This window comes from Balaenoptera acutorostrata, chromosome 5 (assembly GCF_949987535.1).
Source record: "Balaenoptera acutorostrata chromosome 5, mBalAcu1.1, whole genome shotgun sequence".
Taxonomy (NCBI): domain Eukaryota; kingdom Metazoa; phylum Chordata; class Mammalia; order Artiodactyla; family Balaenopteridae; genus Balaenoptera; species Balaenoptera acutorostrata.
This window is the reverse complement of record NC_080068.1, coordinates 104,207,897-104,352,075: the sequence shown is the minus strand read 5'-3', so window position 1 is coordinate 104,352,075 and position 144,179 is coordinate 104,207,897.

The following is a 144,179-nucleotide window of genomic DNA, read 5'->3' as shown; positions in this document are numbered from 1 at the left end:
TGTGTTCTTTGTAGGCAGCTCCTTCTCAAGAGGATAAGAAGAGGAACAAAGCCAAGCACGCCAAGTTTCAGTGAGAAAAGTTATTTCCTCAGCCCAAGTATAGAGAGAGTTTAAGGCAGGCATCTGAGTACATCTGTACAAGTTGGGTACTGAATTATTCCACTGGACCTATTTAAATAGAATACAGTGTGAATGGTATCCCTAGATATGTGCAGTGCACAAGATGAACAACCACACTTAGTGCACTGGTAAAGAGGCTGAAAGAAGCCAGGACATTACATTATTTGAGCTTTCTTCAAAAGGAAGGAAATATCAGGAGTAGGGAAGAAATATTTTTGCCAACATAAAGTGCTTACGAAATTACTGAATACAAAATTCTCATTCTTGGTTCAGTATACAAACTGTTCCTTTATTCCTTCCCATGTATCTGTTCAAGACAAAAGTAGACTATATGTTGATTCACTTCTACTTAGTTTATTTCCTAATTTATTTGTGACTTTTCTTATTGTATTCTCATTATCATGAAGATGTTGGACTTTAGCCAAAATAACTCAATCGGACTATTTGGTTGAACTTTAACTCTGTTCTTTGTCACCTCACTCTTATCATGAATGAAATTCAATATTAAGCAATCCCTGGTCATTATTTTTTCTGTTTCTTATAAATGTCTGTTGATCTATGTTCCCTAAGTTTGCAAACTTAACTGATTCTATATCTAACAAATATTACTGGTACATTTTCAGTCTCCAGTAACTCTTCCTGGTTTTCTCTCTCTCTCTCAACTTATTTTTCTCTTTCTCTCTCTCTTGATGATAGATAGATAGATATAGATATATCACAATAGTATGTCAGGAGAGACCTTCAAGATGGCGGAGGACTAAGACATGGAGATCACTTTTCTTCCCACAAATACATCACAGATATATCTACAAGTGGAACAACTCCTACAGAACACCTACTGAATTCTGGCAGAAGACCTCAGACTTCCCAAAAGGCAAGAAACTCCCCACATACCTGGGTAGGGCAAAAGAAAAAAGAAAAAAAAGAGACAAAAGAGTAGAGGTGGGACCTGCACCACTAGGAGGGAGCTGTGAAGGAGGAAAAGTTTCCAAACACTAGGAAGCCCCTTCACTGGCGGAGATGGGGGGTGGCAATGGGGAAGCTTCAGAGCCACGGAGGAGAGCGCAGCAACAGGGGTGTGGAGGGCTAAGCAGAGAGATTCCCGCACAGAGGATCAGTGATGACCAACACTCACCAGCCTAAGAGGCTTGTCTGCTCACCCGCCGGGACGGGTGGGGCCTGGGAGCCAAGGCTCCGGCTTCGGAGGTCAGATCCCAGGGAGAGGGCTGGGGTTGGCTGCGTGAACACAGCCTGAGGGGGGGCTAGTGCACCACAGCTAGCTGAGAGGGAGTCCGCCATAAAGTCTGGAACTGCCTAAGAGGCAAGAGACCATTGTTTTGGGATGCGTGAGGAGAGGGGATTCAGGACACCACCTAAACAAGCTCCAGAGATGGGCGTGAGCCGCGGCTGTCAGCGTGGACACGAGAGACTGGCATGAAAAGCTAGGGCTGCTGCTGCAGCCACCAAGAAGCCTGTGTGCAAGCACAAGTCACTATCCACACCTCCCCTCCCCATAGCCTGTGCAGCCCGCCACTGCCAGGGTCCTGTGATCCAGGGACAACTTCCCAGGGAGAACACACAGCGCGCCTCAGGCTGGTGCAATGTCATGCCAGCCTCTGCCGCCGCAGGCTCACCCCACATTCCATACCCCTCCCTTCCCCCGGCCTGAGTGAGCCAGAGCCCCCTAATCAGCTGCTACTTTAACCACGTCCTGACTAGGCGAAGAACAGACACCCTCAGGTGAGCTACACGCAGAGGCGGGGCCAAATCCAAAACGGAACTGCAGGAGCTGTGAACAAAGAAGAGAAAGGGAAATCTCTCCCAGCAGCCTCAGGAGCAGCAGATTAAATCTCCACAATCAACTTGATGTACTCTGCCTCTCTGGAATACCTGAATAGACAATGACGTGTGGCTGATAGGGTCTTGGTGCTCCAGCCGAGTGTCCGGCCTATGCCTCTGAGGTGGGAGAGCCGAGTTCAGGACATTGGTCCACCAGAGACCTCCTGGCTCCACGTAATATCAAACGGTGAAAGCTCTCCCAGAGATGTCCATCTCAATGCAAACACCCAGCTCCACTCAACGACCAGCAAGCTACAGTGCTGGACACCCTATGCCAAACAACTAGCAAGACAGGAACACAACCACACCCATTAGCAGAGAGGCTGCCTAAAATCATAATAAGGTCACAGACACTCCAAAACATACCACTGGATATGGTCCTGCCCAGCAGAAAGACAAGATCCAGCCTCATCCACCAGAACACAGGCACTAGTCCCCTCCACCAGGAAGCCTACACAACCCACTGAACCAAACTTAGCCACTGGGGGCAAACACCAAAAACAAAAGGAACTATGAACCTGTGAAAAGGAGACCCCAAACACAGTAAGTTAAGCAAAATGAGAAGACAGAGAAACACACAGGAGATAAAGGAGGAAGGTAAAACCCCACCAGACCAAACAAATGAAGAGGAAATAGGCAATCTACCTGAAAAAGAATTCAGAGTAATGATAGTAAAGATGATCCAAAATCTTGGAAATAGAATGGAGAAAATACAAGAAACGTTTAACAAGGAACTAGAAGAACTAAGGAACAAACAAACGATGAACAACACAATAAATGAAATTGAAATTCTCTATAAGGAATCAATAACAGAATAACTGAGGCAGAAGAACGGATAAGTGAGCTGGAAGATAAAATAGTGGAAATAACTACCACAGAGCTGAATAAAGAAAAAAGAATGAAAAGAATTGAGGACAGTCTCAGAGAACTCTGGGACAACATTAAATGCATAAACATTCGAATTGTAGGGGTCCCAGAAGAAGAAGAGAAAAAGAAAGGGACTGAGAAAATATTTGAAGAGATTAAAGTGATGAAAGGGAAAAACCTACAACTAAGATTTCTCTACCAAGCAAGGATCTGATTCAGATTCGACGGAGAAATCAAAACCTTTACAGAGAAGCAAAAGCTAAGAGAATTCAGCACCACCAAACCAGCTTTACAACAAACGCTAAAGGAATTTCTCTAGGCAGGAAACACAAAAGAAGGAAAAGACCTACAATAACAAACCCAAAACAATTAAGAAAATGGTAATAAGAACATACATATCGATAACTACCTTAAATGTAAATGGATTAAATGCTCCAACCAAAAGAGGTAGACTGGCTGAATGGATACAAAAACAAGACCCATGTATATGCTGTCTACAAGAGACCCACTTCAGACCTAGGGACACATACAGACTGAAAGTGAGGGGATGGAAAAAGATATTCCATGCAAATGGAAATCAAAAGAAAGCTGGAGTAACAATTCTCATATCAGACATAATAGACGTTAAAATAAAGACTATTCCAAGAGACAAAGAAGGACACTACATAATGATCAAGGGATCAGTCCAAGAAGAAGACATAACAATTGTAAATATTTATGCACCCAACATAGTAGCACCTCATTACATAAGGCAAATGCTAACAGCCATAAAAGGGGAAATCGACAGTAACACAATCATAGTAGGGGGCTTTAATACCCTACTTTCACCAATGGACAAATCATCCAAAATGAAAATAAATAAGGAAACACAAGCTTTAAATGATACATTAAACAAGATGGACTTAATTGACATCTATAGGACATTCCATCCTAAAACAACAGAATACACTTTCTTCTCAGGTGCTCATGGAACATTCTCCAGGATAGATCATATCTTGGGTCACAAATCAAGCCTTGGGAAATTTAAGAAAATTGAATTGTATCAAGTATCTTTTCCAACCACAATGCTATGAGACTAGATATCAACTACAGGAAAAGATCTGTAAAAAATAGAAACACATGGAGCCTAAACAATGCACTACTTAATAACCAAGAGATCACTGAAGAAATCAAAGAGGAAATCAAAAAATACCTAGAAACAAGTGACAATGAAAATATGACGACCCAAAACCTATGGAATGCAGCAAAAGCAGTTCTAAGAGGGAAGTTTACAGCAATAAAATCCTAACTCAAGAAACAAGAAACATCTCAAATAAACAACCTAACCTTACACCTAAAGCAATTAGAGAAAGAAGAACAAAAAAGCCCCAAAGTTAGCAGACAGAAAGAAATCATAAAGATCAAATCAGAAATAAATGAAAAAGAAATGAAGAAAACAATAGCAAAGTTCAGTAAAACTAAAAGCTGGTTCTTTGAGAAGATAAAATTGATAAACCATTAGCCAGACTCATCAAGGAAAAAAGGGAGAAGACTGAAATCAATAGAATTAGAAATGAGAAAGGAGAAGTAACAACTGACACTATGGAAATACAAAGGATCATGAGAGATTACTACAAGCAACTATATGCCAATAAAATGGACAACCTGGAAGACATGGACAAATTCTTAGACAAGCACAACCTCCTGAGACTGAAACAAGAAGAAATAGAAAATGTAAACAGTCCAATCACAAGCACTGAAATTGAGACTGTGATTAAAAATCTTCCAACAAACAAAAGCCCAGGATCAGATGGCTTCACAGGCGAATTTTATCAAACATTTAGAGAAGAGCTAACACCTATCCTTCTCAAACTCTTCCAAAATATAGCAGTGGAAGGAATACTCCCCAACTCATTGTAGAAGGCCACCATCACCCTGATACCAAAACCAGACAAAGATGTCACAAAGAACGAAAACTATAGGCCAATATCACTGATGAACAAAGAAGCAAAAATCCTCAACAAAATACTAGCAAACAGAATCCAGCAGCATATTAAAAGGATCATACACCATGATCAAGTCAGTTTTATCCCAGGAATGCAAGGATTCTTTAATATATGCAAATCAATCAATGTGATACTCCATATTAACAAGTTGAATGATGAAAACCATATGATAATCTCAGTAGATGCAGAAAAAGCTTTTGACAAAATTCAACACACATTTATGATAAAAACCCTCCAGAAAGTAAGCATAGAGGGAACTTACCTCAACATAATAAAGGCCATATATGAGAAACCCACAGCCAACATCATTCTCAATGGTGAAAAACTGAAACCATTTCCTCTAAGATCAGGAAAAACAAGGTTGTCCACTCTCACCACTATTATTCAACATAGTTTTGGAAGTTTTAGCCACACCAATCAGAGAAGAAAAAGAAAGAAATGAATCCAAATTGGAAAAGAAGTAAAGCTGTCACTGTCTGCAGATGACATGCTACTATACAGAAAGAATCCTAAAGATGCTACCATAAAACTATAAGAGCTAATCAATGTATTTGGTAAAGTAGCAGGATACAAAATTAATGCACACAAATCTCTTGCATTCCTATACACTAATGATGAAAAATCTGAACGAGAAATTAAGGAAACACTCCCATTTACCACTGCAACAAAAAGAATAAAATACCTAGGAATAAACCTACCTAAGGATACAAAGCACCTGTATGCAGAAAACTGTAATACAATGATGAAAGAAATTGATGATACAAACAGATGGAGAGATATACCATGTTCTTGGATTGGAAGAATCAACATTGTGAAAATGACTATTCTACCCAAAGCAATCAACAGATTCACTGCAATCCCTATCTACCAATGGCATTTTTCACGGAGCTAGAACAAAATATGAACAATTTGTTTGGAAACACAAAAGACTCCCAATAACCAAAGCAACCTTGAGAAAGAAAAATGGAGCTGGAGGAATTAGGTTCCCAGACTTCAGACTATACTACAAAGCTACAGTAGTCAAGACAGTATGGAACTGGGACAATAACAGAAATACATATCAATGGAACAGGATAGAAAGCCCAGAGATAAACCCATGCACATATGGTCACCTTATCTTTGATAAAGGAGGCAAGAATATACAATGGAGAAAAGACAGCCTCTTCAGTAAGTGGTGCTGGGAGAACTGGACAGCTGCATGTTAAAGAATGAAATTAGAACACTCCCTAACAACACCATACACAAAAATAAACTCAAAATGAATTAAAGACCTAAATATAAGGCCAGACACTATTAAACTCTTAGAGGAAAACAGGCAGAACACTCTATGACATAAATCACAGCAAGATCCTTTTTGACCCACCTTCCTAGAGAAATGGAAATAAAACCAAAAATAAACAAATGGGACCTAAGGAAACTTAAAAGCTTTTGCACAGCAAAGGAATCCATAAACAAGACGAAAAGGCAACCCTCAGAATAGGAGAAAATATTTGCAAATGAAGCAACTGACAAAGGATTAATCTCCAAAATATACAAGCACCTCATGCAGCTCAATATAAAGACAAACAACCCGGGCTTCCCTGGTGGCGCAGTGGTTGAGAATCTGCCTGCCAATGCAGGGGACACGGGTTCGAGCCCTGGTCTGGGAAGATCCCACATGCTGCGGAGCAACTAGGCCCGTGAGCCACAGTTACTGAGCCTGCGCGTCTGGAGCCTGTGCTCCTCAACAAGAGAGGCCGCGATAATGAGAGGCCTGCACACCTCGATGAAGAGTGGCCCCCACTTGCCACAACTAGAGAAAGCCCTCGCACAGAAACGAAGACCCAACACAGCCATAAATAAATAAATAAATAAAATAAATAAACCCAAAAAAAGTTAAAAAAAACAAACAACCCAATCCAAAAATGGGCAGAAGACCTAAATAGACCTTTCTCCAAAGAAGATATATAGATTGCCAACAAACACATGAAAGAATGCTCAACATCATTAATCATTAGAGAAATGCAAATCAAAACTACAATGAGATATCATCTCACACCGGTCAAAATGGCCATCATCAAAAAATCTACAAACAATAAATGCTGGAGATGGTGTGGAGAAAAGGGAACCCTCTTACACTGTTGGTTGGAATGTAAATTGACACAGTCACTATGGAGAACAGTATGGAGGTTCCTTAAGAAACTAAAAATAGAACTACCCTATGACCCAGCAATCCCACTACTGGGCATATACCCTGAGAAAACCATAATTCAAAAAGAGTCATTTACCACAATGTTCATTGCAGCTCTATTTACAATAGCCAGGACAGGGAAGCAACGTTTAGTGTCCATCCACAGATGAATGGATAAAGATGTGGCACATATATACAATGGAATATTACTCAGCCATAAAAAGAAACAAAATTGAGTTATTTGTAGTGAGGTGGATAGACCTAGAGCCTGTCATACAGAGTGAAGTAAGTCAGAAAGAGAAAAACAAATACTGTATGCTAACACATATATATGGAATTAAAAAAAAACATTATGAAGAACCTAGGGGCAGGACAGGAATAAAGATGCAGACATAGAGAATGGACTTGAGGACACGGGGAGGGGGAAGGGGAAGCTGGGATGAAGTGAGAGAGTGGCATGGACATATATACACTACCAAATGTAAAATATATACCTAGTGGGAAGCAGCCGCATAGCACAGGGAGATCAGCTCAGTGCTTTGTGACCACCTAGAGGGGTGGGAGGGAGGGAGACGCAAGAGGGAAGAGATATGGGAATATATGTATATGTATAACTGATTCAGTTTGTTATAAAGCAGAAACTAACACACCATTGTAAAGCAATTATACTCCAATAAAGATGTTAAAAAAAAAAAAAACCACAAATGGGACCTAATGAAACTTAAAAGCTTTTGCACAGCAAAAGAAAACATAAACAAGGCAAAAAGACAAGCCTCAGAATGGGAGAAAATATTTGCAAATGAAGCAACTGACAAAGGATTAATCTCCAAAATTACAAGAAGCTCATGCAGCTCAATATCACAAAAACAGCCAACCCAATCCAAAAATGGGCAGAAGGCCTAAATAGACATTACTCTAAAGAAGATGTACAGATTGCCAGCAAACACATGAAAAGATGCTCAACATCACTAATCATTAGAGAAATGCAAATCAAAACTACAATGAAGTATCACCTCACACCAGTCAGAATGGCCATCATCAAAAAATCTACAAAGAATAAATGCTGGAGAGGGTGTGGAGAAAAGGGAACCCTCCTGCGCTGTTGGTGGGAATGTAAACTGGTACAGCCACTATGGAGAACAGTATGGAGGTTCCTTAAGAAACTAAAAATAGAACTACCCTATGACCCAGCAATCCCACTACTGGGCATATACCCTGAAAAAAACATAATTCAAAAAGAGTCATGTACCACAATGTTCACTGCAGCTCTATTTACAATAGCCAGGACATGAAAGCAACTTAAGTGTCCATCGACAGATGAGTGGATAAAGAAGATGTGGCACATGTATACCATGGAATATTACTCAGCCATAAAAAGTAACAAAATTGAGTTACTTGTAGTGAGGTGGATGCACCTAGAGTCTGTCATACAGAGTGAAGTAAGTCAGAAAGAGAAAAACAAATACTGTATGCTAACACATATATACGGAATCTAAGAAAAAAGGTTCTGAAGGACCTACGGGCAGGACAGGAATAAAGACGCAGACATAGAAAAGGGTAAGCTGGGGCGAAGTGAGAGAGTGGCATGGACATTTATACACTACCAAATGTAAAATAGATAGCTAGTGGGAAGCAGCCTCATAGCACAGGGAGATCAGCTCAGTGCTTTGTGACCACCTAGAGAGGTGGGATAGGGAGGGTGGGAGGGAGATGCAAGAGGGAGGAGATATGGGGATATATGTATATGTATAGCTGATTCACTTTGCTGTAAAGCAGAAACTAACACACCATTGTAAAGCAATTATACTCCAATAAAGATGTTAAAAATGAAATAGTATGTCAATAGTAATCAATAATTAATAGTAGTGATATTTTCTATTTAGTGCTTTTTAAATCCTGCACATTAATATATAATATTATGATTTTTAATTTTTAACAAAGCCTTGCAAATTGAGATTATAAACCCTCTTTAAAGATGGAGAAAAACTGCCTCAGCAAAACTAAGTAGCTAGAGTCCATCCAGCTAATAAGCAGTGTGGATCTAAAGCACATATTCCTTCTACTCCACAGTGCTGCCTCAAGATGGGTATAGTGTTAGGGAAAAAAACCCGGAGTATTATTTATGCCAATTGTCACAATTTATAGAGGGAAATTGAAGCCAATTATGTAAAGATCAAACATATGCTTAATATGTAATATATATCAACCTGCAAACTAGATAACACAGAAACTTTACATCAAATTCTTGAAAATATAAAGAGAAACGCCTCTATCTGTGATCTCTGGTTGCAGCTACTGGAACTTGACAGAAAGTGCCTTAAAAGTAGTCTAATTTACTGTTGTTCATTAAAGTTCTCATGCGTTGATTCATTCATTCAAAACTTGGACTCCTGGTAAGTATCAGGAATCTTTACTAAGTCTTGAGGACATACCAGTGATGGGATAAAGAACTCAGAATCTAGGTGAGACCTAGAATGATAGGGCTATCACTAAAAATGTATAAATTTATCAGAACGAGCATGCTACTGGATGCATTTTCAAGGCCCACGGGTTGCACAGAGAGGAACATTTGTTCAGCTTCAGTTGGAGATTGTGAACCTGGATTCTCAGAGACGGTAGAAGAGGGATCTTTACTTGAGTTGGATTCATAAGGTTCAGTAGGACCTTTCCAGTTTGGGAAATGAATGAATGGAGATTCTTAGTATTAAGGAATGCAGTCTGTAAATGCAAAGACATATGGTGTTTTTTGAGGAAGAATATAATTCATTGTTACTGGAATATAAAGCATGGCAGGATAGATGGCTATGAGGTAAAAGAGATAAGCAGATATCAACTTAGGAAACTCATTTAGGAGGTAATTAGAAGATTTTGCAGGTTTTAAGCAGGAAAAATTTATTATCCCATGTGCCTTGGCATTTGTTGCTTGTGTATCTAATAGTTCTGGCAATGTAAATTACATTACCTTAAGCAAAATTAAAAATAATAAACATATCACTTTACTGAGGACTTACTGAGTACTGCGACCTGCACCCAGGCATTTGCACATGTTGCCTCTTTTAATCCTTAAGGCAACTCTCTGAGGGCGGGGCTGATGTCATCTACATGGTACGAAAAGTTACCTGGGTTCAGGGACATCAAGAACTTCATCTGAGGTCACACAATTAACAAATGATAGGGTCAAGTTCAAATTGAAGGTTTCCTTCTCCAAAGCCCAGGCTCTCACAAACTACATTCCACCTGAATTTATACATTCTGGACTCCCTTATTGTGCTGGAAAACATGAAGTTTTACATCAAGGGAGGAGGGGGAAGAAAGTCATTTGTAGTTGGAGAAGTCAGTTGATGCCAGTGAGCAAGAAGCAGGCCCAGAGTTGAGGGTGAAATGGGTCCGATGTGAAGGAGCTTTAAGGAAGAAAATGAGTAAGTTGAAGATGTCCTGGAACCAAAACCAAAGAACTGAGCAAGGAAGCATTGATCCGACAGCGAAATCCAGCTACAAGTGAGCATACAACTGAAGGCTGTTCTGGAGAACAGAGACCCTTCGGGAGAAAGGTGCCAACCAGAGTGCTGGATAGGAAGACGGGAACCGAGGTCTAGTTCGAGACAATCTGCTTAAGGCTCAGGATAAGGTGAGATCAGATATGTGCAAAAACACCTAGGTATGGAGTAAGTTAATTGAATGGAGAGTGTGTGCCTATAATAAGTATTTATAATAATAACAATAATAGTGCTAATAATCTTATGGAACTAGTAGATTATAAAGAAAGCATAGACCCTGGAGAGAGATCGTCTGGGTTCACATCTCAGCTTTGTCACTACTAGCTGTGTGACTTTGGGCTGGTTAATTAACCACTCTCTGTCCCAGTTTCTTGATGAATAAAATGGGGTTAATGATAATGCTTATATTTACAGGTTCTGAGGATTAAAGAAGATAATACATATATGTATATATAAAACATTTATTACAGCAGCTGGCACATCCCATAATGCTTGCTGTCATCATTCTTGAATTGACTTTAATATGAGAAAAATGAAGCACAGAGAGGCTGTGTTACTTTCCTGAGATTAAACAGCTAATACGTGGTAGAGGTAGGATTTGAACTGAGAGCCTGTGGTTCTGTAATCCATGCATTTAACCATTATTCAAGGCTTCTTTCAATATAGTGTGACTTGGGCTTCTTCCTTAATATGATCAAATCTTGTTTTATAAAACATAACAGTCTCAGTTGTATTATCAAATAATATTAGCCAGTGGCTGAATTCTATTCACTTATCCAGTCATCCATCTCATAGTTTAAAGAACATTTCTTGTTTTAACTAATGACTGTGTTCAGATATATAGTAAAACGTTTCACGCCTCTGGTTACTCATTGCTTTTAAAATGCCGTCAATCTCTGGTGATAAGTTGTATTTTGTTATAAATTTGAAATCATGAAAAAGAAACACAGACATGAAGCTGTTCACTTTCTCAAGCGACCTGTCTCCATCTGTTGTGATCAGTCCATTCTAGCACCCCTCAGAATCTCTGCCAATAAATTAATGTCCTTTTGTAAAGGTGGCTTTTTTTTGTGGGTTCTGTCATGTGGCTTTCCCCATTACAGGTGAGGTTAGCAAATAGTCACAAAGCAGAGAATGTTCAAAATATCCAAAGATGAAGCAGAGGGTGAAATTCAACTTTGCCAGTGTATCATCCTCAACACTGTAGGACTCTTTTTATTTTCTTGCTAGGAAGTCCGTGGCTCCTGTTAACCAACCACTTGCTACCCTCTGAGATCTGAACCCTGCTGAGAGCCCAGATTCATCTTGCCATGCGTATTCCCATTCTGTCCTCCAGTCAGATACACTTAGGGTTTTGTTTTGCTTTGTTTTATTGAAGTATAGTTGATTTACAATGTTGTCTTAGTTTCGGGTGTACAGTAAAGTAATTCAGTATATGTATATTTTATATATATATATATATAAAATTCAATATATATATATATTCAGTATATATATAATTCAATATATATATTCTTTTTCAGAATCTTTTCCATTATAGGTTATTACAAGATATTGAATATAGTTCCCTGTGCTATACAGTAGGTCCTTGTTGTTTATTTTATATATAGTAATGTGTATCTGTTAATCCCAGACTCCTAATTTACCCCTCCCTCTCTGCCCTTCTCCCTTTGGTAACCATAAATTTGATTTCTATGTCTGTGAGCCTATTTCTTATTTTTTGTAATTAAGTTCATTTGTATCATTTTTTAGATTCCACATATAAGTGATATCATGTGATATTTGCCTTTCTCTGTCTTACTTCCCTTAGTATGATAATCTCTAGGTCCATCCATGTTGCTGTAAATGGAATTATTTCATTTTTTATGGCTGAGTAATATTCCATTATATCTATCTATCTATCTATCTATCTATCTATATCTCACATCTTTTTTATCCATTCATCTGTCAATGGATATTTGGGTTGCTTTCATATATTGGCTATTGTAAATAGTGCTGCTGTGAACACTGGGGGGTGCATGTATCTTTTCAAGTAGAGTTTTTGTCTTTTCTGGATGTATGCCCAGGAGTGGGATTGCTGAGTCATATGGCAGTTCTATTTTTAATTTTTTAAGGAAACTCCACACTGTTCTCCATAGTGACTTCACAAGTTTATATTCCCACCGACAGTATAGGAGGGTTCCCTTTTCTCCATACCCTTGCCAGCATTTATTACTTGTAGACTTTTTGATGACAACCATTCTGACTCGTGTGAAGTGATACCTCATTGTGGTTTTGATTTGCATTTCACACTTTGAGTTTTTTAGTGTTCCCTGCTCTCTCTCATTGCCTGAATTTTGCATGTACTGTTCTCTCTGTTTGGAGACAGACACTATCATTTCCCCTAAATCTGCCTCCACTGATAATGTCAGAACCTGATAAAGTTAGGATACCCTTCACAGACACTTGCCCTCTGTATTGGTTTGCTAGGGCTGCTGTAACAAATTAACACAGACTGGGTGGCTTAAGCAACAGAAACTTATTGTCTCACAGTCCTGTAAGCTAAAGGTAAAAAATCAGGGTATCAGTAGGTTTGGTCCCTTCTGAGGCTTCTTTCCTTGGGCTCTAGATGGCCTCTTCTCCCTGTGTCCTTACCTGGTCTTCCCTCTGTGTGTGTCTGTGTCCTAATCTCCTCTAAATTGTACTGGATCAGAGCCACCCTAATGACCCCGTTTTACCTTAATTACCTCTTAAAAGACCCTATCTCAAACACAGTCACATTCTGAGGCCCTGAGAATTAGGATTTCAACATATGGATTTGGGGAGGGTGACACAATTCAGTCCATAACACCCTCCAACCCTGGCGACCCTTCTGCTGAGATTCCCGGAAAGCAGAGTGCCTCCATCGGAGCTCAGTTTACCTGTCTTACGATTCTCTGTTCACTTGTTGTCTCTTAAAGACTGTGATCCCTCAAGTCATGGCTACCTCCTACTCGTCTTTTCTCCTTAATTATGTAGCACACTTTCTAACAATATAGGTGGCTAATAAATATATGTTAAACTGGTCAATGATCCAGGAGAAAGGAATAAAATTAATTTAAATACATTCATTAAAGTATAAGTATAAATTTATCTATATATCTATCTATGTATCTATCTATTGATCTTCCATGCACTAGTTACCTACTGTTATTTCATTAGGAGATTTGATATCTGTTGGTTCTTTTATACTCGAAAAATTATTAACCGACTGAGTTTTTTAATCAACTTTCAAGATAACACTCAGCTTCTATTCTTGCTTAAGTATCACTTTCCCTTTCCTTCTATATTGCCACATATTTTAAAGAAGCTCCTATATTATGCAATTAGCAACAGTTAATATATGGCTATGAGACAGGGTGCCTGTGAGTGATTTTCCACATAAGGCATGATTTACTCTGGACTTTAAAGAGGGGGGAGTGTGGAAGTCAAACTAGAAAAATAGTAAAAATAGTAAATATCTGGTTTATGGAAAGCACAGTTTGATTCCTTAGTCAGGATTTGCTCTGGTCAAATACAGCTTTAGGAAAAAGGACCATCAGGTTACATGATTTCTAAACCTCTGTGTTGAACATTCTTATATTTATCTGACTTCATTAATCACAGGAGACCTTCTAAGAAGGTCAACACATCAACAGAAAAGAGATCTGGGATGAGAGTGGGGGTGGACAAGGAGAGACAAAGAAGATACTGATGGATCACATCCCTGCTCCGTCTCTGTAAATCTCTTGTGCTCCCACCCATTGCCCTTCCGGCTCAGGGCAATGTTTGCTTCAGGTGTTTAATGAACTGCTGAGAGATCAATAGCCTATGGCAGATAACTTTGAAAAATTTCCCTTGATTCAGTCAAGTGTTTTAATTCCTCATTAATTCCGATGATGTAAACCTTTTGTGATTAGCTTGGTAGTTAAATATCCACTCATGAGTGATGATAAAGTATAAGAAATTCATCCTCTTAGACCTCTGAACCCTACTGGGTTTAGCACTTCATCGGTGCCTATAGCTGTGAAAAATTACCTTCCCAACTTTCCAACTGGTAAGGTCATGTCTTTAGCCAGTTCCAAAGTCACAGGATACTTCTTTTCAGTACCTCTCTCCCCCAAACACTACATTACATAACACACACACACACACACACACACAAAGCATTTATTTATTAAAAATGTATTCTGTGACCAGTATATATCCAACATTGAACTAATTTTTCAATACACAAAGATGAAAAATTAAGATCTGAATGAACTCAAATATGTGTAACTTGTTTTATTGTCCAACTGGGCTTGAGAAGGTATATAATAGCTAGCTTTATTCTTTCTTCCGGTGTCCCCTCAATTCCCCTCTCTGGGATGGCACTTTCTCTATTTCTGTTTGAAATTTTAGAACTATTCCACAACTTTGCTGATGCTTCCCACCCTTCTACGCTTTTCTGACGTTAAAAATCTGCTCTGGTTGAATCATCAAATAACTCTGGTTTAGGCTAATGCAATAATAAACATTCAAAACTCTTAGCCAATTTAAAGCCCTAGATCTGATCTGATTTAGCCTTGGGAGTTTGCAGTGGGCAGTGGGTGAAAGTTGGCTTTTTTCTTTTTCTTCCACCTCATATTATTCAACTGCTATCCCTGACAGTTTCAGCAGAAAAGGTAATTTGAGGGAAATGGCTGTCAGTGTTGTGAGCCAGCATTAGTGCCCCTAAGGTATCAGATGTCATTTTGATGGTTCTTTCATTGAGTACTTTTGTGGATTTCTCAGAGATTCTCTGCTTAGGACCTCAACTTCAGTGTCCTTGATTTGATCAATACTTCTTTTCTAACTAGCTCTTTATGCTGACAGCACATAGGGGAAGTATATCTTGATTGCATCATTCTACTTTTTGCTCTGATATCAGAAAAGGACAACTCCTGAGCTTTTGCTCACAGTTAGACTTTCTTAGCCAGAACCAAAGGGCAACTCTATGTTCTGCCAACTCCTGAGAACCTGTGTCAAGCTCTCTGGGAGTTCTCCTTATAACCTCCATTTCCCTTAGGTGAGATCCTTGCTGGACACATATAACACCCATGATGTTCTCCAGAACAGTCCTCTCTTCTGAACCATTTCCACTTCAAGTATATCCTTGACAGGAGAGACCTTCTGTTTTGAGTAGGTGTTGATGAGAACTGATTCTTCTGTTTACAATTCAGTACATCTAATGATTAGAATAATTTTCTAGAGATTAGATGTTTGTTCCTTACATGTTAAACTTTATTGCTCCTCCATTATTCACATGCTTCTGGCACTAGGCTTCAAAGGACACATTTATGTTATTGTATGACCCCTGGTGCTGCACTTTTGTGTCATAATGTACACCAGACTTATTCCTGAAAGACCTTCCCATGCTGGAATAGCTAACAGTAACTAGTCTTGAAAGAGAGTCTAAATTTTAAAAATATAACTTTCTAAGATTATGTTTATGAAACGTGATGAATCCCTACTTTATCTTCCCCATGGCCAGATCCCTAAATACCTGTGACCTTGACAGTGAATTCAGATGAAAGTTAGAGATATAGAGGGAAGAAATAGTGGTTAAAATATTCTACTTTTGCAAACTTACAAACATATAGGATCCTACCAACTCACTGCCAGTGTCCTTCCCAGAGCCTTAGTAGGGACCCCTGCCAGAGAAAGCTCCTGAAGCCTGAGATTCATTAGTTTACAGTTAATGTACTTCTGGATCCAATAAGCAGCCACAGTTGGACATTTTGGAGCAACTCAAACCTAACAAATTCTGTAGTGAACACTGTGTTGTGCTGCTCAGATTCTCCCTTTAGGACCAGGGCACTCATCCCTCAGCACCTGATGGCTCTTGGCAGAATTCCTCTCTAGAAATGGCCCTAAATGAAGAGTTTCCTTACCGAAGATCCCTCTTTACTTAGCTAATATATATTGATCATTCAGGTATCAGGTTTAAAAATATTAAATCAGAGAGTCCATTTCAAAACTCTCCAGGTTAGTTATGGTTATTCATCAGTGGTTATTGGTTATTTACGAGTAGCACCACTTAAAATCCTTTTTATGATATTCCCCATGCTTGTAGTTACAGGTGTGATGCCTGATACCCACTTACTCTGCAAAAAGGAGAGGAAAAGAAAAACACCTGCATTGTTTATCACTGTAACCCCAGGATATAGTACCATGCTCAGTGTATATTTGAAATTTAGTAAATATTTGTTAAACAAAAGGAAACACAGAATTACTGTTGTGCTTTAATCTAGGATCTATTTACTTTGTTAGTCTGCAATCAGATGGAGGGCTTCATTCATTATTATCCCATACCAAGTTAAGTCAAAATTCTTTCCATAATTTTTACAGCTAGCCCTCTTAGAAATCATACTGAAAAACCAAATGAACAAAATAAAAAAAATTTTTAAAAACCCCAATAAAAAAATCTCTTATTATCTATAATAGTGCCAACCAATGTAAATATAATGTGTGTTGCAAATACAAGCTACATGTGCATAGTTAAAGTCACATAAAAAAAAAAGCCAGATAAAATTAATTTTACTAATATATATAATTTTATCCAATTAGTATTTCTACATGTAATCAATGTAAATATTATTAGATATTTTGCATTCTGTTTTTAAATAGAGTATTAAAAATCAGATGTGTATTTTACCCTTACAGCAAATCTCAATTGAACAAGTAACATTTCAAATCCTCAATAGCCACTGTTCCCAATAGCTAACCTATAAGACGGTACAGATCTATAGTACACTCCAACAGGGAATTCTAAGATATGTATATTTAATCAGATCACAAATAAATATTTGATTTGATTTGTTTGTTTTTATTTCATGTAATTCTAGCCTCCTGGCTGCCTGTACTATTTAGGTCTCAAATTTGTATTTGGCTGCTTTGAAGCAACCAAAATATTTTACCATGTGTATTAAAGAAAACTTCAGACAGCTTGGTTGTAAGTATGCGTCAAAGTTTTATTACAGTCTTGCGTGAGATACTTTTATAAAAGGCCGAATGGGCTAATTCAAGGGTTTACTCTTAGTAGGTATTTTGTAGAACAAGAGAAAGAATAAGTAAACTTGTTGGATTATCTATTAATTACAGATAATCATGTTAGATACAGAAAGAAAAGAAAATCTCCTTAAAGGCCATTGGATTCTTGACTGACAATTAGCTGACCTTCAACTGGGAGGGTGAAGTTCCCAGAATAAGAATTAATCCTGTTTGAGTTCAGCAGAATATCACTTAGCATTTTGCCAGGAATACAAATTGCTCCTGAGGAGGAGGGTTCTATGAACTCTACCACTCTAGAAGATAATTTCTCTTCTCCAGCATGTGTTCTTTCTCTTCTAGAGAGATGGTGTCATGACCCACTCCTGTAAATCATTTCTATTCCAGGTTAAATTTGGGGAAATTTTTCTTCTGCAAACAGGTTTGTTGAAAAGTCTTAAAGGGAAAGGCAAGAAATGTGGGTGAGAAGTAGTTCGGGCCCACAAGTCACATATACAATCCTTAGGATTTTAGATTTTATGTGTAGACACTGAAGATCCATGCCTACATGCAAAGAAATTACTTACAGCTAATTAAACAAAATATCTCTAAAAATCCAGAGGGAAAATATTGAGATTGCTATCCAAGCAATCCCCAAGCCTTTAAGACTTTGGGTTTATGCTGAATGATGACATCTAAACAAAAATGAATTAAATGTTCATATACAAATTATGGACAACCTGGGTTATTCATCCACTTCCCAGTGTTTGGGGACATTCTTCCAGGAGCTTGTATTTCTCATAATCCCTTATTAATCTAATATTCTGTTTCCACTCAAATCTCCTATCTTGTTTCTTTTAGTTCTCTTTTCTGTACCAAATAATAATGAGAACAAAACAAACACATAAACAGAAACCCTTGGCCTTTATTTCCTCAAAGCACTGCTCTGACACGGTCATTTTTCCAAGCAGAAATTAACTGAATTTGGAGGTTCATGCCAACAAAGAAATAGTAAAGAGCCAATCAACAAGTAATTTGTAATATTTTTTTTAACATCTTTATTGGAGTATAATTGCTTTACAATGTTGTGTTACCTTCTGCTGTATAACAAAGTGAATCAGCTATACATATACATATATCCCCATATCCCCTCCCTCTTGTGTCTCCCTCCTACCCTCCCTATCTCACCCCTATAGATGGTCACAAAGCACCGAGGTGATCTCCCTCTGCTATGCAACTGCTTCCCACTAGCTATTTACATTTGGTAGTGTATATATGTCAGTGCTACTCTCTCACTTCATCCCAGCTTACCCTTCCCCCTTCCTGCATCCTCAAGTCCATTCTCTACATCTGTGTCTTTATTCCTGTCCTGCCCCTAGGTTCATCAGAACCTTTTTTTTTTTTTTTTTAGATTCCATATATATGTGTTAGCATATAGTATTTATTTTTCTCTTTCTGACTTACTCACTCTGTATGACAGTCTCTAGGTCCATCCACCTCACTACAAATAACTCAATTTCGTTTCTTTTTATGGCTGAGTAATATTCCATTGTATATATGTGCCACATCTTCTTTATCCATTCATCTGTTGATGGACACTTAAGTTGCTTCCTTGTCCTGGCTATTGTAAATAGTGCTTCAATGAAAATTGTTGTAATTATTATTAAGTAGCTTTAAAGAAGTCAGCCCAAAGATCTATCTCTTGGATGCCTTATCTTCCAGAGCCCCTGCCTCTTATCTTAAACGTGGTCATTTCTTTCTATCACAAATTTTTGCATCTCTTTATTTCTGAGAATCTTTACCCTCTTCCTTCCTGTTCTGCCTATAGAAAACCTATGTTTTTATGCAAAGCAATTAAGTTTTCCTTACCTTAAGCCCAGACCATCTGGGTCTTAGCCTGAAGACACTCTTTCCACACCAAATGTTCATCAAGAGTTTTGCTAAGACACCACTGTATTACCTCTGAGGTATTGTGCTGCAGTTGGCTCTTAACCCATCTCTCCCTCCCACATTTCACCCCCAGCAAACTTTTCAACTGTCTCAGAAATAATTCTAGGAACCATAATGTACAATGTCAACTAAGATAATGGGATAGACTTTTGCACCAAAATGGTAGGAGAGATGTGGCAGCTGGACACAGCAGGCACTCCTATCACACCTAAGAACAAGGATACAAAATTAAAAATAAATGGGAGAGGTCTCCTTTGCAGGAGCCTAATGAGGCCATTCTAAGCTCTCCCTGGAAATTCAAATCATAGTGTAAAACCATTGCATTTGCTGAGGAATTCTCGGAATGTTTTCTAGTTAATGACAGGTTCAAGTCCACTTTCTTCAAAAGACACCTCAAAACCACACCTCCCACTTAAAAAAAAAAAAAAAAAGAAAAGAAGAAAAGAACACTATATAATTAAATGATTCATTCAAGAGAGCTGCATCTCCAGAGGAGGGGTGTCATCTGTTATCTGTAGAATGGTCTGATTGGAGAATTTTTCCACGGCTATTATGGGTCCTGTGCGAGAAAAGGCAGATTAGACTAGCAGGTTCATCCAAATGCTGTCATTCCACTTTTGTGTTCACAGTGTGTAGCCACTTCACAGTATGGAGTGAACCCATGTTGCCTCTAAGTGGGGGACTGCTGAAGCAGGGGGCTCCTCAGGGCTGTAACCTTGGCTCAGGCACATGTTCATTTCAAACTCGGCATCATCAACATTTCAGCACCTTCCTTCACAGCTAAGCTTTCTGGGAGCCAAAAATAAATACTATTTGAAAAGCTTTTTGCATATATTTCCATTCCAGTGTTTTTTGTTTTTTCCAAAATTAGAAAAGAAAAAAGAAAATAGATACTATCTCCTTGCAACCAGTCAATCCAAAATATGTCTGTGTAAATGTGTGTTTGTCTAAAATGCCCCATCCTCTTCAGTGTTTTATCATCACCTACAGGAATTGCAAAATGATGAAAATGTGACAAAAATCGTTTGCTGCATAAAGTGAAATCATGCTGTGTTTGTCTTTCTCTGTCTCACTTACATGTGCAATCTAAAAAACAAAATGAACAAAGCAAGACAAAACCCAGACTCACAGATACAGAGAACAGATTGGTAGTTGCCAGAGAGGAGTGAGGTTGTTGGGGGAGGGAATGGGTGAAAGGGATCAAGAAGTACAAACTTGCAGTTATAAAATAAAAAAGTCATGGAAATGTCAAGTACAGCATGGAAATTTAGTCAATAATATTGTACTAACCGTGTATGGTGACAGGTGGCAGCTAGACTTATGCGGTGGTCATTTGGAAATGTACACCAATGTCGAATCACTACATTGTACATCTGAAGCTAATATAATGTTTTATGTCAATTGTACTTCAATAAAAAGATGTTTTGCTTCAAGTTGAGATGTTTTGTTAGAATTCATCACACAAGACCAAAGAGTTTCCTGTACTGGAACAAAAGAGTGACATGTGTGGTATATGAATATCCCTAAAACTCATGGCCTTTCTGCTTTGCTGGGTTGAAATTGGCTGCAGTTTTTTTGGGGGGGTGGGGTGGATTTTATAGCATTTATGATTTGCTGGATTAACGCATAATTTAACAAATTAGAATATCCCGAATATTTTATTAGTTGGGAAGAGAAGCGAAGAGTGAGAAAAAGATAATTAACATTTCTTGTACACCTATTTTGCCCAGATACCATAATAGACTTTACATGCATTATTGTTTAATCCTCACAAAACACTCATGACCTAAGAGTTGTGTGCCCACTTCACAGATAAGTTGAAGTCTTAAACCTGCAATTCTATGGAAGTATTATAGGAAGTTTAGACTACATTTTTCCAAGATGAGGGAATTATCATGTTCCATTGGTGTCAAATAGGGACTTTCCAGGAGAGGAATAAAAATAAGAAGAATGAATGTGCTGCCAATATTTATATATTATTTTGTGTAGCTCAAGTAAGCAATTAAGAATAGATTTCATATGCATTTGTTCAAAGCATGTTGTGAACTCTGCATTTGAGTCTGGTCTAGCTTAAGACACAGGTTAGAAGATACAGAGAAAAATACAGCCTCATTATGTCATGGTCACACTGAGTTATTGATTCTAAGCTGTGTCCTCACCTTCTCCACCAGCCATCTTCATTAGTCTTGGTTCCATATGCCTTTGGCAGTTTTGAGATATTAAGTCAATGACCAAGATTTTGCCAAGAGTCAACACTGGTTAGTACAGGGAAGAGTTAGCACCAAAGGCAATTTTCAAGAAGAACAGCTTCAGAAATGTTTTCAGCGATGGCTCCCCTGCTGGTAGGAATGCATCGCCCCTTATAGGGCAATTAAGAAACTAGTCACATCCTTTTGCATGTAGATGCTGAAAATATCACCTATATTACTTTCTTAAATCACATGTGCCTGTGTATGAATAAATGTGTCTATTATGTGTTTATTTCTGGAGCTTACATTTATGTCATTAAAATATAATTTAATATCAGGTGATAATATTCAGTGATAGGTCTATATCAATATTTTAAATTATATAAAAGTATCTTATAACATACCATGTGTTAGGCTGAAAACCTGAAATGTGTGAGTGTGTGTATGTGTCTGTGTATTTAGAAGCCAAATGCATATAATTTCTATAATTTGAACAATGGAGAAATATTATACCTGATATCTATTAGTTTCGCACTGTAGCCCAAGGGAAAAAGATAAACAGAAGCCATAACTCTGGGGAAAAGTATTTTAAAACTCATATTTAAAATAGAAAATTGAGATGATCAATTAAAGTGCCAGAAGTTCAAGAAGTTAATTGATATCCAGTCCACTAAGAGCACTCAATGTCAAGGTAGTATCTTAATTATAAGCCTAATGCAACTTTCATCTGTTTAACATTTGCTGCTAAGGACAAGCTGCGTATAATTTTGTCCCATTAAAACATACCAGTTCTTCAGGCCCACCGGACCTACTGAATCACAATCTGCACTTTTACAATCTCCCCAGTGTACTTGTGTACCCATGAATTGTTGAAAGGTACATTTCTACCTCGACATGTTTTTTCTCTATGAGAAATACACACAGTTTATCCAGTTTGATATAAATAAAACACTCAAAAATGCAAAAAAAAAAAAATACCAGTTCAGGAATCAGAGGAGTAGGTTATAGCTCAAAGAAGATTGCTGCTTATGGACAGGACATGTTTGGTTTATGTTTTGATAGCAATTTTATGGCAATGTACTATGATTTTTTTCATTTATTTTCTTTATTTTACATTTAAATAGGTACTTGACATCAGTGAAGGAACAGCAAGCCACAGAGCAAAAATATGGAATTAGCAAGGGTGAAGATTTGTAAGTAAAACAATTCACTACTATCATCTCATCGGTTTTCTGTGTCTGGTATAAACTACTACTAATATTTTTATTATGTTTGTTACAAGTAAATAAGTTGACTTTTTAAAAATTAACTTTATTGAGGTAAAATTTACATAAAATCAAATTCACTTTATTTTAAATTTTCCATAAGTTTTGATAATGTATATACCTGTACAAACACTACTATAACCCTCACACTACATAAATACATATATACATATAAATATGCTCAGTACACACACATTTATATACATATATATATATATAAATCGTGCGTGAATTTGGTTATGTAATGAGTAGTGAAACTCTAGTTTACAAATGACATGGTGATGTAGTATGAAACACATTCAACTGGAAATCAGGAAACCTGAAAATTGGTGTTTGAGGATGGTTTTTAAATAGATGCTTCTTGTATAACCAGGGTCTGAACCCACTGAGAAATAAGGTAAAATGATAAAGTTAATAGTAGAGAGTTCTGAGCAGAATCCATCTTGTGCAGGTTTACGAGTTGATTATATCCATGTCTTCCCAATTCCTCATTCAACTATGTTTAGTGTAGTAGCTTGAAATAAGCCCAGGTGTGGTTATGTATAGCACAGAACTTTGCAGATGCGACAGATCTGGGTTTTTTGTTTCTTTGTTTTTTTCCCTTGTATAGTTAGTTGTAGGACATTTACCAGCACACCCCTGTTCAGAGATCAAAATATTACTGTTATTACTAATAAAGACAGCATTGGTGAAATGGGCTACCTGATGCTTAACTTTGGATACAGACTTCCCATTCCCATCCAGACAACAATGGAGCTGTGAAGTCCATTTCCGCAGTGGCTGGGGTCTCTAACGAACTCACTGCACAGCCAAGGGCTGTCAACACTCATGCTCTACACAGGCAGGCCAGCTCCAGAGAAAAAGAAGAACATCTTTTCTATATATGCCTTGTTCTCGCTTCTGCATGCACCAAGCAGACAAGCAATCCATCTCCCAAGGAAGGAAGGTGAGGAGTCAAAGAGGGGACAGATGTTTTATGCTAATGGAGCCCTTCCACTTGAAAGAAAATAGCAAATGTGGGGGAGAATACTCTCATCCCTGCCATGCACCCCAAGACTGGATCTAAGCCTATTCTGTTTCTCCAGTTCTTGAGCCCATTATCAGTGCTGTTATGAGTAGTTTCCACTTCTTTAAAATAATTTTTAAAAATTGCCTCAGATAATCTGAAAAAGCTCTCTGAGTGCCACATTTCTACTCTTTACAATTCTAAGTTTCTATATCTGTAGTTTGATACAACAAAAGCTTGAAGTTTATTTCAATACATTTATAAATTCTAAACAACTGAGCCGTTCCATTCAATAGCCCACCTTGCGGCAGGTCACTTTTGAAAACTTTTAACAGAGGGTAAATGGGAAGAGTGCCCTGACCTTCTTTTATATGGGACCAAAGTCAGAATGAAGAAGTAAGTTGTTACATTAATATAAATATATATGTATAGTCATAATATATTAATACATGTAATGTATCTGTTCTATCTTACCATTTAGCAACTGAAGTAAATCTTTCTTTTCCCTCCTGAATTAATGGTCAGAAAGAATTGCCTTTTCACGTGAAGAAGTCTCTAGGTGCAGATTTCTGTTGATTTGATATTATTCAGTAATTTTTAAGAAGGTCAGAGGTCCTCAGGTACATGATTGTCCATCTTCTGTGCTTCTTTCACAGTTCCTATCATTCACTAATGTAACTTGTTTCTCATCAGCCCATTAGTTCCTTAAGGGCAGGTCTGTGTCTTTCATCTGTATCCTGAATGTCCAGTGGAGTACTTGGCATGGCAAGGGTTTGCAATGTTTACTAGGTGTCTCAGGGAAGGCATAGTGAGTAGAGACACTCTGAAGTCCTTGCTTACCATATGGTCTAAAGTACATATGCTTATCAGGACATCTAGCTTCCATGCCTTGATATCTAGGGGTTTCAGGAAAAAAATCCAACAACAGGAAAAAACAAAAAATCAATTATTGTGTGTTTTAACCCCTGATCCCAACTCAGTTCCGTATTCTACACCACCTTGTATATTATTAATGGAATTCCTCAAACCTTGAGAGAAAATGAGGACTCAAATGAGCATGACTGCAAGGACTGATGTGAAAATGTTTGATCTTCTAAAGTATGGGAAAACCTCTCTGCAGGAGGCAGGACATCTTTGCAGTGTGAAGACTGCTGATGTTTATAACTGCTATCAAGTGAGAGCAACCAGAGGCAGTGATTTTCAAAATCAAATTTTAATTATAAAGAGAAAGCCAAATAGAAAGATGAAGCAAATTTTCCAATTTAGCTCTTACTTAACTAGAAGTGGTACAAAGTAAAAAATAAATTATTTGTAAAATTACTCAGTGAATATTTGTGATTTCTCTGAAGTCCTTGCTTTTATTTGCACACACTTGGGGATACATTTGGTTTTAATAATCATAATTTTTTTTAACTGAGGTATAGTTGATTTACAGATTATATTAGTTTCAGGTATACAACATAATGATTCAAAATTTTTTAGCTTATACTCCATTTAAAGTTATGAAATAGTGTCTATATTCCCTGGGGTGTATAATATATTCTTGTAGTTTATATATTTTATACATAGTAGTTTGTACCTCTTAATCCCCTACCCCTATCTTGCCCCTCCTCCCTTCCCTTTCCCCATTGATAACCACTAGTTTGCTCTCTATATCTGTGAGTCAGTTTCTGTTTTGTTATATTCATTCCTTCATCTATTTTTTAGATTCCATATATGTGTTAACATACAGTATTTGTCTTTCGCTGTCTGACTTGTGTCACTAAGCATAATTCCGTCCATCCATGTTCTTGCAAATGGCAAAATTTCATTTTTTTATGGCTGAGTAGTAGTACAGTGTGTATATATATACACGTCACATCTTTATCCATTCATCTGTTGATGGACACTTAGGTTGCTTCCATATCTAGGCTACTGTAAATAATGCTGCTATGAACATTGGGGTGCACGTGTCTTTTCCAATTAATGTGTTCATTGTATTCCAATATATACCCAGAAGTGGAATTTCTGAATCATATGGTAGTTCTATTTTTAGTTTTTTAAGAACCTCCACACTGTTTTCCACAGTGGCTGCACAAATTTACATTCCCACCAACAGGGTTCCTTTGTCTCCATATCCACATGTGTTATTTGTGGTCTTATTGATAATAGTAATTATGACAGGTGAGAGGTGATATCTCAGTGTTGTTTCGATTTGTGTTTCTCTGAAGATTAATGATGAGCATCTTTTCCTATGCCTGTTATTCAGCTGTATGTCTTCTTTAGAAAAATGTCTATTCAGGTCTTCTACCCATTTTTTAATCAGGTTGTTTGTTTCTTTTGATATTGAATTATATGAGCTGTTTATGTTACTTATGTGAATATATTTTAAAATATATTTAGATATTAACCTCTTATCGGTCATATCATTCACAAATATTTTCTCCCATTCTGTAGGTTTTCTTTTCGTTTTGTCAGTGGTTTCCTTTGCTGTGCCAAAGCTTTTAAGTTTACTTAGGTTCCATTTGTTTATTTTTGTTTTTATTTCCTTTGCCTTAGGAGACAGATCCAAAATAATTGTTATGATTTATGTCAAAAAGTGTTCTGCCTATGTTTTCTTCTAGGAGTTTTATGGTTTCTGGTCTTACATTTAGGTCTTCAATCCACTTTGAGTTAATTTTGTATATGGTGTGGGAGAATGTTCTAATTTAATTCTTTTACATGTAGCTGCTCAGTTTTCCAGTACCACTTACTGAAGAGACTATGTTTTCCTCATTGTATATTCTTGCCTCCTTTGTTGTAGATTAATTGACCATAAGTGTGTGATTTATTTCTGGGCTTTCTATTCTGTACCCTTGATCAATGTGTCTGCTTCTGTGCCAGCACCATACCATTTTGATTACTGTAGCTTTGCAGTATAGTTAGAAATCAGTATATATCTGCTTCAGACACAGACCTCCTGCTAATTTTATCCTTTGAAAATAGCACTCTGGACTGTGTGTGATTCCACCATTCTCCTTCCCCTCAATAAAAGACAATCCTCGTGGTTTGGCCTGTGACATACTTCTTGGGTTTAGTACCTTGTTCCCATACTCACTCCCAGGCCTTCCTCTTGTCTTGTCTTTTCCTATTGTGCTTGTCTTTTCCTGTTATTCAGGAACTAGTGTGATCTTCGCAGGATTCAGAGCTTTAATTAAACTCTCTACTGGGTTGCATTATATGAAAATATAGTAGATTCATTTACAAATTATTTATTAACCACCTGTTACATGCCAGGTACTGTATACTGCTCCAAAAAACAAACTTTCATAGCGTATTTTTTCAATTATATTTCTTGACAGTCTCAGATATATATTGATCATATTGTCTATTTACACAGCAATATTGACTGGTCCCTGTGTGCACTGAACTCTATCTTACCTCAATGTCTTTGCACATTCTAATTCATATGCTGAGAATATCATAACCTAGTTTCCATTTGGTGAACTCTTATTCATCTTTAAGGCCCAATTCATGTATCAACTTTTCTTCATAACTGTATCTCACTACCTCTAAGCTTACTTAATGGTTATCTCTTCTGGGTTCCCTCAATCGTTATGCTAATCTCTATGATAGTACATGCCTGATTACATGAGAATTGCAGCAATAGACTAGTGTTTCTTTACAGTAGAGATTCTTATTTAATCGTATTTATAACTTTAGTATACTGTAACATCCTGAAATTCACTTCTTTCATGTGTTTCTTCATGAAAGAAATGTTTACCAAGTATGCCTGAGCAGACACTCAATCCATCTAATATTCCTTGAATATAGCACAAGAACAAAAAATTATAATACCCGGAACTCAATAAGGATAAACTTTGGGGTTAAAAGGATGAGTACAATTTTGACTACCATGTTCTAGCATCCTTTACTTTGGAGAACTATTCCTATGATTACATTATGTTTGTTTGTTTGTTTGCTAAACAGTATAACCAATGTAAAATACATACCCTGTGACTGACACAGAATAAATACTTCAAAATTACTGATTATTGAATGAAAGATTTCATGAACTCTGGCTTACCAATTGCATGACTTATCATGATATCTTTTTTTTTTTTTTAATTTTTATTTATTTTTTTATTTTTGGTTGTGTTGGGTCTTCATTTCTGTGCGAGGGCTTTCTCTAGTTGCAGCAAGCGGGGGCCACTCTTCATCGCGGTGCGCGGGCCTCTCACTATCGCGGCCTCTCTTGTTGCGGAGCACAGGCTCCAGACGCGCAGGCTCAGTAATTGTGGCTCACGGACCCAGTTGCTCCGCGGCATGTGGGATCTTCCCAGACCAGGGCTCGAACCCGTATCCCCTGCATTGGCAGGCAGATTCTCAACCACTGCGCCACCAGGGAAGCCCTTATCATGATATCTTGATAAGCTCCGTCCGATGAGCCACATCCTCTTGTGTTAATCTCACATATTTACAAGGAAAGCAAAGTTGTATTACTGCATTATTTTAGTTCCTTTCAGAAATAAAAAAGAAAAACAATAGAGACTAAATAAAAATTTAATGTAAATAAGTGCTGTTTTCCACTTAGAACAGGCAATGCCTTGAGTGAATACAGATCAGTTATCTACTCCCAAATGTGGATGTTATCAATAATTCACTTAATCTTCTTTTTCTGTTCAGGTAGGAGACTGCTAATTAAAAACAAAACAAAAACAAAAACAAAAACAAAAATAACAGGTTATGCTGGCCTCCAAAGCCACTGATTTTGTGTGTGGCCCAATTTTCCCTTTGCTGAGTTTTTTGCTTTTTGTTTTGTTTTGTTCTGTTTGTCTCTTTTATCCTCAAAGGAAACAGATGTGAACTTTGAATCCACCTTCACTCCAGATAACCAAGGGTGGGTTTTACATTGGGAGGAGAAACATAACAACCTCCTGGTTACACAGCAAAATAATTATTGCTCTCTGACTGGGGTAAATGAGTGGTGGCTTTATCACCCTATTAGAGGTTTCCTATGACTCTGACCAAACAAGCTACCTCCAGTTTGAAAAGATCACTGTTTGATTTACTATACATTGAGGTCACCACAGTACATAACCCAGAATCACTGATTAAATATTTATTGAGTATCTTCTGTATTTTAAACACAATGTTGGGTGTGGCTGAAACAGCAACTGTTGGTACCAAATTTCTTATAGTCATGAAATGATCAATCTTGTAGAAGAGACACTACACATTTTCAGAAAACTGCAATCAAATTTGATATGTAATCTATGTACAATAAAAAATAGATAACATATTCTCTAGAAATTTAAAGAGGTGTTGATCACTTGGGTTGTGGTCCTCACTGATTACAAGACAGAGTATTTTAGTTGAGTACTAAACATTGACTTGCAATCTAATCAAGTCTGAGGATGCCACATATCATTTCTCCACAATTGAAATTTAAAAACAAAATCATACACTGCTGGGGCAAGATGGCGGAGTAGAAGGGTGTGCTCTCACTCCTTCTTGTGAGAGTACCGGAATCACAACTAACTGCAGAACAATCATCAACAGGAAGACACTGGAACTCACCAAAACAGATACCCCACATCCAAAGACAAAGGAGAAGCCACAATGAGAAGGTAGGAGGGGCGCAATCACAATAAAATCAAATCCCATAACTGCTGGGTGGGTGACTCACAAACTGGAGAACACTTAAACCACAGAAGTCCACCCACTGGAGTTAAGATTCTGAGACCCAAGTCAGGCTTCCCAACTTGGGGGTCTGGCAACGGTAGGAGGAATTCCTAGAGAATCAGACTTTGAAGGCTACCAGGATTTGATTATAGGACTTTGACAAGACTGGGGGAAGCAGAGACTCTACTCTTGGAGGGCACACACAAAGTAGTGTGTGCATCAGGACCCAGGGGAAGGAGCAGTGACACCATAGGAGACTGAACCAGACCTACCTGCTAGTGTTAGAAGGTCTCCTGCAGAGGCAGGGCATGGCTGTGTCTCACCATGAGGACAATGACACTGGCAGCAGAAGTTCTGGGAAGTACTCCTTGGCATGAGCCCTCTCAGAGTCACCCATTAGCCCCACCAAAGAGCCCAGGTAGGCTCCAGTGTTGGGTCACCTCAGGCCAAACAACCAACAGGGAGGGAACCCAGCCCCACCCATCAGCAGACAAGTGGATTAAAGTTTTACTGAGCTCTGCCCACCAGAGCAACAACCAGCTCTACCCATCACCAGTCCCTCCCATCAGGAAACTTGCACAGGCCTCTTAGATAACCTCATCCACCAGAGGGTAGACAGCAGAGGCAAGAAGAACTACAGTCCTGCAGCCTGTGGAACAAAAACCACATTCACAGAAAGATAGACAAGATGAAAAGGCAGGGTGCTGTGTACCAGTTGAAGGAACAAGATAAAACCCCAGAAAAACAACTAAATGAAATGGAGATAGGCAACCTTCCACAAAAAGAATTCAGAATAATGATAGTGAAGGTGATACAGGACCTTGGAAAAAGAATGGAGGCAAAGATCGAAAAGATGCAAGAAATGTTTAACAAAGACCTTGAAGAATTAAAGAAGAAACAGATGAACAATACAATAACTGAAATGAAAACTACACTAGAAGGAAACAATAGCAGAATAACTGAGGCAAAAGAACGAATAAGTGACCTGGAAGACAGAATGGTGGAATTCACTGCTGTGGAACAGAATAAAGAAAAATGAATGAAAAGAAATGAAGACAGCCTAAGAGACCTCTGGGACAATATTAAACGCAACAACATTCGCATTATAGGGGTCCCAGAAGGAGAAGAGAGAGAAAAGGGACCTGAGAAAACACTTGAAGAGATTATAGTCAAAAACTTCCCTAACATGGAAAAGGAAATAGCCACCCAAGTCCAGGAAGCGCAGAGAGTGCATACAGGATAAACCCAAGGAGAAACACACCGAGACACATAGTAATCAAATTGGCAAAAATTAAAGACAAAGAAAAATTATTGAAAGCAGCAAGGGAAAAATGACAAATAACATACAAGGGACCTCCCATAAGGTTAGCAGCTGATTCTCAGCAGAAACTCTAAGAGCCAGAAGGGAGTGGCATGACATATTTAAAGTGATGAAAGGGAAGAACCTACAACCAAGGTTACTCTATACAACAAGGATCTCACTCAGATTTGATAGAGAAATCAAAAGCTTTACAGACAAGCAAAAGCTAAGAGAATTCAGCACCACCAAACCAGCTCTAAAACAAATGCTAAAGGAACTTCTCTAAGTGGGAAACACAAGAGAAGAAAAGGACCTGCAAAAACAAACCTGAAACAATTAAGAAAATGGTCATAGTAACATACATATCGATAATTACCTTAAACGTGAATGGATTAAATGCTCCAATCAAAAGACACAGGCTCGCTGAATGGATACAAAAACAAGACCCATATATATGCTGTTGATAAGACACTCCTTCAGACCTAGGGACACAGACAAACTGAAAGTGAGGGGATGGAAAAAGATATTCCATGCAAATGGCAATCAAAAGAAAGCTGGAGTAGCAATACTCATATCAGATAAAATAGACTTTAAAATAAAGAATGTTACAAGAGATAAACAGGGACACTACATAATGATCAAGGGATCAATCCAAGGAGAAGATATAACAATTATAAATATATATGAACCCAGCAGAGGAGTACCTCAATTCATAAGGCATTTGCTAATAGCTATAAAAGAGGACATCAACAGTAACACAGTAATAGTGGGGAACTTTAACACCTCACTTACACCAATGGACAGATCATCCAGACAGAAAATTAATAAGGAAACACAAGCTTTAAATGACACAATAGACCAGATAGATTTAATTGATATTTATAGGACATTCCATCCTAAAACAGCAGATTACACTTTCTTCTCAAGTGTGCACAGAACATTCTCTAGGGTAGATCACATCTTGGGTCACAAATCAAACCTCACTAGATTTTTAAGAAAATTGAAATCATATCAAGCATCTTTTCTGACCACAATGCTATGAGATTAGAAATCAATTACAGGAAAAAAAACGTACAAACAAAAACACATGGAGGCTAAACAATACGTTACTAAATAACCAGGAGATCACTGAAGAAATCAAAGAGGAAATCAAAAAATACCTAGAGACAAATGACACTGAAAACACAATGGTCCAAAACCTATGGAATGCAGCAAAAACAATTCTAAGAGGGAAGTTTATAGCAATACAAGCCTACCTCAAGAAACAAGAAAAATCTAAAATTAACAATCTAACTTTACACCTAAAGGAACTAGAGAAAGAAGAACAAACAAAACCCAAAGTTAGCAGAAGGAAAGAAATCATAAAGATCAGAGCAGAAATAAATGACATAGAAACAAAGAAAACAGTAGCAAAGAACAATAAAACTAAAGCTGGTTCTTTGAGAAGATAAACCAAGTTGATAAACCATTAACTAGACTCATCAAGAAAAAGAGAGAGAGGACTCAATAAGTTCAGAAATGAAAAAGGAGAAGTTACAACAGACACCACAGAAATACAAAGCATCCTAAGAGGCTACTACAAGCAACTCTATGCCAATAAAATGGACAACCTGGAAGAAATGGACAAATTCTTAGAAAGGTATAACCTTCCAAGACCGAACCAAGAAGTAATAGAAAATATGAAGAGACCAATCACAAGTAACGAAATTGAAACTGTGATTAAAAATCTTCCAACAAACAGAAGTCCAGCACCGGTTGGCTTCACATTTGAATTCTATCAAACATTTAGAGAAGAGCTAACACCCATCCTTCTCAAACACTTCCAAAAAATTTCAGAGGAAGGAACACTCCCAAACTCATTCTATGAGGCTACCATCACCCTGATACCAAAATCAGACAAAGATAGTACAAAAAAAGAAAATTACAGACCAATATCACTGTTGAATATAGATGCAGAAATCCTCAGCAAGATACTAGCAAACAGAATCCAAAAACACATTTAAAGGATCATACACCATGATCAAGTGGGATTTATCCCAGGGATGCAAGGATTCTTCAATATATGCAAATCAATGTGATACAGCATATTAACAAATTGAAGAATAAAAACCATATGATCATCTCAATAGATGCAGAAAAAGCTTTTTGCAAAATTCAGCACCCATTTATGTTAAAAACTCTCCAGAAAGTGGGCATAGAGGGAACCTACCTCAACATAATAAAGGCCATATACGACAAACCCACAGCCAACATCGTTCTCAATGGTGAAAAACTGAAACCATTTCCTCTAAGATCAGGAACAAAACAAGGATGTCCACTCTCACCACTATTATTCAACATAGTTTTGGAAGTCCTAGCCACAGCAATCAGAGAAGGAAAAGAAATAAAAGGAATACAAATTGGAAAAGAAGAAGTAAAACGGTCGCTGTTTGCAGATGACATGATAATATACACAGAGAATCCTAAAGATGCCACCAGAAAATTACTAGAGCTAAGCAATGAATTTGATAAAGTTGCAGGATACAAAATTAATGTGCATATATCTCTTGCATTCCTATACACTAATGATGAAAAACCTGAAAGAGAAATTAAGGAAACACTCCCATTTACCATTGCAACAAAAAAGAATAAAATGCCTAAGTATAAACCTACCTAGGGAGATGGAATACCTGTATGCAGAGAACTGTAATACACTGATGAAAGAAATTAAAGATGATAAAAACAGATGGAGAGATATACCATGTTCTTGGATTGAAAGAATCAATATTGTGAAAATGACTATACTACCCAAAGCAATCTACAGATTCAGTGCAATCCCTATCAAGTTAACAATGACAGTTCTTACAGAACTAGAACAAAAAGTCTTAAAATTTGTATGGAGACACAGAAGACCCCGAATAGCCAAAGCAGTCTTGAGGGAAAAAAACGGAGCTGGAAGAATTATGTTCCCTGACTTCAGACTATACTGCAAAGCTATAGTAATCAAGACAATGTGGTACTGGAACAAAAACAGAAATGTAGATCAATGGAACAGGATAGAAAGCCCAGAGATAAACCCACGCACATATGGTCACCTAATCTATGACAAAGGAGGCAAGGATATACAATAGAGACAAGACAGTCTCTTCAATAAATGGTGCTGGGAAAACTGGACAGCTACATGTATAAGAATGAAATTAGAACACTCCCTAACACCATACATAAAAATAAAGTCAAAATGGATTAGAGACTGGGCACTGTAAACTCTTCGAGGAAAACATAGGAAGAACACTCTTTGACATAAATCACAGCAAGATCTTTTTTGATCCACCTCCTAGAGTAATGGAAATAAAAACAAAAATAAAGAAATGGGGCCTAATGGAACTTAAAAGCTTTTGCACAGCAAAGGAAACCATAAACAAGACGAAAGGACAACCCTCAGAATAGGAGAAAATATTTGCAAACAAGTCAAAGGACAAAGGATTAATCTCCAAAATATATAAACAACTCATGCAGCTCAATATTAAAAATAAAAAACCCAATTCAAAAATGGGCAGAAGACCTAAATAGACATTTCTCCAAAGAAGACATACAGATGGCCAAGAAGCACATGAAAAGCTGCTCAACATCACTAATTATTAGAGAAATGCAAATCAAAACTGCAATGAGGTATCACCTCACACCAGTTAGAATGGGCATCATCAGAAAATCTCCAAAGAACAAATGCTGGAGAGGGTGTGGAGAAAAGGGAACCCTCTTGCACTGTTGGTGGGAATGTAAATTGTTACAGCCACTATGGGGAACAGTATGGAGGTTCCTTAAAAAACTAAAAATAGAATTAACATATGACCCAGCAATCCCACTACTGGGCATATACCCAGAGAAAACCATAATTCAAAAAGACACATGCACCCCAATATTCATTGCAGCACTATTTACAATAGCCAGGTCATGGAAGCAACCTAAATGACCATCGACAGATGAATAGATAAAGAATATATGGTACATATAAAGAATGGAATATTACTCAGCCATAAAAAGGAATGAAATTGAGTTATTTGCAGAGATGTGGATGAATCTAGAGACTGTCATACAGAGTGAAGTAAGTAAGAAAGAGAAAAACAAATATCGTATATTAACGCATATATGTGGAACCTAGAAAAATGGTACTGATGAACCAATTTGCGGGTCAGAAATTGAGACACAGATGTGGAGAACAGACGTATGGACACCAAGGGGGGAAAGTGGCGGGGGGTGGTGGTGGTGGTGTGATGAATTGGGAGATTGGGATTGACATATATACACTGATGTGTACAAAGTGGATAACTAATAAGAACCTGCTGTATAAAAAAAAATTAAAAATTAAAAAATAAAAATAAATTAATAAATAAAATAAAATTCAAGAGCAAAGCATAAAAAAATCATACAAAAAGCAATTTAAGTTTAAAGCAAATAGAAGAAATTGAAAAATTGAGCATAAACCAATAAAAGTGAAAGTAGGAAAACAATAGAGAAAATCAACATAATCAAAGCTCTTTCTTTGAAAAGATCAATAAAATTTATAAATTCTACTAAGGGTAACCGGAGGGAGAAAAAAGGAGGAGACACTAATTGCCTATATCAGAAGCAAAATAGGGGCTCATCACTACTCATCTAATAGACATTAAAAGAAAATAATACTACAAACAACTCTATGTCCACAAGTGTGATAACTTACATGATATGGACCAATTCCTTAAGACACAAACTACCAAAATCCATACAATGGGATACAGACTATCTGAAAAAGCCTACATATATTAATGAAATTAAGTCAGTAATAATAACCTTCAACAACAAAAGCATCAGACACCTATGATTTCATTAGTAAATTATACCCAATATTTAAGGAAAATATTCACCATACTTTATTCCAGAAAATTAAGGGGGAACACTTTTGAATTCTTTGTATGAGTCCCCTATTATATTCATATAAAGACAAGATAAAGATATTACAAGAAAGGAAAACTATGGAGCAGGCCAATATCTCTCATGAACAGATGCAAAAGTCCCCCCACAATGTTAGCAACTAGAATCCAAGAATATATAAAAGATAATTATATGCTTTGACCAAGTCAGCTTTATTCCAGGTATGTGAAGTTGTTTCAACATTTGGAAATCAATAAATTCAATTAACTACATCAACAGGCTAAAGAAGAACAATCAAATGGTCTTATCAATTGACATGGACACATCAAAAGCATTGACAAAATCCAGCACTCATTCATGGTTAAACAAAAAAACAAAACAAAACAAATTCCAGTAAACTAAGAATAGAGGGGAACTTCCTCAACTTGACTAAGAACATATACAAAAGTTCTACAGCTAATACCTTATTTAATGTTTGTAAATTAGATCCTTTGAAAGATTGGAAACCAGGTAAGGATAGCCTCTTTCATCACTTCTATTCTATGCTGGAAATCCTTGCTAGTGAAATAAGATGAGAAAATAAAATATATAGACTTAAAAGGAAGAAGCAAAAAAATAATTATTCACAGGTGACATGATTATCTATGTAGGAAATTCCAAGAAATGGACAAAACACTCCTAGCACTAGCAGGGGAATACAACAAGATTCAAAAATACACAATTAAAACCAGTTGATTGCCCATATACCAGCAAAGAGTGATTTTGAAATTAAATTAAATTTGAATTTGATTTTAAAAGAAATCAAGACTAATGCCCAAATGTGGAATCAATTGAGCAACAAAATAAAGTAACATTAAATTACTTCCCAAAGTATAAAATAAATATCTGCGAGTCCACACTGATGTAAATAAATGAACAATTATGTAAGGGAGATGAGACAAATCTCAATGCAGAAGAATTTCAGATAATTTATGGAGATACTCTACACTTCAGAGGTGGAGCATAACCCCCAACTCCTTAAGTGTGAGCTGCTCTAAGTGACTTCTTACTAAAGAGTACAGTGTGGAAAAGGGGGATAAATAAGTTTATACTGGACAAATCTCACAAATACTACTTCAGTTAGGTGGTCAAGGTCAACAGCAATAGTAGTAAGTCATGCTGAATTCTGAGAAAGTGTCACAACCAAAAGGAGCCTCAAGAGTCTAAATATAATATGGCATTATGGAACAGAAAAAGATATTAAGTGAAAAGTAAGAAAATCTGAATAAAATATGGATTTCAGCTAATAATAATGTATCAATATTGGCTCATTAATAATAACAAATTCCCATACTAATGTAAATATTAATAATAGGAAAACTATTTGGGGGGATATATGGATGTGCAGGAACCATTTGTATTATTGTCCCAATTTTTCTGTAAATTTTAAGCTGGTATAAATAGAAAGTCAAAAATTATCACATTTTCTAAGACATAATCAAGGCTTAATGCTGCAAATGAATCTCTGAAAGAATTTTGCACTTTGCAGTGAAAATATTAAGCTTCATTTTTCCTTTTCTGTTCCTTAGAAACCTGATGATCTTGGAAAAGTCATTCAATATTTTTTTTTAACATCTTTATTGGAGTATAATTGCTTTACATTGTTGCGTTAGTTTCTGCTGTATAACAGAGTGAATCAGCTATACGTATACATATATCCCCATATCCCCTTCCTCTTGAGTGTCCCTCCCACCCTCCCTATCCCACTCCTCTAGGTGGTCACAAAGCGCAGAGCTGATCTGGTTTTACTATGCAGCTGCTTCTCACTAGCTATCTATTTTAAATTTGGTAGTGTATATATATCAATGCTATTCTCTCACTTCGTCCCAGCTTACATTTCCCCCTCCCTGTGTCCTCAAGTCCATTCTCTACATCTGCATCTTTATTCCTGTCCTGCCCCTAGGCTTGTCAGAACCATTTTTTTTTTGTTTTTAGATTCCATATATATGTGTTAGCATACGGTATTTGTTTTTCCCTAACTGACTTACTTAACTCTGTATGACAGACTCTAGGTCCATCCACCTCACTACAAATAACTCAATTTCGTTTCTTTTTATGGCTGAGTAATATTCCATTGTATATATGTGCCACATCTTCTTTATCCACTCATCTGTCAGTGGACACTTAGGTTGCTTCCATGTCCTGGCTATTGTAAATAGAGCTGCAATGAACATTGTGGTACATGACTCTTTTTGAATTAGGCAGGTTCTGAATCTGTAAGTCGTAAGATTCAGTCCCATTCCCTTTTAAATTTTAGACTTCACATTCGAACCAGAGGGAAAAAACTGAGGAATAGACCCGTGGGTACAATGTGCAGAAAGATCATTAATTATTTCCTATGTCTCAAGTGAATTACCAAGCACAGTTTTTAACTATTATGGAAGAATTTATTTATTGCCAGGCAAGTTTGAAATGAAGTATTTTTGTGAGAACTTAAATATTATAGCTACTTTTCTTCTTTAGTGATAGTTTTACCTTCCAAAGAAGTCTTTTAGTGCCATAAGAATGCAAGGACAATATAAAACTAAGAGGAAAAATACAAATGATTTTTTTCCATGGGGCCCAGTGTAAGTAACAAATCAGTTTCAGAATGAGAACAGCATGTCGTAATTTGTCTATTGTTATATGTGCTGCTGTGAAATCCTGCTTGTATAATTCAGGACATGTGCCACATAGTTGACAGAGAGATATAAAACAGTCTAATAACAAGGGGAATCACTAACTATAGCAGGAAATATGGAAATCTCTCTCTCAACCCTGTCAAGGCCCTTCTTTACTTAGTGTTAAGAGAATAACAAGAGAATAATAAGAGAATAATAAGAGAAACCCTCAGAGATAACACCAGCGACTTTTGAGGAAAACAAGCTTCAAATCATAAAGTAGTAAGTGGTAGGTGATCTAATAAAGTGTGTGGAGTTATAAAAGAGAGAGGGAAAAAAAGAGATTAAGCAAATTGTGGAAATTAGTTTTCTGGACATATCACATCTTCTCATTTTAAATGAAAAATAATTATTTGGGAAAATGTGGTTTTTTTAATATGAGATTTTGTTATTTTTCTTGTGTTTTTTATTTGTTTTGGCCGCACTGTGCAGCACATGGGATCTTAGTTCCCAGACCAGGGATCGAACCCGCGCCCTGCTGCAATGGGAGTGCAGAGTCTTAACCACTGGACTGCCAGAGAAGTCCCAGGGAGAATGTTATTGACTGTTATATTAGCTGCACAAGACAGAAAAATAAAGCAAGTAATATTTATTCCAAGAATATTTGACAGACCACCTGCTATGTGTCCGTATCTCTCTAGATCCTGATAATGCAGGGCCGAAAACAGTAAATAAAAATACAAGTGAATTAGAGATCATATGAAAGTACACTCAAGCAAAACACTCTAGTTACTTCTAGTTACCTCTTCCCCAATCCCTTTTTTTAAACCCTATGGGACATTCCAGGGAATTGAAAACAAACACTCAAACAAATAATTGTACACAAATTCTCACAGTAGCTCTATTCAAGATATTCAAAATGTAGAAACAAATCAAAGTCCATTGACAAATGAATGGATAAATAAAATGTATATCTATACAATGAAATATTTTTCATCTGTGATTAAGAATGAAGTACTAACATGTGCTACAACGTGGATGAAGTCTGACAACATTACAAGTGAAAGAAGCCAGGTACAAAAGACCGTGTATTGCATGATTTCATTCATATGAAACATCTAGAATAGGTAAATTCCTAAAAACAGAAAGCATAGTGATGATTGTCAGGACCTTGAGGTGGGAATGAGGACTGGAGAGGGTGGATAGGTCGTTTGTAATCAAGAAAAGATTCTGCAAATTGATAGAGGTGATGGTTATACTACATGGTGAACATACTAAATGTAGCTGAGTTGTACACTTTAAAATAGTTACTGTTGTGTTATGTGAATTTTACCTCAATAAAAGCATCTATTAAAACAATAATGTTATCCTAACGTCTGGATGAGCTGAGAATACAAATTGCCTAGCCAACTAAAGTAGATCATTGCACAATTGATTTGACTGAGACGACCATTAAGATGGCAGAAATCATTTAAATAGCTAAGGCTGGTTGTGTACCCATGTCTAGACATAGTCCCAGCCGGGGCTTTCTTTACTTCAAAATCATTACCAAGTAGGTTGTTTTAGAATTTGGGACCTGGCCCTTTGTTGACTAAATTTGCATGATGTGGAGAATGTTGTACAAGAGCCAGGAGATAGCAATTCAATTCTAATTTACTTGAAGACTTCAGCTTCTCTTACAGCTTGGAAGAAAAGTAGTGATTTCCAAGAAAGAAATAAGTTATAACATAATTCAGGAGGCCTTCAAATTTCTAGGTTGAAGTCAATAAACTATTCATCCTACACGCTAAAAATATGCATAAGAAATAAACAATCTTTAATTAGAAATTTAAAAGTCTCTGCTAAATCTGTCTTTAACCACATAAAGCAGATCATCAACTGTTATTTCTTCTTAATGTGTAAACTCATAATGTCTGTAAAGTTGAGATAGTCACTTCCCCCACAGGCATCAGATGTACTGCATATTGGAAATGACTAAGTTCTTAGAAAGGACATATTTATTAAATCCATAAAATGATACATAAAATCTAGGTTTCTAGAGATTAAAAAATAAGAAAGGGGAGAAACCATAGAAGTCAGACATAATTTGGGAAATAAAAGAGAAATAAGCCCCACCGTATTGATTTCTACATCTTATTTATGTTTGTTTTATCATAATTAGATAAAAACTGTATCCAAAATCCATTTTTCCAAGAACCTAGGATCAAAATTTGAGCATCCTTCTTAATCTACTGTTTTGAATACCCTGTCCCACCATCCCATCAAATTAATTATTCCAAGGTCTGTATTTTTAAAATTGTTCTAAATGAATCTGCTATCTGCTCCTATCTCTTTAGTTTTATTATCATATTGGTAGGTATGTTAGTATTCTCCAGAGAAACAGATACAGATATGAGATATGATATATGGGTATAGATTATACCTCTATCTCTATCTCTATTTATCTATCATCTATCTATCTATCTATCTATATCTATTTACCTGTCTATCTATCTATATCTATTGAGAAAGAGAAAGAGAAAGAGAAAAAGAGAGAAAGAAGATGAGAGATGAGAGAGAAGATTGATTATAAAAATTGGCTCATGTGATTATGGAAGCCAAGAAGTCCCATCTGTAAGCTGGAGAGCTCTGAGAGTCAGTGGTTTAATTCAGTTTGAGTCCAAGAGCTCAAGACCCAGGAGAGCTGGTGTCTGAGGGCAAGAGAAAATGGATGCCCCCTCTCAAGCAGAGAGAGTGAATTCATCCTTCCTTCACCTTTTTGTTCTATTTGGGCCCTCAGTGGATTGGATGATTCCCACCCACATTGGTGCAGGCATCAAACTTTACCCAGTCTACCAATTCAAATGCCAATGTCTTCCTGAAACATCCTCACAAACACATCCACAAATAAAGTTTTACCAGCTATCAGGGCATTTCTTAGCCTAGTCAGGTTGACACGTAAAATTAACCATAAGAGTTGGTAAACAACCTTTATTTGAAAATTTAAAAAGTCAGTGCTAAAATATGTCATAATTCACATACATCACATTACTGCTATGTTTTATAACATGTTAATTTATTTTGTCTATAAACTGGTCTATAAACAGGGATTTTTGTACATTACAGTGATAAGTTCTTGGAAAATGACACATTATTAATTTTACTGCAATGCTACCAAAAAACTAGTTTGGTTTCTACAGTGATATTGAATATTGTATAAATTATCTATTTCTGTGTCACGAACTACCCCCAAACTCAACCACTGAAAACCATAAGTATTTATTGTTTCACAGTTCCTAAGGATCAGAAATTTGGGAGTGGCTTAGCTGGATGGTTTTGGCTCAGAATCTCTCATGAGTTGGCAATCAAGACAGCAGACTTGGCTATAGTCATCTCAGGCCTTGACTGGAGGAGGTTCTGTTTCCGTAACTGTTGGCAGGCCTTGGAAGATCCTTACAGCTCACCCAGCTGGTAGAAAGCCTCAGAAGATCTTCTGAGTTGACTCATGTAAGCCTCTCTGCAGAGCTCTCTCATGACAGGGAAGCTGGCTTCCCCCAGAGCAAATGATCTAAAAGAGGGCATCCAATATAGAAGCCATCATCTTTTACAACATAACCTTTGGGGTGGGAATCCATCACTTTTGCCATTCTTTTCTTGAGGGATGAGTCACTAAGTCCAGCCCACACTTACTTACATGGGGGGATTACACAAGGGAGAGAAGCATCACTGGGACTTTCTTGAAGGCTTCCTACCACAAAGAGCAAATACATGCTATCAATCCTTATAGCTATTCATGAAAAATGTCTGGACTTTGAATCCAGATCTGGCCACAAAGTATCTTCTGAGAACTTGAGTCATTTTTTTAAACTCTTAGAATTTTGGTTTTCTTGTCTTGTAAAACAGTATAATCATACAAATCTCACAAGGTTTTTGGGAAAATCAAACAATGATCTTCCAGGTAGATGCTACGAAGTGATGGCAGAGGGCTGTCACAGGCAGTCACCAAGCAAAAGAGGGTCCTCTTCTTATTGAAATCTCTTAAGTGCTTCCAAAATGTACACACCAGCATCCTCAGGGGAAGGAGGACAAAAAGCTGTTTTGGCCATATGATATTGGTTTCTGAGTTATATAAGTCTTAAAATGCTTTATTCCTCATCATCTTCCTCAATCTTGTCTCAATGGCTACTCTCGATCTCCATACCCTTATCTCTATTAGCTGCTGAGGCATTTAAGATGGGTCACTGCTTGGTGGAAAGACACACCATACATACCCAAGTACTAATAAATTCCCCAATTTTAAAGCAAGTATACTGAAAACATAGGTGCTAATGGATTTTCTAATCATCCCTAAAGTTTGGAAAAACAACTGAATTTGTACTATACCATGTGTTTTTAAACTCAAAACTTGTACCACCATACCAGGAGACCTTACAATCTCATTATTTCTGTTAAGGAAATGTTTACTAGCTCTAAGTCTGTAAAGACATGTCATCCTCTAGGAGAAGACATGTTAGGGAAATGTGTGGAAGAAATCCAGTTTTTATGTAGCAATGAGGTAGATTTAACAATAGGTGTAATTTTCCTTGAAGAATATCTCTGCCTCTAACTAACTTTCCTCTATCATTGAAAGCACGGTGCTTTGCAGGCTTGAGGGAAAAAAGCAGAGCTGGAGGAATCAGACTCCCTGACTTCAGACTATACTGCAAAGCTACAGTCATCAAGACAATATGGTTCTGGCACAAAAACAGAAATATAGATCAATGGAACAAGATAGAAAGCCCAGAGATAAACCCACGCACCTATGGTCAACTAGTCTATGACAAAGGAGGCAAGGATATACAATGGAGAAAAGACAGTCTCTTCAATAAGTGGTGTTGGGAAAACTGGACAGCTACAAGTAAAAGAATGAAATTAGAACACTCCCTAACACCATACATAAAAATAAACTCAAAATGGATTAGAGACCTAAATGTAAGACTGGACACTGTAAAACTCTTAGAGGAAAACATAGGAAGAACACTCTTTGACATAAATCACAGCAAGATCTTTTTTGATCCACCTCCTAGAGTAATGGAAATAAAAACAAAAATAAACAAATGGGACCTAATGAAACATAAAAGCTTTTGCACAGCAAAGGAAACCATAAACAAAATGAAAGACAACCCTCAGAATGGGAGAAAATACTTGCAAACAAATCAACGGACAAAGGATTGATCTCCAAAATATATAAACAGCTCATGCAACTCATTATTAAAAAAACAAACAACCCAATCCAAAAATGGGCAGAAGACCTAAATAGACATTTCTCCAAAGAAGACATACAGAGGGCCACGAAGCACATGAAGAGCTGCTCAACATCACTAATTATTAGAGAATAGCAAATCAAAACTACAGTGAGGTATCACCTCACACCAGTTAGAATGGGCATCATCAGAAAATCTACAAACAATAAATGCTGGAGAGGGTGTGGAGAAAAGGGAACCCTCTTGCACTGTTGGTGGGAATGTAAATTGTTACAGCCACTATGGAGAACAGTATGGAGGTTCCTTAAAAAACTAAAAATAGAACTACCATATGACCAGCAATCCCACTACTGGGCATATATGCAGAGAAAACCCTAATCCAAAAAGACACATGCACCCCAATGTTCATTGCAGCACTATTTATAATAGCCAGGTCATGGAAGCAACCTAAATGCCCATTGACAGACGACTGGATAAAGAAGATGTGGTACATATATACAATGGAATATTACTCAGCCATAAAAAGGGATGAAATCGAGACATTTGTAGAGATGTGGATGGATCTAGAGACTGTCATACAGAGTGAAGTAAGTAAGAAAGAGAAAAACAAATATCGTATATTAACGCATATATGTGGAACCTAGAAAAATGGTACAGATGACTGGGCAGGGCAGAAATTGAGACACAGATGTAGAGAATAAACGTATGGACACCAAGGGGGGAAAGCAGCGGGTGGTGGGGATGGTGGTGTGATGAATTGGGTGACTGGGATTGACATGTATACACTGGTGTGTATAAAATGGATGACTAATAAGAACCTGCTGTATAAAAAAATAAAATTCAAAAGTTCAAAAATAAAATAAAAGCCATAAAGAAAAGGACAAATTACCACCAAAAGAATAGCTAAACCAACAGGTAACATTGACGCCAAAGGATGGAAAAAAAATAAAAGAAAAGAAAGCACAGTGCTTTGAATTCCTTTTTATTCCTATATTCTTATCCTGATTTGGTGTGATGAACTTATTTCCAAATAGCAGCCTTGCACTTTACTTAGATGCTGCTTTCAAGAACTATCTTTCTTTTCCATGAACTTCAAGGATTGTCATGAGGTGCCCAATCTATGTCTTGCCCAGACTTTTTCAAAAACACCTTACCCAGGTACACAGCAACTATTATCCTGGGGCTAAGAATCTCTGGGCCTGCATTTCCAGTGAATCTGCAGATGGGGCTTGAGTTAGGGAGATTTTTCTGCTCTTACTATTATATTGATCCAACTATACCCACAGGCAGAGGCAGTCTAAAGAATCATGGGTTATATTGTTTGTGTAGCTGTCTTTCCAGAATCCAAGTCTTCCTGCTTTAAAGTTTGTGCTAATTCATCTTTATATTCCCCATGCTGGGAATTTAAGAAACACTCAGTTGATGTTTCATTGAATGTAAATATGTATTGACTAAAAAATGGCAGATGAAGAAAAAATGTACATAGAGCATTATGAAATAAGGAAGACCACCTTAAAAACCATATGTAAAGCACATAAAGACTTCTGTGGGGTCCAAACAGAAAATAATGACCCCTGTCTGTCTACCACCAAATTTATTGATTTGTAAAAATCAATACAATAATGTGGGAATGAGTGATTCTAAGACTTAAAAATCAGCGTCATTACTTTTTATGAACATCAAAAATTCCCAGAGCTTCTCAACTTTAATTTCCCAGTGTACACACTGATAATAGCTAATATTAAGCCATGTTAAAAAGCTACATTGATTTTATTATTTGTTTCCCATTAATCAACACACAAATGTTTGTAAGCATATGCTTCTATATTCTCCTGGTAGAGTATTAGACAAAGTGTATACATATAATATAGTCTCTGTCTTCAAGAAACATTGACTTCATGGTGAGAAAGGGCCACAATTTTATCTCTACTTGATGAAACAATGACTACTACTTTTACTACTACTACTACTACTAATAATAAAAATAATGTAAAGAAGAAGGAGGAGGAGGAGGAGTGACAGCAAAATTAGCAGTAACAAGCAATTACTTGCATATATTGAGCCCTGGGTTAAGTAATTTATGTGGATAAACTCACGGTTACCTTATAATGAAGATATTCTTTTTATCTCCGATTTACATTGGTGGTTAGCAAATTGAATTATCAGGTTAGCAAGTTTAAATAACTTGACCAAGGTCAGGGATGGAATCGGGATATCAGAATTTGATTCCATGCTTTCTGAATCTCAGAGCCTGGTTCAAGATTATGATCACTTTACAGATTACTCTTATTTTCATTGGATGGCTGAGGAAATTGAAGCTCAACAAAATTACCCCAGTTCAAAAGGACTGGGAAATAGAAGAGGCAGCAATGGACATGGTTCCCTGGGACTCCCAAGATCTAGCCTCTTCCCTCCCTAGTGACACCTAGTCTTCTGCCAGGGTTGTTTTCATTTATTTTGCCAATGATCTGGTCATGGGTTTAGTGCTGACTACTACTTACTATCCCCTGGTGCCTCTATAGTTGATATGACTGCAGAACAAAAAAGTGAGTTCAATTTGGAGCTGTAGAAGTATAGGCTTTGGAATAAAAATTTGCTTCAAATTTTGTCTAAACCTTTTAGTAGTTTTGCAACCTTGCACACATTATTTATGTTTTCTGTGTTTCCACTTGCTCAGTTCATTCCTTCAACCATACTTATCTGGTAACAATTCTGTTCCAGCATCTTTCTAGACACCAGAGAGCTGACAGTATACATAACCATGCCCTACCCTCAGGGAACACAACTTAAAAAATACATTGAAAATATAAAGAACATAATAATAAAGCAGGGCAGAGAGTAAGTGAGGGGAGGGATGCAACTTAAAAACAAGGTGATCATAAACAGCGGTAATTCAAGTATTATTATTTCAACTTGTGTTGAAATGTAATGTCAATAAACCATAGATTATGCATTTTAGAGATCTGTTTCCAGATTTGGAGGTCACCCTGTAGAGTGGTCAGCTAAAGTCTTTCTGGAAAGATGACAGCTGAGAGCCTTGAAGAAGAGAGACTGTGAACCATGTGATTATAGTAGGGGGAAGAGAAGAGCAGGACATGCAGAGGAAACAGTAAATGCATAGACACTAGAGTTTTTGCAAAAAGACACGAGATCCCATTGCTGGAATGGGTTGGGGGGTGCTGGGGAGTGGGGAGAGGAGTGGGGCAGGAAGTCAGGCAGGTGTGCAGGCCCCGGTTGGCCATGGTTAAGGCTAGTCTGTGCATGAGGGGAAGCCACCTAACAGTTTTGAACAGGAGAATGTCATGCTCTTATTTTCTTTTTAAAATGGGACATTTTATATGGAGATGATTGTTACTTAATTTGTGAGCTGCATGCAACCGTTATTTGAGATAAACAATAAAAAATGCACCCGACCCCATTCCTGACACAAAGATATTAGTTCTGGCCTGGCTCCTTCTCTTAATTAATACTTAGGCTTAGATTTCCGCAGACACGAAGAGGCATTCTTAGAAGGGGGACTCTCAGTGGTGCTGTTTCCTTGGAAAGTAGTTCACTCTCCTTTGTTCTTTGGCTGCCAGTTGGACCTGGGACTGAAAGAGTGGTCTTTAAACCCTGGCTCTTGCAAGGTCCCTTTGGAGGTTGGCAAATGCAGGGCCAGAATAAGAACGAAAGTTGAAGGGGGATTTGATCCAAGTGGGAGGCAGATAATGAGAGGATTAACTCAGGTCAGGCAAAGAAAAAAGTGAGAGAGAAAAATAGATGAAGTGGATGCATATTGGAATAACAGGTGACTGAATGTAACCTTTTCTGCCGCAGATGGCACGGCCCGCTAGCAGGACATGCTGCAGCAGGCGAGAGATCTTCCTGGAACTGCAACTCTCTCAGGGGGAGGTGGGAGGGAGTGCCAATGCAGAGCACAGAGAGGTCAGCTCAGTCCTCCTGCAAACAGCTGATGAATGGCAAAACTTGCTTTCAGAGCTGATAAAAGCACCCTCGGGGGAGCTGGTGGCTTCTACAGTTGCTTCCAAAAGGAAATTCTTTCACTCCCATGATTGCAAACTGGGTCAAACTGAACTCCACAAGCATATTCTAAATATAAAGTATGTCAGATGGTTATAAATGCTGGGGAAAGCATAAAGGAGGTTAAGAGAATTAAAGGGTTCAAAGGGTAAGTGGAGAGGGTATGAAGGTAACAACTGAGACAGGCAGGGAGAGGGTTAACTGGTGCTGTCTGGGGGAAAACATTTCCTGGACGAGGAAAGGACAGGAAAGGCTAGCATATCTGACCTGGGTGAACAAAGAAGGGAAGCCTAGCTGAGGTCAGAAAAGGGAAGCCAGGACTTCCCTGGTAGTCCAGTGGTTAAGACTCGTGCTTCCCCTGCAGGGGGCACGGATTCAATCCCTGGTCAGGGAAGTTCCAAATGCCGCATGATGTGGCCAAAAAGGAAAAAAAAAGAGGGGGTTGGGTGGGCACAAGTCATGCAGGCCAGGTAGGCCATCGGACGGTGGTTGGTTTTTATATAGGTGGTGAGATGAGAATCCACGGGAAGACTGTGAGCAGAGAAGTGACCTGGTGTGATCTGAACCTACTGTAAAGGATCCTTCTGGCTTCTGTGCTGAGAACAGTCTCCAGAGACTTTAGAACAGGTATAGGGAGGCCTCTACAGTGATCTGGTCTCCTGGTGGCGAGATGTGGACCCAGGATTGGTGGTGGTGGAGGCAGTAAAAAGGGGGAAGACTATGGGTCCATTTTAAATTTAGAGCCAAAGGGTAGGTTGATCTATTAGATTTTGTGTATAGGAAAAAGCAAGGAGTCATTTGCTGAGATGAGAAGGACTTTGAAAATGTGGACGAAGACTGTTTCCCGCCATATCGGTAAACAAAGGGTGTTGTGGCTATCAAAGCAGCAGCCACTGCAGCCGTCCTGACTGTGCACCCTGAGGGGATTCAGGCTGGAGGAAAACAGGATGCTGGCGCTAGATAGTTAAGATGCCTATCAAAAGAATGATTTCAGTGAGCCCAGACTCTTGCATCTTCTAATATGTAGAAAAGCGCTTAATTCATTTAACTTGAGATGTCTGTTTTTTCTTAAAACACTAATCTTTTGATGTTCTGACTACCTGTTTTGGGTTTTTTTTTTTCCTGCAAAAATACCTATATATCCTGGCTCCTCTCACCTTTTCAAAGCAGTCCCTCAGAGCTATCTGAGATGCTGTTTCCCGGGTTTAAGTCCTCAGCAAGTCCACCAAATAAAACCTAATTCTCAACTTTTTTGGTTGTGAATTTTTTTTCAGTTGGCCAAAGCAAGTTGGGGTGCTAGGGTTGAGGGGAGATCAGGGGTTCATTTGGGGGTTTATTGCATTTAACACGTCTGTTAGCAGAATAGAGATCTTCTGAAGGCCGAGTGTCACTTGGGGAAGGTTTCTTCTCTCATGTTGACTCTGATAGGTAAGCAGGGGCTGATCAGAGTGCCATGGGGTACTGGATTCCAGGAGACCCATCTGTAATAGACTTGATTGATTAGCAGTGCTGACCATGGCTGCAACAATAGAGAATACTTGAAATCCACATCCCTATTTTAGATACTGGTAAGCCTTTTTTTACACTATTTTCCATAGATTAGATGACTCACGTAAGGTAAATTTTATGTTTAAATTTAATCTCCAGAGGCTCCAGTTTAGACCACTTTTCCCAATCAGCTTCGATACCTCCCATAGCTGGATTTAAAGGAAGTCCACTGAGCTCAGGCTGGATCCAGGATGGATGATGAATGCAGAGAGCTCCTCTGAATCTTATCCACCTGTGCCGCCCTCCCCTTCACTACCCTGGGGACCTCACCATCCCACAGCACCTGGTAGCCCTTGCTGTGAAGGAAGCAATAATTATAACTGATTACCTGCTTTTTCTTGGTAGAGAATTGGCACTAATCCCAACAAACGTATATCTTTACCTCCTAGTCTGCTACTCACCTCTCATTGCTCGCTCTCTCTCCTAAGGCTTTGTACAGCTCCTGAGCAAATTCAGCTCTTCCTAAATTCTTCATCATCTGATGAATTCTGAAAGTCATTACCTCTCACTAACAAACCTGAAACGAACTTTCTAATCTGCACATCCCCAAATTTACCCATCTATCTGTATCTCCACCTTTATTGCCTTCTTCCTGCCTATTCTTACTTCCTTTCCTACTACAATAGATGAACCGTCCTCCCTCCTATAGAAGTCCAAATCCTGGATTTATGCATCAAATCCTACAAACAATTATTTACTCAGGTAAGCAATTACTTACTCTTCTGTGATTATCCCTTTCCCTCCTGACTTGAGGTTTTCTTTGTTGAATCATGTCTAATATTCCCTGTAGTGTATTACAAAATATTGTGCAATAGCTCCCTTCATCTTCCATCACTCTAGCTACTTCCCAGCTTCTATAGTTCACTTAAAGAAAACACTTGGCTCCACTCACTGTCCGCCCATCCTCACTTATCACATTTTCTTGAACTCATTCTTCTCTCTCTCCACCATATCACTGAAACTGCCTTGGTCCATGTTACTAGTGACCTTAACACAGCTGACCCAGTGGTCAGTTCCAGTCCTCAATGTATTCGACTTATTTGCAGTGTTGAGGAGAACTGAACCCTCCCCCAGATCCAAAATGTTTTATTCATTTAATATGTCCTAATTTCCCCTATATTTTACCAGCTGGACTTCCTCAGTCATCTTTGTTGGGTTTTCTATTTCTCATAGACACCTTGTTCTTAGAAAATTAAATAAGATGATGTCTCTAAACTACCTAAATGTACAACACTGTCAGTAGTTCTCTTCTTCCAACCCCCTTCCCCTGTTTGTGTTTGTGAGACAGTGCGAGTGTGTGTGAACGTGTGTGAGAGTGTGTGCAATATGTGTGTGAGCTGGTGTGTATGTGTGTGTGTTGGCTTTGTTTTGTTTTTTACTTTTCAGTGTGAGTTGATTTATTTAAAAGTACCCTAGTGAGTACTTTTGCAGTAGCTTGGAGCTCATGTTTTAAAATTGTTGTCTCTCCTGCTCCATTTCCTAGTTGATCTAACTGAGTTTCATGGCTTTCCAAAGCATCTGTATGCCAAACATGCACAAATTAAATGTCAACCCCTCCTCTTTTACCTGAGCTCAACATCTAATGCATCACTAGCATGTTCAAGAAATATCTCACAATTAATATATCCAAAAGAGAAGTCTCAATTAAAAATCTTCACACAACATCTTTTCCATCTCAGTAAATGACATCATCATTGAATCAGCTTCTCAGGTCCAAAACCTAGTGGTCATCTTCAAATTCCTTCTTTCCTTCAAAATCTTTATGCAGTATACCACCATGTCCTGTTAGCTACACCTTCCTAAAGTAGACTGCATCCAACCATTTCTTATCATTTCCACTGTTGCCAGCATTATTTCAGCTGTGGGCTCTCACAGCATTCTCCCTAGTGATCTTTCTACTTCCATTTTTGCCCTCTTGAAAATGTATACTATAACTCTTTTTTCCCTTTTTTTTTGGTCCTTTAAAAAAAAAACAAACAAACTAGAATGTAAGCTCCATTGATGAAAAGGACTTAACTGTTTTGTTTACCAGTATATGCTCTGTACCTTGAACTATAGCCTGACACATAGTAATTACACAAAATATAATGCCGAATAGAATCACGGTAAGTGAATGAATGCACATATTATGAAAACTTATCTGAAGAATAAAAACAGACAAAGTACCAAGGTAAATGTTATTGTTCTAACATTACTCACTTAATTTTACTCACCTTAGCTGTCGATACAGTAAACAAAGCCACCCAGGTATCTAGAAATTATTGTTTAGATACAAACTTGTTATAAACTTGCAATTTGCTTACAGGCAAAGGCACTCATCTATCTGATACTCAATATGCCTTTCTATAAAATGAAGATGTTAGAATTGATTACTAAGTTCTTTCCCATGAATCCTAATTTCATATCTAATTTAAAGCACCAAAGTGTTGATTCTAAATAGTTCATATGTTTACAATTGTGCTTTAGTCTTAGGCCAAATAAATAATACAAATGTCCTCTTATAGCATAGAAGAATCCTCACCATGCCTTTTTGTATAAGGAGGTGCAATTTTTCCTGCAAAAGTATCCCTATTGTTGGAGGTGTTTTACTTAATAGATTTAATCAAATAACATATATTATATATATTTAATATATTTATTACAATATATATCCCCCCCCCCGCCAAAGTTCCAGTGGTATACTGCAGCCAGCTTGTCCTAGGTCATGAGAGTTAATTGATAACTATTCAGAAATTTTGGGAGGTGATTGTCAAATATAAGCTTGAAACTTGCCAAGAAGGAAGCCACAGACATCAGCAAGTACTACAAATCAATTTTTTGTTTGTTTTGATTTTTTTTTAAAAAGGTGCCTTAACTAGGTGCTTTGTAGACTCTACTTTTCTTGATTTTCATAAAAATATGGTCCATGTCATATTGTGTTCACTATATAAATGTCGAAACTAAAAGCAAGCGGCCTGCATCACTCCTCCATTGGGTATTCTCTCTTTTTTTCTTTTGCCTTTTCTTTCCTTTCCTTTGTTTTTTATTCTCCTCTCTTCTCTTTCTTTTTTCTTTCTTTTTTCTTCCTTCTTTTCTTTCTTTCTTCTTTCCTTCTTTCTTCCTTTCTTTCTCTTTTTCCCTGTTTCTCTCTTTCTTTCAAAGAAAAAATGTTTTTTAAAGAGGAGATCCACTGTATTTTTGTGAGTATCATTTTCTATTAGTTTATAGAATTATAAATATAAAATTTTAAATATATGGAGCTACAGGTAGAGGTGATAAATGAGGCAAGGAGAAAGGAAGAGGAACTGTTAGAAATAAAGTATGTGGAACACAAAAATTAAGGTCCATGAGGGGAGAGGTGGAAAAAGAGAGAAGATAACCTCATTGATAAGCTGTGAATTAGGAAGAGGAGGAATGGGATAGTAAGGTGGGAACTTACTTCATTCATTCATTCATTCATTTATTTATTCAACAATGAAATATTGCATGTCAACAATTTATTCAACAATGAAATATTGCATGTCTCCATGTGATGAACAACATGGAGACCCTATGGGACATTTTGAGGCAAATTAGAATTACAACTTTTTAAAAATATTCATTTATGTATCTAGATAATATATTCTAAATAAGCCAGGAAATATAAAGTTTAGAAATTCTGCATTGATCAAGGATAGTATAGTAATCAGTGTTCTCCCGAGAATAGAACCAATAGATTTATTATAAGATATTGGCTCACATGATTATGGAGACTGAAAAGTCCTACAGTCTACCCTCTGCAAGCTGGATACCCAGGAAAACCAATGGTAGAGATTCTAGTTCAGGTCTGAAGGCCTGAGAACCAGGACCACCAAGGGGAAAAGTTCTATGTCCCAGCTCAAAACAGTCAAGCAGAGTTAATTCAACCTTCCCCTGCCTTTTTTGTTCTATTCAGACCCTCAATAGAATTGGATGAAGCCCACCCACACTTACAGCGGGGAGGGGTCCATCTGATTTACTTCAGATTTACTCAGTCTACCAATTCAAATGCTAATCTCTTCCAGGAATAAACTTGTAGACACATCAAAAAATAATGTTTAACTAGCTTTCTGGGCAACACATGGCACAGTCAGATTGACACGTTAGAATTAACCATCACAGATGGGTAAGATTCTAGCATGAGAAAATAATATTAACCATGGTTTGCTTGGAAAGTATAGAATTTCCTAGAACTGGAAACTAGAGATCAAATCTCAGAACAAGGGAAATACATTCTAGATTCAGAGAAGTACCTGCTAAAAATCCAGCCAATCATATACAACTTCCCAAAAAGTACCATTTTAGAAGAATCAATTCCAGCCTCTATTCCAGGCTGTAGGAAATTCAAGTTAGTCTTCACTGGAAAAAAAAAAAAAAGAGAGAGAAAGAGAGCTCAGATTTATTAGCCTTGACTGAGAAATTAAAGCCACCTATATTTCTATTACAGAGTTTAGTCTCCTCAATTAAACTATTTAAAATAGGAAAGGAAGTAAGGGAAACAATAGATGACAAATGTGCATGAATAAGAGTAGAGTAATAGGATATTAGAAAGTCAGATTGGAACCAGTTCATAGAGGATCCAGCTTCTCCAGTTTAAGGAGTGTGATTTTGATCCTGACAGCTACAGAATTCCAGGTGTAAATAATTGGAGAGCTACTTTAGAAATAAGCAAACTGCCAGGAGATCTGCACTTTTCTTTAGAGTTCTACGATTATGTAACTAAGAAACTGAGGGCAAATAACTTTGTGATGTTTACATTGTCTCAATTGTAAAAGAAGGGATATTGTTATTATTTTAAAAAGGCATTATTAATACAGTCTCAATGTAAGTTGTTGAATGAATGAAAAAGTAAAGGATGAATGCCAAACAGTGTGAGGGATTGAAGGGGTAGGTGATGGGGACGAGAGATAAATTAGGGATCTGTGTGTTATGGTGTAATTTGGAGGAAATAAGCCCCTACACCAGAAGGAGTGATAGCAAGGAAAGGGAAGGGTACCCGTAAAAGACTTTTCATGACAGTAGATGGGAATGTACACCATGACTTTGAGATCTAAGTTTCAGGTACTTTTTTACATGACAATAGAAATTAAACAACTATGCTTGCCCATTGAAAGCATCTTGACTCTTACTCCTCCAGCCAGATTGCCTGTTGTTAGACCACTGAATTATATGGGGAAAAAAACTTTGCACGTTCCCAAACAGCCTAGTTTTAGGGAGCATGAATAACTACTCCAGATGGCTGTTTAAATCTGTTGGAATTGTTTCTACTGTACATTCATTGTTTAGAGACCCATTTTGTTAGATTTCTAAGTACAAAGTTGCAATAGTCGTCCTATTTAGCATTGATCTCTTTTGTAAGTTTTTTTTTTTTTTTTTTCAAACATCTTTATTGAAGTATAATTGCCTTACAATAGTGTGTTAGCATCTGCTTTATAACAAAGTGAATCTGTTATACATATACAATATGTTCCCATTTCTCTTCCCTCTTGCATCTCCCTCCCTCCCACCCTCCCCATCCCACCCCTCTAGGTGGTCACAAAGCACCGAGCTGATCTCCCTGTGCTGTGCGGCTGCTTCCCACTAGCTATCTATTTTACATTTGGTAGTGTATATATGTCCATGACACTCTCTTACCCTGTCACATCTCACCCCACCCCCTCCCCCTATCCTCAAGTCCATTCTCTAGTAGGTCTGTGTCTTTATTCCCGTCTTGCCACTAGGTTCTTCATGGCCTTTTTTTTTTTTTTTTCCCTTAGATTCCATATATATGTGTTAGCATACTGTATTTGTTTTTCTCTTTCTGACTTACTTCCCTCTGTATGACAGACTCTAACTCCATCCACCTCATTACAAATACCTCCATTTCATTTCTTTTTATGGCTGAGTAATATTCCATTGTATATATGTGCCACATCTTCTTTATCCATTCATCTGTCGATGGACATTTAGGTTACTTCCATGTCCTGGGTATTGTAAATAGAGCTGCAATGAACATTTTGGTACATGACTCTTTTTGACCTATGGTTTTCTCAGGGTATATGCCCAGTAGTGGGATTGCTGGGTCGTATGGTAGTTCTATTTGTAGTTTTTTAAGGAACCTCCATACTGTTCTCCATAGTGGCTGTATCAATGTACATTCCCACCAACAGTGCAAGAGTGTTCCCTTTCCTCCACACCCTCTCCAGCATTTATTGTTTCTAGATTTTTTGATGATGGCCATTCTGACCGGCGTGAGATGATATCTCATTGTAGTTTTGATTTGCATTTCTCTAATGATTAATGATGTTGAGCATTCTTTCATGTGTCTGTAGGCCATCTGTATATCTTCTTTGGAGAAATGTCTATTTAGATCTTCTGCCCATTTTTGGATTGGGTTGTTCGTTTTTTTGTTATTGAGCTGCATGAGCTGCTTGTAAATCTTGGAGATTAATCCTTTGTCAGTTGCTTCATTTGCAAATATTTTCTCCCATTCTGAGGGTTGTCTTTTGGTCTTGTTTATGGTTTCCTTTGCTGTGCAAAAGCTTTTCAGTTTCATTAGGTCCCATTTGTTTATTTGTGTTCTTATTTCCATTTCTCTGGGAGCTGGGTCAAAAAGAATCTTGCTGTGATGTATGTCATAGAGTGTTCTGCCTATGTTTTCCTCTAAGAGTTTGATAGTGTCTGCCCTTACACTTAGGTCTTTAATCCATTTTGAGTTTATTTTTGTGCATGGTGTCAGGGAGTGTTCTAATTTCATACTTTTACATGTTCCTGTCCAATTTTCCCAGCACCACTTATTGAAGAGGCTGTCTTTTCTCCACTGTATATGCTTGCCTCCTTTATCAAAGATAAGTTGACCATATGTGTGTGAGTTTATCTCTGGGCTTTCTATCCTGTTCCATTGATCTATATTTCTGTTTTTGTGCCAATACCAAACTGTCTTGATTACTGAAGCTTTGTAATATAGTCTGAAGTCAGGGAGCCTGATTCCCCCAGCTCCATTTTTCGTTCTCAAGATGGCTTTGGCTATTCGGGGTCTTTTGTGTTTCCATACAAATTGTGAAATTTTTTGTTCTAGTTCTGTGAAAAATGCCAGTGGTAGTTTGATAGGGATTGCATTGAATCTGTAGATTGCTTTGGGTAGTAGAGACATTTTCACAATGTTGATTCTTCCAATCCAGGAACATGGTATATGTCTCCATCTATTTGTATCATCTTTAATTTCTTTCATCAGTGTCTTATAATTTTCTGCATACAGGTCTTTTGTCTCCTTAGGTAGGTTTATTCCTAGATATTTTATTCTTTTTGTTGCAATGGTAAATGGGAGTGTTTTCTTAATTTCACTTTCAGATTTTTCGTCATTAGTGTATAGAAATGCAAGAGATTTCTGTGCATTAATTTTGTATCCTGCTACTTTACCAAATTCATTGATTAGCTCTAGGAGTTTTCTGGTAGCATCTTTAGGATTCTCTATGTATAGTATCATGTCATCTGCAAATAGTGACAGCTTTACTTCTTCTTTTCCGATTTGGATTCCTTTTATTTCTTTGTCTTCTCTGATTGCTGTGGCTAGGACTTCCAGAACTATGTTGAATAATAGTGGTGAGAGTGGGCAACCTTGTCTTGTTCCTGATCTTAGTGGAAATGGTTTCAGTTTTTCACCATTGAGGACAATGTTGGCTGTGGGTTTGTCATATATGGCCTTTATTATGTTGAGGAAAGTTCCCTCTATGCCTACTTTCTGCAGGGCTTTTATCATAAATGGGTGTTGAATTTTGTCAAAAGCTTTCTCTGCATCTATTGAGATGATCATATGGTTTTTCTCCTTCAATTTGTTAATATGGTGTATCACATTGATTGATTTGCGTATATTGAAGAATCCTTGCATTCCTGGGATAAACCCCACTTGATCATGGTGTATGATCCTTTTAATGTGCTGTTGGATTCTGTTTGCTAGTATTTTGTTGAGGATTTTTGCATCTATGTTCATCAGTGATATTGGCCTGTAGTTTTCTTTCTTTGTGACATCTTTGTCTGGTTTTGGTATCAGGGTGATGGTGGCCTCGTAGAATGAGTTGGGGAGTGTTCCTCCCTCTGCAATATTTTGGAAGAGTTTGAGAAGGATAGGTGTTAGCTCTTCTCTAAATGTTTGATAGAATTCGCCTGTGAAGCCATCTGGTCCTGGGCTTTTGTTTGTTGGAAGGTTTTTAATCACAGTTTCAATTTCAGTGCTTGTGATTGGTCTGTTCATATTTTCTATTTCTTCCTGGTTCAGTCTCGGCAGTTTGTGCATTTCTAAGAATCTGTCCATTTCTTCCAGGTTGTCCATTTTATTGGCATATAGTTGCTTGTAGTAATCTCTCATGATCTTTTGTATTTCTGCAGTGTCAGTGGTTACTTCTCCTTTTTCATTTCTAATTCTATTGATCTGAGTCTTCTCCCTTTTTCTCTTGATGAGTCTGGCTAATGGTTTATCAATTTTGTTTATCTTCTCAAAGAACCAGCTTTTAGTTTCATTGATTTTTGCTATTGTTTCCTTCATTTCTTTTTCATTTATTTCTGACCTGATCTTTATAATTTCTTTCCTTCTGCTGGCTTTGGGGTTTTTTTGTTCTTCTTTCTCTAATTGCTTTAGGTGCAAGGTTAGGTTGTTTATTCGAGATGTTGCCTGTTTCTTGAGGTAGGCTTGTATTGCTATAAACTTCCCTCTTAGCACTGCTTTTGCTGTGTCCCATAGGTTTTGGGTCGTCGTGTCTCCATTGTCATTTGTTTCTAGGTATTTTTTGATTTCCCCTTTGATTTCTTCAGTAATCACTTCGTTATTAAGTAATGTATTGTGTAGCCTCCATGTGTTTGTATTTTTTACAGATCTTTTCCTGTAATTGATATCTAGTCTCATAGCGTTGTGGTCGGAAAAGATACTTGATACGATTTCAATTTTCTTAAATTTACCAAGGCTTGATTTGTGACCCAAGATATGATCTATCCTGGAGAATGTTCCATGAGCACTTGAGAAAAATGTGTATTCTGTTGTTTTTGGGTGGAATGTCCTATAAATATCAATTAAGTCCATATTGTTTAATGTATCATTTAAAGCTTGTGTTTCCTTATTTATTTTCATTTTGGATGATCTGTCCATTGGTGAAAGTGGGGTGTTAAAGTCCCCTACTATGATTGTGTTGCTGTCAATTTCCCCTTTCATGGCTGTTAGTATTTGCCTTATGTATTGAGGTGCTCCTATGTTGGGTGCATAAATATTTACAATTGTTATACCTTCCTCTTGGATCGATCCCTTGATCATTATATAGTGTCCTTCTTTGTCTCTTGTAATAGTCTTTATTTTAAAGTCTATTTTGTCTGATATGAGAATTGCTACTCCAGCTTTCTTTTGATTTCCATTTGCATGGAATATCTTTTTCCATCCCCTCACTTTCAGTCTGTATGTGTCCCTAGGTCTGAAGTGGGTCTCTTGTAGACAGCATATGTATGGGTCTTGTTTTTGTATCCATTCAGCCAGCCTGTGTCTTTTGGTGGGAGCATTTAATCCATTTACATTCAAGGTAATTATCGATATGTATGTTCCTATTCCCATTTTCTTAAATGTATTGGGTTTGTTATTGTAGGTGTTTTCCTTGTCTTGTGTTTCTTGCCTAGAGAATTTCCTTTAGCATTTGTTGTAAAGCTGGTTTGGTGGTGCTGAACTCTCTCAGCTTTTGCTTGTCTGTAAAGGTTTTAATTTCTCCATCGAATCTGAATGAGATCCTTGCTGGGTAGAGTAATCTTGGTTGTAGGTTTTTCTCCTTCATGACTTTAAGTATATCCTGCCACTCCCTTCTGGCTTGCAGAGTTTCTGCTGAGAGATCAGATGTTAACCTTATGGGGATTCCCTTGTGTGTTATTTGTTTTTTTTCCCTTGCTGCCTTTAATATGTTTTCCTTATATTTAATTTTTGACAGTTTGATTAATATGTGTCTTGGCGTGTTCCTCCTTGGGTTTATCCTGTATGGGACTCTCTGTGCTTCCAGGACTTGATTAACTATTTCCTTTCCCATATTAGGGAAGTTTTCAACTATAATCTCTTCAAAAATTTTCTCAGTCCCTTTCTTTTTCTCTTCTTCTTCTGGTACCCCTATAATTCGAATGTTGGCACGTTTAATGTTGTCCCAGAGGTCGCTGAGACTGTCCTCAGTTCTTTTCATTCTTTTTTCTTTATCCTGCTCTGTAGTAGTTATTTCCACCATTTTATCTTCCAGGTCACTTATCCTTTCTTCTGCCTCAGTTATTCTACTATTGATCCCATCTAGAGTATTTTTAATTTCATTTATTGTGTTTTTCATCATTGCTTGGTTCCTCTTTAGTTCTTCTACATCCTTGTTAAATGTTTCTTGCATTTTGTCTATTCTGTTTCCAAGATTTTGGATCATCCTTACTATCATTATTCTGAATTCTTTTTCAGGTAGACTACCTATTTCCTCTTCATTTGTTAAGTCCAGTGTGTTTTGAGCCTGCTCCTTCATCTGCTGTGTGTTTTTCTGTCGTCTCATTTTGCCTATCTTACTGTGTTTGGGGTCTCCTTTTCACAGGCTGCAGGTTCGTAGTTCCCGTTGTTTTTGGTATCTGTCCCCAGCGGCTAAGGTTGGTTCAGTGGGTTGTGTAGGCTTCCTGGTGGAGGGAACTAGTGCCTGAGTTCTGGTGGATGAGGCTAGATCTTGTCTTTCTGGTGGGCACGTCCACGTCTGGTGGTGTATTTTGGGGTGTCTGTGGCCTTATTATGATTTTAGGCAGCCTCTCTGCCAATGGATGGGGTTGTGTTCCTGTCTAGCTAGTTGTTTGGCATAGGATGTCCAGCACTGTAGCTTGCTGGTCGTCGAGTGAAGCTGGGTCTTGATGTTGAGATGGAGATCTCTGGGAGATTTTTGCCGTTTGGTATTACGTGGAGCTGGGAGGTCTCTTGTGGACCAGTGTTCTGAAGTTGGCTCTCCCACCTCAGAGGCACGGCCCTGATGCCTGGCTGGAGCACCAAGAGCCTTTCGTCCACACGGCTCAGAGTAAAAGGGAGAAAAAATAGAAAGAAAGAAAGAAAGAGGCTATAATATAGTGAAGTAAAATAAAGCTATTGTAAAGCAAAGCTATACAGACAAAATCTCACCCAGCAGCATATACATATACACTCACAAAAAAAAGGAAAAGGGGAAAAATTAATATCTCCTGCTCCCGAAGTCCCCCTCCTGAATTTGGGCTGATTCGTTGTCTGTTCAGGTATTCAGCAGATGCAGGCACATCAAGTTGTTTGTGGCGCTTTAATCCGCTGCCCCTGAGGCTGCTGGAAGAGAGTTCCCCTTCTCTTCCCTGTTCGCACAGCTCCTGGGGTTCAGCTTTGGATTTGGACCCGCCTCTGCGTGTAGGTCGCCTGAGGGCGTCTGTTCCCCGCCCAGACAGGACGGGGTTAAAGGAGCAGCTGCTTCGGGGGCTCTGGCTCACCCAGGCCGCGGGGAGGGAGGGGTACGGAGGAGGCGGGGCGAGCCTGCGGCGGCCGAGGCCGGCGTGACGTTGCACCAGCTCGAGGCGCGCAGTGCGTTCTCCCGGGGATGTTGTCCCCGGATCCCGGGACCCTGGCAGTGGCGGGCTGCACAGGCTCCCGGGAGGGGAGGTGTGGAGAGTGACCTGTGCTCACACACAGGCTTTTTGGAGGCGGCAGCAGCAGCCCCAGCGTCTCACGCCCGTCTCTGGGGTCCGCGCTGATCGCCGTGGCTCGCGCCCTTCTCTGGAGCTCGTTTAGGCGGCGCTCTGAATCCCCTCTCCTTGCGCGCAGCGAAACAAAGAGGCAAGAAAAAGTCTCTTGCCTCTTCGGCAGCTGCAGACCTTTTCCCGGTCTCCCTCCCGGCTAGCTGTGGTGCGCCAACCCCTTCAGGCTGTGTTCACACCGCCAGCCCCAGTCCTCTCCCTGCGATCCGACCGCAGCCCGAGCCTCAGCTCCCAGCCCCGCCCGCCCCGGCGGGGGAGCAGACAAGCCTCTCGGGCTGGTGAGCGCCGCTCGGCGCCGAGCCTCTGTGCGGGAGTCTCTCCGATTTTCCCTCTGCGCCCCTGTTGCTGTGGGATCCGCGCTGATAGCCGCGGCTCGCGCCCTTCTCTGGAGTTCGTTTAGGCGGCGCTCTGAATCCCCTCTCCTTGCCCGCCGCGAAACAAAGAGGCAAGAAAAAGTCTCTTGCCTCTTCGGCAGCTGCAGACTTTTTCCCCGGACTCCCTCCCGGCTAGCTGTGGTGCGCTAACCCCTTCAGGCTGTGTTCACGCTGCCAGCCCCAGTCCTCTCCCTGCGATCCAACCGAAGCCCGAGCCTCAGCTCCCAGCCCTGCCCGCCCCGGCGGCTAAGCAGACAAGCCTCTCGGGCTGGTGAGTGCTGCTCGGCGCCGGCGCCGAGCCTCTGTGCGGGAACCTCTCCGCTTTGCCCTCCGCACCTCTGTGGCTGCGCTCTCCTCCGAGGCTCTGAAGCTTCCCCCCTCCGCCCCCCGCAGTCTCCGCCCGCGAAGGGGCTCCTAGTGCGTGGAAACCTTTCCTCCTTCACGGCTCCCTCTCACTGGTGCAGGTGCCGTCCCTATTCTTTTGTCTCTGTTATTTCTTTTTTCTTTTGCCCTACCCAAGTACGGGGGGAGTTTCTTGCCTTTTTGGAGGTCGGACGTTTTCTGCCAGCGTTCAGTGGGTGTTCTGTAGGAGCAGTTCCACGTGTAGGAGTATTTCTACTGTATCTGTCCTGGAGCCTTCTCCCCCAAGGGATCTCTTTTGTAAGTTTTAAAAAAAAACTTCCACCCATAGAAGGTTAACAGAGATGCTGATGTGAAGATTTTTAATAAATCATTTTGGCAGTGGAGTCAGAGAGCTCCTTCCATAAGAAGACAGTTTGAACTTCCAATGGTTGCTCTGCGTGCCTGTGCGTGTGTGTGTGTGTGCGCGCGCATGTGCGCGCATGCGCACGCAGATATGTATCGTAACTCCTTGTTCATAACGTCTTAGTTCAATTCTTTATGAATGCAAAATGATTCAGGATAATTTTTTAAAATAAATTTATTTATTTTATTTATTTATTTTTGTCTGTGTTAGGTCTTAGTTGCTGCGCAGCCTTTCTGTATTTGCGGTGAGCGGGTGCTACTCTTCGTTGCAATGCACAGGCTTCTCTCATTGTGGAGCAGGGGCTCTAGGCACGCGGGCTTCAGTAGTTGTGGCTCACAGGCTCTGGAGCGCTGGCTCAGCAGTTGTGGCTCACAGGCTCTAGAGCACCAGCTCAGCAGTTGTGGTGCACAGGCTCAGCTGCTCCGCGACATGTGGGATCTTCCCGGACCAGGGATCTAACCCATGCCCCCTGCAATGGCAGGTGGATTCTCAACCACTGAGCCACCAGAGAAGCCCCTGATTTAGGATAATTTTATCAGCGTGATTCAATAGAGGGGCACTGACTTTTTTATTTTCTACAGCACATGAAAATATGATGTTTTTTTCTCTCTCTTTTTTCCTCCCTCCCTCCCTTCCTTCCTTCCTTCCTTCCTTTCTCTCTCTTTCTTTTGTTCCTTGGTTCATGCATTTGTTCATTGATTTCTTCATTTTTTTAAACTTCTCTTTCCCATACACTCTGATTGGTAAGCTATAAATGAAAGCTCATTTGTGGTAAATTATCAAGTATATAATAAGAAGCAGAGCAGGAAGAATAAGCAGTTATTTCCTCTAGCAGAGCAGATGCAGAGCCCGGTTATTATATTATAGGATGAATCTTGATACTAGACCTTCCTTTAAAGCAGTGTTTCTCAAGCATGATCTACATGGATCCTCTAAGTTATCTCCACTCATATAATCACCTGCCCATTTGCCTGATGGTCAGACATCTGAGAAACATATTCACCAAGAGCACAGTAGCAAATAGCTTTCAAATGTTCATGCACTTGGTTCTACATCAAGGGGAAACGATCTTTACCTAGAGAAGTGTCTGAAAGGGTTTAGAAGCAACATAAAGAGATCAAAATAGGATTGTGACAGATAATATTAGATGGATGAAAGAGAAAAAACTCTTAAAAGCAGGGAAGAAAAAAAAAACACAAGATTAGCAACTGGGAGACATTTAGTGAAAAAACAAAGAGCTCTACAGTCCTCAAAAAAACTGCAGATTTTAACAAATAGTGTTTATAATCAGAAACTTGAATCAGTAATAAAGTGTTTCCACATAATTCTGATCAGAAACTCTTTTAAAATTAGACAAAATAAGACTAAAATAACAAGATAAAGGAAGCCATCTATTACCTCTTTATTCAGAATTTTTTTACAAGAAATTTTAGGCAAATATGAAGAGAAATTAACATGACATAATTATTGTAGGTAAAATATATAGTCTTTACCTTTTGGAAATAATCATATAAACTCTTACCAGGAAAATACACTAGATTCCACTTAAAAAAATTTGAGCTAATAAGTAATAATAGTGAAATGGTTAATTTTCAAGGCAAAAATTAATATTTTCTTTATTACATTATAACTACTTCAAAATAAAAGATTCTGGACATAGTGAAAACAAAAATGTAAATAACTAAGAATTAATTGATCAAGAAATCTTCAGCGACTATAAGATTATAGTTTTTAAAAATATGAAGAGACATTATATTAGGGACATTAAAGTTACGCTGAGATGTAGGTAGAATTCAGATTATGAACTTAAATGAGAAGAATTAAATTATGAAGTTTTCAATTCTATCCAAACTGATAACACTTTTTAAGAAACAGAATCTTAAATGTCAATGGGGTTTGGGGACATGTTTGACAAAAATATTTTTTCAAGTTTCTCCGGAAGAGTAAACAGAACAGGAATGCAAAGAAAACTTATAGAATGCCTTGTCTTACTATTATTAAAACACAAAACTGAAATAATTAAAATGCTACGATAACAATTCATACATAAACAAGCAAAATGATTCAACAGAAAAGAAAACTCAGAGATTGAACCATGTTTGTAAATTAAGAATATGGTAAAGGTTAAAATTTAAATGATTGTGGAAGAATAGATTATTTAAAAAGCATATTGGAAGGTTCCTCTGGAAAAATAAGATTTGATCAGTATCTTACTATTTATACCAAGATAATTTACACATGTAATAATATGTTAATGAAAGATGTAAGTAGAACAATTCTAGACATGTATGGATATTTATTTGTAGGGAAGAACTTCCCAAGTCGTCTCCAAAGTCAGAAAGAAAATAAATGAACATACTATTACATTTGACAATTAAAAATGTAAAAATAAAATTGTATCATAGAAATCATAATTAAACAGTTATACAGCACATAATTATTTGGGGAATATTTTTTTAAATGTCAGGAAATGAGTTGCTCATATGCCAGAGAGTTCTTATAAGCAAGGGAAAGATGAACATTCAATAGAAAAATGGGCTACAGTTATTAAAAGGCAACTTATTCCAGAAGGAACAAAAATGGAACATTCAACTCTTTCAATCATTTAACACATGTGTTTTTATTAATTGCCTATGATGTGGTAGGAACAAACAAGATGCTAGGGATAATCAGAATGGAGAACACAGGCAAGGTCCCAGGCAACTGTTTACAAAAGGGAAACAAAAATACAAGATACTTTCAGATAATAGTAGATGCTATTAATGCAACAAAAGAGGGTAATCTGACAGAGAGCCACTGGATTAGAGCAAGGGCCTCCTTGGTTAGAGTCCTCAGGGAAGACCTCTCTGAGTTGGTGATGTGTGAGCTGAGTCCTGAATCAGGAGAAGGGGACAGTTATACAGCTGTTCCAGAGTGTTCCAAGCAAGGGAAGAGCAAGGTAATTCCTTAAGGAACAGAAGAGCAGTGTGGATAAAGCATAAGAAGGTGGGAATGGGTTGGGGTGGGGAAAGCTGTGTGAAGGAGCTAATAAGCAGAGTATGAAATTAGATCAGGCAGGTAGGAAGGAACCCTATCTAATAGGATCAATTAGATTTTACTCTAATAGTAAGAAGACCTTGAAGGATTTTAATTGGAGAAGGTGATAGGATGGATTCACTTTATTAAGAAATCCATTAGCTGCTCTGTGGAGAAGAGATTGTCAATGATAAGAGCTGAAGCAAGAAAAAGAGGTAGGAGATAGAACCTTGGACCAGGCAAGTGATGACTGTGACAAAATAAAGCAACACTGACATATTTTCTATCTATAATATTGACAAAGATTAAAATAATATTGTTAGTGTGAAAATGAACATTCATATATGTGTGTATATTTATATATGCATATATGTATTTATATGTATACATACATACACTATTGTCATATTTTTAGACTTATTTAATTACTTAGCAATATTTATCAAAGCCCTACTAACTAGGTGCATATACTTTGACCAGAAATTTAACCTCATAAAGAATTATCCTAGTAAAATAATTGAATCAATTCCCAAAGGTTTCATACCATAATTTCATTTCAGAACTATTTATAATATGGCAAAGTAGAAGTGCCTGAACTAACCTTCAAGAGAGAATTGGTAAATAAATCATGCTTTGTTCATTTCATAGATTGATTACTCAGAAGTCATTAAAAATGACATTGCAAACCTCCACTTAATGAAGTGAAATAGCATGCAGTGATCAATTTTGTTAATACACATGTCTATACATACATATAAAAGCATGAAATATTATAAACCAGAATATTAATTATTATAATTTATGAGTGTGAGATTATTGCCTAATTTTTGATATATTTGTATTTTGTTATGCTTCCATCATGTAATGAAATTTTTAAACTTATATTAAAAAGTAAAAACACAAGCTGTATTTGTTATGTTATTAAAACCATATGGCATTGCCATTAAAAGTATTTGTATTTTATAGATATTATAAACTTTTATAATGGCCAGGCTTAATAAATAAACTTTTATTATTGAAAAACTGACTTCTATAGGGATATTACTTTCATAGCTGAATAACCGTCAATGGTTTTTATATATCACTCAGGTCTCCTTAATATTGGCCTATGTCAACCACTCCAACCTTATCTCTCAGTGCATAAGACATGACAACACCTCTGAGCTTAACTTGTAGTTTCCCTCAGATACCAGGCTGAACCACTCAAGACTCCAATCTACTACCATCAGCTGGTAAACTCTTCTGCTGTATTTTAGCTCAGTTCTAGGATTTCTTACTTCAGAAAGTTCTCTGATCCCACTAAGGAAGAGATAGGTGTTTCTCCTGAGTTCTCATAGTTCAGTATTCCCGTCTGTGTTCGTCCTCTCTCTGTTAGACCATGAACTCCTAGAAGGCAGTAAGGTGCCGACTGAATCACCTGTTTCCTTAGTGCTTGGTTCAGGCTCCAGGACACAACAGGTAGTAAATATATGCTGGGGGAACTGAAGTATGGAGCATCCCCATAGTTATACACACACACACACACACACACACATACATATACACATATATATATACATGTGACATTATTATGAGTAATTTATACATTACTGTGTAAAAACAAATCCAAAAATACTAATATCATATGTCACTAAGGAGTTGCACATTAAAGTAATGAGATGCCGCTATACATGTACTGGAATAGCTAATTAAACAAAAACAAAAAATGACAATACCAAATGTTGGTGAGAATGTGGAGCAACAGGAATTCTCATCCACTGCTGGTGGGAATGCAAAATGGAACAGACACTGTAGAAGACAGTTCGGCAGGTCCTTACAAAGCTAAGCATACTCTTACCATACAATCCAGGAATCATGCTCCTTGGCATTTATCCATATGTGTTAAAAATTGTGTGCCCACGTAAACACTGCACGCAAATATTTATATCACCTTTATTGCTAACTGCAAAATCTGTAAGCAACTAAGATTAACTTCAAAAGAGGAATAGATAAACTGTGATACATCCATACACTGAAATAATTTCTCAGCGATAAAAAAGAAATGAGCCATCAAGACATGAAAAGGCATGGAGGGACTTTTAATGCATATTACTTAGTTAGAGAAGCCAGTCTTAAAAGGCTCCATACTGTATGATTCCATTTACATGGCATTCTGAAAAAGGCAAACTATATAAGCAGTAGCAAGATTAGAGGTTGCCAGGAATTCAGAGTAGGGGAGGAAGGGTATATAGATGGAGCACAGTGGAATTTTAGGGCAGTGAACTATTCTGTATGATACTGTAATGCTGAATACATGACATTGTACATTTGTCCAGACCCATAGAACAGAACAAAGTTTGAACCTTAATGTAAACGATGAACTTTAATTAATAATAATGTATCAATATTGATTTATTAATTCTAACAAATGTACCACACTAATGCAAGATGTTAATAACAGGGAAAACATGTATGGGAGGGGAGGGAGTATATGAGAATTTTTTATACCACCTGCTCAATTCTGTAAATCTAAAACTGCTCAAAAAGTAAAGTTTATTAATTAAAAGAAAGTAAGTGGGTTCATTGTTTAGCTGAGGTTTGTTCTAAAGCTTTCTCGACCTTACCATTGATTCAAATAGAAACCTGAGTGATATTTTAATTGCATACAGGATTAGGTCTGAGGTGTTCTCTACAGTGCCCACACTAGAGTGCTCTGTAGCCTGAAATATTACATGTCCCGGGATAGACTGTGTGCAATTAGGTGCTTAACAATCACAGTCTATTGCTCCTTTGTGTATATCCCTCCGATGGTTTCCAATTGCGCTTAGAATAAAATCCAACTCCGGGGTCTGGCAGGAGCCGGCCACCTCTACCCTGCATTTGCTTAGTGCAACTACATCAGCCTCCTTCTGTCTTCCACTCCAAGCTCACGTGAACCTCACACTTGTAATTTCTACTTCTTAAAAACATCTTTCATTCCTCCACTGGCTCCTTTTCAGAGTTATTATGAACGTGAACAGGAATGGCTCATCCTTCCTTTTCTAGGCTACCAAAAATTACCGCTTCACCCCAGTCACTACCTCCAATGCTTGCATTTTCTTCATCGTGCTTTTTTTTTTTTTTTTTTTTAGAAATTCACGTTCTTTTATTTATTTATTTATTTATTTTTATGACTGTGTTGAGTCTTCGTTTCTGTGCGAGGGCTTTCTCTATTTGCGGCAAGTGGGGACCATTCTTCATCGCGGTGCGCAGGCCTCTCACCATCGCGGCCTCTCTTGTTGCGGAGCACAGGCTCCAGACGCGCAGGCTCAGTAATTGTGGCTCACGGGCCCAGTTGCTCCGTGGCATGTGGGATCTTCCCAGACCAGGGCTCGAACCCGTGTCCCCTGCATTGGCAGGCAGATTCTCAACCACTGCGCCAGCAGGGAAACCCCATTGTGCTTATTTTTGGTCAAATGTATTTTGTTTCTGTCGGATGCTCACCACTAGAAGGTAAGCACCTTCAAAAGCAGGGATCTTGCTTAGCTTTTCACCGCTGCTTCCCCACTGCCTTCCCCTATTGTCTGTCCTATAGTGGGTACTCCATGCTTAATCATAGGGTAAAATGGAGGAATCTGTGAAAATGAGATTAAGGCCATAGAGCACAGAAGTCTGGTTAGGTGGTCCTGGGATCCAGTTTTGCCACACATCGCTTAAGAAGCTCATGCAACATAATTTACGTCACTGAGCCTTAGCTTCCTTTTGTATAAAATGAAACTTTCAGACTACATGAGATCTCAAGTCTTTTTTAACTCTGAAATCCTGCATTCTTTATGGTTCAAAATGATTGAACTCCTACTAGAGAGCTGCTAATTCGACATATTCTATTAGCAGTGCAGTTCTGTGATGATCTATGTCAGTTCAGCATACTGGAACCACCTTTCAGAGTGACATTGTCACACATCTGGTCAAATCAATGAATGTTCCCATCTGGATTGACTCTTTTGGCAGGAACACCAGTATTCGTACACCGAGTACGAATGCCACATGACCCCTCCTTAATAAAACAGAATATGCGTTATGATTTGCATCATCAGGCAATGAAACTGTTGGCTTTCCATTTTCCTGTTTTTTCATGGAGATTCATTCATTGACCTACACCTGGCACACCACCCCATCATATAAAGGGACCCGAAGTCTCACATGTCTTCACGGGGCTGTGTGTGCCCTTTGTTCTATCCTGTTTCTGTGGAAAACATCAGCATATACTACATCAGTCATTATTTTAGGTAAACTATAGCGTCTGTGATTTGAAATATCAGTGGATATTCTTACTGGGGAGGACCCAGATCCTGAGAAGACCCCACATAATTCCAAGTTGATGCTCCAGGAGAAGGCAGCTTTCCTGCAGTGCTGTTTTCTGGTGTACATGCAGACTTTTCACCAGGAGGATTAGGGACTCCTTTTTCTTTCCCTCACAAAGGCACCTTCAGTTGGTAATGACAAGACAACTGATGTATCTGTCAATCTCCTGACTTGTATGTAACTGCTTCTTTCTTCAAATTTCAGCTTAGTTGGTCATGTTGGATTTGAGCCAGCACTTATAACACTGTCACATCTCAAGGATTTTACCCTTTCCTCTCTTGCAGGAGGTAAAACAGATGAGTCACTGGTAACAAAGTAATGGGAGCTTTATGAAGAGAGTGCTGTCTGCCAAAAAGCGCTAGAAAGCCCACACACCAGAGTGATAAATGACATTTAGGGACACTTCTAACAATGCTGTGAGATCGTACTGTTCTTTCTCAACCAGATCCTAGCAAGGAAAATGTTAATGGTGAAAAAATGAGAAGACAAAATTGAAGAAAAAGGATTAGCTATTAACCCAACTCAACTTAAATGCCAAAAGAATCATTTATGTTTTCCAAATATATATGAGGAATAGAAACTCCTGCTGGGAGGTAAATAATGTATTTTAAAATGCCTGACACATATATTTGTTTGGTAAACATTAGTTTTCTTTTTATTATAAAAAGAACTTCATATTCTATTTGCTTAACTCCTAGAGCAGCAGTGCTTTCGAGAACTTTCTATGTGCATAACACCTGGGAGAAACAGGGGTGAATGAGGCACCATCTCTCACTTCATCAAGCTTTCCCTCTACTGGGGGAGACAAACATGCAAACATGCTTGAGGATGAAATAAGTTCCAAGGAGGGGCATGGCAGGACAGGGCTAGAAGCCTAGGTGTGTGTGATTAATTTGAGTCAGAAAATTGGAAAGTGACCATAGAAGAGATATACCAGCTGAGGTTTGCAGAATGCTTAGATTGTGAGGAGCAGAAAGATGGAGAGAAAACTATGATTTAAGACTTGATGGTGGAAAAAATCAGATTATTACATTTAAGGTACCTGGAGTAGAGAAGATGAGAAGCTGGTTGTAATACCTGACAAAAAAAAAGGAAGGAGAATATAGTATTAGATAAGCCCGGAAGGGTAGGGGAGAGGTAGGTCATGAAGGGCAATTAATGCTGAGCTATGAAGTTCCAGTTTTATTCTAAAACTAAGGGAGAAATAATGTAAAAAGTTTTTCTGTTTATTTGTTTTTGCTTACTGGCTTAATGAGGGAAGTGACTTCAGTCTGAGCGAGAAAACTTTGTATTCCAAAACTGATGGCCAAAAAACACATGCACACAGGTACACACACACACACACACACACACACACATACACACACTACATCACAAACAGACACAGGAGCAAATTAGCCAGGTGTGTCTATTAAACTCATTCATGTGCTACTATATACTGCTAGTATAATGTGTGTTTACTGTCATAACCTGAGCTGCCCTAGCTACATATTTCCAAACTGAGACTTCTAATCAGTGGCACTGAGCTGTCATTGGTTGAAGTTTGCTTTGTGAATTGAAGGATACAGCATGTGGTAGACACTACCTCTGTGGTGGGGAGAGCAAGTATAATGGAATGAATTGACAGAGCAAGCTCCAGTATTACCAGGAAGCCACCATGGGAAGTAGAAAGGAGGGCAAGGCCAGGGTTGGGTCATGGTGACTGATCCCTGTGATGGGGCTAAGACAGAAAGGCGGCAGCCCAAAGGACACTTGGCGCCTAGAATCTTCTGCATGCTTCTCTTACTGGCCTGGACGTGGACAACCTTAGTCTTCTCAGGCCATTCAGTAGGAGGAATGGGACTCCTCTGATTTTGCAAGGTGAGATTTTGGTGGCTCCAGGGACTGAATGGGGCTGAGAAATCTCATGAGAGCCATCTGTAGTCTATACAGGTGAGACAGCACTGGAGGTGAGGGTAGAAATTCGGGTAACAAAGGAATACAGAGTATAGTACGTACCCTGTGAGCTCTTACCATCCAAATGAAGTATCAAGATATACTTGACAGTTGACATAAACTCTCTCTCTTACAAGCTCAAGACAACTTTTGTGTATACACAATTCAAAAATTTTCCCCTTCATTACCCTTTACTTGTTTCACATTCCCCATTCCCCCAACCGCTGTTCCACAGGATCCTACCATGTATTTACCATATACTCCATTTTCACATAATTAAAAAATAATAACGTAAGTGCAGGAAGATGGTGGTCCTATTTCTAGGGAACTTGTGGATGGTGTATGCAGTTTTGATAAAGTTACTTTGCTGATATATTCTGATATATTTTGGTTTATCTCACTCATCGATTAAAAACCTTATTCTTTCTATGACTCCTTGTTCTGGTAGATAGATATAATTCTCCTGAATAAACCAATGTAATTCTTTTTATTTCTACTTGATAAATTTTGTTTTAACCTTTCCTTGGCCTCTCATTTTCATCGTGGAGAGTCATTTCTATTTATCTGTAAAATGATGTATACATGGGAACTAGTTATTTCATATGCATGTGTAGATTTCAAAGGTTAATGTATATGAAATTAGTCTCAAAATTGAAAATCATTAAAATTGTTTATTTGAGACCCATGTAGTGTGACCTCTGTGTATTAGAAAGGGCATTTTTATTGGTTTTGTTATTTATGTCTAAAAAATTGACCACTATGTTAAAAATGCCATCATATTTAGTATACTAGATGCCAGTAAGGGTGCGTTACAATAAAAATTAAATTTAATCGCTGGAAAATTGGTGCAAACTTTTGTTAGAAAAGTGGCAATGTGAAAAAATCTTGAAAACTTAATATCTTTGGATTTGTTAATTTGATTTCTATCAATTAATCCCTAAAATATTTATCCTCAAGAATAATAATCACAACATTACTTATTAACTCAACAAGTATTTATTGAGCAGCTATTATGAGCTGGACGTCATTTTAGAATATGGAGACAAGCATCCATTCTTTCATAGACTTTGCATTCTCGCTAGGGAGCCTAACAGTGATTAGTGCTAACATACAGTCTTATAGAGAGAGTTATTTTAGGTATCTGGGGAGACTTCCAATGAGATGTCACTTGGGCAGAGATTGAATTAAATGAGGAAGTAAGCCTTGAGATATCTGGGGGCAAACATTTACAATTGCAAAATCTGTAAACTACTCTAATACAGAGCAATAGCGAGTGGTAAAATACTTAATATGGTCACATCATCTTGGGCTGCCCAGGAAAGTTGTGGTTTACACCTGTTGATCTAGAATAAATATAATAACATCCTACTTTCCTTTTATAAATGGCCTGGAATGAGCACTACATTTTATAAACATCCCTCATAGAATGAATTCATATGTAATAAGTCGAGAAGATCTCTTTTTTTTGTGGCAAACCTTATTTTCTTAGCCAGGTGTCTTAGACTTCCACCTCCTTGGTACAAATGTAGGGTTTTATGAAAGGTCAAACTACATTTGATTTTGTTTTTCTATACTCTCTCCACGTATGACTTCATTTACTACTTTAGCTTGAAAACTAACACGTTATTCATAATCAAGCCACAGCAATTTTACTGAACACTCACTCACTCTGACAAGTGCTAAAAACGTTAATGACCTCTGTTCTCACAAACCATACTGCGTAAAGGAGGAGATGGATGAAAAAATCAGATACTCATAATACAGTTTGGAAAAGATCTGTGATATGCAGAGGACTCCATGGAACCACAAGGCAAGCATTTCTAAATTGGTGTGGGAGCTCTGAAAGAAAGTCACTTCAAATATGGTAATATTTGCATTCTTTTTTGGAGGACAAGTGCTGTTAACTAGGTGAAGAAGGAGGAGGGTAAACTATTCCAAGAAGCATGAGTTGAGGAGGTGTAAAGTGCAGAAGAGCTCATGGTGTAGAAAAGCAAAGACAAGTATTTTTTGTGATTCAGAAAGTGGTAAACAGAAATGACGGGAGATGAGCCTGGGGACTTAGGAAAAAGCCAGTTAATAAAGAACATATGTGTTGACCACATGTGTTTGAATTTTATCCTGTAGGTCCAAGGAGCTGTTACTTTAAACTGGTAAGTGACATAAAGGGAATTTGGTTTTGAAAAGATTATTTTTTAGCAGGCAGACAGATAAATCATTAAGTTCCCTTTTATTGAGATATATGTCACGTATCTTAAAATTTATCCCTTTAAAATCTATAATTCAGTGGGTTCTAGTATATCCATATACTAGATGTGCAACCATAACCACTATCACTAATTTCAGAATGTTTTCATCACAACAAAAAGAAATACCACACTTGTTTGCAGTCATTCTACATTACCCTTCCTCTCAGCCTGTGGCAACCTCTAATCTAATTTCTATCTCTATGGATTTGCCTATTCTTGATATTTAATATAAATGGAATCATGCAATATGTGACATTTTGTGTCTATATTCTTTCACTCAGCATAATATTTTCAGTGTTCATCCCTGTTGTAGCATGTATCAGTAGTTCATTCATTTTTTATGGCTGCATAATATTCCATTGTGTGAATATACCATATGGTATTTATCAGTTATCAGTCAATTGGTTGATGAAACTTTGACTTGTTTCCACTTTTTTGGCTATGAATGTTGGTGCTGTGAACATTTGTGTGCACATTTTTGTGTGAATAAATGTTTTCAATTATTTTGAGTGTATACCTAAGAGTGGAATTGCTAAGTTATATGATGAGTTTATGTTTAATTTTTGTATGACCTGCGTCTGAGTTGGGTCTCACTTACTCTTTAATTTTTCTATTGAGCATTTGCACTTCAAGATAGAACAGTACATCTATCCCAGTATTAAAGAAATTCCCTAATCATAACACTCTCTATCCCACTATTCTGTTTTAGCACTTGTAATTATCTAAAATTTTCATACTTAACTTGTTTATGTTTGCACTTGCTTTCCTCGACTAGAATGTAAGATTCTGAAGGGAATTATTACTTATTATTTTTATTATTAGTCAACACTATATTAAGAGTATCTATTTTAGTGCTTGACACATAACACATAACTACATGTTGAATGAAAAACTTAAACATTATTATTGTTCATTTCATTAGTTTTACTCTGTCATTTTATCCATTACATGTATTTAAAAATTGTGACTTGTTATCCAAAATACTAGCACTTTTTCTAACAGATCTCCTATTAAGGGACATGGATAAGCCATCTCTTTAATCTTGATTCCCTTTCTTTGTCTACCTCACTGAAATTTCTAATGACTTGAAAAAGGGCAAAAGTCAGACACCAAGAGGGAGACGAGGCAGTGTAGGACTGAATAATTCACGGCATGGATATTCAATGCCTGAATAATGTAGAGTAACTGTGTGTAAACTCAAAGGAAAGGAGAAGGAGTTATTTATAATAGCCGTTTCTTTGAATGGATTTATTTTAAGCATCTCTGGTGTTGTTCTCTGGAGACCAGCTGATAGTATGGAGTTCTTGGAGATTAGGGGACATAATTCTTAGTAGGGTCAAGAGGCATGGTAGCCAACTGCAGATTTCTGTATCTCACTGGGCTCCGATATGGCTGAAATACAAATCATGACACAGGCATCTGCTCTGCAACCAGACACACTGTTCAAAGTCCCAGAGTCTTGTTGTTTCCGTAAAAGAAAGTTACCACTTTAAAAGTCTGAAAGAACTCAAAAATGAAGATAATACCTGAGTCCCAAAATCTGGTTATCTTCTTTGTTTTTCCTACAAATTCTCTGTCATTTGTAGGAAAAACTCAGTGTTTTAAATGTCTGCTGGGCTACAACTCACCACCAATACACTGCTAGTCTGTATTACTTTAAAAAACAAACTTTTGGCTAATACCCTCATTTGGTTTGAGGGAAAACATATTAATTAGATCAAAAAGGAAACTAGGTCGTGCATCTCTCTATCCAGACGTATCTAAGTACACAGCTTAGGGTTTATGTTCAACCAGTGTTTGCTGCAGTGGGGGTAAGAAGTTGAGTTAAGTAGAAAATATAAACTACTGGGAAAAGAAGGGGAGAGATTTTTTTTTTAAATTTATTTATTTTTGGCTGTGTTGGGTCTTTGTTTCTGTGCGAGGGCTTTCTCTAGTTGGCGGCAAACGGGGGCCACTCTTCATCGCGGTGCGCGGGCCTCTCACTGTCGCGGTCTCTCTTGTTGCGGAGCACAGGCTCCAGACGCGCAGGCTCAGTAGTTGTGGCTCACGGGCCCAGTTGCTCCGCGGCATGTGGGATCTTCCCAGACCAGGGCTCGAACCCGCGTCCCCTGCATTGGCAGGCAGATTCTCAACCACTGCGCCACCAGGGAAGCCCGAGAAGTTTTTTTTTAAAAAAGAAAGTAAAACAGTAGCATTAGAGGGATTCAGAATAAAAGGAAAGTCCTCTCATTCGACCTTCATTTGGTAAATATGTACTGTGTCTATTTATATATATGATGGTGTACAATGATGATACCTGCCCAAGGGAATGAAAGGGTTAAACAGCAAAATTTCAGCAAGGTAGAAAAGAAGGAGCTTTAATTCCTGCTGCTGAAATGGCAGTGAGAGACTGAAGGTTGTAGCATAAATAGCTGTAATTTGACTATAAGTAGTGGGGGAATTCTTTTTAGGGGGCATCACTGTGAAAAGGAGATGTCACCCCAAAATAGCTTAGTAAGAAAGAAGACCTTGGGGCAATTGTATTTGATTTTTTTTTTTTTTTTTTTTTTTTTTTGGTGAGGGGATGAGAGCAAAACTTGGAGAAATCCCTGTATTTCAGCAAAAACATTAAATAATGCATGAGAAAACAAATAACAAAAGCTGTGGGAATACAAGTAATGACAACTTTCCTTCTAAGCACAAGACTTGGGAAGAGGGGGAAATGGTTTCTTAATAAATGAAAGCAGAGGCAGCTTCACTACATGAACTTGGGTATGTTTCTCAGGTGCCTTAACAGGAACACTGATATTGTAGCAAAGCTACACTGCACTTCTATGTATGGAGTATTTGCAGTGTTTACCTCTAAAAGGAAAGGAGGGATGGATAAATGCATTGGGCTCAGAGAAGAGGGAAGGGGGCTTCTGAGACAGAGCTCCAAGTCTGAGATCTTGAGACAGGGTCTCTGTTGAGGACAATCTGACTGGCTAAAGTGTTTCTAGATTTGAGGAGAAAAAGGAATTGAGAAGTCAAATGTCAATATCTCAGAGGTCATAACATTTAGCTTTTGTAGAAAAATACTATATTTGTTCAAGATTTTCATATTTTTTTATATGGCAGCTCAGATATTGACACCCTGAGGTGTCATGCCTTCTGGATGTTTACTTATCCAGAAAACATTTGCCCAGTATATACTATGCCTTTGGAACTTTTCTAAGGCATGACAAATACAGTGAAGAAAGCCAAGTCCCTGCCATCATGGATTGACACCCCCATTATGAAGAGAGAACAATAAACAAAGAGGCAAATGCATTTAAATCAAATACTCAGTTACAGGTGCAAAAAAAGAAAAGAGTGAGTCAAGAGATGAATTAATGGACTCACTATTTTATGTAGGAACTGGCAAGATACTTTTCTGCTCCACCATCACCAAAGAGATGCTTTAAAAAAATTATTTAAGAGCCGGTTCAGAAATGATGTTCTGAGCAGAGAAACCCTGGCTAAAATTGATAATAAGTTGGATTGATCAGGCAGCCTTCTCATTCTGGAGGATGTAATAATTCATACATGTAATAATTCATGCACTTCTGTAATATTTTAAAGTCTGCCTTCCATATTCAACTGTAAGCTTTGTGGGAGCAGTGACTATGACTGTCCGTTAGCTGGAGGGATAAATGAATGAATGAATGAATGAATGTAGCAATCAGTATTACCAGCATTGGTCATTCTATGATAGTCATGGTGCAACAGTGCCACATTTTTTTTTTTTTAAATTTTATTTATTTATTTATTTATTTTTGGCTGTGTTGGGTCTTCGTTTCTGTGCGAGGGTTTTCTCCAGTTGCGGCAAGCGGGGGCCACTCTTCATCGCGGTGCGCGGACCTCTCACTATCGTGGCCTCTCTTGTTGCGGAGCACAGGCTCCAGACGCGCAGGCTCAGTAGTTGTGGCTCACGGGCCTAGTTGGTCCGTGGCATGTGGGATCTTCCCAGACCAGGGCTCGAACCTGTGTCCCCTGCATTAGCAGGCAGATTCTCAACCACTGCGCCACCAGGGAAGCCCCCACATTTTTGAAAATTAAAAAAAAATTATAGAATTCAATTTGCTTGTCCCCAGTACCCAAGGACGAAAAGAAGTCTAAGATAAGACATGTTTAGGGCCTTCTCCCCATCCCTAGATTTACATGGTCCAGGAAAAGAAGAAGGACCACAGCTTGTACTGTGCTAATAGATTCCTTAGGGCTCAGGGGCTGGTATTTCCAAATCCCTTTTCTATAGCTTGACCACAGGGGACTCTACTCAGGTTCTCATGGCCTCAATGCTGGAGCCCAATGTCCAGAATCATCCAGTGGTCACATCAGCCCCATCTGTATCTACTGTGTTTGACTGCAGTTAGCTCACTGTCATTCCTCAGGAACTCCCCAGGTATTCCCATATTTGAGCCAGTCCACTTTTTTTTTTTTTTTTAGTTTTATAGCTACTTTATTTATTTATTTATTATTTATTTTTGGCTGTGTTGGGTCTTTGATTCGTGCGAGGGCTTTCTCTAGTTGCGGCAAGTGGGGGCCACTCTTCATCACGGTGCGGGGACCGCTCTTCATCGCGGTGCGCGGGCCTTTCACTACCGCGGCCCCTCCCGCTGCGGGGCACAGGCTCCAGAAGCGCAGGCTCAGCAGTTGTGGCTCACGGGCCCAGCCGCTCCGCGGCACGCGGGATCCTCCCAGACCAGGGCTCGAACCCGTGTCTCCTGCATTAGCAGGCAGATTCTCAACCACTGCGCCACCAGGGAAGCCCGAGCCAGTCCACTTTAAAAACTGCATGCATCTTTCCCTTTCTGAGACAACACAGTCTAATGCTATCAACAGCTCTACATGTTCAGAACATAAGACTACCCCACCAAATACATATTCTTACTCTGAAACAAACAAACAAAATTTTAAAATTAAGGAGAGGGACTAAACACAAAAAGTAGTGTTTTTCCCTTTGATGGTGAGTCCAAGCAGTGGATGGAGAAAAGGCATCACCACTGGCCGATTTGCAGCAGCCCTGCAACAGCTAACTGTAAGTTAATTTATACTCTGATAGCTAAACTTATTACAGAAAGGATGTATTACTTTTGTAATTCAAAGTAAATTTAATAAAGTTGAGAGAAACAAGATAGTGCTAAAAAATCAATCTAATGTTATGGTAAATTATCACTCATTTTAAAAAGCATGGCATAAAGAAAAATTCAAATACGACTCTTACTTTGTCTAAATAAACAATTATAGTAAATTAGAAAATAATAGAATGATATGTTCAAGGTGAAGTAGGAAGGGATTTAGCTTGGTTCCCTTTTTTTGACAGGGAACAAACATATCACTTCAGCAAATGATGAGCACGTAATTTCAAATAGAAGAGGAAAATAAATCATTTGAAATGTGGTGTCCATTGCTTTGGCAAAGCTATTGCACTTTTAGAAACTTTTCCTAAGGCAATAATTTAGCAGTACTACAAAGATGAATGTACAAGGATATTCATCTCCATTCTGTTAATCAAAGCAATGGAAACAAGCTAAATGTACATCAATATTGGATAAGTTATATAAATGATGGTTATTCAAGTAATGGAATACTCTGCAGCCTGTACAAAATCTGATGCATATTTGTTTTTTACATTGACTTGGAAAAACCCCCATAACATATTTTTGAGTGGAAGAGCAATGGGATAATCTTTTTTATATAAAATTATCTGTGTATGTAAGAGAAAAAAAAAAGTCAGAGGAACAAGAGCCAGTTCCAGAAGGAGAAATCAAGCAGATTCTGGAAGAGAACACTGGTGTTTGATGTCCCAGGTAGCTTGAAATATGTCATCTATGATTCTGTGGCTTTGAAGGAGTTTCTGCAATTAATAGTTACTGCTTATATATCCACCAAAATGTTAATATTTTTCTCATATTGTTATGGGCTGAATTGTGCTGCCCCTCCCCTCAAATGCATATGTTGAATCCCTAACCCTCCAATGTGATGGCATTTGGAAGTGGGGCCTTTGCGAGACAATTAGGTTCCGATGAGCTTATTGAGGGTGAAGCTCTAATGATGGAATTATTGTCTTTATAAGAAGAGCCACCAGAGAATATCTTGTCTCTTACTCTCTCTGCCATGTGAAGACACAGAAATGAGGTGGTTGTCTGCAAGCCAGGAAGAGAGCCCTCAATGGGGACCCAGATGCGTTGGCATCTTGATCTTGGACTTATCCTCCAGAACTGTGAGAAATCAATTCTTATTGCTAAAGCCATCCAGCCTATGGTGCTTTGTGTGGCAGCCTGAGCTACGACACATTAAAAAATGTATTAGTCACATTTTTTAGTTGTTTATTGCCATATAATGAATTAATCCAAAACATTAGTGGCTTAAACAACAAACTGTTATTTTCTCAGTTTTTGCGGCTCAGGGATTCAGAGGCAGTTTAGCTGGGTCATTCTGGCTCAGATTGAATCTAGATATCAATTGGGCTGCAGTCATGTGAAGCCTTGACTGAGGCTGAAGGATTAATTTCTAAGGTCATTTTTGTAGCTGTTTGCCAGAATTCTCCATCCTTTCTGGCTGATTGCTGGGGGCGTCAGTTATTCACCAAATCATTTCCTCACACATGACAGTTTGCACCCTTCAGACGAAGTGATCCAAAAGAGAGAAACCTATGATATCATCACTTCTGCCCTATTCTATTTCTAATTAGACTGATATAACATGGGAGGGGACTACACAAGGTCATAAATATCTGAAGTCAGGGATCGTTGGGAGCCATCTTGGGACCCAACTCCTACAAAAAGTCACTGCCATATTTCACTTGTTTTCTGTATTGCATTTGTATTATATTAGTGTTTACTATAAGAGAGTATATTATCTATACAAACAAGACATACCTTTTAGAATGATTTCAAAAAGAGTTAAGTATGTTAAAAATAAACCCAGAATTCCAAAGAATAATTTTAGTGTATCTGGTTACAATATAAGTTTAAAATCTATTTTGTCTGATACGTGTTGCTTCCCCAGCTGTCTCTTCATTTCCCTTTGCATAGAACACCTTTTTCCATCCTCACACTTTCAGTCTGTGTGTCTTTAGATCTGAAGTGTGTCTCTTGTAGGCAGTATATTTATGGCTCTTTGTTTTTGCATCCATCAGCTACTCTAGGTCTTTTGATTGGAACATTTAGTCCATTTACTTTTAAAGTAATTTTTGATAAGTAGACACTTCTTGTTAATTCTTTTCAGGTTGTTTTTGTAGTTCTTTTTTGTTCCCTTCTTGTTCTTTAGTTCTCTTCTCTTGTGATTTGATGACTACCTTTATTGTTATGTTTAGATTCCTTTTCTTTTTTCCTGTTGTGTACCTATTATATATATTTTTAGTTTTTGATTACCCTGAGGTTTATATGTAGTGATTCATATATCTATGTGATTATTTTAACTTGCTGATCTCTTACATTCAAATGCATTTTAACAACCCTGCATAATTACTCACTCCCAACCTGTTTACTGTTTCTGATATCATAATGTACATCTTTTTGCTTTGTGTATCCCTTAACTCCTTATTGTAGATATTGCTGATTTTAATACTTTTGTCTTTTATCTATTCTACTAGCTTTATACATGGTTGATCTACTACCTTTACTGTATATATGCCTTTATTGTTGAGAGTTCTTCTTTCATAATTTTCATGTTTGTAGTTGTGGCCTTTTCTTTTTTCCTTAGAGAAGCCCTGTTAACATTTCTTGTAAAGCTGGTTTGGTAGTACTGAACTTTTTTAGCTTTTGCTTGTCTGTAAATTTTTGATCTCTCTATTAAATCTGAATGAATGTTTTCTGGGTAGGGTAGTCTTGGTTATAGGTTTTTGCTTTTCATCACTTTAAATATATTGTGCCACTCCCTGCAGAGTTTCTGCTGAAAAGTCGGCTTATAACCTTATGGGAGTTCCCTTGCACATAACTTGCTGCTTCTCCTTGCTGTTTTTAATATTCTATCTTTATCTTTATTTTTTTTCCATTTTAATTACAGTATGTCTTGGTGTGGTCCTCTTTGTGTTGATCCTTTTGGGGGCTCTGTGTGCTTCCTGGACCTGGATGTCTTTTTCCTTTGCCAAGATAGGGAAGTTTTCATCTATTATGTCTTCTAATATGTTCTCTACCTCTTTCTCTCTCTCTTCTCCTTCTGGGACCTCTATAATGTGAGTGCTAGTATGCATGATGTTGTCCTAGATGTCTCTTAACTGTCCTCATTTCTTTTTATTCTTTTTTTCTTTTTTCCATTCAGCTTCAGTGATTTCCACTATTCTGTCTTCCCTCTGGCTGATCTGTTCTTCTCTAACATCTCTTGATTCCCTCTAGTGTATTTTTTTTATTTCTATTATTGTATTCTTCATCTCTCTTTGGTTCTTCTTTATATTTTCTAACTCTATGTTAAAATTTTCTAACTTCTCACTCTATTTATTTAATCTTCTCCTGAGTTCTTTAAACATCTTTATAATCATTACCTTGCATTCTTATCAGGTAGAGTGCCTATTGCCATATCACTTCTTCTAGAGTTTTATCTTGTTCTTTCAACTTACTCTTCTGTTGCCTCATTTTGCCTAACTTGCTGTTTTTTATTTCTAGGTATGTAGTAGGGTGGTTATATTTCCCAATCTTAGAGAACTGGCCTTTTGTAGGAGATAGCCTATGCATTCCAGCAGCTCACTCCTCTCTGATATCCAGATATATGCTCTAGGATTGCACCCAATGTGGGCTGCATGGGTCCTTCTGTTGTTGCAGGCTGACTACTGTGGGCAGTGTGGTAGATGTGGCTGCCCTCGCTCAGATTGGTTGGCAGGCCCTGCATTGTGTGGAGGCTGCTGGGCACTGGTGGGCGGGTCTGGTTCAGGAGGCTGATGGCTGTGAAGCCCTGTGGGGTCCTGGGGTTAATGCTGGCCCACTGGTACGTAGAGCTGGTTCTGGTGTGGGTGGCTGCAGGGCTGGTGGCACTGGATCTAGTGTCCACCTCTTGGTTGGCAGGTCTAGTTCCTGAAATACCTGGCTATGGAGTTTGTGAGTGGTCCCAAACCTAGTGTTTGCCCATTGGTGTTCATGACTGGATCCTGGGCTAGCTGGCTGAGGGGTCCAAGGTGTCTCAGGGCTAGTGTAGGCCCCCTGCTGGATGGGGCTGCTGCCCTGGGGGATCCTAGGTCTAGTGTTAGCTCACTGGTGGATGGAGCTGGGTCCCTGGGGTGTCTGGCTGCAGAGCCCTGGGGGTATTAGAGCTGGTGTTGGCCTACTAGTGGGCATGCTGGTTCTTGTCACAGCTGGCTGCAGGGTTCATGGTGTCCTGAAGCTGGTGTTAGCCTACTGGCGATTAGGGCTGGTACCTGGGGCAGCTGGCTGATGGTCCCAAAGTGTTCCAGAGCTTGTGATGGACTCTTGGTGGCCTGGGCTGGGACCCAAGAGTTCCCAGGGCTGGTGCTGACATGCTGATGGATCGTCTGTGTCCTGTCATGGCAAGCCATGGGGCTGTGGTGGCCTCACACCTAATGTCAGCCCACTGGTGGTTGGTGTCAGGGCCCAGGGGTTTCTGAGGCTGGTGACCACCCACTGGTAGGTAAGACTGGTTGCAGGGTCACTGGCTGCAGGGTCCTGGTGGTCCTAGGGCTAGTGCAAGTGCACTGTTATGCAGGGCAAGGTCTTGGGCTCTCTGGTGGACAGGACTGGGTCAGGATAGGCTATGGGGTCAGGGGATCTTAAGGCAGCAGGCCTGCAGGTGAGTGGGGCTGTTATCTCCCCCCAGCTAGTTGCTTGACCTGAGGCATCCCAATAATGGTGCCAACAGGCTGGTAGGCAGAGCCAGGTCCTGATGCTAATAAGCTAGAGGGAAGATTCCAAAATGGTGCTTGTCAGAACCAGTGTCCTCATCATAGAAAGTGCTCCTAAAAATGGCTGCCACCAGTGTCTGCGTCCCCAGGGTGAGCTCCAGTTTCCTCTCACTTCTCTGGGAGGTCCTCTAAGATCAGCAAGTGGGTCTGACTCAGGCTCCTTTCAAATTACTGCTTCTGCTCCGTGTCTTGGAGTGTTTGAGATTTTATGTGCACCTTTTAAGAGTAGAGTCTTTATTTCCCCCTGCCCTCTGGCTCCCCCAAAAGTAAGCTCTTCTGGCCTTCAAATCCAAATATTCTAGAGGCTCATTTTTCCAGTGGAGGACCCCCAGGCTGGGTAACCTAAGGTGGGACTCAGACCCCTGGCTCCTGGGGTAGAACCTCTGCAATTGTAATTATCCTCCTTTTTGGGTCATCTGCCCAGGAGTATAATTCTTGACTATATTGCATCTCTGCCCCTCTTTCCCATCTTGTGTGGTTCCTTCTTTATATCTTTAGTGGTAGAGGATCTTTTCTGCTAGTCTTCTAGGTTGTATTATCAACAGTTGCTCTTTAAGTACTTGTAATTTTGGTATGCCTGTGGAAGGAGGTGAGTCAGGGTCTTCCTACTTCACCGTCTCAGCCCCTCCCCCTTCTTTACTTTAACCTTTTACCACAGCAACTGTTCCATATTTTGTATCTGTTAATTCCAGTTTCTGAATTCCTCAGGGAGGCTTAAATACTTTCCTTACTTCTTTTTTCTTATTGTCATTCATTATGAAGACTTTCTTTACCTATTTGGCAATTATTAATTTTGATCTCTTATTTTGTGGAATGTATTCAGTAGGAAACAAATACAAATGTCTTAAGAATAGGAATTTAAGGTACAATACAAAATAGAAATTTAAGGATATCATATATAAATTGTGATTATTAATGTAACCAACATAAAAACCTTCCAAAATATCAGATAAACAATAAATGAAAAAGAAAAGATAAAAGAAAGGCCTCATAATGAAGTATTTTTTAAAGGTTATAAAAACAGAATAAACTGACAAATCTAAACCTTAGCATATATGTATATCCATAAATATAAATTAATTAAACTCAATTTTAAGAAAAAATAATATTTTATAATGAAGCAAACCCCAAATTTATGGTGATTATAATAGATACAAATTAATTATTTCTAAATTTTTGAAAATAAATGCATTAGTACTTTGATTTCTAAAAATATATTATGCTCTGTTCTCTGAAAAACTCTCCTTCTAAATATACCTAGTTCATGAAAAAATTATAAAATTGTAATTTCTAGGGTACTTCTGGCTCATTAGAAATTAAAGAAAATCTCTAAGGGTTAAAACAAAACAAAACAAAAAACAAATAAATAACAAAGATGACAACAATCCAGGAAGCAAAACAGGGTTGAGGAGAGATAAGTAAACATGTAAGACAGGATCTTCTTGAATGCAAACACTGCTATGATCATCTGCTTTACCTTGGGCAGAGTAGGGAGATGAACTTGAGATTCCTCCATTAAAGTAGGGACTCTCAAGAGGGATTAAATAGCCTCAGGTTGATGTCAGCATGTAAGACCCAACAGAAACAAGTCAAAGCTTCTGGCCAAAGAAAAATAAAGACTAAATTAATCCTTTGGTGAGATTCAGTAGAACGTCAGGCACAAATGAGCAACATTAGGAATAAAAAGGAAACCATAAGTAGAAATCAAATTAAACAAGAAAATATCTAAAATAATTTATGAATTACCATATACAATATGTTTAAAACTCAGAGGAAGTTCTAGAAATTATAAATTACTGAAACTGACATAAGAAAAAAATAGAAAGCCTGAAAAACACTATAACCATTAAAGCAATCAAATTAGTAGTTAACTAAAATTGCACAGGAAAGACAAATGGGCAATAAACATACACAGTAAAAAAAAAAAAAAAAAAAAGCATATTAAATATGCTCCACTTCATTAGTAAGTAGGGAAATCTATATTAAGACCACAATTAGATATCATTTTATGCCATGAGATTGGCAAAAAAATTAATGTCTAATCATATCAAATGTTAGTTGTAAATATTTATTAATGAACCTTGGCACATTGCTGGTGGGATTCTAAATTAATCCAAGCATTTTGACAAATAATTGGGAGTTATATTATAAACTTGAATGGGTGCATAGTGCCAACCAGCAGTCCCATTTATAGAACTTTCTTGTAGAGAAACTCTTAAGTACCAGAAAACAAAGGCAAAAATATTTACCACAGTGCAGCTCATACTATCAAGAAACTGCTAAAAACCCAATGTGTGAAATATTGTACTACAATGAAAATGAGTCAATCACAAAAATATACAGCAACAAGAGTGAATTTATATTGAGCTAAAATACCATAGATGACCACAAACAGTATGATTCCATTCTCAGAGATTACAAAGCAAGAAAACAAAATGTTATAATGTTTAATGAGACATAAGTGTGATTCTTTGTTCTTGTTCTTAAATTATCTGTGGATTTCTTCTAGATCATCTAAATAGATAATTGATCAGTAGGTATACAAATAAGCTTCAGTACTATATAGGGACAAAAAAACATTTATTAAATAGCAAATAACCTGTGTTAAGATAAAAATTTCTTTTTAAGTGTTAAATGAAACTAAATGTCTCCTAACCCAACCATACAAAATTTTCTACTTGAGGCATAACTGTATTTAGAATTCCAAGGTAAGTGTTCCTACTGATTAAAACTAGCTATATCTTTAAAGCAGTGATAATTCCAAAGCTATTTGAATTGTTTTCAAGATTTGTGTGAGGTATATATAAATTGACACTGAAATTCAACAAAAAAGGTGAAACAGAAAAATCTCAGTTCATTGAATTAATAAATGTCAATATATTCTTGAGAAATTACTTAAATGACAGGCAGTTTTAGATGCTGAGGTTTTAATGAAAAAAAAAAAAAGATAAATTTTGTCCTTAAAGACCTTTATTGTAATGGGAGAAGATAGATAACAAAAAAATAATGAAACAAAAATTTGATGCAAAAATCATAAATTCAGTTTCAGCAAGTAGGTTTTAGAAGCATATTTGAAAAATTAGTAGACCATCATTATGTAATACTCAGGAAGATAATGATTCAAAACTAAGAATGTTTTAATATAATTAATCGTATTACTTGATCTCAGGGGAAAAAAGATTACATCTGTAGACATTAAAGTGGTCTTTGATAAAATTAAATATCTATTATTGATTTCAGAAAAAACAAATATAAGAACTTATAACATTAGTAAATATACTTTCACCTCAGTCTCAAAGCCAACAGACATGAAAGGAAAACAAGAAAGGATTCTTAGCAAAGCCTAGGGCAAGGATACTGACTATTAATTATCATATTTCTAAATATAAGCAAACATAAATATATAAGAGAAATACATTATAAGTATAAAAATGGTAAAGTAGGAATTAAAATTATCACTACTGGCAGGTAAAATGATTATCTGGAAAATTAAAGATAATCAACTGAGAAATCATTGCATCCAATGCAAGCAGTAAGGTAGTGGGATACAGCATAGAAATACATAAATGAGTAAAACCAATAAGCAAGAACATGGAATAAAGTAGAATTACATGGGATAAAGGATATCCTTTTATGTTCTGAAATACAAGAGATAAAGTACGTATAAATAAACTTTAAGACTTCAAACGTCTTTGAAGGAATACAAAAGAAAGCTTGAACAAATGGAATGTACATTATAATTTTGGATGGGGACTTTAAAACAGTAAATAAGTCAATTTGTCCATGTTAAACTATACATTTAATAATTTACCATTATACTCATAAAAATAATGCATTTTGTTTTTATTTGTCTTTTTTATTTCAATAGAAAAGATGATTCCAAACTTTTTTAGTGAAAAACAAATTAATCAAGAATAGAATGGAAAAATATGAATCAAAAATAGTAATGACTATTAGGTGCAGAAAAAATACTGTCTGATTCCACTTATATGAGGTACCTAGAATAGCCAAATTCATAGAGTCAGAAAGTACATTGGTAGCTGCCAGGGGCCAGGGTGGGGGGCTGGGGAGGGGGAATGGGGAGTTAGTGTTTAATGGGGATAGGGTTACAGCTTAAGAAGGCGAAAAATTCAAGAGATAGATGATGTTGAGAGTTGCACAACAATGTGAAAATACTTAGTGCCACTGAACTCTACAGTTAAATATGGTTAAAATTGTATTTTTTATATTATGTGACTTTTATCACAATAAAAAAACATTTAAAGAAAAGAAAAAAATTGTTATGACTAGAGGCTACACCTACTGGATATTTAAGTAATTACAAAATTGTTAAATGGTATTGATATGTTACATGAACTGAAGACATTAAATTATTAGAATACACATCCTAGAAATAAACCCATATCCATACAGAAATTTAGTTATGACAGAAGTAAATTCTAAAATACTTGGGAGAAATATTGGCTCTTTAAAAAACATCTTGGCATGAATACGTAGACATATGAAAAGAAATAAAAATGATAGTGCCTATACTTCAAATGTTAACCAGGAAAATTTCCAAATAATAAAAAAGGTTTAAATGTACAAAATATATCTAAAATGTAATGAAAGAAACAATGGAAGAATTACTGTATAACTTCTGAAATGGCAAAGTCCTTCATGATGTGTAAATAAATGCCATAAAGCATTCAACTTCTAAAACTACATCAAATTTAAAAAAATACATTATGGTAGTTTTGACATATTAAACATTGGCAATTCATATCACAGACACAAAGCCAATTTCCTTAATTTATAAAAGGCCCAACACATTGATGAAGAAAAGAATAATAACCCCCCAGGGCTTCTCTGATGATGCCGTGGTTAAGAATCTGCCTGCCAATGCAGGGGACACGGGTTCAAGCCCTGGTCCGGGAAGATCCCACATGCCGCAGAGCAACTAAGCCCGTGTGCCACAACTACTGAAGCCCGTGTGCCTACAGCCCGTGCTCTGCAACAAGGGAAGCCACTGAGTGAGAAGCCCGCACACAGCAAAGAAGAGTAGCCCCCATTCGCCACAACTAGAGAAAGCCCACGCACAGCAACAGAGACCCAGTGCAGCCAAAAATAAACAAATAAAAATAAATAAATTTATTAAAAAAAAAAACTCCCCAAAATTGTGCAAAGGATATGACTGGACTGTTCATTAATCAAAAACTACTAATAGATATTCAACATATTAACAAAATTCTCAATTTCAGTCAAAAATAATCTAAATGCAAATTTGAACTAGACTGGCATGCCAGTCTAGTTTGACAAAAGTCAGACAAAACATTTGATACAACTCTGTTCACCTGCTACTGTGGGAGGAAATGAGGAATGAGAATTGGAATAGCCACTATGCAGAGCATATTGAAAGTTTCATCAAAGCAATGAGTGAAGATGCATTTTAACCTAATAATCAATTCTGCAGATATACTTGCATATTTGTGAATCTTTGTATGTATAAGTTTATTCATTGAAGCATTATTTAAATTAAAAAAAAAAGCCTGGAAAGCACCTAAAGGTCTATATGTAAGATTTAATGTAAAAAACAATTCTGTATCCATACTATGTAGTATAAAGAAAAATAAGCTCTTATGTACTTAATGGAAAGATCTCCAACATAGGTAAGGAAACTGTAAAGTGCAGAGCAATGTCTATAGTAAGGTTACATTGATTAATTTATTATATTTTATATATATTTATTTACTTATTTATAACTTGGACTTTTTGAAACTTATAAATATATTACCTAAAATAATAAAATGAAATAAAGTAAAACTCCAGTGATTTTCCCAAGAAGCATAATAATAATAAAAATAACCTTCGAAGAACATGAGAAAATTCAGGCTTAGCTAAGGGCCTGAATTGCCCATTATGTGTGCCCATCAAGATCCAACCAAGGTCAGTCTGATTTACAGAATATAAAGGTGTGCCTTTTATGACACTGCTCTTCCAGTGAGCATACCAAGGGCCCCTCAGACAGTGGGGATCCTGGGGCACTTCCCTATTCTCCCTTTCTATTAATTATGCTTTTGAAAGGGATTCTTAACTGAGCAGTAAGCTTCTTATTTAATAACTTATTTTTCTAGCAATACACTAAAATGACTTTTTAATAAGATAGTCTCCGTTGCCAGAAAATTAGTTATTTAAGGGATTTCTCAGAACATGCATTAGCTATAACTGATAGAGTGGAGCAGCTCTTATAATATGTATTCTCTGTGTGGAAAAATGAGTGTTTACAAGCCCAGGATTGAAAATGGGTCTCAGGTACATATTATTCATGATAAAGTTCCCTCCCCACTCCCAAATCTGTCTGAGAAGTGGGGGGAACAGCTTTAACTGGGTCCACATTTAATTTGAGATCTGTGACATAAAAGTTTTTCCTCCTATAAAACATGTTTTACTTGCCAAATGTAGTGTGAAAAGTTAAAGCAGAAAGGTTTTTTTTTTTCTTTACTTTCTACAGAAAGACATTTCAATAATTGCTGTTAAGGATTTCCATGAATCAGGATCAAAAAACACATGAATCACCTTTTGTTTTATGAGAACTAAACAGCAAAGGGAACTGTACAGTAACTCTGCTTGGAGGTGCAGGGGGTTTTAGACAGATGAGGGGAAGGAATATAGGGTGGTGAAACTATACAATTGGAAGAAAAGTATAACAATTTCTCCCTTTAGCCTTTTCCCATTTCAGGGGATACAAACAATCATTAATGCCAGGAAAGTCTCCAGGCTCAGGTAGATCAAAGTTCATATATCTGGTTTGAAATTAGTTTCTGCAGAAGTTTGATGTTCTTGGAAATTTGCAATCCATCAAATCAGGTTAAGAAGAAATATCCAAAGGTAATCTACACAACAGTGAGGCATACCTATATACAGGGTAATATTTTGATTCAGTCTTGGGACATGATCTAAAGACATATTTTGAATTTGAAAAGGATCCTAGAATTCACGTTATCAACCCTTCATGGACCACGATACTTAGATAGAGTGGTTGTGAAGACTGGCATATACAAGAGACTCGAAACAGGATCGTCTCTGTCTTTCTCTTGTTATGTGTCAAAGGTAAACAAAGCTGGACACTGATTAAAGCTGTAAGGATAGATTTTATTCACAATAACTATTGCAATGGGGAAGAAGAGGGTCCAGCATGAACTGAGCTCAACTTCACTGAAACAAAAGGCTGAAGACTTTTTCAAGATTGGGGGTGCTAAGGGAAAGGCCCCCACCCTATTCCAGATACCTAGTGGGCACTGTGAGAGCTTAGGTAGAGGAGTGAACCCTGAAAGCAGTATCCACTGGGTATCCCCAAGGCCTGTACCAGCTCATGAGAACACTTTACCACCGTTGGTCCTATATTGATGCACAGAGTTTTAAACATATGTAAAGTCTCATCAGCAAAACATGATTCAAGCTAAATGTCACTGTCCTCTTTTGTGGAACAGAAAAGCAGTGCTATTCCTAAACATTCTTTTTCAGGATTATAATTTGTGGGTCTTGTCTTTGTTCCAAGTGTGCAGGCAGCACCTGAGGCGGCAGGAAAGAAAGCTGGCTTGGGGTCACACAAACCTAGTTGCAAAATCTCAGCTTTATCAATTTCTTATTACTTGTGTGATTTTGGTTAAAACATTTAAACTTTGTGAACTTGTCTTTTTGTCTGTATTTATTGTATTTAATTCTCAAATACAAACAATAGTAGCTATTTCAAAGGGTCATTGTGAGAATTAAGAGATATGAGGTATGAATTTAGTGAGGATTTGGCAAATAATACATATTTGGTTTTTATTATTAATGTACTGTTTAATTTATTAAGTAATTATTTAATGTTTTAATGAATTATATATTGTTATAAAATACATAATTATATAGTTCACCCACTTAAAGTGTACTATTCAATGTTTTTTATCCTTTAGCCAGATTTCGCCCTTCTAGCTCAGGGAGGTAAAAGAACTTTCATGACTATTCTTTTCATCCCCAACCATTGCCAAGCTCATTTTGCCAAAGGATCAGAAGAAAAGTTGTACAGTTACTTGTACAGCAGGATACCACTGAGAAGTAATAACCACCTTTTGTCCCTACTCCCTACTTCCTTTTACTGTATCCATTGTCTCAAGAATTGGTTCTCTAAGTACAAAATAGTTCAATTATTGGCTTTTGCATTCCTAAAGCAGGCATTCTGGCTTATACAATATAATCGGAATATTTCCTGAGCCAGTGTTTCTTTTCTTGCCCAAGAAAAAATAAAGCCTTTCCAGAAAAAAAGAGTATGGATACAGTCAGATCGAAGAGCTACAGGGTCAGATTTTCACGGGGAGGTTGCAGGTGGGTCCCGTGCTCCCTCCCATTCTACCCCCACCCCCAGTGCAGCTCCAAGGCTGGGAAAGGGTAATGGGTTGGGGATCTGGAAGCGGAAAGCACCAATGCTAACTTGTCACCTGAGGTTCTTACAGAGGTCACCTTCCCATCATGGCCTCAGAGCAGACCAGGCTGAGGCAAAGAGGCAGCTCTACTCGGCATCCTGCCTCCCCAGCAAGTGCAAGACCACAGCTGGCCTTTCCAGGTCTTTGGGGAGGGTGCAGAGAGAGGAAGTCTGTGGACTTTCAGGGGCTTTGTGATCAGAACAAGGTGATCCCCGCTGAGGATATCAGCGTGCATCCTGGGACAGGAAAGCAGATGGGAGTACAGAAGTCTCAGGAGGTGCCTGAATGAACAGCCGAAGGAGAAAGAGCAGCCTGCTCACCTCTGCAGGTGCCAGGTGCGGAAGTAGGACAGCCTCCAACCAGATGCATGCTCCTCCCCCATGCCACGGTGCTCCTTAGGAATCTAGATGCAATTCTAAGTAATCTCCTCCCTCTCATCACCTCGGTAATTGAGATGAAATCCTGGGTGCAACAGGGAAGCGAGAATACCCAGTATTGAATTTTTCTTGAAGTAAGTCTCTGAAAAAGAGAAGAAGCTGAAACTTAAAATATCAAAATTTTGACTCCACTAAGTTTGACAATTTTCGAACTTTTTACCTACTCTTTTATTTGGGATTTGGTGATGTGTTGGTTGTAACTGAGTCTGGAAGACTAGTTTAGCTTTTACCTGTACAGTCATTTGGAAGCCATGTCCTGCCAGTGTTTTTTTTCCAGTAATGACTTAGGGCTTTGAAATGTCAAAAAGCAGAGGCTGGTCTTTTACCTGTGTGCACCTGTATATAGGAACTGCACATCTGTTGTTTCAGTGATTCTCAGAGAGCATTTCCAGTCTCTTTTGGTGAGAATTTCCACTTGGCTCTAAAATTCAGATAATAGCTGGGATTGCCAAATAAATCAATTTTGTATGAAGACCTCTGGAAAGTACACCTAAAAAACAAACAAAAAACAAGGAAACAACACAGAGACGCAAACCTGAAATCTAAGATTCTTAGAGCCAAACACAAACTTAGAGATCAATTCCAGTTTCCTCATTTTACAAAGAATGAAATCTTGATTCAATGAGGCATTTGAATTACTGAAGATACCAAGCAGATCTGTCCCAGGGCCTGACTCAAGTGTCGATCACTTGACCTGTTTGTTCACTTTCCCCTATAATGCGGGTGGCACTCAAAGGAGGCTCTAATTCAGGATCTTGGCAAAGAAGAGTGATTTTCCCTGTGACAGCAAGACAGACATGTGGGAGATAGCAGCCTCCTCAATATACTAGATACATTTAAAACACATTTGCATAAGCGTCAAAATGCCGTGGGTGTCTTGTGCTCTATATAAATTATAAACAGTAAATGAAGACTTTGGAAGAAGGCCAGTGCATCAAAATCAGCACTCAGCCCATTAGAATCTATGATCCTCCATACCTTTGCTTTTTTAAAAAACAAACTATAAACATTGCACGGTTCATCTGTGGGTAACAATGAGCACGTCCATACATGGTCTCTTCCTTCCTGAGGATAAAGGAGCAATTATCATTCTCATTTTATACATGTAGAAACTGAGACTCAGTGAAATTGGCACAAGCTAAAAAGTGACCCAGCCAGGACTTGAATCTAAGTGTAAAGATTTTAACGGGATCATGGATCTTGACCCCCACAGCAGTTTTCTTCTGTCAGACAAGAATTATGCAGGATCTCGGGGAATCACCTGAATGTTACTAATTAGTTTGCTCTGGTAGAATTGCATAGGGTTTGGTTTCTGAAATCTTGGTTCTATCACTTACTGTCTTTGTGACCATGGCAAGATCCTTAACCTCCCAGAACTTAATTCACAGAGTCATTAATTCACTGAGCTTTTATTATGTGCTTATTCTGTGCTAGACACCACCAGGTGCCAAATACATAGCCCCAGAAAGGAAAATAACAATACTGCCCGGGCTTCATAAAGTTCCTTGTTTTCTAATGGGTAGAATGTGACTTAGAATTGCTGTCATGCTTACCTCAGAGGTCTGTCTCATGAACTGAATGAGATATTATGAATGCTTCATAGAACATAACATAATATATAAATCTAAAGGGTTGTGATGAGTATACTTTACCCAAGGGCAGAAAGTAACAACCTGTATATTTTTCTTTATTTTCTAACCCTTGATTTTTTAATACTCCTAAGAAGGCCTTAGATTCTCCAGGCAAGTTAATAGGAACTGAATTGATTTTAAGAAAATACAAAGTAGGTTGTTCCTTCTCAGTGTACTTAGGTATTAGCTTTCCTTTTGTTTGAAGGAAGCAAACAAAAAGGTATTGCATTTCCTTTTGTTTGAAATGCAATAAAGCATTGCTTTCCTTTTGTTTGAAGGAAACAAACAAAAAGGTATTTCATTTCCTTTTGTTGGAAATGCAGTAAAGCATTGCCTCCAGAAGTTCTGGCAAAAATTTGATCTCTTACCTGGGAGCGTATATGATTTCAGTGCAGGAAACAGAAAATACTAAAGTGTTTACCAGGAAAGGATTCTATATATGGAATTAGGTGCTTACAAAACTGGGAAGGCTAAGTAAGCAAGTTTGGAGTGAGTTCCAGAGCAATACCAGTCTCTTCCACTAGGGGAGCACCTGCCTCCGTGAGCTCCACCATCTATTCTGGAAGGAGGCTCACACGTGTAAATATGGTTGTTGGAACTGAAATCCTGGGATCAGGAAACTCCTATGGCTTCAGCTTCTCAACACTGAGAAATCTGGAGAATAAACACTGAAAAGCTGCTTTGAGAAGACCTCATGCATCCATTGTCTTGTTAGCACTAACAACCTGGGCCTTAGGACATGGCCTCTGACCCACTCCTATCTCCCAAATATCTCCTGAATTCACCTAGAATCCTAGCAGCAAAGGAAGCTGTCCAAATGAAGTTTATAGCTTTCCAACCTTTCCAGCTTGAAAGAAGATAAAATGCACGATGAATGAGCCAATCTTCAATTTTTCCTTTGCCAATTCCAGTTTCACCACTGAGAATGAATATATGAGGTTTTGGATAGAAACACAACCTCTATTTCTCTCCCTGTAAAAAGGAAAATATACACCTTTGTCATTTTACCAGATTGTTATATACAGTCTAAGAAATTAACAAATGTGAATACGCTTTGTAAAGGGCTACAGAAAAGAAAAGTTGCCAGAAAAGTGGGCTTTTCTTTATTTTGTGTATATGTTATTTTTTTCTACTTACATGTATGTGAGTGCATGTATCTTTCTTTCTTTTTCTCTTTATTCTATGCAAATTGGAAAAGAGCTCAAAGATCAAAAGCTACCTGAGGAGAATTGGTAAGGAGGAATGGGGAATCTCACATTAATGAATAGAAAAACTTCTTAAACTTTATAAAGGAAGACTGCCTGCCCAGCTTTGTGTGTACTGTGACACCTAGCACAGTCCCTGGAAGGCAAAGACGATCGTAGAGCCATTTTGGTATAGTGGCTGCTGTTCGAAATCAGGATGAGAAAATTCAAACCCCGGTATCACCTCTCCTTAGTGGTTGGTTATGCAATTAACTTCCACAATAAGAGTCAGGTTTCTTATTTACATACAGGGTAGCAATGTTTTCCTTCACAGGATTTCTGGGAGGCTGGAATAAAATGGCATTACAAAATGGATTTGTAAGTTCAATACTAATCACATGCAAGAAAATATTGAAAAAAATTGGCATAAGAACACTGAATCACTAGAATAAACGAAGGGGAAGTTATGTTAGAGGCAGACTTTTTTTCTCAGGTGCAGTCCTCGAATAACAAACAGCGCTACTGGCTTGCATAGGTCCATTTGAGACCCCTCAGATAATAGTGAGGAGAGAGCTGGAAAGGAAAGAGCACTTAGGAGAACTCTTAAGTACCTGGGACTGTGATTTTATAAGTAAGCTTTTATTTTCAAAATAGATGTATGAGGTAGATATAAGTATTTTCTTTTTTTTTTTTTTTTTTTGGTAGCAGAAACTGAAACTTTGAAATGCTAAATGGTGCAAGGTCACTTAAGCACTGAGTGGTGGAGTCAGATTCAGTCAAGATTTATCTGACCTCCAAGCCTGTGTTCTTTAAACTATACAATTCTGCCTCTGAGTAACAAAGCGATCTCATTTAAAAGAGTCAAAAGGGTTTAGCAAATGCTCAAAAAGCATTTTCTGAAGAAAGTTGCGGAATTTTCCAGAGCTGGCTCTAGGGCAGACCACCTGGTTCTGAATTCTGGATCTTTCACTTGTCAGCAGTGTGGCCTTGGGCAGCTAGGCAGTGACTCTGTGTCTCAGCCTCTTTATTTCTAAAAATGGGTTTAAATTAGTGACAATCCCATAGGAATAGTTTGAAGGTTAAGTGAATTAATACCTAAAAAGAGCTGAGAACAGGGCTTGTCATAGTGTGAACCCTCAATAAATGTTTGATATGATTAGGAAAATAACAGTGAAAAGACTGAGTAACATGATGAGCCCTGATATGAGCCCCCAGCACCCTCTCTTTAGCTCTCACTAAGAAAACCACTTGAAAGAGAACCCCTGGGCTTTAAAATCAGCCAAACTGCTCAAACAGAAATCCAGCCACACTGAGAAATGCCAAATAACCCATGACTAGAGCAAGAATGGATTCACTCACTGCACTTTTACGAAGTACACGTTAAGAGACTTCATATTCACTTATTGTCCACGAAAAGAGTAGTAACCACAAATAAAGGTAAAATTCACTAAGTCCAGTATGAATAGTCTTTGAAAGAAGATAAGTAACCATCAGGAGGGGATTCGTGTTTATCAAGGCACTGCATGCTATAAACTTGATATATACATTTTCTTTTAACCTTCGCATCAATTGTATAAAGTATAGATGGTGATTCCTACTTCACAAATTGTTCCACTGTGTATGAAAAAAATTGATTTGTCAGAAGTCCTAGAGTTATCAAGTGGAAACACTAAGACTTTGGCGTATGTCACTTAGATCCTAAAGCCTACTCTTCCCATTATGCCACTATATCCCAATGGGTATTGTTTAACACAATAGTTTTGCAAGATGATTCTTAAACAAAAGAAACCAAAGATTTCATGGTAAGAAGGGGTTAAATCACAATAGCTTTTTCCTATTAGAGATTCATTCTCCCTAGCCCAGGTCTTGGCAAACTGTCACCTTTTTCTACTGCATAAAGTTTTATTAGACCATGGCCATGCCCCTTCTTTTGAATGTCATCTATGGCTGCTTTAGTACTTCAATGGCAGAGTTCAGCGAGTTGAGTTGCAACAGAGAATAGATGGCCTGTCAAGTCTAAAATACTTTCTATGTGACCCTTTACTTAGAAAAGTTTGTTGATCTCTGCTCTAGACTCTTCAAGGATCTAACACAGGGCCAAAATATTTTTAGAAAAATAAGTTCAACGCATCATTTCTACATCTGTGCATGTACTTCTTTATTTTTGTAACATCCCCACTGAGGTCTACACTTTGTGAGAAATGCCACTCTGAGCTGAGGGGCTTACATTAAAAAATCAGCCTTCTTCCCCACCATGTAGATATAACTCATAGCTGAGTTGTTTCTCACATTCCAGAATAAAATTTTAAAATTCAGTGAAAAAGATCAACTGTTACTGAATATGAACTATAGATATGCTTGAGAAAGTGGAAAATTCCATTAAGACAACAACTTTCCAGGACAGTTTAGAGAATCTTTAGAGATTCAGAAAGTTCTAGTATGTCTACAGTTTCTTTTATTAATTGAATATTCTGGAAATTGAAGTTCCTGAGTCTCCAGGAAAATCTTAACAACTGGAAAACTTCCTCAAAACAATTTAAAACTTTCTAAAGCCAAATTAGAAATTTAAGAAAAAAAATTAAGATGTTTAGAATGTATTGGTCACTTCAACTTGGGGCAAAATTTCCCCTAGTTGTTAAATTTGAAATGAATGAATGAATGAATGAATGAATTAAAAATACAATAAAATAAAGCAAGAGTAAAACAATACATAGCTAGGTAAGAGTAGCTCTGGAATTAACAACATGAAATAAGATTAAAGTCCTGATTTATTACAATTATGAAAGGATCATTACAACTGTCACCCATACCTTTATCAAAATTTTATCGGTATCTCTGGGAGTACAGGACTCTACCCAGAAGGAGGAAATTGGAGTTCATTCAATGTTATTTATCTCACTTTCATTTGCAAATTTGCTAACTAGAGATAAACCAAACTGATGGGTTAAGATGACTTTGTTCTGATTAATTTTACGGTAATTCTCAGGGCTTCAGTTTTAAATGAATTGTTTGAATACTAAATTATGCAGCTTTATGATCCAGGAGATAAGCAGCAGCTCTAAAGATGCCTCTGAGACTTAAAAGAGACAGCATTAGAAGCTCATTATTGCCGGCACATTTAACATGGTTAAAGTAGGGGAAAATAGCCATTACGTTAATGTAATAGTTAAACTGCATTAATTTGAAAAACTGCCCTATGAAACGCTTACAGCAGAAGATCTATTTTTTTTTTTCCCCTTACACGGAGACGTTTTTAAAAAATAAAAGGAATTTTAAGATTTTTTCCTCCCCTCCTCAAGGCACTCTGCAATTTGAAATTCTAGGCTTTTTCTGTTGTGGATATACTAAGGACTATTCTCTGTTCTGTCATACGATAAAGAACAGAGGATGGTCTGGTCCCATTTGTGATCCATGATCCGTGAGGTCCCATGTTGAGATGGGTGGTCAATTCAAAGAACAGAAAGCATCACCAGAGTTCTAACTGGAAAGCCACTGGGCACATAAGAATTTGTATCTTGGGGAATGGAAGAGGCTTTTTAACCACTTGCAATCTGGCTATTTTCTTGAGAAATCAATAAAAATTGAGTTAGAAAATGCTCAATGATAATTCCCAAATGACCATTTCATCAGTTCTCTTTCTCCTTGAAAAAATTGAAGCTTTGGCTGCTTGAAATCTTTCCCTCCATTAGCCTTCATGTCAGTGCATTGTCCTGTCTCTGTGGCCTTTCCCGCTGTTCTTTTCTTTTATTACTCATTTTTTTGTTTTTTTTGTCTCAAAGAAAGTCCACTGTTTTATTTTAGTTACTTGAAAAAATAAAATGGTGTACCAGGCTTCTTATGATCACTGTTATGTTTGATGATCAGGATGAGGGGTGATTTTGATCACATGACTTCATCCCTGTCTTCCAAGTGGAAGACTCTTATCTCTGTCTTTGGATTTCTTAAGATCAGTGTGTCTATTATTAACTACTTCATGGACATATAAACCTGAACACATTACCAAAAATAGAATGGTCTAAAAGCTTAATGAATAAAATTAAAATTAAATAATAAAATCTCATTAATACCCCAGTATACTCATTCTCAATTCTCCATTTCAGGAAATAGCACTAATATGTTTTCAGTCAAATAAATAAATATATATATATATATATATATATATATATATATATATATATACACACATATATATATATACACATACATATATATATATATACGCATATATATATATATACACACACATATATATATATATGTCTCAAGTCTGATTCTTTTCTCCTTCTTTCTTTTTATCCTCTCTCAGTCACAGAGACCAGCTCATAGAACACTGTTTAAGCGAGAAGCATGGTCACATCATTTGAAACTCTTTGAACCAAGGCCAAGGCAATATGTATTTTAAACTAAGAGTTTTTGTATAAAAGTTCTACTCGTGGTAACCAAGGATCATAAACCAGAGCCCAGGGACATTTCTGTGGAATACAAGTAGCATGGGGTTGGTTGATGAAATATGACTCTGAAGACGTAGGTCTATACTTCATTCCGGCTTGAAACAGCAACAGTGCTCAGGACAGAGGCATCAAAATGCTATATTTTGACTTTACTTTCTGGCCCTAGTTTAGAGACATAAGAACTGTGCTGACTATGTAATGAGGAAACACCTTTTTGTATATGTGGGAATGAGGAATGATTCTCTAACCTAATATATCAATAGATGTATTCTCTTCCCCTCTACTCCTCTCTCTCTTCATTGTGTTCTATAATTTGACACCCAATCATAAAACCAATTCTCAAGCCATATAATATCTGGGCTAAAAGGATGGAATCCATATCCTAGAGAAAGTTCAGCTTTTTGATGTAGAGGGTAAAAGTACTGGGGCTGTGCATACAGTAGGCTGATGCATTTAATATGCTACACCTGAATAAAGGACAGGAATTAAAATTTGCTTCAGATTCTCGGCAGTGTCTCAAATTTTAGATACCCCTCAGAAGAGTGTTAAAAATGCTAATTCTCTGCCCTCCACCCTAATTTTGATTCTGTATGTCTGGAGTGGTGCCTCTGAATCTAGAATCATAATGATTCTCACGTAATTCAGATGTTGGACAGCAGGTGTTTACTTGAGTGATGCCTTAAGATAAACTAATTTGCAAAAGATAAGTTTTACTTCAATACAGAGAGGAATAGGATGAATTCATGATAGGCAGTGGAGAATCACCACCCTACTCTCCAGTTTTTCATCAATACAAGACCACTTACCAATGTGTAAGTGGACAATGAAGGAATTAAGTGTATGTAACTAACAATTGTTCAAAATTAGTCACTTTTAAGATTGAAAGTGAATGCAAAATGTTTTATATATTTTTAATTGATTGACTAACAAGTTTTATTATATTGGTGGACTTCTAAAATAATTATATATGTTCAAAGTTGTATTTTTATGGTTAATAAATTTGAAATAGTTGACACTTCCAATTAATTCTTCTCTGTAGGACAGACTATTTTTAGTTAAGTAAACTTCTGAGATACCTAGTAAATTGAAAATAACTTTATTAAATTGAATATATTTTCAATTTAAAATTTTCATTTAAGTATTTTATTCTAAATATGTTCATGTTCAGAGGTACCATCTTTTTTTTCCCCTGCCTCAGGCAGAATTCATTTATTTGACAGGTGTTTTTATAAGAAACTTGTCAACTAAGTTGCCCCTATAGCCTTTTGTTTCACCAAATTTAGCTGCAGCAAAATCATAGGTCTTCTCAATTTCATTCCTCTTGATAGAATATAAATTCACCCAATAAAATATAGGGGCCCTATCAAGACATTCTTTCCTTGAGTTTAAATATCGAGGATGCAATTATTTCATATCAAAATTAAATATTGGACTCACAGTTTATTTTGTTTAGTCCTTCACTTGCTGTTGTAAAAATAAATCCAAGGTTTTCTTGTTTGCAAGGTAGCAATTGGCCAACAGCTTCAAAAGCTGAGATTTTTTTATTTTTAAGTTCCAATCACTAAATACTGCGATAAAATTTCTAATTGATTTCAAAAAACATGTGAAGAGTGTTTAAATAATTTATTTTAAACATCTCCATTCTCACTTTAGGATACTTAAAAAGATTTATAAACTAGATTCAAACATTTTTAAAATGAGAAGGAAGGTGAGCAGCAGAGAGAAACTGCATATATTATACTTAAGCATTCATAACAAAAGTTTTGTAGTACTACTATAAATGTGTATACGTAAAGCTATTTGTATTTTTGACAAACACAGCTTTTATTTCAATCAGTAATATGTTGTTGTTGGTTTGGATGCAATTATAATTTATAAGTGGACCACAAATAATTCCACTACATTTCTGCTTCACAGGTGTATGGATTAAGCAACCACATTGTTCTTCTATGATGTGGTGTCCTACCTAAATTTATATTATCACCATGAAAATAAATACTGCCACTTTCAGCACTGAATTTTTAATTGAATTTACAATGGCATTTACAAAATTGTCAAATGCTTGATATTAAACAAAAGTATTTCAAAAACTTCACTGGATTCTGTGATATAGACAAAACCCATCAAAATAGAGTTAACTGAGTTTTTTATTTGAAGCCTTTGAATGAAGTTTTCATAAAAGAAAAACTATTCTTTGAAGTTGATGCTGACATACCTTCCAGCTTTCATGTGAACAGAAATGCACCATGGCTGTATGGTGGTCATTTTTGATAAGCATGTTGAACAAATTATTGGTTCATTGTCAACTTTTTTGAGAAATGGTAATTAAGAAATTAATTTTTTATTACAAGTGGACTTTAATTTTTCTACTCAGTGCTGCCAAAGCAGCTTATTGAAAATGCAAAAGAAGTACTACCAATTAATTCATTAATGGACTAACATTGTTAGATTTATATCATATAATAAAGGAACAAACCACTATAGCAAGAACATTCAAAACATGGTCTATATACTCTAGGACAGGAATTCTCAACCTTTATTTTCTATACTTATTTCACATACAGGTAAATTATAACTGTACCCATTTGCTATAGGATCAATGGGATTGTGGCCTGACAACTTTATGCTTAGACCACAGTGAAGGTCAAGGCAGTCAACATTTCCTGATACTCCAAGTGGTAGCAAAAGTACTTATCTTGAATACTACTCCTACCTGCTTAAACAAGGAGTGAGAACTGTCACTAGCCAAGTCACCAAGCAGCCCGCAAACTTTCCTTGAAAGGGGGGTGTTAATTTTGCCTCATCTGGAAAGGTTAAGAAAAGGAGAATGAGTTGTCATTTGTTTAACTGAGTCAGAACTGCCTTCATTCTACATGCATCTCACATGCATTTGGAGGAGACTGTGACATAAGTTAAAAATACAAAGTGAGTATTTATAAAACAGACTCGGGTTTATTTCCATGCAAATATTAATACTAATAGCTCATTAAAACTAAAAATCTAAGACAAATTCTGCACAGGACAGGATGCAGTGAAACAGGAGTAAATTGACCTGAGTTGGCAGAACAGGATTTATGGTCACTGGGGTTACAAGCAATTGTGCTGTTGGCCCTGGCATGTTTGCAAACATGGGTCCAGGGTGCACGGAAGAGCAAGAGAAAATCAAGCAAATACAAGAATGGGATGGGCACTATAAAAAAGAAACAAATGATTCAAAAGAGGACAGAAAAGATTTATTACAGGAAACTGATAAAAGTGTTTTTTTGAATACAGTATGCCTGTGATCATTAATAAAATGTGTCAAGGCAGGTTGCTTCTTAAAAACCAAACAAACCTACATATTTATCCTCAAAAAAACAAAATAAAAAAAAAAAATTTCTCCTCCTCCTTCTTTTTCCTCGTCCCATGCCCCTCCCCCTCCCCTTCCTTCTCCCCCTCCTCCTCCCCCTCCCCTCCCCCTTCCCCCTCCTCCCCTCCTCCCCCTCCTCCTCCCCTTCTCCCCCTCCTCCCCCTCCTCCCCCCTTTCTTTTTCTTCTTCTTCTTCTTTTCTCTCTCTCTCTCTCATTTGCTTTTGTGACAGATGTTTCTCTGAATATGTACTCTGCAGGAACAGGGCTTCATGTGACTTTGGTTATACCTGGGTTTCATAAATACTGGTGTACTCCTGCAAGATTGGTTTCTGTGCAACCCATTTGTGTAGGTATATTATTTTTGCTCAGACCGACATAACAAAATATCACATAATGGGGGACAAACTACAGAAATTCACCTTTTCCCAGTTTTATAGACATCCATGATCAAGATGTCAGCACGTTCAATTTCTTCTGAGGTCTCTTTCCTTTCCTAACAGATGGCCTCCTTCTTGTGTCTTCACATGATCTATCCTCTGTACATATCTGTGTGCCAATCTTCTCCTTTTATAAGGGCACCAGTCACATTGGATTAGGGTCTATCCTATGAACTCATTTTGTTTTAATTACCTCTTTAAAGGTTCTATTCCAAACACAGGCACATTTTGAGATACTGGCGATTAGGACCTCAACATTTAAATTTGTGAGGACACAATTCAGCTCATACAGCAGGGAAAAGGGTTGATAGTGGACTGATAATACAAATTCTGAAAAAAAGTTCCTAAGTAGATCTGTAAATACGCTATGCAATCTTATGTAAACAGTGAAACATATGTAAAAAAGTGCTTATACACGTGTCCTGTGTCTAAGCTACATGGCAAGGCTCAATTTGTATAAAATGTTAAAATAAAGTGTCAAAAATTAATCAGATAAACTAAATGATTGGAATAAATGTTACATAAAAGAGTTTTGGGTCATCTACAGAAACTAGATTAGCCTATTCTTGTTCCATGCTGCAAGTACTTCAGTGGAGAAGCTCACACATCCAGTTTTGCACCAAACCAAAAGACTCTGTAAGGTGACCTTGCCCTGAAAAGAGTAGGTAGGAAATATGCAGTGGCAACTAGCCCCTAACGTTGGACTTGAAGACCTTGACATATCACCTCTTTAAATATACATCCTATTAATAAGTCAATTTGTGTTTAGGTATATCACTATAGATATATTAATCCAGCTGAGGGTTACATACTTAGAATAAGGAAAGTAGCACAAGTAAATCAATATAGCATGAGACATTAGTCAAATAGCCTGGTTCTAGAAAATCTATGTTCATTCACATGAACAATATAACTAATCAGTCAACAAAACAACCAACCAAACAGAAATTAAACAAAAACATGTCTTCATTATGAATCAGCTATGAATAAAGTCCATGGTCTAGGGTCATCACAAGCCAGTTGTTTTAGTCACGCAACCATGGTGTTGCCTGCTTCATAGAGGAGTCTATATGGTTCTAACTTATACATCCAGGGGCCTTGGGGGTTGTTTCTGTGCCTCCCCACCCTCATAAGGCTTACACATTAAGAACAAATATTCCATTTACTCTTCACTACAATGGACCTCAGGGTATTAGACATAAAATAGACCATTTATCTCAAGTGAGTTTGAATCCAAGTCCTTTATTTTAGGTTTAATGAGATTTTAGTCCAGAAGAAGAAAATTACTTTCCCAAGATCACACAGCAAATTAGTTGCAGATCTGAACTAAGCTGGGTAGAAAAATTAGCTTCAAACTTTTCCCATGAAAGCCCAGAGATAAACCCATGCACATATGGTCACCTTATCTTCGATAAAGGAGGCAAGCATATACAGTGGAGAAAAGACAGCCTCTTCAATAAGTGGTGCTGGGAAAATTGGACAAGTACATGTAAAAGTATGAAATTAGAACACTCCCTGACACCATACACAAAAATAAACTCAAAATGGATTAAAGACCTAAGTGTAAGGCCAGACACTATCAAACTCTTAGAGGAAAACATAGGCAGAACACTCTATGACATAAATCACAGCAAGATCCTTTTTGACCCAGCCCCTAGAGAAATGGAAATAAAAACACAAATAAATAAATGGGACCTAATGAAACTGAAAAGCTTTTGCACAGCAAAGGAAACCATAAACAAGACCAAAAGACAACCCTCAGAATGGGAGAAAATATTTGCAAATGAAGCAACTGACAAAGGATTAATCTCCAAGATTTACAAGCAGCTCATGCAGCTCAATAACAAAAAAACAAACAACCCAATCCAAAAATGGGCAGAAGACCTAAATAGACATTTCTCCAAAGAAGATATACAGATGGCCAACAGACACATGAAAGAATGCTCAACATCATTAATCACTAGAGAAATGCAAATCAAAACTACAATGAGGTATCATCTCACACTGGTCAGAATGGCCATCATCAAAAAATCTAGAAACAATAAATGCTGGAGAGGATGTGGAGAAAAGGGAACACTCTTGCACTGTTGGTGGGAATGTAAATTGATACAGCCACTATGGAGAACAGTATGGAGGTTCCTTAAAAAACTAAAAATAGAACTACCATATGACCCAGCAATCCCACTACTGGGCATATACCCTGAGAAAACCATAACTCAAAAAGAGTCATGTACCACCATGTTCATTGCAGCTCTGTTTACAACAGCCAGGACATGGAAGCAACCTAAGTGTCCATCATCGGATGAATGGATAAAGAAGATGTGGCACATATATACAATGGAATATTACTCAGCCATAAAAAGAAATGAAATGGAAGTATTTTTCGTGAGGTGGATGGAGTTAGAGTCTGTCATACAGAGTGAAGTAAGTCAGAAAGAGAAAAACAAATGCAGTATGCTAACACATATATACGGAATCTAAGGGGAAAAAAAGGTCATGGAGAACCTAGTGGCAAGAAGGGAATAAAGACACAGACCTATTAGAGAATGGACTTGAGGATATGGGGAGGGGGAAGGGTAAGATGTGACAGGGTGAGAGAGTGGCATGGACATATATACACTACCAAATATAAAATAGGTAGCTAGTGGGAAGCAGCCGCACAGCACAGGGAGATCAGCTCAGTGCTTTGTGACCACCTAGAGGGGTGGGATAGGGAGGGTGGGAGGGAGGGAGATGCAAGAGGGAAGAGATATGGGAACATATGTATATGTATAACTGATTCACTTTGTTATAAAGCAGAAACTAACACACCATTGTAAAGCAATTATACTCCAATAAAGATGTTTAAAAAAAAAAAAAAGTGACAGATTTCCTCTAGCAGGTCTCATGTAGACTCCAAGTTAGAAAAAGACTTCCACAGTTCCCTTTGATGAATGACTAAAACACTTTTTATTAAGCAAATGATTAAAAGAAAAGCTGTCCACGTAGATTTAATGACCCAGCTCTATTTCTTACCAGGTAGAAAGTGAGAGTTTTGACCTAGGGTGCAGCACAATTTTTATTTGATGTGGATAAGCACTGAGTTAAACTTGAGAAGGAATGAGAAAGAAAAAAAAAAAAAAAAAAAAAATATATATATATATATATATATATATATATATATATATAATTAACTCTAATGTCTTTTCACTTTTCTCAAGAACATAGTACATCTCTCTTAATAAGTTTCCCATGTACCCTCACATCCTGGCCTCAATTGGCATTTTGTCATCACTCATCACATCCTTTCTCATGTGCTTTACCCTAATTACACCAAAAGTACTTGTCATTCCCCGGACACACCACATTACTTTCTACTTCTGAAACTTTATGTGGGATAATCCTTTAATTTCTCCTTTGTTTATCTCTACTGGAAAAATCATTACCATTTATTGAGTGCCTATTCTGTATAGGTACTTTACCTTATCTTGAACATTTTAGTTCTGAAAAATATTGGCTCTGAGTCCCTAGTAATTCAACAACTTTTAAAAATGCAATTTCTTGCTATATTTTAATGCCCAATTTCTCACTTTGTTTCCCAGTTTCAATGATTAGGTATCTGCCAAAATCCTTCAGTGCAGATCCATCACTGGGACCATCATGTTTTCTGTAGGATTACACCTGTAAGGTTTGGAGTATCTCTATATGCCTTCAGACTCACAGTCTGTTATAAAGAATATGGCATCAATACATAGCAAAAAGATGTGGGCTAGACTCCTGCATGTACTATTTCCTAGTTGCATGATCTAAGGAAAAATCCTAGCCTCTCTGAGTATTGACTACAGAGTTTGGCTGCTGATAGCTATCTCAGTGGTAGATAGGATCTTGTATGTGATATATGCAAGAGTGCATATAAATACTAAAGCACTATGCTAGAGGATGGGGAGAATCAACATTACATCTCTGTGCTGGCTCCCTCGCTGAAGCTCTCCCTTATCCATCTGATCTGCTGGTCCTTTCCCATATACCTGCTGCCAGGCTTGGCACATAATCCACCTGCTTGCCCTGACTCTCCTAGCATCAGCTTCTGAGACCTTGTTGGAGAGATCCCAGACACAGGATGAGACCTCACTCACATTTGAAAGTGTCTGAAAACTAGTTCAAAGTAGTGTAGGAAAAAATGGGAAATTATAGGTCACATACATGAAAATTCCTGTCGGACATCACCATATCCAGTGGATTTTAAAAACTTAGCTCTTCTTCAACTATTAGCTCCGATGGACTAATATGGTGGCAGAAAAGAAGCCATGTGCACTGTTAAAAGTGTATCCTTCTAGGTTCAAGATCAACGGAAAAGATGACTCTTTATCCCAAGAGTTCCAGAAAAAGCTGTGGAATTGAATCTTTTTGTAATGGTTTGTGCCAAGCATTCTTTCTTTCTTGGCCAGGGGGTAGACATACCTATTGCCCAGACTGGAATCCCATACCCCTCCTGGGGTTTAGTTCTATGGAAAATGAGCCCATTTAAACTACTTGGTCTTAGAGAGATGGAGGAGAAGTCTACATAAGGAAATAGAGAGTGATGAAAAGCAGAATAAGGATGAATATGACCCAGGGAGGCAAAAACAGGAGATGTCCATGAGACCAGGTTCGCTTTGTCCTGCTCTCAGTCATTTCCTACTATGGCAACTTCATTCAAATGTCCCAAATATCCCAGTCATGTCATAAACCTTGTCTGACAGCAGGTTCTTCTTCACTCCTTCTTTTGAGCTTATTTCAGATGTGTCCTTCTGCTGAATGCTTTTCGGTAGAGCTAAAGACCAAGAAGAAGAAAACCAAGTTAATGACTTGAAAAGGAGAGAGGTGACTCTAAAAGTATCATGGTCTTAAATTATTAAGGAAATGATATTAAAATCAAGACCTTGCAAGTCAATTGATTTTCTAAGAGCTAATCTGAACGTCTTTGTGAGCTGGCCATTAAAATGACTTAAACAGATGCAAATTGCTGAGGACTGGTGACCTGCTGTTTACATCTGTTACTGCTTCTGAATGAAAAGTATTTTGAAGGGGACTTCATGCTGTGTGACTTAGAATCAGTCACTTTTACTTTCTGGGCCTCAGTTTAATTCAATGTAGATGGATAGACTGAGATGTGATTATTTATTCAATAACAAGAAAACATATTAGCCACTTACTGACTTCCAAACACTAGAAACATGCTAAGAAAACAGTCCCTTGATCTGAATCTTGAAAGAAGAGAATGTATTTGTCAAAATGGCAAAGTGGGGGGCAAGGATTGCATTCCAGGAAAAAGGCACATTATAAGCAAAGGTATGGATTGTGAAACAACCTGGTAATTTTGAGTGCCTAAAAGAAATTCAGGACATGAGGAAATGAAGGATGAGATTAATGGATCTGAGATGCAATGCCAATTCTTTATCTTTTTGCATTTTGGATTTCCAAAGATGGATTTTGTAAGTTGCCTCTGAAATTCAAATTTAGAAAACTTGGGTCCAGGTGAGCATGAGGACTAAGGCGCATTACCTGCAAGAGGAAATGATACTGATATGATTGACATCCGTGGTTGCTTTGAAGTTAAAAGGTCCACATATGGAATTACCTAATTTAGGCCAGATGAGAATTTGGGTTATTGTTCAGCAAATACTAATTTCCTATCTATTTCACTGTGAGCAAAGCAATCTTTTCTACCCATTGATGTTGGAATCTTAAGCTCAGGTAATCGTCCATGACAAGAATGTTCCTTGTTCTTCCCGCTGATCAAAAGAAAATAAGAAAATATTGGAGTGGACCTGAACAAAGCCCATGGCCTGGAATTAAGCCCAGATGAACCACAATCTAAAAAGGAATCACTCAGTCTAGAACAGACAAACCACAGTTGACATAAATATCCATGGATATGAGAACAAAAGTTTGTTATTGAAAGCTGCCGAATTTTGGGATGGCTGGTTATGCAGCATTATTGTGGTAATAACTTATAGAGTCTTTTATAAATTAATTAGGATATCTGCTGTACTCCTCCCTCCAATCTTTGTCCCAGTCATTCTTCCTTTTCCAGTCCACAAAGTCCAGGGTATTTTGGTGTAAAACTACGTATAGTTGTACAAAACTTAGTGAAATGACAGTTCCTAAGAAGAACTCTAGTTAATTCTTTGTTGATTCACACATGTCCAGATACATCCATTGGTCCTGTGTTGTGTGGAACTAGGGACAAAGCAGCTTCCTAGAAAATAATTCATATTAATGACAATGCCATGAGCACAAGCAAGTTGCTCAATGACAATGGTCAGATAAAGAGTAAAAGTGGGTCAGGTTATGCTCTGCCCCTCTCTCATTTCAGTTGAGTGGAGGCTGTAACAAAAGGAACCCTATTATTAGAAATCTGGAAGACATTTTCAGTTCCTGGAAGCAATGCTTTGTTGTCTGTGTAATTGGATATAAAACAGATGATGGTAAATTATATTTTAGCCACTTCATTTTATTCTGTTACAAAGTCTAGTCTTCAGAGTTCTGCTTCAAGATCTTGATTTTACTGCACACACACACACACACACACACACACACACACACACAGAGTTATAAATAAAACATCTAGGCTGTTTGCTGAAGCTCTAACATTGTGTAAAAGAGCTTTTATAATCTGGTCTTTGCCTTTACTTGTCTTCATCTGATACCATTTTACCCCTAATCTTGAATCTGTCAAGTTCCCTTCTGCCTGGGGCCTTTACACCTGCTGCTCCTGTTGCTTCGAGTTCTTTCCATCCTCTCTGTTATCTAGTTAATGCCTATTCACATTGTTGCTCTTATTACAAAACTCCTAAGAAAAAATTTCCCTGAATCTCCAGCCTGTATTGGATTTCTCTGGTAAACATTCTCATTGCTACTGGTCCCTATCCTTCACAGTCCTCATCAGAGTTTGTAATTATGTTTTTATATAATTACTTGATTAACATATTCTCCTCCACTCTGCTATAAGATATATATGAACTTACCCTAATGGCAAATTACTATTTTATAAGTAAGGCTTAGTATGAGACCTGCTATGTAAGTGGGATGACTATACATTCTGGTTCACCCAGAAGAGTTATACTTTGTGCATATTGTCTGGCATGATTACTAATAGCGCTCTTTTTTATGTTTAAAATTGTCCTGTACTAAGAAAACTATAAGATACTGATTAAAGAAATCAAAGATGACACAAACAGATGAAGAGATATACCAAGTTCTTGGATTGGAAGAATCAATATTGTGAAAATGACCGTACTACCCAAAGCGATCTACAGGTTCAATGCATTCTTTATCAAATTAACAATGGCATTTTTCACAGAATTAGAACAAAAAATTTTACAATTTATATGGAAACATAAAAGACCCAGAATAGCAAAAGCAATCGTGAGAAAGAAAAACGGAGCTGGAGGAATCAGACTCGCTGACTTCAGACTATACTACAAAGCTACAGTAATCAAGACAGTATGGTACTGGCACAAAAATAGAAATATAGATAAATGGAACAGGATAGAAAGCCCAGAGATAAACCCACGCACATATGGTCACCTTATTTTTGATAAAGGAGGCAAGAATATACAATGGAGAGAAGACAGCCTCTTCAATAAGTGGTGCTGGGAAAACTGGACAGCTACATGTAAAAAAAAAGAAATTAGAACACTCCCTAACACCATACACAAAAATAAACTCAAATAGATTAAAGACTTAAATGTAAGGTCAGACACTATAAAACTCTTAGAGGAAAACATAGGCAGAACATTCTATGACATAAATCACAGCAAGATCTGTTTTGACCCACCTCCTAGAGAAATGGAAATAAAAATAAACAGATGGAACCTAATGAAACTTAAGAGCTTTTGCACAGCAAAGGAAACCGTAAAAAAGATGAAAAGGCAACCCTCAGAATGGGAGAAAATATTTGCAAACAAAGTAACTGACGAAGGATTAATCTCCAAAATATACAAGCAGCTCATGCAGCTCAATATCAAAAAACAAACAACCCAATCCAAAAATGGGCAGAAGACCTAAATAGACATTTCTTCAAGGAAGATATACAGATTGCCAACAAATACATGAAAGGATGCTCAACATCACTAATCATTAGAGAAATACAGATCAAAACTACAATGAGGTATCACCTCACACAGGTCAGAATGGCCATCATCAAAAAATCTGCAAACAATAAATGCTGGAGAGGGTGTGGAGAAAAGTAAACCCTCTTGCACTGTTGGTGGGAATGTAAGTTGATACAGCCACTGTGAAGAACAGTATGGAGATTCTTTAAAAAACTAAAAATAGAACTACCATATGACCCAGCAATCCCACAACTGGACATATACCCTCAGAAAACCATCATTCAAAAAGACACATGGACCCCAATGTTCACTGCAGCACTATTTACAATATCCAGGACATGGAAGAAACCTAAATGTCCATCAACAGATGAATGGATAAAGAAGATGTTGTACATATATACAGTGGAATCTTACTCAGCCATAAAAAGGAACAAAATTGGGTCATTTGTAGAGAAGTGGATGGACCTAGAGACTGTCATACAAAGTGAAGTAAGTCAAAGAGAAAAACAAATATCGTATATTAACACAGATATGTGGAATTTAGAAAAAAGGTACAGATGAACCTATTTACAAAGCAGAAATAGAGACATAGATGTAGAGAACAAGTGTATGGACACCAAGCGGGGAAAGGGAGGGTGGGATGAATTGGGAGATTGGGATTTACATATATACATTGCTACATATAAAACAGATAACTAATGAGAACCTGCTGTATAGTATAGGGAACAATACTCAGTGCTCTGTGGTGACCTAAATGGGAAGGAAATCCAAAAAAGAGGGGATATATGTATACATATAGCTGATTCACCTTGTATACATACAGCTGATTCACCTCGCTGTACGGCAGAAACTAACACAACACTGTAAAGCAACTATACCCCAATTATTAAAAAAAAAGAAAGAAAAATATACTGCAAAAAAAACCCAGATTAGATAGGATGCAACTTCCCAACCCATCTTGGAAAATGTGAGGTACTGTGTGAAGCAAAGTGTACTCAAATATTTCCAGAAACTAGCCCTACCCGGATGTTCTCAATATGGTAGGGTCAGTGAGTATAGCTAGATTTCTATTTGTGTCCATTTAATTTAGCCTGACTTCATTTTTGAAACAAAACACTAATCAGAAAATCAATCATATGTAGGACACAAAAAAATAGAAATGATACAAAATAGTCAAGAGAAGAAACATATTTGAGAGCCTACAATGTTCACTGTGTTAGATACTTTACATGGGTCATTAATAAGCTTCTTGTCTTGGGAAGATGAAATGTGAGTACTGAAAAGAACTTTAACTGTGCAAAGCAGTTAGTGCAGGGTGATAGAGTGAGGAGCCCAGGAGGGTTAAGGGGAGTGGGAAGTTACGGATTATCACCATCTTTGGGAAGTCTTCCCTGGTCTCACAGTCTTGAGTAATGATTCCCCCACAGGACAGTTCTCATCAATTCTGCAATCTTGAGCAAGTTATATCCCTTATTTGAGCCTCTATTTTTTCATCTTTAAAATGAGATTATTGGAATTAGTGCTTTCTGACACCTATTTTATTTCTAACATTCTAAAAATTGGCAGTAAATAATGAAACATTTTATTCCAAAAAAATGTTGTCCTGGTGTGGACAATACATCACAAAGTCATGGCCCATGGAAAGGATCCCAGTAATATTTGTTGAATTACCCTTTCCCTTTAGTAAAAATTTGTTCATGTAAGCCTCTTTGTTCTTTCATGTAAAATGGTTCTACTCTAGACATACTTAGATGTGTCTGAATTTTCAACAAACATTCAGCTTTGATTGTCACCAGTGAAACATAGCTCCTCAAAAATAATTGAGATCAGTTAATTCTATATTTTAAAAAATGTCTGGGGCTTCCCTGGTGGCACAGTGGTTGAGAATCTGCCTGCTAATGCAGGGGACACGGGTTCAAGCCCTGGTCTGGGAATATCCCACATGCCATGGAGCAACTAGGCCCGTGAGCCATAACTACTGAGCCTGTGCGTCTGGAGCCTGTGCTCCACAACAAGAGAGGCTGCAATAGTGAGAGGCCCACGCACCGCGATGAAGAGTGGCCCCCGCTTGCCACAACTAGAGAAAGCCCTTGCACAGAAATGAAGACCCAACACAGCCAAAAATTTAAAAATTAATTAATTAATTAAAAAAAAAAAAAAGCCAAACACATTTCTATAAAAAAAAAAAAAAAAAGTCCAACTCTCTACTGCCATCATGGCTAAAAATACTTTTAATGTGCACTATTGGTCTGAGACTCCCTAACAGCAGTTAGTCACTTATGTCTGAAGTTAGCAATCATGCATCCAGAGGAAACCGGGGTATATAGCATATTGGTTCAGGAACATAGGCTCCAATACCTTATTCCCATGGACTTCTGGCATAAGGATCTCACCACTGAAAAGAACATAACTAGTAAAAATTATATATATGGAAAAAAACTATTTAAATATCTGGAAATTATCCTAAGATCACACAAAATTTTTTTTAAAAATTCAAGAAATCTACTAAATCTCAGTAAGAACAGCAGAAGACAAAAACATAATTAAAAAGAAAAGTATAGAACAATATCTTTTATGAATATAGACACAAAGATCTTTAACAAAATACTAGCAAACTTAATCTAGAAGCATATTGCAAAAAATATTCACCATAACCAAGTGAAATTTATCCCACGAATTCAAAGTTGGTTTAACATCAGAAAATCAATTCATATAATACACCATATCATTAGAATAAGAGAAAAAAAATACATGATCATCTCTAGTGATACAGGAAAACCTTTTGGTAAAATCCAGCATGCTTTCATAATAAAAACACTCAAGAAACTAGGAATAGTAGGAAAAGTTCTCATCCTGAGAAATGACATTTTTTTTTTAAACCCACAGATAACATCGTACTAACTGCCAAAAGAGTAGATAGTTTTGTCTTAAGATCAGAGACTATTAAGAATGTCCATTCTTACTCTTTCTATTCAACATCATACCTGAGAGTATAGCCAAGACAATTCCATAAAAATAAAAATTATAAAAATTGGATAATGAGAAATAAAGCTATTTGTATGTGACAATATCTTAAACTAAATGAAAAAAAAAAACATCAAAATTTGTGGGTTGCAGCATTATTATCTTAGTGATGTCATTGGCTAGGTATGGCTGAGGCACTTGCATGGGCCCATATTCCTTGTGGTGAGCCCCACAGACATTTCGCAGGTTGGAGTCAATGTTGTATCTTGACCATCTCTTGTGGTTCTTATTATGATTGCAGGAGAGCACCCTTCAGCAAGAAACCATCAGGGAACTTTGAACAAGACAATTTATTACTCACAGGTTGTGGAGGGTGTACAATATGCATGAAGGCCACACAGTGATGTCACAGAGAAAGAGGGAGGGAGTACAGACGTGATGCTCTGCCTTTATTAGGGTCTGAGAGTGGGTTGCCTAGGATTTTGCATGTTCACTCTTTATTGGAAAATTTAAAACAGAAGAACAGAAATTAGAACATGGTAAAGGAGAAGCAAATCCATTCAAGTTGTCAGGTATCTAGGCTAACCAGGGCTTTCTAAAAGGGAAAACTCATGGGTCGGGGGGGTCCCCTTTTTCCTTCTCTAGTTGCTTTGCTAGTAGATGTGTCATTCAGCTGTCAATATGTTTGTTCAAGATGGATGTCTGAAATGAATGCCTCAGCAATCAATAGCTTAATGTCAGGCACTTACATTATAATAAAAAAGCTTAATGCTTGGCTTTACACTATAAGAGAAAGCAGCACTTAGAAGGAAACTTAAAGCATTGAATGTATATATTAAAAAAGAGAAGAGATCTAATCAATAATCTAAGTTTCCACATGAGGAAACTAGAAAAATAATTGCAAATTAAATCCAAAGTAAGTATATAAAATAAAAAGAATTAGAGCAGAAATCAATGAATTTGAAATCAGGAAATCAAGAGAGAAAGATCAATGAAACCAAAAGCTGGTTCTTTGAAAAGATCAATAAAATTGATAAGCCTCTAGCCAGGCTAACTAAGAAAAAAATTCTAACATCAGAATTGGAAGAGAGGACAGCACTACAGATCCAATGGAAATTAAGTGGGTAATAAAGAAATACTATGAATAACTCTTGGCCTGCAAATTTGATAATGTAGATGAAATGGGCCACTTCCTTGAAATATATGGTGTGCCAAAACTCACACAAGGAGAAACAGACAATCTGAATATGGCTATATCTATTAAAGGAATTGAATCAATAACTAATGACCTTACGAAAGAGAAACTGCAAGGCCCAGATGGGTTCACTCATGAATTCTACCAAATATTTAAGGAAGAAATTATACCTATCCTCTACAATCTCTTTCAGAGGAGAGAAACAGAGGGAATACTTCCTAACTCATTTTCTGAAGCTAGCATTACCTTAATACTAAAACCAGACAAAGATATTACAAGAAAAAAAAAAAACTACAGATCAATGTCTCCCAGGAAAATAGATGCAAAAATCCTCAATAAAATATTAGCAAATCAAATCTAAAAAAGTATGAAAAAAATCATATACCACAATCAAGTGGAATTTATCCCAGGTATGTAAGGCTGGTTCAACATCTGAAAATCAATTTAATCCATCACATCAATTGACTAAAAAAGAAAATTTGCATGATCATATCATTAGATGCAGAGAAAGTATTTGAAAGAAACCAACACCCATTCATGATAAAAGTTCTCAGTAAATTATCAACAGAAATTTTTTCAACATGAAAAAGACTATCTACAAAAAGCCTACAGCTAACATTCTACTCAATGGTGAGAAACTTGAAGCTTTCATTTAGATTAGGTGCAAGGCAAGGATGTCTCCTCTCACCACATTTTTTCAACATCATACTGGAAGCTTTTGCTAATGCAGTAAAGAAAGAAAAGGAAATAAATGGTATATAGATCGGGAGGAGAGACTTAAAACTGTTTTTGCTTGGAGATGACATAAGTATCTATGTAGAAAATTGGAAAGAATCAACAACAACAACATAAAATCTCGGGACTAATAAGTGATGATAGCAAGGTTGCTGAATATAAGGTTAATACACAAAAGTCAGTTGCTTTAACCTAAGTGTCCATCGACAGATGAATGGATAAAGAAGATTGGCACATATATACAATGGAATATTACTTAGCCATAAACAGAAACGAAATTGAGTTATTTGTAGTGAGGTGGATGGACCTAGAGTCTGTCATACAGAGTGAAGTAAGTCAGAAAGAGGAAAACAAATACCATATGCTAACACATATATATGGAATCTAAAAAAAAAAAAAATGGTCATGAAGAACCTAGGGGTAAGATGGGAATAAAGACGCAGACCTACTAGAGAATGGACTTGAGGACACGGGGACGGGGAAGGGTAAGCTGGGACAAAGTGAGAGAGTGGCATGGACATATATACACTACCAAATGTAAAATCGATAGCTAGTGGGAAGCAGCCACATAACACAGGGAGATCAGCTCAGTGCTTTGTGACCACCTAAAGGGGTGGGATAGGGATGGTGGGAGGGAGGGAGATGCAAGAGGGAAGAGATATGGGGATATATGTATATGTATAACTGATTCACTTTGTTATAAAGCAGAAACTAACACACCATTGTAAAGCAATTATACTCCAATAAAGATGTTAAAAAAAAAAAAAGTTGCTTTCCTGAATACCAACAATAAACAAGTGGAATTTGAAATTAAAAACACAATGCCATTTATATTAGCACCCACAAAAGAAAACAGATCATACGCAGAATGACAGGCAATATTTGAAAATCATATGCCTGATAAATAACATATCTAGAATATATAAAAATTCTTACAGGTCAATAATAAAAAAATCATAATGAGAAAAAAAAAAAAACTCTGAATAAACATTCCTTCAAAGAAGATGTACAAATGGCCAGTGAGCACATGAAAAGAGGCTCAAAGTCAGTAACCATTAGAAAAAAAAACAAAACCAAAGCACAATGACATACCACTGTACACCCAACTAGGATGGCAATAATTAAAATAAAAATGAAGACAATAACAAGTATTGGGGAGGAGGTAGAGAAGATATAGATCCTGATAATGAGTTTGTTTTATTTTGGGGATGATGAAAATGTTCTAAAATTATTATAATGCTTGCACAACTCTGTGAATGTATGAAACACCAATGAACAGTACAGTTTAATTAGGTAAATTGTATGGTATGTGAATTTTAGCTCAATAAAGCCAGTTTATACAAACACACATATAAATATGTATTTATAATTGCTGTTATTTTTAAGTGCATAGACTCCAGAGAAGATGGGTTGAGTTTGAATTCTAGGTCTGTTGATTCCTAGCTATATACTCTTCAGCTTTGGCACAGCTTTTATCTTTTTTTTGGCACACACCTTTTCTCTCTCATGTAAAATGCTACATCATGAAGTTTTTGTGAATATTAAGAAGGTTACACTGCTTGTTGAGGGTCACATAGGTAGTAATTTGTAATAAAGCATTTAGAACAAGGATCAGCAGACATTTTCTATACAGAGCCAGAAATTAAATATTGTAAGCTTTACAGGCAATATGGTCTTTGTCACAACTACTCAACTCTGATGTTGTATAGCAAAAACAGCCCTAGGAAATATGTAAACAAATGGGCAATAGTGTATTCCAATAAAACTTTATTTACAAAAATCAATGGAGGGCTGGATTTAGCCTGAGAGCAGTGGCTTGTCTCTGACTTAAAACATAGTCTAGCATTTGGTCGACACTTCATGTTTGTCTGTTGCTATCTCCTATGTGCTAGGAGATCCAGACCTAATCCCTTCTGTCTTTCTCTCTGACAGTCAAACTATAAAGCCTCCCTTTATGATTTTGATAATATATTAAGCAGTAATACGAGCCTAGATAGACACTCAATTACTGAACTAGATACATGAAAGGGAGACTTGGTGACAGGAGTGAGTCCTAAGTTAAATGGCTGGAGCAGATGCCAACGGCCAGAACAGGAAAATGCACTGCTTTGTCACCAAATCTCCTTAGTTACTAAACTACTGCTCCTTAAATACCCTTTGATCCATGGGTTGGCTCTCAGAGCTCAAAACAAAGCTGAAATGATGGAATCAGATCTGTGGAGAAGCAAGACAATGGGTCCTGCCCTCTGTGAGGAAGCTCAGAAACTGTTATGCATCAGTGGATAGTATATTTCTATATACTTTTTTGGGGGACAAAAAGTACAAAACTTTTAACCCAGAATTCTAATGTCTTTAGAATACTGCCTCTAACCACATTAATTCTTTAGTCTAAACTCTTTTTCCTTAGGAAGTTAAAATTGCATATCACCAATTGCTTACAAAACTTTCTACTCCTCCTTAACTGTAAAATATTATCATAGAATACATATTTTTTAATCCTGACCTGAAGCCTTTGCTGGTTTATCATTCTCTCAGAAGCATGTGGAGAATTTCAGGCCTTGAAACAACAGGGAGGTACCTCCGGTTCAAATTTCCAGATGCTTTTCATCACTATTCTGCTACTATCCCTCTCTTCCAATCTTGGCTCTGGGATATTTACTGGCATATTTTCTTAGAGACAGTGGCTTTTGTAGCATTGAGCACATACTTTGGGTATGATGGGCTTTATACATACATATGTACTTGTTGAAAGATTTAATGACTGTGACCTGGACTGGGTGATAGGGGCTCTGGTTGTAATTCCAGTGTCCCAAAAATTACACTTTAGGTATTCAGAAAAGCAAAAATAAACACACGTTCTCTTACCCTCAATTTTTTAATTTGTAAAATAAAATTATTACTGTAGGATCCATCTAGGTTTTTTTGGTTCAAAATGCAATGATTTGAATAAAAAATATCATTTTATTCATACATATACATGCTTATGGTTGACCACATAACTTACATTCTCATACACTTCTGTAAGAATGGACTATTAGCAAAAAATGAAAAAAATATGCAGAGCAGGGAGATGATACAAGTTGGCAAAAATCAAATGCTGCTTGTCAAAGTTGGTCATCAGGATCATAGGATTTTAGTTCCAGTAGGATCTTTGTGTTTCTCAGGATTATTCACAAGTTTGGTACTGTAATCTTGGCCCCATGCTACCTAGAGTGTAAAAATGACCATCTAATTCACATCTGATGTTATGAGCTGACCATTAATGTCCTCGCAAAATTCATACCTTGAAGCTCTAATTCACAATGTGAAGATATTTGGAGGTGGAGCCTTTGGGAGGTATTTAGGATTAGGTTAGGTCATGAGGGTGGGACCCTAATAATGGGATTAATGCCCTTATAAGGACCTGAAGAGAAGGTGACATCTCTCTCCATGCACAGGCTTGGAGGAAAGGCCATGTGAGCATATAGGAAGAGGGCCCTCACCCAAACCTTGCTGACACCCTGATCTCAGACTCCCAGCCCCCAGAACTGTGAGAAATAAATGTCTGTTGTTTAAGGTACCCAGTCAATGGTATTTTGTTGTAGCAGCGTAAGCTAACTAAGACAGATGCATTTTGAGAAAATAAAACTGGGCCATTCTGAGGTGTATATCGTTAATTTACCAAATACATTAATCCTGGGTCTATCAGCAAAGAACACAGGACTTGGATCATAGTTATATGTGGAATTTTGACTATATTATAGGAAAGTAATCAGGAAGTGATTGTATATGTACCCTTATGGAGAAGCTACATGTATAAGTCAGCTTGGATTGCCTAATATAACAAAATACTACAGACTGGGTCATTTAAACAACAAATTCATTTCCTCAAAGTTCTGGAAGAATTGTCCTACAGACAGCCAACTTCTTGCTGTGTCCTTACATGGCTGAGAGAGAAGTCTGGTGTCTCTTCCTCTTCTTATGAGGCACCAGCCCTACAGGATTAGGGCCCCAAATTTAGAACCTAATTTAACCTTTATCACTTCCTTGCAGTCTCTATCGCCAAATACAGTAACATTGGATTAGGGCTTCAGCATGTGAATTTGGGGAACACCACTCAGTCCATAATACTTCAGTACTCACTTTTTAGTGATTATAAGGGAATTATTCCTCTCAAAAATCAAAACTTTTGGGGAATCTATCTTCTCTCTAAAAGTCCACCATTGTTCCCTTTTAATCTATTATTTCCTTTGCATTGTGAGTCAACACTGATGCTTCATAATATATAAAAGAAGAAGTACAGTACTATCTATTCTGACAGCACATCCTTATTTCCCATTTCTCTAGTGTGGTCTGGAGATACTGATATAGGCAGGACCACCAGGTTCCCATAGAACGTCTTATGCAAATGAGAAAAAAATAAAATATTCTTTTCCTCTGAGGAGGCAGCTCCATGTGGGGTCCATGACTTGACAAGCAGGCTGTAGGCTGAAGTTTATCCCCCATTCATCCCCATCTAGTTATGTATGCAGTTGGCAAAACATGTGAAAAGCATATGCACCATCACTGGATATAGGTATTTCATTCCAGCTTCATCTGAGCTTGTCCAAGAAACCTCCCTCAACTTCAAGAGGTGTATGGGGGTGAGAACCATGCTGTCTTATCATTACCATGACTGTATTTTTATTCCTCTCCTCTTATGGTGCTAGTTATGCTATGTAACTACTGTTCAACTGCAGTTGCTTACTCCTCGCGTTATTTCTGCTCTCAGAGGCCGTTGTCTCTCCTCCCCTTCCCCAAACACACACAGAAACACTCACATAAACAACCACAAACACACACACATCCACATCCACTTACATCCTCACTCCTACACACACACACAAATAAACTCATACCCAATCTCATCCTGTTTTTCCAGTCCTCTATGCTGCCTTCAGTGTCAAATATTAGCTCTAACTCAGAGGGTTGAAGTTTACTGTTTTCCTAATAAGGGATGAATTTGGTTGTTTTGTTCTTTGTTTACCTGACTTCAATTCCAAGACACAAACTCATGTGCAAAAACTCACTCCAGACATAATTCTCTAAAGCTATTCATCCCTAATATATCTGACACCTCAGTGAGGGTGCCTTCTCTCATCCCATCCCATTCTAACAAAAACGAGGTGTTTTTTTTTAAAATTATTATTTATTTTATTTATTTATTTTTGGCTGTGTTGGGTCTTCGTTTCTGTGCGAGGGCTTTCTCTAGTTGTGGCAAGCGGGGGCCACTCTTCATCGCGGTGCGCGGGCCTCTCACTATCGCGGCCTCTCTTGTTGCGGAGCACAGGCTCCAGACGCGCAGGCTCAGTAGTTGTGGCTCACGGGCCTAGTTGCTCCGCGGCATGTGGGATCTTCCCAGACCAGGGCTTGAACCCGTGTCCCCTGCATTGGCAGGCAGATTCTCAACCACCGCGCCACCAGGGAAGCCCCAGGAGGTGATTTTTATTGATTGATTACAATTAATTGATCATCATTGTTTACATTTATTATCTCACTTGATCCTTAAATGATCAAACAAGACTGCTTTATTGTCCCCAGTTTACAAATCAAGATCTGAGTCTCAAGAAGGCTCAAGAGGCTGTCTGATGAGGACAATATAGCTAAGGATTTGTAAATGTGGGAGCTCAACAAATTAAAAGTTTTTCCTTCAGAGCTCCTGCCCATTTTCCAATATTAATCTCACATCTGAGAAGCTCTTAACAGAGCTTTATGTGGTCAAGTAAAATCTACAATCAAGTTAGCCTAGCTTATAAATAATTCTTTTAAAATTTTGTAGCCTAACAAAATAGGCATGAGTAAACAATTCATAGCAATGATTGTAATTAATATCACATCTACATCTACCACAGTCCTGATCCAACATTAAAAATAGATAACTATAGTTTACTGATTGCATATCAAATCTATTATAATTATAGTAAACTTAAATCTTCATCATTTTTCTTTTTCTTGATTTTACACTGTCTTTACCTTTCTGCCCAGTTTCTTTCCTGATTCTTGTGAAGCTACATACTTTATACTTATTCTCTCTTAGCAAGTCTTTATCTACAAAGTCATGAATACAACACCAAAGTAAAGATGAAAATTTATTTTATTCTATTCACATATGTCAGAAATTGGTATAAATATAGAGCTGGATAAGGAATGGGGAATAACAAATGCTTCCAAAAAGAACTTGTACAAGAAGAAACAGCTTGAACATTTTGGATTAAAGCTGGTTGTTATGGACTTTATGTATGTGTCCCTACCCCAAATTCATATGTTGAAATCCTAACCCTGAGGTGACGGTATTAGGAGGTGGGGCCTTTGGGATATGATTAGGTCATGAGAGTGGAGCCCCAATAAATAGGATTAGTGTCCTTAAAAAAGGGACCCAGGAGAAGTCTCTTGACACTTCTACCATGTGAGGACACAGTGAGAAGGCTGCCGTCTGTGAACCAGAAAGTGGGCCCTCACTGGACTGAATGGGCCAGTGCCTTGATCTTGGACTTCCCAGTCTTCAGAACTGTGAAAAACAAATGTTTGTTGTTAAAGCCACCCAGTCTATATTATTCTTGTTATAGCAGCCCAAACAGACTAAGACATGGGTTATGTACTGGAAAGTTGAAAGGGAAAAATAAATAAGTGACAAATAAGAACCATTCTTACTGAATGCTGAATCTAATGTGTATTTGAACACTTGTGATAATTGAGAACTTCTTGAAACAATGTTCTTTATAGAGGTCAGACAATTTTGGGACTATTTTATTAATTGAGTGTAAACCTGACTCTGAAAAATGTCTCTTCTTAATTCTATCTTTGGAAGTCACAGAGAATAACTGCTAAGCCCCTTCCACATAGTAATTCATATATAATAATGATAAATCATCCAGCTATATGATCTATTTTCAGAATCAGCATATTAGAACATCATCTCCATTCATGAATCCCCAGTCACTGTAGAAAAACAGACAACTAGCTGTTTCTTTCTTTCGCCCTACATATTAGTTGGATTCATTTCTTGATACATTTCTCCCCAGGCCTTATACTGAAATCACACTGAACAACAAAACCACCCATTGTACACTCTCTGTCCTCTTCCACTTTTATGCCATAAATATTAGTGTCCTCAGCCTGTAGTGACCTTCTCAGCATTCTTGGATATCAAAAGTCTATTCATTTTTTTTTTTTTTTTTTTTTTTTTTTTTAATGAGGATCTTGAATCAGATGCGTATGATTGATTGATTGATTGATTTTGGCTGTGTTGGGTCTTCGTTTCTGTGCGAGGGCTTTCTCCAGTTGTGGCAAGCGGGGGCCACTCTTCATCGCGATGCGCGGGCCTCTCACCGCCGCGGCCTCTCTCGCCGCGGAGCACAGGCTCCAGACGCGCAGGCTCAGCAGTTGTGGCCCACGGGCCCAGCCGCTTCGCGGCATGTGGGATCTTCCCAGGCCAGGGCTCGAACCCGTGTCCCCTGCATTAGCAGGCAGACTCTCAACCACTGCGCCACCAGGGAAGCCCCGAAAGTCTATTCATTTTTAAAAGCTCACTTAAAATATCATCTAATAGGTGATAAAACATAAAAGTATGGACTTTGGAGTCATACAGGATTTAAGTTTGCCACTTACTAGCCCTGAAATGTAGAGCAAATTATGTATCTTCTCTAAGAGAATAAGGCCCTGGCTTAGGTTTATGCTCTCTATTTTTCTCTGCATAAACTCTCACTTTAGGTGATCTCACACTAGCCCATGCCTTTAAATAGCAATTGTAAGTTGAAAACCCAAATTTGTATCTGCAAGAAAACATTTTGAGCTTCAAATATATATGCCCAACTGTCTACTGGATATCTTCAGTTTTATGTCCCAAACACCCCCAAATAGAACAATTAATATCTTCTGTACTGTATTTTTTTTTAAGAAAAAGGCAAAACAAACACAAAATTGCTATGTTCACAGTTTTTCCTATCAGTAAATGAAATTCTCATGAATCTAATTGCTTCTTCATAAAATTTACTATTTATCCCTTTTTTTCATCCTCCCATATCCAATCTAACACCAATCCTGTTTCTGGAAACTACTGAGTCCCATATCCATGTCTGATACCCCTATCCTAGTACAAGTTCACATCTCCTTTCTGGGACACCTAATAGCATCTTAACTTGTTTCCCTGCTTCTACTCTTGCCCTCTGTTGTCCATTTTCCAGAGAACGATAGACAAATAAATTTTTAAGTAATTACATAACCATTCTGCTTCAAAACTTTCAATGCGGGCTTCCCTGGTGGCGCAGTGGTTGGGAGTCTGCCTGCTAATGCAGGGGACACGGGTTCGAGCCCTGGTCTGGGAAGATCCCGCGTGCCGCGGAGCGGCTGGGCCCGTGAGCCACGGCTACTGAGCCTGCGCGTCTGGAGCCTGTGCTCCGCAACGGGAGAGGCCGTGATAGTGAGAGGCCCGCACACCGCGATGAAGAGTGGCCCCCGCTTGCCGCAACTAGAGAAAGCCCTAGCACAGAAACGAAGACCCAACATAGTAATCAATCAATCAATAAATCTTAAAAAAAAAAAAAAAAACTTTCAATGCTACCCCGTTATTCTTGGAATGAAATATGAGTTCTTTGCCACTATACACAAAGTTGTACAGGATCTGGCTCTGCACACCACCTGTCTCAACTCTCCCCCACCACACTCTCTTTGTTCACTCGCTTGTCAGCTTTGTTGCTTCTCTCCCTTTTCCAGGTCTTTGCTCTTGCTTTTCCATGTAGAATGCTCTTCTGCAGAATTTTCCCATAGCTGGCTTATTTTCAACCTTCAGTGTTTGACACAGTTAACGGATTTCTGACTGTTTTTTAAATTTTTTTATGATCTGTTTGTACCTCTAAAATAATAGTAGAGTGAGAATAGAGGTCTTGTATATTCTGTTCACAGACATATCTCAAGTGCCCAGTATAATGCCTGCCAAACAGTAGATCCCAATATCTAATATCCCAGATCTCAAATAAGTATTTGTACTTGAATGAATGTGTGTTTCAGTTTTGTCCCTGCCAGTAAGGATAATGACAGTCTCTTCCTCAAGATGCCTTGTAAGTTAAATGAGATAATGTTGTATATTGAACTATTTTAGGGTTAATATTATCTTCTATTTCACTCCTGAGTGTTTGACAGTTTCTGCAACAATGTGAGTGCTCGATATAATATGGACACATTTTTCAAAATTTATTAAAAAATTGTGCTTTGTTTCTAAAATTATACCACATGTCTGAACCTAAAAATTTTTAAATCCTAGTCTCTGCAGAATTTTTATCATATTTAAAAGACTTCTAATTTTAGCCATATTTCTAAATGGCGTCATTTTTGTTGGCTTTAATTTCAAAACCCAAAGCTTGCAATAAGCAGAGAAGGAACTCAATTAAGCATAGCCCCTAGTGCAAATATTTAATTCTATTCTCATCTCTGTCATTAATAGGGCAATCACCCAGAAATGGGGGGGATTGATCATCAGCACATGGAATAATAATTGTAAAATGATGAAGAAAAGATACCACAAAAATATTAGAGTTTTTGAGTCAGTGTTCATATCCACTAGTTACAGCTCATTTTTAAAAATGTCTTCTCTCTGCTAGGATCAACAGTTCTTAGAAACAGACTAGACAAGAGGCACACAGTTCTCTTATTTGTAAAAAAAAAAAAAAAAATTAATAGATTATAAAATTAGGGGCCCTGAAATAATGAATAAGTAAAATTGAAAAGCACTAGGCAATTTAATGCATGGCATTAATTGCTCATTCTTTATAATTATTCATAGAATTAAAATCATTAAGTAGTGATAGTAAGCTTTAGCTTTTATGTAGTATTCTTATGCTTTTTTCCAGTACAAGTTAATTATATCAAAAGGATAACCTCATTTGATACAGAAAGGAAGATAAAGCACTTACTACTTAAACATTTTAAACAGAAAGAACAGTAAGGCTTAGCCAAGGAGAGGAAAATAAACATCTGTTATGTGTGGGTTGCTCTGTATCATATTTTTCCTATTTAATCTTCTTTATAAAAATTATAGGTAAATCAGATTTCGTCCCACTCCGTACATGTGTGACTCAAAAGATTTTCAAAGACATTTAAAGTTACACAGCTTGTTAGGAGGCAAGGCTGGAGTCAGTTTATATGGAATGTCAGAAGTACTGAGCAGGGAACCATGTAGAGCTGGTTAGGTGTTTTCTATACACAATCTCTTAAAATTCTCCCCGGTGCCCTGCATCTTGTAGAATTATTATTATTATTATTATTATCATTATTATTATTGTTATGATTATTATTTCACAGACAAGGAAGATTAAGGTTCAGAGAGGCCAGGCTGTTTGTCTGGCATCACACAGTTAACAAAACAGATAAGTTGTCATCAGACTAAGATCCCAGTATGGGCTCCCAACCTCATGTTCTTGGTAGCTCAGGTTGTGGGAGTTATAAGTAAGAGCAAAGGCTTCAAACAGGATGGTCCAAGTTCAAATCCTTTCCCATGATTTGTCAGCTGTGTGGTTTCCTGCCAGTCCCTTAATCTCTCTGAGCTTATTTTCCTACCTGCAAAAATGAAGAAAATAAGCAGTCTTCTTCCTGAGGGTAGTTGAGAGGATGAAATGAGATAGTTTGTATAAAGCTTAGCCTGGTACCTGTCTCCTACTAATGTTCAGTACCTGTGAGTAACTATTACACCACAAGTCAAGGTCTTTTCTTCGTCATTTCCAGGGTCACAGAATAAGGACATGAACTTAATAAAACACCTTCTGACTTCAAACTTAACACCTTCTGACTTTCACCAACCATGAAATAGTAGTATTTATTAGTTGGTATCATTCAGTCCTACTTTTCTTCTCTGTCGTAGAACTGTTCTTGTGACAAAAGGGACATTGCAAGAAGCAGTAGAAGTAGTTCCCAAAATGCTTACTAAAGACACAGGAATAGTCTTAGAGCCCCCTGGAAATACCCCAAGAGACACAGACGTGAGCAAAGCTGAGGAACCGAGTCAGCACATGGGGAAGATGGAGCTTGCCCAGAATTAGAACAATCAAGTGTGGAGTGTTCTGGAGAAGTTTGCCACCACATGAGAAAGAGGAGAGGTTGTGACAGTTTCTCACTAACAGCCTCGTGTTAGTTTGAACCTTTGCTCCAGCTGGTCTGTGGGGAGGAGATGATGGAAGCAAAACCTTTATTCACCTGACTGCCTCTCTCATCATCTTCAGAGGTTCCTCTCTCTGAGGTGAGTCTTTCTGGCACTGACCTAAACAGAAAGCTGATGGGGCCAGCATCTCCCCTGCCCACAGGGACACAGGAGACACTCAGCAGTCTGGGGAGGGGAAGGAGAGTGACGGGAAGAGCCCAGGACTCTCCGCTTCCTGTCTATATCTCAGTCATCATCCGGGTTCAAACCACCATGACCTCATGCCTGCACTACAGAAGCCGCCCACTTGGCCTCTTAGCTTCCAGATTTGTAGTCTCCATTGCAACTGATCACCTTTACAAAACACAAATCAGATGAGGCCACTGCCTTGACCTTCTCTGTTTAAAGGCCTTCCCTGGAAGAGCCCCATGAATTGTAGGGTGAACACCTAAACATGGCCAATATGACCCAGAATGACTGACCAAATCTTCCTGCCTCATTTGGGTGCTCCTTCTATATTCTCCAGATCTGGTGCTATTTGTTCTGTTATTGAAAATTTTCCACTCCCTCCTGGAACAGGGCTTTCACGTATATGCCATTTCCTTTGAGAAACACACCACCCTTGCTTTCCCTGTTGACTCCTCTTCATGCTCCCTTCTCAAAGAATAATATGCCACCACTTCAGGCAGCATCTCCCTGGATAGCTCCATTGGACTGGGAGGGGTCCCGTTATGTGCTGACCCATGCACTGTGCCTTCCTCTAAAAGAATTTCAGATGATGGTGTACCAATCAGAGTCTAAGTAAAAAAAGCAAAGATCCAAAGAAACAGCCAGAAATGCCTTCAGGTTTCAAAGGAGAAAATAGAATGAAGGTAATTAGTTCCATGATTAATGGAGGAACTTAGAAACAAAACAGCAGAAAGTGAGGCAATACAGATATTATCACCAGTAAGGAACTACTAGGAACCCTAGATGGGAGAGACAAGGAGAAGAGGTGCTTTTACGTCACAGAGGAGATGCAGCCACTGCCTGAGATAGAGAAGGAAGATAAATGCCCCATTCCTCCCTTCTCCTAGCCTTCTAAACTCATGCTAATTGGCTCCTATCAGTCAAACTGAACCAGAAGCCTACAGGGCCAGACACCCTCTAACATACAGCAGACCAGGAGAGGGACAAAGCCTGGATGTGAGGGGACCAAGTCCCTTTACCAGCAGAGGTTGTTATAATGTGTATTTTAGTAATTGTTTTATTTAATATCAGTCTCTTCAACTATGGAGCTTGCCATGGACTATGCCTATTGGTGTTCACCATGGTATTCACGCTTGTACAAAGCAGTCATTGAGTGAACAGTTTGAATGTATCAGTCTGTTCATTCACTAGTTGTTGAGGAACTGCTACATGCCAGACATAGTAAAGGAAGCAGACCTAGTCCCTGCTTTCATGGGCCTTATAGGTTAGAGGAGGGGGAAAGATAACAGACAAATAATTACATCAAATTAGTAGGTCAAATGGTAAAATGTACCAGGGAGAAAAGTAAGAAAGAAAAAAAGGCAAAGGACATTCTAGATGTAGGTAGGGTATGGGAATCCCTGGGTAGGGAGGGAATTCCAGGCAGAAGTGGGAGAAGCCTGGAGGGTAGGGAGGCAAGATGGCTGCAACAGAGCAAATGAGGGGGGCTTTTGATGAGTGCAAGGACGTGGATTTGGGAGAGGAGGTGGAGGCAGATTGCTTAGGGTCTTGCAACCACTTTTACTTTGAATGAGAAGGGGAGGCACTGAATGCATGAATATTGCCAATGAATGAATAAACGCTAATTGGTGCCCAATTCTAAGGGAATCCTGAATGTTTTAGGAAATCTCAACCCAGCCCAGCTCACCTCCTCCATTAACTCTTGAATTTGTTGATTTCTCTCCAGATTATGCATTTAATCTCCAAAACATTTAGAAATATCTGCTGAGAGCACTAAAGAGAAATAGTGTCTCCTGATAATCTAGAGGCAGAAGAAGAGTCAAGAGAAAGGAGAGGATATTAAAAACTTGTATTATGTACCAGACAGTTTTCTGTCCACTGATTTTTAAACTTTGCTGCATCACTGCAAGTTATCCTCAGTTTTCAGGTTAGAATATTGAGGTCCAGCAATTTTACATGACCTGTCTGTTGGAACCCAGAACTACTGGTTAATGATGATTAGGTGCTATACACTATGCTTGATACAGCTATATCTTACTGAATTTTGGCAACACCCTTTGGAACAGGTGGATGAGGCAACCAGGGAGAAAAGTGAAAGACAGAAATTTATAAAAGAATAGAAAATCAGTAAACTCTGGGAAGGGGGAAAAAAGAAAATAGCATAACTGTATTAACAGTGTGTCAAGATAATCCATCCACTTAACCAAAAATTAATAATACTTGTTTTGAACAAAGCATTTGGAACTCCTGTATGTACCCACAAATACTATCTGCTAGTATCCTTGTAGTCATTATTAAATGCTGACTGTACACCATGCATTTATATGGTAAATTGTTAATTCAAAGATGCTTCAAAGTTAAGAATCATTATATTCATTTTATATATGAAGAAATGCAGATGCAGAGAGGTTAAGTAGATTATTTAAGCTCACAGGGCTAGGAAAGAAATACTGGAATTTTGATCTGGTGTCCAGAAGTACTCTTGAACCTTCCCCAGATCAGATCAAATGGGCAGTAGGAGGTGCAGGAGATCAGAAGAGGTGGATATTACGATTAGACAATGGGAAATTTTTTTCCAAGGAGCAGGGCTTTAACTGGGCTTGACCATCAAATTCTCAGTGAATTCATTGTTGCTAGGATATTGGCACCCTCTTCTTCATCATGCATCGTCCTACCTTTTTCTCAGTGAAGGAGAAATGTGACTTTCTCACATTTTCATGTTTGACGACTTAATTATTGCCAATTGTCCATATCTGTGATAATGCACAAATTCTCCAGAAAGAGTGATCATGTATTTATTATTCTTGACAAGGGCTTTCCTGTTCCCTGGCATTCTTTCCCCTGGGGTATAGTGTCCTTAGACTGGACTTCAGTCTCCTTCTGTATTAAAAGGAAATGGCAGCATCCACAGAAGTGTTATGAGGATCACACATGACAGAATATTTAAGAGAGTTTATTTAATACTAGGCATTGGTCTAAGCACTCTATACTTTTTAGTTCGTTTGATTTACAGAACGCTTTGCAGCTAAGACAAAGCAAAGTTAAATAAATTCTCTAGAGACAAATAGCTAGCAAAGCCAGAGTTGATATTCAAAGTCAGGACTTTGACTCTGATGTCCTTGCTCTTCAGTTCTTGGCAATGTTGCCTCTTTGTAAATAAAAACAACACATGTAAAGAGTGCTCACACTGGAGCCACTTCATGAGATGTAACAATTGTGACAACTGTGCTTCTCTCTGTGGATGAACATTCTAGACTTACCTAAAGACTTTTTGAAAATCTCTATAGTTTTAGGCATGTTTGCCATTTAATCTTGGACATTCTAAGTCACTTGCCCTTTCTGAGCATTATTATTATTTTTACTTTAATTTCATTTAATTTTTATTTATTTAATTTTTTTTTTGCCATGTAGTGTGTCATGGCACGTGAGATCTTAGTTGCCTGACCAGGGATCGAATCTGCACCCCCTGTGGTGGGAACACAGAGTCTTAACTACTGGACTGCCAGGGAAGTCCCTGAACAACATTATTTTTAATTTAACTTAATTATTCTTATTTGTAAAATGGAATTAATAATACTGATAACACAGTAATTGTTGATAATCAAATAGGATATTTTTGAGTCAAAATACTTTGGGAAATATTTTATTAATATTTAATAAATAATATTTATTAATAATAAATGTTATTAATTAAATAATAAATGTTTATTAATAATAAATGTTTGTGTATAATAAACATCAATTACTTCTTGTTAGAACTTATAATTCCTAATTGTTCCTAATTGTTCTTCCCATCACCATAAAGCCAAGATCAAGTCATGCAAATCCCTCCTCCAAAGGTTTTCAGGTTTTTTTCAAATAAATCACTGCAGCTTTCCCAACCTGCCATTCACACCTCTCCATGACCTGATTTCAAACTGCTTTTCAACTTCATGTTTAACGCTTTTGCTCATCCACTGGGTTCTAGCCTAACATGACTTCCAATATATTATTTGCTTGTTCCCTCTTCCTTATCTTTGATCACACTTTTCCCTCAAACTGGATGGCATTTCCTTTGTTTTTCATTTGTCCAAGTTCAATACAGTGTTACAACTGAATGCATGGGTTCTATGGTCTGTCTAGGTTCAAATTTCTGCTCAGCTGCTCACTAGCTGTGTAATCATGTATATGTTATTAATAACTTAGCTTCAGTCTTGTGGTCTGATGTTTGTGTCCCTCCAAAATTCATATGTTAAAATCCTAATGCTCTTTGTGGTGGTGTTAGGAGGTGGGGCCTGTGGGATGTGATTAGATCATGAGGGTGGAGTCCTCATAAATAGGATTAGTGCCCTTACAAAAGGGGCCCTGTAGGGCTCCCTTGTCCCTTCCACCATGGGAAGATACAACCAGATGTCTGTGACCCAGGAGGGTGCTCTCTCTTGACCATCCTGGCACCCTGATCTCAGACTTCCACTCTCCAGAACTGTGAGAAATAAAATTTGTTGGTTATAAGCCACCCAGTCTCTGGTATTTTATTACATCAGCCCAAATGAACTAAGTCAAGTGCCCTCACTTACAAAGTGAGTATCTATTCACTAGGTTTTTATGAAAATTAAATAACATTATCTATAGAACAGACTTAGACTTTTGTTTAGACTATTAGACTATTAGACTTAGACTATTGTTTTACACATAGTAGACACTAAATAATTATTTATAACAACAATAACAATTATAAATAATCATTATTTGAGAGCTAACTCTTGCTCAATGATAGCCATTCTAGCATGATTGCTTCCTTTCATAACATCTCACAGAACTTTCTGGATGACTTTTTTTTTTTTTTTTTGGCACTGATGATCCCTTGCCTGGGATTGCAGATACATTCATAGTCAGTAAATTATTCAGTCAGCCAGTCTGCAATTGTCATTTAGGGGGCACCTACTATGTGGTTGATACTTTGGACAATGAGGATGAAATAGAGATTAAGATGAACAAAATCCCAGCCTATTACTTAAAACGTGCACTATGGGACAACCTCAAAAAGAAGGGACCATAGCTGACTTCTAAATAATGAGAAGCAGTTAGTTAGCTGTATAGAGATCTGTGAGAAGATCAGACAATGTAGAGAGGCAGCAAGTGCAAATGTTCTGAGTCAAAGACTAACTTGGAATGTTTTCGAAATAGAAAAAATGTCTAGTGTGGTGGCATGGGGTGAAGAGAAGGGTGGATACTAGTGAGAAGTGTGCTAGGAGAGACAGAAAGGGGCAAGATCATACATAGCAGTCCTTGTCATGCTGATGATTTTAGATTTTACTTCAATAGGAAGCCATTAAAGGGCTTTGTGTGGGAGAGAAAAATGGTTAGATTTACAGTGAGATCAAGTCACCCTGGCTAGTGGGTAAGGAATGGCTTAGAGAATCTGGGAATCTATCACAATGCTTCAGATGCGGATTGACTATGGCTTGTCCTAGGTTTAAATACTATATTTGACAAATACATGATTTGCCATTTCTTCTACTAAATTGTAATGCAATGTTTGTTACTTTTTTATTTGCCCCCGAGACAACAAGCTCTCACACTTGCACATAGTAGCTATGACTTCTTTCTTATAATGAAGTAATATAGGATGAGGAAGTTAAAGCTGGAAAATACAGGTGAAAACAAGCAAGACACCTGCTCTATATTAAGATCAAAATATTCAAGAGACAGAAGGAAAAACAAGCCACTCAGTAACTCTTAACTGCTTCTATTTTTATCACTGCAAAAAAAAATTTGTGCACATCAAACATAAAATGCGCTTGTCAGCAAATCTATCACATTTTCAACTTTTTACAGAGCAGCTGATGTACAAAGCAGTTGGTCGTGTGCCACAAAGACTTTTAAATGACTGACTTTTGGCAAAGGCTAGGAAAATAATCACATGAACCCTGCTGTCTTCCAAAGATCAAGTCTGCTTCATGCCAGCTTGGAGAGAAAATTAAATATATAGCCAGAGACTGATATTCTCTAGGAAGTCTAAATTTAGGTAGAAATTATCCTGGGGTGAAGATACAGAAATCCACATTTTAACTCATTATATTTTCCCCCTAAGTGTTCCTCCTTTTGTGTTCCTTGCTGTGTGGTGGTTAAAAACACAGTTTGGGAGTTAGTGACCTGAATGCCACTTACTACCTACTTGATCATGGCCAAGTTAATTGGCTTCTCTGAGCCCCAGGTTCACAGTGTATATGTAAAAATTGATAAAATATTTATTGTAATGATAATAGCTAACATTTGTTTAGTGTATACTCTGTTCCAGATGCCATTCTGATACTTTTTCATGTATTAACTCTTTTATAGGTATAACAATATCATGAGACAGTACTAAACGTATGTCCCATTTCAAAAATGAGAAAATCTTGGTACTGAGGTGGGGGGAGAGGGAGGCTCACTTCACTTATACAAGGCATCACACCCAGTAAGTGGGAGGGTCTAGACTCAAAGCCATGATTTATGGCTTAAGATCCTGAGATATTCTCTACTAACAACTGCCTTTATCTACTATGCTGTACTGTTATAGAAAGATGCAGACTACAAGGTTCTTGTAAAGATTTAATAAGATGGTACATGTAAGGTAATCAGACCTGTTTCTGGTATAGAACAAGCATTTAATAGCTATTAGTTTTTAATACATAAAAAGCAAGAATAAGTGACATCTATGTAGGCAGACAAATCAAAACCTTCATATATTTTTTAACATATATTTATTGAATACCTAATACATGTCAGACATTGTTTTGGGTGCTTTGCTATATCAGGAAACAAAAGACATAAAGATGCCAGCTGTTGCATGGCTAAAATTCTAGTGAAGGAGGAAGGATCCCACAGTAAATAATAATTATAATAAATAAATTATATTGTATGTTAGGATGCAATAAGAGCTACAGAAAAAACAAATAGAAGAAGAATGGATATAGACAATCTTGAATGCCAGGGTGGTGGTTGGTGAGTGTTAGTTTGAAATTATATAGAGAGTAATTGAGGTAGGCTTCATTGCCTGGGTCTGATTTGAGCAGAGGTTCATGAAGATAAGAAAATTTGGGATTTAGATATCTGTAGGAAGAGTGTTCCAAGCAGAAGGATTAGCCAGGACTAAGGATCTAAGCGTGGGTGTTAGAAGAAAGAAAGCTGAGGTATGTGAAGTGAAGGGAGCCAGAGTAGAAGCTGGTAAATAGGTGATGTCATCGGGAGCCAGTCATGTAGAGTTTAAGCACTTTGGCTGTTATTTTTAGTAAAATTGAATCCAAGCAGAACCACCCTAATGTGCCCTCCAGGGTACAAAAGTCTTCTGGTGTTCCTAGTTTCTTGTCTGTGAGGAAAAGATTTCAGCCTCTCAGACCTTCCTTCCTTGAGTTCCAAAGGACAGATTCAAACAGTTACTAATTACAGGAGAGAGGAAACACAGAAACAAAGGAAAGGCAGTCAAGAAACAATAGTGCAGGAGGAGCTTCAAGATGGCGGAAGAGTAAGACGTGGAGATCACCTTCCTCCCCACAAATACATCAGAAATACATCTACATGTGGAACAACTCATATAGAACACCTACTGAACGTTGGCAGAAGACCTCAGACCTCCCAAAAGGCAAGAAACTCCCCACGTACCTGGGTAGGGAAAAAGAAAAAGAAAAAAACAGAGACAAAAGAATAAGGACAGTGGGAGGGAGCTGTGAAGGAGGAAAGGTTTCCACACACTAGGAATCCCCTTCATAGGTGGAGACTGCGGGTGGCAGAGGGGGGAAGCTTCAGAGCCATGGAGGAGAGAGCAGCAACAGGGGTGTGGAGGGCAAAGCGGAGAGATTCCCGCACAGACGATTGGTGCCGACCGGCACTCACCGGCCCGAGAAGCTTGTCTGCTCACCCGCTGGGACAGGTGGGGGCTGGGAGCTGAGGCTCCGGCTTCAGAGGTCAGACCCCAGGGAGAGGACTGGGGTTGGCTGCATGAACACAGCCTGAGAGGGCTAGTGCACTACAGCTAGCCAGGAGGGAGTCTGGGAGAATGTCTGGACCTGCCTAAGAGGCAAGAAACCATTGTTTTGGGGTGCACGAGGAGAGGGGATTCAGAGCACCGCTAAATGAGCTCCAGAGATGGGAGCAAGCCACGGCTATCAGCATGGACCCCAGGGACGGGCATGAGATGCTAAGGCTGCTGCTGAAGCCACCAAGAAGCCTGTGTGCAAGCACAGGTCACTGTCCACACCTCCTCTCCCAGAAGCCTGTGCAGCCTGCCACTGCCAGGGTCCCGTGACCCAGGGACAACTTCCCCAGGAGAACAAACGGCGCGCCTCAGGCTGGTGCAACGTCACGTCGGGCTCTGCTGACACAGGCTCGCCCCACACTCTATACTCCTCCCTCCCACCAGCCTGAGTGAGCCAGAGCCCCCTAATCAGCTGCTCCTTTAACCCTGTCCTGTCTGAGGGAAGAACGGATGCCCTCAGGCGACCTACACGCAGAGGCGGGTCCAAATCCAAAGCTGAACCCTGGGAGCTGTGCGAACAAAGAAGAGAAAGGGAAATTTCTCCCAGCAGCCTCAGGAGCAGCAGATTAAATCTCCACAATCAACTTGATGTACCCTGCATCTGTGGAATACCTGAATAGACAGTGTCTCATCCCAAATTGAGGAGGTGGACTTCGGGAGCAACGATATATATATATATTTTTTTTTCCCTTTTTCTCTTTTTCTGAGTGTGTATGTGTATGCTTCTGTGTGTGATTTTGTCTGTATAGCTCTGCTTTTACCAATTGTCTTAGGGTTCTGTCTGTCTTTTTTTTTTTTTTTCTTTAGTATAGTTTTTAGCACTTGTTATCATTGGTGAATTTGTTTTTTGGTTTGGTTGCTCTCTTCTTTCTTTCTTTCTCTTTTCTTTTTACTACTTAAAAAAATTTTTTTAATAAGTATTTTTTATTTTTTATTTTAATAACTATTTTATTTTATTTTATCTTCTTTCTTTCTTTCTTTCCTTCTTTCCTTCTTTCCTTTCCTTCCTTCTTTCCTTCTTTCTTTCTTTCTTCCTTCCTTCCTTCCATTCTTTCTTTCTCTCTTTCTTTCTTCCTTCCTTTCTTTCTTTCTTTCTTTCTTTCTTTCTTTTCTTTTCTTTTCTTTTCTTTCCTTTCTCCCTTTTATTCTGAGCCGTGTGGATGACAGGCTCTTGGTGCTCCAGCCAGGCAACAGGGCTGTGCCTCTGAGGTGGGAGAGCCACGTTCAGGACATTGGTCCACAAGAGTCCTCCCAGCTCCACATAATATCAAACAGCAAAAATCTCCCAGAGATCTCCATCTCAACGCCAAGACCCAAATCCACTCAATGACCAGCAAGCTACAGTGCTGCACACCCTATGCCAAACAACTTGCAAAAAATGAACACAATGCCACCCATTAGCAGAGAGGCTGCGTAAAATCATAATAAGGCCACAGACACCCCAAAACAGAACACCAGACGTGGACCTGCCCACCAGAAAGACAAGATCCAACCTCATCCACCAGAACACAGGCACTAGTCCCCTCCACAAGGAAGCCTACATAACCCACTGAACCAACCTTAGCCACTGGGGGCAGACACCAAAAAAACTTGAACTACGATCGTGCAGCCTGCAAAAAGGAGACCCCAAACACAGTAAGTTAAGAAGACAGAAACACACAGCAGATGAAGGAGCAAGGTAAAAACACACCAGACCTAACAAATGAAGAGGAAATAGGCAGTCTACCTGAAAAAGAGTTCAGAATAATGATAGTAAAGATGATCCAAAATCTTGGAAATAGAATGGAGAAAATACAAGAAACATTTAACAAGGACCTAGAAGAACTAAAGAGCAAACAAACAGTGATGAACAACACAATAAATGAAATTAAAAATTCTCTAGAAGGGACCAATAGCAGAATAACTGAGGCAGAAGAATGGATAAGTGACCTGGAAGATAAAATAGTGGAAATAACTACTGTAGAACAGAATAAAGAAAAGAGAATGAAAAGAATTGAGGACAGTCTCAGAGACCTCTGGGACAATATTAAATGCACCAACATTCGAATTATAGGGGTCCCAGAGGAAGAAGAGGAAAAAAAGGGACTGAGAAAATATTTGAAGAGATTATAGTTGAAAACTTCCGTAATATAGGAAAGGAAATAGTTAATCAAGTCCAGGAAGCACAGAGAGTGCCATAGAGGATAAATCCAACGAGAAACATGCCAAGACACATATTCATCAAACTATCAAAAATTAAATACAAAGAAAAAATATTAAAAGCAGCAAGGGAAAAACAACAAATAACATACAAGGGAATCCCCATAAGGTTAAGAGCTGATCTTTCAGCAGAAACTCTGCAAGCCAGAAGAAAGTATGAGGACATATTTAAAGTGATGAAGGGGAAAAAGCTACAACCAAGATTACTCTTCCCAGCAAGGATCTCATTCAGATTTGACGGAGAAATTAAAACTTTTACAGACAAGCGAAAGCTAAGAGAATTCAGCACCACCAAACCAGCTTTACAACAAATGCTAAAGGAACTTCTGTAGGCAGGAAACACAAGAGAAGGAGAAGACCTACAATAACAAACCCAAAACAATTAAGAAAATGGTAATAGGAACATACATATCAATAATTACCTTAAATGTAAAGGGATTAAATGCTCCAACCAAAAGACAAAGACTGGCTGAATGGCTACAAAAACAAGACCTGTATATATGCTGTCTATAAGAGACCCACTTCAGACCTAGGGACACATACAGACTGAAAGTGAGGGGATGGAAAAAGATATTCCATGCAAATGGAAATCAAAAGAAAGCTGGAGTAGCAATTCTCATATCAGACAAAATAGACATTTAAACAAAGACTATTACAAGAGACAAAGAAGGACACTACATAATGATCAAGGGATCAATCCAAGAAGAAGATATAACAACTGTAAAAATTTATGCACCCAACATAGGAGCAACCCAATACATAAGGCAAATACTAACAGCCATAAAAGGGGAAATCGACAGTAACACAAGCATAGTAGGGGACTTTAGCACCCCACTTTCACCAATGGACAGATCATCCAAACTGAAAACAAATAAGGAAACACAAGCTTTAAATGACACATTAAACATGATGGACTTAATTGATATTTACAGAACATTCCATCCAAAAACAACAGAATACACTTTCTTCTCAAGTGCTCATGAAACATTCTCCAGGATAGATCATATCTTGGGTCACAAATCAAGCCTTGGTAAATTTAAGATAATTGAAATCGTATCAAGTATCTTTTCTGACCACAACGCTATGAGACTAGGTTTCAATTACAGGAAAAAAATGTGTAAAAAATACAAACACATGGAGGCTAAACAATACACTACTTAATAACCCAGAGATCACTGAAGAAATCAAAGAGGAAATCAAAAAATACCTAGAAACAAATGACAATGAAAACACGATGACCCAAAACCTATGGGATGCAAAAAAAGCAGTTCTAAGAGGGAAGTTTATAGCAATACAATCGTACCTTAAGAAACAAGAAACATCTCAAATAAACAACCTAACCTTACACCTAAAGCAATTAGAGAAAGAAGAACAAAAATACCTAAAGTTACCAGAAGGAAATAAATCATAAAGATCAGATCAGAAATAAATGAAAAAGAAATGAAGCAAACAATATCAAAGATCAATAAAACTAAAAGCTAGTTCTTTGAGAAGATAAACAAAATTGGTAAACCATCAGCCAGACTCATCAAGACTCATCAGCCAGACTCGTTAATTTCTTTCATCAGACTCATAAGACCCTGATGAAAGAAATTAAAAATGATACAAACAGGTGGAGAGATATACAATGTTCTTCGATTGGAAGGATCAACATTGTGAAAATGACTATACTACCCAAAGCAATCTACAGATTCAATGCAATCCTTATCAAACTACCACTGGTATTTTTCACAGAACTAGAACAAAAAATTTCACAATTTGTATGGAAACACAAAAGACCCCGAATAGCCAAAGCCATCTTGAGAAAGAAAAACGGAGCTGAAGGAATCAATCTCCCTGACTTCAGACTATACTACAAAGCTACAGTAATCAAGACAGTATATTACTGCTACAAAAACAGAAATATAGATCAATGAAACAGGATAGAATCCCCAGAGATAAACCCACACACATATGGTCACCTTATCTTTGATAAAGGAGGCAAGAATATACAATGGAGAAAACACAGCCTCTTCAATAAGTGGTGGTGGGAAAACTGGACAGCTACATGTAAAAGAATGAAATTAGAACACTCCCTAACACCATACACAAAAATAAACTCAAAATGGATTACAGACCTAAATGTAAGGCCAGACACTATCAAACTCTTAGAAGAAAACATAGGCAGAACACTCTTTGACATAAATCACAGCAAGATCCTTTTGGACCCACCCTCTAGAGAAATGGAAATAAAAACAAAAATAAACATTTGGGACCTAATGAAACTTAAAAGCTTTTGCACAGCAAAGGAGACCATAAAAAAGATGAAAAGAATGGGAGAAAATATTTGCAAATGAAGCAACTGGCAAAGGATTAATCTCTAATATTTACAAGCAGCTCATGCATCTCAGTATCAAAAAAACAAACAACCCAATCCAAAAATCGGCAGAAGACCTAAATAAACATTTCTCCAAAGAAGATATACAGATTGCCAACAAACACATGAAAGAATGCTCAACATCTTTAATCATTAGAGAAATGCAAATCAATACTACCATGAGATATCATCTCACACCAGTCAGAGTGGCCATCACGAAAAAATCTATAAACAATAAATGCCGGAGAGGGTGTGGAGAAAAGGGAACCTGTTTGCACTGTTGGTGGGAATGTAAATTGATAGAGCCACTATGGAGAACAGTGTGGACGTTTCTCAAAAAATTAAAAATAGAAATACCATACGACCCAGCAATCCCACTACTGGGCATATACCTTGAGAAACCCATAATTCAAAAAGATTCATGTACTATAATGTTCATTGCAGCTCTATTTACAATAGCCAGGATATGGAAGCCACCTAAGTGTCCATCAAAAGATGAATGGATAAAGAAGATGTGGCACATATATACAATGGAATATTACTCAGCCATCAAAAGAAATGAAATTGAGTTATTTGTAGTGAGGTGGATGGACCTAGAGTCTGTCATACAGAGTGAAATAAGTCAGAAAGGGAAAAACAAATACCGTATGCTAACACATATATATGGAATCTAAAAAACAAACAAAACAGTGGTCATGAAGAACCTAGGGGCAAGACGGGAATAAAGACGCAGACCTACTAGAGAATGGACTTGAGGATACGGGGAGGGGAAGAGTAAGCTGGGACAAAGTGAGAGAGTGGCATGGACATATATGCACTACCAAATGTAAAATAGATAGCTAGTGGGAAGCAGCTGCATAGCACAGGGAGATCAGCTCTGTGCTTTGTGACCACCTGCAGGGGTGGCATAGGGAGGGTGAGAGGGAGGAGACGCAAGAGGGAAGAGATGTGGGGATATATGTATACGTATAGCTGATTCACTTTGTTATAAAGCAGAAACTAACATACCATATTAAAGCAATTATACTCCAATAAAGATGTTAAAAAAAAAAAAAGAAACAATAGTGCAGTGATAAAGCAGGGTCCTGGTTCCTCTTCAAGGGATATGCATATTAATCTGATACATATCTCTGAGTTCTTCTATAGGAACTGAGGCTACAACCCAGGTGGAGGATGGTAAGTTCAGGCTGAGCACAAGCACATGGACCCTTTCTAGTTTCAACAAGAAGGCTAATGATTGAGATTCCTGGAACGCCATCCTGTAACCTCCCCACCAACCAATTTGAAGAATGCCACACACCCTGCAGCCCTCCCCACAAATTTTGCCTATAAAAATTCTTCCCCAACACCCAACAGGGAGTTTGGGTCTTTTGAGCACCAGCCGCCTATTCTGATTGCTTGGCCCTGCAATAAACCTTTCTTCACTCCAGACTCCATTTCAGTTTGGCCTCACTGTGCATCAAGCACATGAAGTTGGGTTCAACAACAAAATAAGAAGCCATTGTAAGGTTTGGGGTAAAGAAATGGCATGATCTGATTTACTGTTTAATCACTCTGGCTACTGTGTTTGAAACTGAGCAGGACCCTGTAGGGCTCTTGGACATGGAAGTGTTTCTGTGTCCCTGTTTCTTATTTGTAGGGAATAGACCTTAGGCTCCATGAGTTCCACAGGGCAGATTCTATCAGTTGCTAATCAAGGGAAGGGAGGGAATTCAGAGACAGGGAGGAGCAGCAAAGAAACAATAGCACAGCCTTGGGGAAGGGTCCTGGTTCTACTTCAAGGGATACGCATAACAACATCTTTGAGCTCTTCTGCAGAACTAAAACCGCCAACAAATGGAAGATTTTAGCATTCTTCATTCCAGAGAAGGTCACAGTTTGAGAACCTCAAGAAGTTCATCAGGAGACCACCTGAGGCTAGACTAAAGGACTGCAGGCCCTGCACACACCCTGATCCTTATCAGCAACCCTGCCCTTGAACCATTGCTATAAAGCTCCTCACCAAATCCTCCCGGGTTGGGACACACAGTTTTGGAGGCATGGGCCTACTCTTTCCCCCTTTGCCTGGTAAAGCAGTAAAGCTATTTTTTCTACTTCACCCAAAACTCTGTCTCTGAGATTCTTTTCGGTGTTAGTGCACAGAGGCTGGGTTTTTGGCATCACATTGAGAATGGATTGGTGGGGGCAAGAGTGAAAGCTGGGAGGACAGTTTGAACAATGTTTGCAGTGATCCACTAAGAAACGATGGCAACTTACACCAGAGCCAGCAGTGAAAGAAAGGAAATGGCAGAGTTCTGGATGTGTTTAGAATGTAGTGCCAAAAGGAACTCCTGGAGAATTGAATATAGGGTGAGAAATGGGAGTCAGTGGTGATGCTAAAGGTTTTGTCTGAGCATCTGGAAGTAAGGGATTATCATCATCTGAGATGGGCAAGATGATGGGTAAAGCAGATTTGGGGGGATCCCTGATCTTTTTCCTTCCACATCATAACTAATAAGTCATATTCCACAAAAATAAGAAAACTAACAATAATAAACTAATAAAACATCTAACATTCACTTAAAGCATATTATATTTCTTTTCTTTGCTAAGCATTTTTTTTGAATGACCTCATTCAATACTAATAATAAATCACATAGTTTTATTATCTACATGTTTACAGATAAAGAAAACTATGGTCAGTGAGATAAAGAAACTTGCTCAAGGTGACACAAACATTTTATAATAAAGCTGGGATATAACACCAACCATTTTAATTCCAAAGTCTGAAATGTTGGTAACTATGGTAAATAAATATGCATATATAATTCTCTTACATTCTTCTAAATTCCTTCTGCTATTGTTTCAGTTCATACCCCTTCATCATTCTTTGACAAAGCTAAAGTAATAGTCTCATATCTGATATCCCTTTCTCTAATTTTGCCATTCTGCATATAACTAGAACAGAGCTCTTCATAAATATTTCTAAATTAATTACATCATAACTTCACTCAAATCCTTCAATGCGTCTATATTATCTACAGAATAAAATAAAACTGACTTACCAACTTACTCAAACCTTGTGGCTGACACAGTGGGTTGCTCACATAACAACCCTTCCCCTCCTTGCAAAAAGACCTTCATTCTGGCAATGTGCCCATGCCCAGGGAACTAAGCTAGATCAGTTAATGACAATCATGATTACTACACTAGTAGTTACCTGTAACTAGTCTGGGGGTTAGCATGTAACCCTCTTCTTGCTAATGACACAAGAGTAGGGTTGTTCGATGAAATACATGGTGCCCAGTAAAACGGTAATTTCCGATAAATAACAGACTATATTTTTTATATGTATGTCCCCTGTATTATACTAAACATTGTTTATTATTTATCTGAAATTCATATTTAACTGTCTTGTATTTTTATTTTCTAAATTTGTCAATTGTGAACAAAAGGAGAAATCTACTGAGGACTTACGGATATATTTTAACTCCCTTACAAAACAAAACAAAACAAAAAAACCCGAGAGATTGACGAGAATCTGTTTACTCCCACTCTTGCCCTCCACATATGGGACATTGTTCTGGGGCACTCTAATGATGCTTGTTGCTACGACAGCCATCTTTCAATAATGAGGGAGAAGCCAAGAGAATGTCAAACATTTGAACCCAGTGCCCTAATGCCTTTGAGCTGTTGAACCAGATCTGAAACTACTTACTTCCAGACACTAATTAGAAGCCTGTGTTACTTAAGACCCTATTAAGTTAGCTGTCTGTTACTTGCCACTGATAGCATCTTAAATGATGAAGGCAGTTTATGATCTAACCTCTATTTATTACTTTGTCCCACTTTCACCATCGCCAACTATGGGAGTGTACCTTCTAGTCTTTTCAAATTGTAATCCCTGAAAATGTTAAGTTCACACACCTGGATTTTTATAAATGATAAAATATGTTTCCTTCCCCTGACATATATCTTGATCATTCTGATCATCTGCCACCTGTCACTCATTCTTTAAAATTTTAA